The sequence below is a fragment of the Ictidomys tridecemlineatus genome, chromosome 10 (assembly GCF_052094955.1).
Source record: "Ictidomys tridecemlineatus isolate mIctTri1 chromosome 10, mIctTri1.hap1, whole genome shotgun sequence".
Taxonomy (NCBI): domain Eukaryota; kingdom Metazoa; phylum Chordata; class Mammalia; order Rodentia; family Sciuridae; genus Ictidomys; species Ictidomys tridecemlineatus.
In genome coordinates this window covers 63,299,080-63,443,258 of record NC_135486.1, presented here as the reverse complement: position 1 = coordinate 63,443,258, position 144,179 = coordinate 63,299,080, and the positions used below count along the sequence as shown (strand labels likewise).

The following is a 144,179-nucleotide window of genomic DNA, read 5'->3' as shown; positions in this document are numbered from 1 at the left end:
AAGTAGTACTCAGAAGTAGAAGGAAATTAACTCTTGATTAAATGTTGCAGTGTTTTCCTGAAAAAAAAAAAACCCAAAAGCAAGACCTAAAAGGATCAAACCAAGAACCATGTAACCATGTCCCCGAACACTCAACAGTATCTGTAGTAATATAAAAATACTCAACATTCAACAAGGTAAAATCTTCAAGTTCTGCCAAAATATTTTGCAGAATTTCTGCAAAAATATTTCATCCATGATATATTATGAAGGTGTGTGAAGGAGCAAGAAAGTATGATTCAAGATGAGGAAAATAATTGATTAATCAAAACAATCAAACTTGAATTAGTAGGAAGGAACAGTAATCGGTAAATTATTACTGTAATCCACATATTTCAGAAGCTGGAGGAGAGAAAGCATGCAAAGTAGAGACATGGAAGATATTTTTTTTAATCGTAAATCAAATTATCTAGCGATGAAAACTATAGAATCTGAGATTAAAAATATCTTAAATATGTTTAGCTACTAGTTAAACATTGTATAAGAAAAAATAAGTGAACTTGAAGACATAGCAACAGAAAATTTAGGAAAAAAGAGACTTGAAAAATGAGTAGAGGAGGAGCTGGGGTTGTGGCTCAGTGGTAGAGTGCTTGCCTGGCATGTGTAAGGCACTAGGTTCAATTCTCAGTACCACATATAAATAAATGAACAAAATAAAGGCCCATTTCGAAAAAATAAAGGAATGTATTTTTTTTAATGAGTAGAGGATCAGTGAGACTTGAGAAAACGTCAAGCAATTTAATATCTTTCAGGAGTCCCTGAACTGGGAGAACAAAGAAGAAAAAGAAGTATGTGAGAAATTAAGAGGCAAAGTCAGGAAATTAGAAAGGGGACTTCCACCTCTGGGCAAAGTGGAAAAAGTGGAAATGGGGATCATCCTTCTTTCTGAAACTATAACAAATGACAAAGTATATGAAATTGATGTTTCAAAACGCTGGGCATCAGGCAATGAAGAGCAAGCAGTAATGCTGAGTGATACAGATGAATCAGGCAAGCCCTGTCGGCGGTTGCCTCAGTTTACAGCCTTGAGTGTGCTACCAGACCACAGCATTGAGGTAGAATCTGGACTCTGAAAATTCAAGAGCTGAAGCTGAAAACATGGAGGAATAAGGACAGGGTATCAGAGTGGATAGGGCCAGAGACAGATCGCTGGAGATCTTTTACTGTCCCACCTGTGGATTTAGCAGGATACTGATCATAACATGCTTGTAAGGAGAGCACCCAAGGCCAAGGAAAGATCCATCTGAAAGGGTTAGAGGGCCACATGGGTGCCTGCTCCCAAGAGTTAGGCTGGAAAAACTCAATAGTTCACAGAATATTTGGTAGGATATTTGGAAGATCTTGCCTCATTAGTGCAGAATAATTAGCCCTAGTGCTTCAAAACTGGCTTAACACATCATAAAAGCAATACACAAAGAGATAAACTTGTTTCCAAGTGACTAAATCATAAAACAAAACTCAGGATGATCAGCATTGCAAAATCACCCAGCATTTGACAAGTTGAAAATCGTGGTATCCAGCATCCATTCGCAGATCACCAAGCATACAAAGCGGCCTGAAAACACACCCGTGATAAAAAGAACAGCAATCTATAGAAACTGACCTAGGGCTGACACAGATGTCAAAGTTAGCAGACAAGGACATTGAAACAGGTAATACAACTATATACCTTGTGTTCAAAGACTTAATAAAGGCATGAAAAATATTCTTAGAAAGATAAAATGTAAATATGAAAACTGAGATAAAGAGTACACTGAATACATCAAGGGAAGATTAGATACCACAGAAAGAAAGATAAATGAACTGGAAAGCATAGCCATAGAGGCCATCTAAAAGGAAATAGAAAAAAAAATATCCAAAAGAATGAAAAGAGCTTTAGAAAATTTGCTAGAGGGGAAACCACCACAGATCCTGAGTGTCCCTGCAGAGTCTTGCTGATACACCAAAACTGCTAGGACCCCATCAGTGTTTTACTCAGGCCATTTGTCAGGGTGTGTTTGCCATAAGCAACCTTGGTAGGTAATCATATCTACTACCAAAGAACAGCTCTGCTTTTGTTTGCTACATCATAAAGCCTCAAACTTAGCATTCCTCTTCTGCAGTTAAGGCCACCATGTGTTCAGGTTTTTACTATGGGCCCTTCATATAACTCCTAAAGCGGGTTATGGAGAACCAACATTGGCATTAAAATAGATCATACTCAGCCTATAAAATAATTCTCAATAAATTTTAAAGAATTCAAATTATACAAAAAGTACTTTGAGACCACACAAATGAGTTAAGTTAGAAAGAAGTAACAGACAGATATCTGGAAAATCCTTGGATATTTGAAAATTTAATAACACATTTCTAGGGAACCCATGGATCAAAGGAAAAAAATCCAAAGAAATATTAGTAAGCAATTTTTGTCTAAATGTAAATTAAAATAATCTAACAGAACCTGTGAGAAGCAATAGGGCAACACTTTGTAGCACTAAACTCTATTACAAGAAAGGATCTTGTGTCCATGAACTCAGGTTCCACCTAAAGAAACTGAAAAAAAGATCAAATAAACCTGAAGTAAGCAAAAGAAAATAAAAAATAAAAATCCAAGTGAAAATCTGTGAAACCTATAAAATAGAAATCCAGTAGAGCAAATTGATAAACCCAAAGTTGATTCTTACAGAAAATTGATAAAATTGGTAGCCTCAAGCCATACTGAGGAAAGAAGAAAAAAAAAAAAAAGAAACAATGTGTATACACCCGGAATGAAAGAAGGGACATCACTACAGATTGTACAGCTATTAAAAGAATATCATGAATCTTATCAACTACTGTATGGTGATAGATTCAACAATTTAGCTATAATGGACAACTTCCTTTAATGATACAAACTTCCAAAGCTCATGAGGAAAAAAAAAGTCTGAATAGCCTGATATTAAATAGATATTAATAAATTCAATTTGTAATTTAAAACTTTCCCTAAAACAAAATGTAACCACAAAGCCCAGATGGCTTTAGTGTGAGTTCTACCAAACATTTAAGAAAGAAATATAGAAAGTCTCTAGCTTAGAATGGTCCTATCTGTGATTTTTCGACTTTATAAATGTGTGAGAGCAAGATGCATTCAGTAGAAATCGCACTTCAAGTTTTGAATTTTGGTCTTTTTCTGGGCTGGCAATATGCAATTCGACGCTCCTTCATGAGGCTAAGCAGCACCAGCTGCCAATCAGCCACATGATCACAAGGGGAAGCAATAAGTGTGCTATGATTCTGTGTCACTAAGCTAAGATGGACAGACAGGCTGTATTAAGTGCATTTAACTTGTGATGCTTTCAACTTATGATGAGCTTATTGGGATGTAACCCAATGTAAGTCAAGATGCATCTATAATACCAATTATATACAACCAGGAAACTGAAGAGAGAACACTTCCCAAGCTGTTCTATAAGGCCATCATTAGTCTGACATGAAAAGCAGATGAAGACATCAACAAGAAAAGAAACTACAGGTAAATATCCTACATGAAAATAGTTACAAAAATTCTCAACAAGGTTTAACAAATTGGATACAGCAGCCAAGGATAAGAACAGTCATTCATTGGAAGACTGAGGGGCTGAGGCAGGATGATTGTGAATTCAGAGCCAGCCTCAGCAACTCAGCAAGGCCCTAAGTAACTCGGTGAGAACCTGTCTCCAAATAAAATATTAAAAAGGGCTGGAGATGTGGTTCAGTTATTAAGTGTCCCTGGGTTCAATCCCTGGTACCCGGGGGGGGGGGGGGGGATCATTCACACTGGGAAGGAAGGGGTAAAACTGTGTTCACTCACAGACATTATCATCAATATAGAAGATCTGATGGAATCTTCAAAAAAGCTATTAGAACTAATTAACAAACATGTTTATTAAAGTTGTAGGATACAGAGTTGATATATAAAAGTCAAGGCTCAAATGGCTTCACCAGCAAAGTCTACCAAATATTTAAAGAAATAACTCACTTACACTGCAGTACACTATACCTACACAATTACTTCCAGAAAATGGAAGGAACACTTTCCAACACATCTTGTGAGGCTGGTATTACTTTGAAACCCAAAGCCAGGGACAGTATACAACTAGAAAACTACAGACCAACTTCCCTGGTTAACAGAGATACAAAAACCCACAACAAAATATTAGCAAATTGAACCCAGGAAGGTTTAAAAAGAATAAAAATATTTGCTACTCATCCAACAAAGAACATATTCAAAATACATAAACAACTCTCTCAATGCAACAGTAGTCAACTCAATAAAGAGATGGAAAAGGGCTGGGGTTGTAGTTTGGTGGTAGAGTGTTTGCCTGACACACATGAGGCTCTGGATTCAATCCTAAGCACCACATTTTAAAAAATGAATATATAGATAAAAATAAAGATATATATATATATATATATATATATATATATATATATATAGTCATGTTCTTTTTAAAAAAAGAGATGGGAAAAAGAACTGAACAGAGAGAATACACAATAGCAAACAAGCATATGAAAGATACTCCACATAATTAGTCACTGGGAAAACACAAACAAAAACCACTGTGAGATACCACCACCTACCTATAAATATTTTTTAAATCTATGGCTCAGTGGGGTTGTGGCTCAGTGGTATAGATCTTGCCTAGCATTCTTAGCATCATAAACAAATAAAATAAAGGTCTGTCAACAACTTATAATAAATATATATATTTTTTAAATCTAGAAATATGAACATATCCAGTGTTGGCAAAGGTTTGGAGCAACTGGAATATCCATGCATTGTTGGTGGGAATATAAAAATGATATGATCATTTTGAAAATCAGTTTGGCTCTTTCTTTATAAGTTGGACACATGCTTGCATATGATTCATTCATTTCATTTAAGTTGCTTATCTGAGAGAAAAAAAATAGCGTATGTCTGTATCAACACTTGTACATCAATGCTCACACCAGCTGTTTTTGCAATAACCAAAAGTTAGTAACAGTCCAAATATCTATCAGTAAGAGAATAGATAAAAAATTGTGGATTCATTAATAGAATACTATTCAGCAATAAAAAGAATGAACTATCTGAAAATAATTATGCTGAGTATACTAAAGCAGATATTTTAAAAATTCATACCTTAAGTTTCCATGTACATAAAATTATACCTGACAGAGTGCAGACTTGGGGTTTCCTGGGAACTGGAAGAGTTTGGACTCAGGCAGGAAGTATAACTGTGTGGCATAAGAAAATGTTTGCAGTGATAAATTTATTATTTTGATTGTGGTGATGATTTCACAGATTAATACATATCAAAACAACAAATCATACCTTTTAAATATGTACAGTTCATTTTATGCAATTATATCTCAGTGAAGTTGTTTAAAATTAACTGTGTATTTCTGTTAGCCTAACAATTTGGACTAGGTCAATACCCGTAGATGGTGATTCTGAAAGTTTTTATTTTGCAAGTTTTGATTTTTAACATTCTACCCATATTTGGAGCCCTAGAAGGCCTTGTCCCCTAACACAGGTTTTGATAATTTCAGCCAGAAGTGACTCATCACCATATTCCAAAAATCTTTACTAACTGTATGCAAATAACAAATACTGAATTATAAACATTTGTTTATCATTTTACTTAGTAAATTATACAATCCTGAAAGGAAGGACCTTATCCTGTACTGTTTGGAATCTCTACAACATTTGGTACAAAAAATTGCATAATAAATGTTCATAACTGTTTTAAAAACTAATCAATGTAGTAACATACTATATTACTTACTTTGTACCAGGCGCTATGGAAAATGCCTTGAACGCTAACTAATTCAATCTCACAGCAATTTTATGTTTGAACTAAGTAAAATCATCCCGATTTACACACAGGAAATTGTGAAGCTTGTGATTTAGATTAATTAATTTGCCCAAATCATACAACTAATAGTTGATATGATGGCACTTTTGACTGGCCTGAGGGGTACCTAGAAAATCAGTGAAGCAAACTTCTTGGTGTCCCTGTGAGAGCACTTCAGAGAAAATTGGCAGGTAGGTCAGCAAACCAAACTAAGAGAATCCCACACTGAATGGGGGCCCCCGATGGGGTGAAATCAGAAGACGGGGGAAACTCACAGGTGTGCATATTGATCCTTCTCAGCAGGTACTTATTTTTGCTGTGACTATTACCTGTGGACATCAGACTCCAGATTCTTCAACCTTTGAACAAAGAACAGCTCTTTAGGATGCTTCCAGGCCTTCAGCCTCAGACTGGGGCTGCAACATTGGTCTCTCCTGTTCTAACATTTCCAGCTTCTTGGACAAAGAAGCTCTCACTTTCCCTGGCTTCCCAGACTACAGACTGTCATTATAAGGCTACTCAGTCTCTGATCATGAAAACCAATCCAACGCATTCCATCTTGTAGTTACATACAGTCTGTTGGTTCTGTTTCCTTGGAGACCCCTGACCAACACAAATGGTAAAACCCAAATTGAACCCAACCTGTTGTTAACTGCTACTAAGAAATTAGGGGCCTAGCTGAGGTCAATACTGAGTAGCAGAGACATAGTAAGAAGTCACACCTCTCCTGCCACAGGAATCTATGCAGGCCTTTCTTCAGGTCAACCCGTTAAACTCACACCCAGACATTTTTTCACTTCAAGTAAAGAAAACTCACTTGGCTCCAGAATCAGAATCTCCCCACATCTCTGAAATCTCCTTGGCATGCATTACTGGGTCCCTGCAGGCCTCCTCTTCCACTGTGTGTGTGCAAGCCCTCCTCGCAGCTTCCCGGGTCCAAGCAGCCCACTCTGTCCCACTCCCGAACCACAGTGCTGCATAGGTCAATCTTGTCCTCAAGAGAAAATTTAATTTTAAGAACTATTGATTATTTAAGGAATAAAAATTTATGCTGTAAATCACTTCTTCTTTCTTCTCCCCTGAGATACACATATTTAGGGTGTTTCAGTATATATTAACAACTTTCAGATTTGGGAAAACTGAGGAGTTTAAGAGCTATCAAATATTACCGAGTCCCAGTTCCCATCCAGTGTACCGGCATAAGAATCAACTGAAGAATACTATTTTAAAAACTTGCTTTCCTACATTATTTCTAGGCCTCTGACATGGCTGCCATGGCCATGATCATCATTTTTTAGTCCCAGAATGCTGGCTGACTCACAAAGGGACTCATTGGAAGGTGGATTTACTGCAGCATAAATTTCAGACACCTGCACAGACCTTTCTAGGACTTTTTTCAAATTTGGAATGTATAATTTTGTATTCTTTATTCTTAAATAAAGTCCACCAGATTGAATAATCAGAAGGTCCCTCAGCTCATCCTAGGATTGGAAGAAACTATGTGCTTGTGAGTAGCCTCAGGAGCCTTCAGCTCAGAGATGTGCAATCATATTCAAACATTTTAAGAGAATCAACAGTACAGTCTTTCTTTTCCATCATATTGTGATACTGTTTTCCACAGTCTCCCCCTAACAGCATTTTTCAAGAGTCCTCTACTTGGTAGACACCATGGTAATCAGGTTACTCAAATCATCTCCTTCAATCCAGGCAGCCATGTAGGAGGGAAGAGCTGTGATTCCCATTTTAAAAGTGAAGGACACTGAGACAGAAGAAATTATTCATATGTCCAAGGTCACACAACTGAAATATGAAGTGGATAACTGCAAAACCCTCAAGGGCTACATCATATTGCCTTCTCAATTTCTTCACTGGACATGTTTATGTATGTAGATAATGCTTCTAAAAGGTGAGTCCTAGGCAACCTGTTGGACAGCATTTGTCACTATCAACATTTTAATTGTCTCCTTTGACCCGGAAACTCTGCTTTATGAATATACCCAACAAACATGGGAAATGTCCACATGTGATGGGATGAGGAGGAGGCTATGGAGCACCTCTCAATTTAGATGTCCACAACTTAGAAGTGAAAAGCAAATTTCAAAAGTGATTTATTTGTGTAATAAAATTATACCTGTCTATAACATGTTTGTATTTGGAAGAAAACATTCCAAACAGTTCTGTAAGCCTTGAGGAATAGGTAGGTGGTAGAAAGATGGGGCCACTTCCTCTATTTATTTTATACAATTTTGTACTATTTGGTATTTTTTCAGTGAGTACATGTTACTTTTATAATAAATGGTAACATTTATTACTCCAGCTGTGTTCCCTCCTGCTCAGTGAACAGCACATCCCCAACAAGGGAACATCACATCCAATGATGAAGCCGAAGAAGTTTGCATTTCACTTTTCATCCACCCACAGTAGCTTCTGTTGAACTCACTGCCAGCTAAGACATCTAGGTGTTTCACTCGGCACCAGAAAGCAGTGTGGGTAAAGGAACAAAAGATTAAATTCTATCCAATTATTGTTCCTTTTCATTAGGAACAGACTTAAAACAGGAAATTCTTGGCATTTTCAACACTCCCTCCTGCACCAATCCACCTTCTCTTTTCTATTGATGATGTTTACAGTTTTCTCAAGTTGCCACTCTGTTCAGAGCCTCTTTTAAAAATGAAAGTACAGGTGGGTGGTGTGCAGATGCAGCTATTCACTGTTCTCGGAGGTATTTCAGTTAGTTTTGCCTATTAAACAAATGTACATTTAAAGCATAATACTGCTTCCTAACCCTACAAATAACCAATGGTAACACTGTGAATCCTTTCAGAACTTTCCTATGCATATTCACAAGACCATATTTTAAACTTAAATGTGACCAAACAGCATGAACTACTGTGCAACTTCCTTTTTTAATGGAACATGGTAGCTGGGATATCTCTCTACATTGCTCCAGGCAGTTCATTCTTGAAAAGCCAGCATTGTATCAATAATATTGATTGAGCTTTTTAACCATTGGCCTTTGTGAGTATGTAGGAGAGGCAGGGAACACACAATGACAGACAAGGGAAAGTGGGGAAGGATATGGGTCACCCTGAAATTTCTGAATGCAAAGAGTATCAGAAGTTACCTGCTCAAAACTTATGCTCTGAACTCTCCATTAACTAGAAAGTCATTTAGACTGCTGAGTCTCCACTGGGGATACAGATGTGGTTTCTGAAGGTGACCTTCACAACACAACCCAGCCAGCCTCTGGACTGCAGCCCTCTCGCAGCTATCGCATCTCCTCCAACTGAGATGGTTCCTCCATTCCTGGTTTTTCACTCAGTTAGCATCTACCCTGTGGAGCAATCCTTTCATGTTTCCTCTCCTACCTGACTGTTTTCCAGGCTGTACAGTTTGGTAAACTTGAATCTTCAGGCAAGTCCTTGCTGGACTTGCCCTTTAGTGTCTGCCTGCTCCAGTCCTCTAGGATTGTCCCAGGAGAGCACTCCAGCACTCCTGTGAGGCTTGGGAAGCTGGGTGGCATGCAGGGTTAACTTGCCCCCATATAAATATCCAGTTGTACGATGTTTTTTAGGTGATGTCTGAGATGAGATTAGTGAATTTAAGTTGAGTTTCTAGGTAGAGATTTAGTTTGGACCTTGGAAATTGAAAAATATTGGTGGGTGGAAAGGAGGAAGTTAGAAGATAAGGGATAGAACACCATGCTAGCAGAGAGGCTAGGGGGGTGGGCAGAGACTTTACACTCTGTGACATGTCACTCAAGAAGAGGACACATCCTGAGAATCGTGTCTGTAGGCAGTCTCACTGTGTGCATGGAGCGCACTTACACAAAACGGATGGTCTAGGGCAATCTCTTAACATGGTCTCCATGTGTGACCGAGAGACACAGTAAGCATAAATGTATGAGTCTGCTGTTGGCAAAACATGGTGTATGCCTTTATGGTAAGATTATAGGTAGAGGGAGCATACTGCAGAAGAATGAGAGCAAGTGTGGAGTAGGAAATATTTAACCAGTAACTTAGTCAGATGTTGTTCTCAGGTATTACGATGAGCAGCTAATTGTATGAGCTATGCTTTTACACAACTTGAAGCACAGTTGGTTTGTTAGTACCAGTGTCTCCACTTATAAGTAATGTGTCTAGCTAAGATGTTACAATGGTTACAACATCCAAGGCAATAGGAAATTTTCAGCTCTGTTCTAATCTTATGGGACCACTGTCATATATGTGGTCTGTCATTGACAAGAATGTCATGCAATGCAAACTCTGTAATTTTGACTAGAACATAGGTAGTGGCTGGAAAAGTTCCTTAAAACATCTTTAATACCATTAATATGCTTGTGATTCCTCAGAGTATCAGTGCCTGAATTGCAGATGACAGAACTAGTATGGAATTGCTAATAATAGTATCTACCACATTTTGAGGGCATGATATTAGCCAGGCATGCAGTAAGTGCCCACTAATGCTAGATCACATTATCCCCAGAATCTAGAGCAGTACCTGGCACATAGTGGACCATTAAAAGATAATTATCAAGTCTATGAGTAAATCAGTCCATAATTAGTAAATGTCACAATCAATCAGAATTCAAACATAGATCTATCTGATTTCAAACTTCTTGGCCACTGTGTTAATCTGCTTCTCTCAAAGGCAGAAATCAGAGCCTGTCCCTTTTTAGCTGATTGATTCTGATCCAAGTTAATCACATATCCTCTAGTGCAATTCTTGAATTTAAACTAATGATTCTCTCCAAGAGAACCTAAAGCAAAATAATGTGCCAGACCCATGCTTGCAGGAAAGTAAGTTATTCTTGAAGAATGGACCTCACTCAACTGCTCCAATTTAGGTTTGTTCCTATATAACGAAAGAGAAATTTCTAGAATTTTTTTCTGCATCAGTTCTATTTCAGCATAGCAGTATAGACAAGGCAAGTCACAGAGGAGTGCTAGAATGACACATACCAACATCATTCATTCCTTCTTTTATTTTTTAGTTTTTAGGTATCGGGGATTGAACTCAGGAGCACTCGACCACCGAGCCACATCTACATCCTTATTGTTTTGTATTTTTATAGACAGGGTCTCACTGAGTTGCTTAGCTTCTTGCTTTTGCTAAGGCTGTTTTGAACTCATAATCCTCCTGCTTCATCCTCCTGAGCTGCTGGCATTACAGGTGTGTGCCACTTCTTTATTAAGCAAATATTTTTGAGCATATTCTAACTGCCAAGCACTATGATCAGCACTGGGGATGCTGAACAGAAAGTAAACTGATTCCATCTTCGAGGAGCTCAGAGGCTCTTGCAGAATCACACAAACAAAGAGCTCTAGTAGCATACCTTAACAGGTGTCATGGAGGTAGGTACAAATGGGAAGGGCAGAGCAAGCCAGGAGGGGTTTGAACTGAGTTGTGAAAAGTGAAGATCCTGTTTCCCAGGTTAGTAAGTTGGCAACAGTGTTTGTTTAAAAAGAAGGAACAATATGTGCACAGGCATGGAGGCCAGATAGCGCCTTGAGCATGAAAATCTAATGTGAGGTGGTCAGATGGGCTAGGCAGTAAATCAGACTGCACAGGGAACACGGGGGCTGGTGCAGACCCTGAGGGGGGCCCTGCACAGCACGCTGGACAATGAGGATTTACTCCATAGGTTGGGAGGGACTCCTGAGGGATTTTCTTAGGCAAGTATTATTGAAGCACTTTAGAAGTGCCTTCTAGCAGCAAAGGATAAGGAAGGAGCTGGGACAGTCATCAAGGAGATGTGGACGTAAGGGGCATTTGGAAGGTGGAAGAGAATGCTTTTTGTTTTTATTTATTTTAGTTAGGTATATATAACAGCAAAATGCATTTTTATTTATTGTATACAATTGCAGCCCAACTTTTCATTTCTCTGTACACGATGTAGCGTCGCACCATATATGCATCATACATGTTCCTAGGTAATGATGTCCATCCTATTCCACATCTTTCCTGCCCCATGCCTGCTCCTCTCCTCTACCTCCCCTTTGCTCAATGTTCTTGCATTTTTCCCATGCCCCCTACCTCCCATTATGGATCAGCATCCACTTATCAGAGCAACATTTGGCCTTTGTTTTTTGGGGATTGGCTTATTTCTCTTAGCATGATATTCTCCAACTCCATCCATTTACCTGAAAATGCCATAATTTTATTTTCTTTTAATGCTAAGTAATATTCAATTGTGTATATACCACAGTTTCTTTATCCATTCATCTATTGAAGGACATCTAGGTTGCTTCCACAGTTCAGCTATTGTGAATTGAGCTGCTATAAACATTGATGTGGCTGCATTACTGTAGTATGCTAATTTTAAGTCCTTTGGGTATAGTCTGAGAAGTGGGATAGCTAGGTCAAATGTGGTTCCATTCCAAGTTTTCTTAGGAATCTCCATAGTGCTTTCCAGAGTGGTTGCACCAATTTGCAGTCCCACCAGCAATGTATGAGTGCACCTTTTTCCCCACATCCTCTCCAATACTTAGGAAGAGGATGTTTTAATTGATTAGATGCAGGCAGAGAGAGGAACTGTGGCTTCCTGATGGGTTCTTGATGGGCCAGCAGTGGATGCAGAGTCTCTGAGACCACAGAGGAAAGGAAATGCAGAGAGGGTCAGAGAGATGGTGAGTACAGGCGGAAGACATCTGCAGAGCTGGTTCTGGAGCTAGGGAGGCATCTGGCTGGAAGGAGAGGGTGGGGCACATCAGCCCTTGTGAAGCTGAGCCTGATCGTTGCTAGTTGCTAGTGGGCTGCCCAGGTACATTCAGACAGGTGAGGCCATACCTGGAGAGCACACTGTCACTGGGAGAGACTGAAGATGGCTATTGTCTGCTCAAATTGTCACCAGCATACTCTGAGCCCAGTAGCTTGCCTTTGCCCAAAAGCCTACAATCTTGCTATTCTGGTTTAGTCTTCTTTTTCTTTATTTTGTATGTGGCATTGAGTAATATGCTTTCATGTCCTTCTTTTTGAATGGTCATATGTATATGCCTGCTTCCTGGAAAGTTATAAAATTATTAGGAAAGTTTAGTTCCTTTGTCCAAGAAAAATCTCCAAACGCATCTTTCAAAGATCAGATACACTATGAGGGTCTCTTTTCCAATCCCTTATAATGAATCCAGAGAGTCTCTAGGGAAAAGCTGGGCAGTAGTGGAAGCATAGGAACAGACTGAAGGGCTATCAAAGTTCCCTCCTGGGAGATCCAGGACAAGATGATGAGGTTTGTGGTTGTCCACTGGTCACAGAAAATAAGACAAGCTCCAAATCCTGCCTTTAATTTAGTCCCTAAGGCACCTAGATTTAAACTAAGACAAGAGTTATATGGCAAAAGGCTGCAGAATTTTCTCACTTGATAGAATCCAAGAGCTAGAGGACTCTCTTAAGAGTGTACAGGGTACATTCCTACTTGAATATCTATTTTACACACCACTTTGTGCTCAGGTTAATTTCCTTAGGTCTGAAGTTCCATAGCAGCACAGGGACTTCTTTCATCCTCTTCTCTTCTCCAGTGTCAGAAGCAAAGGGGAAAGAACTTACAGAGAGTATTAGAGGAACTTAGTGGTGATGTCCAGCTCTCTCATGTGAAAGATAAGGACACTGAGGCCGAGAAGAAGAGCCTGCCCCAGCTCTAATCACCACTGTGTCCACAGAGGCAGGTGCTGTGGCAGAAAAGAATGGGCATTAGGGGCAGGTTGACCCAGGTTCTGGTTCACTTAGTTATGAGTCCTCAGGCAGCTTTTGGTCCATCTCTGAGCTAGATTTCCATACACATAGAAAATAAAAGGCTTGGACTAGAAAATCTCTAATGCCACTTCAAGTTCTAGCATCCTGCAAGTGTTTTTTTTTTAAGGATCAAAGTCAATATTACCTGTTCCTTAATCCAGGGTGTTTTAAACTACTCTTTACTCCCCCAACACTAAAAAACTTTGGTAACAATCTGAGAAACCCTTCCTACTTCAACAGCTGCTGCTTGATGACACACAGCTTCATCTGGGAATGTGGACACAGCAGAGCCTCAGGAACTCACACATCTGAATCTGCATTTTCAGAAGATCACATTAAAACTTGAGAAGTGTTTAAAAGGTTTGTGTTTATAGCATTGATCATAAAAACTTTTAGATTAAACAGTTAATTTGCTTAAACTTTAAAAAAAATAAATTAGGGGTTGGGGTTGTGGCTCAGTGGTAGAGCACATGCCTTGCATGCATGAGGCACTGGGTTCGATCCTTAGCACCACATAAAAATAAATAAATAAAGATATTGTGCCCATTTAACTAAAGAAATATTATATAAAAGTTAGATGCATATAAATGCAAATTACTTGTTGTAAGCATCACATTTGAATCTCACTTCAAAGGACTTGAGAATTTGGAGTCAAGGCCTAGAACACTCACTTATTACCTGTGTGACGCTGTACAGATTATTCTCCAAACTTCTTTTTCCCCAGTGGTAAAGTATGAATAACTTCTGCCTTGCACTCTTTTATCAGGGATATTATGAAATAAATTATGAAATTAAATAATCTATCCAGAGTATCTTTGTGTTTGGTTCCATAGAAAAGCAACTTTTAAAAAGCAAGATAGTACTGACTCCACAGTTAATAGAACAGAGTACCTTTGGGAAGTTGATAGCACGGTTTTTGTTTGAATGCAGAGGCAACTGCCTACATAATGAGGTTTGTGAGATAATGAGAGGGCTTCTTCTATCTCCTTCACCATCCAGCACCTCAGGAGGCTGAGGAAGAAGGATCTCAAGTTCAAAGCCAGCCTTAGCAACTTAGCAAGTCCCTAAGCAATTCAGCAAGACCCTGTCTCTAAATAAAATATTTTTTTAAAAGGGCTGGGGATGTGGGCCCATGGTTAAGCTCCCCCTGGTTCAATCCCCAGTACAAAAAAAAAAAAAGATTAGATGAAATATTTAAAAACATCTTCATAAAGGTATTGACCCAAATATATGCTAATTTTACTAATGATAAAGTTTAAAATGCCCAGAAGGCAAAAACTATGAAAGAAAAAGCTGAGAGAAATGAAAGAAGGAGCTAGGAGAAGTAATACAAACATTAAAAGCCAAACTTCAACTTTAGAGTGTGAATAACAGTAAACAGACTTAATAGAGAAATTCTAATATAACTCATTCCCTCAAAAAGCCAAACCCCAAAGGATCAAGCAAGAAGGGAATGGTGAACTTGAATGACTGGTGGAAGGCCAAAAAAAGTTCTGTCTTAAATCTTGTTGAATGAAAAGAAAAAAATTCTTCCCTAAGAAATTCTAAGTATAAAACTGACCCTCATGTTAGTTGGACTTGCAGTCCAAAAATTATACTTTCAAACATCTCAAACGAAATATTTAGTTTAAAATAGTCATCAGAAAAAACAGTGAACTTGAAGGCTTAACAAGAGAGATTATAAATATAAGATAATAATATAAAAAATAAAAAAGGAGAGAAAAAATTAAAAAGTAAAAAGAACATGAGTAAGTGGTATAATATCAAACAGCTTAATGTATAAGTAACCAGAATCTCTGAAGAAGAGGAGTTAGGAAAAAAAGCACAGAAAAAATACTTGAAAAAAATAGTGACTGAAAATTTCCCCAATTTGATGATGATCCATAGAGCCAGGATACTCTGTGAGCCCAAAGCACAAGAAATATGAAGAAAACTACACCAAAATGCTCAAAAGCAGTGAGAAAGAGAAAATCTTAAAAGTAACCGGGGTTGGGGGTGGGTAGAGATGTGCTATAGACAGAGAAAGAAAAGGTTATCAACAGATAAGGATCACAGCAGATTTTTTCCCTAGGAACAATACAAGCCCAAAGGTAGTGGAGTGATATCTTAAAGTAGTGAAAGAACATTGTAAACCTAGACTTCTATACCCAGTGAAAATATCTTTTACATTAAAGTTATTCACCTTTTCAGACATATAAAAGCTGAAAGAATTCATCACTAGCAAGAAACATTAAAGATAGTCCTTTAATCAGAAAGGAAATACCAGATAGATATGTGAATCTACACAAAGGAATAAAAGACACAAGAAACAACAAAGGCAAATGGGATTTTTTTCTTATTATTGAATCCGTTTTGTTTGTTTATTTTCAGTGATGAGTGACCTGCCATTGAACTCATTCTCCAACCCCTAAAATCTATTTTTAAAAGAATTAACAGTTTAGGGGCTGGGGTTGTGGCTCAGTGGTAGAACACTTGCCTAGTACATGCAAGGCCCTAGGTTTGATCTTTAGCACCATGTGGTAAATTAATTAATTAATTAATTAATTAAAGGTATTAAAAAAAGAACTAACAGTTTAGAAAAATAATCATAATGTAATATGGGGTTTATAGCATGTCATAAAAATATGACAGTAATAGTACCAAGTTCAGAAAGGGAGAAATGGAAGTATATGTTGTAAAGTTTGTATACTCTATGTGAAGTGATAATATCTGACCCAAAGATAGACTAGGGTGAGTTAAAGATACATACTAATTGTCCCAAATCAACATTTAAGATAACAAATCAAGAAGTTACAACTAAGACACCAATAATGGAGATAAATTGGAACTGTTTTTTAAAACTCCATCAAAAAGAAGGTAGAAAAAGTAGAAAAGTGAACAAAGAATGAGTGGAACAAAAAATAAATAAGGGGATGACAGATTTCAACCTAATCACATTAGGAATCATGGATGTAAATGGTCTGAAGTCTCCACTTACAAGGCAGAGATTATCAGACCAAGTTAAGAAGCAAGCCCCGAATACATGTTATTCACAAGAAACACACTTTATATATAAAGTCACAAAAAGGTGAAAAGTAAAGGTGATATCAAGAACTGAAGAACCTAAGATTTTTACTCCATCTGCAAGTTAGTAATGGAGACGGCTGCAGCCTCATGGTGCCAGTAGAAGACAGGAGGCCCCTGGTCTGAGACAAAGGACTTTTCTTACCCACATCAATAGCAGAAGCCAGAAAATCAGCATTTTCACAATGGTTTCCTGAGTCTCAAATGTCAGATTCTATGAAAAATAGGAGGATAATCAAGGAATATTATGAAAAACTGATGTCAGAAAATGTGACAGCTTAGATAAAATGGACAAATTCCTCAAAAATATTACTAAATTTCACTATAGATAGATGCATATAAATTCAAATTACTTCAAGAAGAACTATATGTCCTGAATAGTCTTATTGAAGAAGGAATTATTTATGATTTTCCCACAAAGTAATTCCTTTACTCAGATGGCTCAGCTGATGGATTCTACCAACAGACAGACTCTTCTACAAATTCTTCCAGAAAATTGTCGTGGAAGGGGATACTTCCCAGCACTTCTGTAAGAACAACATTAATCTGATACCAAATCAGACACAGTCATTACCAAAAAGAAAATAAAACTGCAAAAACAAACAAACAAACAAACAAAAACACTCTCATGGACTTAGATACAGAAATTCTAAAGTAAATGTTAGCATATCAAATAAAAAAGATAATGAATCATGACCAGATAGGGTTTATCCCAAGAATACAAAGCTGCTTTGATATTCAAGAACAATCGTGTAATATGCCATATTGAAAAACTAACAAAGAACAACTATATATTTATTTTGATAGTTGTAGAAAAAGAATCTGTCAAAATAAAAAATCCATTCCTGACCCAAAAAATTAGTAAATTAGGAAGTGTTTGGCTTGTGGCTTTGGTCTCATCTGGAGGTCTTGGGAGCCACCAAGTAAGGAAAGGACATCCGCTGAGGTAAGAGGAAGAGGACTGGAGGCATGAGGAAGAGGACTGGAGGCATGGGGAGACGGGGACAAGTTCCACCAGGGAAGGCAGTAAGTGCCACAAATGGAAGGAGGAGCCAAGCTGGCCCTCAAGTGTGCGCAGTTTCCTGGAAGCCTGCTTCTGGGTGGTAGAGACATCAGAACCGCAGCTCAGCCTTTGAAATGATGGGATGGAAACTGAAACCTCCCACTTCAACTTTGCTTCACAAGCCATCCAACCTCCCTATTTTGCAAATATTCTTGTCAAATTAAATCATAGAATTCTAGTCGCTTGGTATCTGAGAGCTCAGAGGCAATTGGAGATCATTTTTACAGATGGAAAAAAACCCCAGAAATATTCTTCCCCAGACCTCTGTTTTATCACTTTTATTTGAAGACTGCAGTAACACTGGATGATTAGCAATTAACATTTCTGCAGGATTTCATTCCTTTTAAAAAAATATTTTATTGTGATAAAATATATGATATATAAATGTACTATTTTTAACTATTTTAAGCGTACAGTGCAGTGACATTGAATAGCTTCACATTGCTGCATAAGCATTGTGCCATCCTCTGGAACTTTCTCATCTCCCCAGATGAAACTCCGTCCCTATTAAACAGGATTCATTCTTAACCCAACCCCTCAGCAGCTCTCATACACTTAATGAAGGGTCTTGGGACCCCTCAAAGTACCCCCCACAGTTATTTTTGGAGACTCTAAAGAGGAGATTCTTATGTGCACACATAAATATGTTATATACATAAAAATTATACAAGCATAATTTGATACATTTTTAATTTAGTATTTATTTTTTAAAGCAATTTTAGATTCACAGAAGAAAATCTAATCGAAAGTACAGAGAATTCCTATATCCCCCCACCTACATCCCTCCCAACTGTTCCTGCTCTGTTACCATCTTGCATGTATTTGTTACCAGTGATGAACTAATATTTATATTAAGGTGCACACTTTATATTGTATAGCTCTATGGGTTTTGAACACTGTGTAATGATGTGGATCCATCACTGTAGTCTTGAACTAAATAGTTTCAATGTCCTAAAATTCCCTAGTGTTCGTATCATTCTCCCCTGCCTCCTCCAAACCTAGAGAAACCACCAATCTTTCTACTTGGTCCATAGTTTTGACTTTCTGGAATATCATGTAATCAAAATCATTCAACATGTAGCCTTTTAAAATTGGCTTCTTCTGGTTTAGTGATATACATTTAAGCTTTCTCTATGTCTTTTCTTGGCTTGTTAGCTCTTTTTTTTTTTTTTTTTTTTTTTAGCACTACACATAATACTTCATTGTCTGGCTGGAGCACAGTTTATTTATCCATTCACCTACTGAAGGACATCTTGGTTGCTTCCAAGTTTGGCAACTATAAATAAAGTTGCTGTAAACATTTATGTGCAGGTTTTTGTGTAAACATATTTTCAATTCATTTGGATAAAATACCAAGGAGCGCTACTGCTGAATCATATGGTGAGAATATGTGTAGTTCCATAGAAAGATGGTACAGAATAGAAGACACAAGAGACAACCCACACAGTACAGTCATCCAATCCTTGACAAAGGTGCCAAAAACACATTGGAGAAAAGAGAGCCTCTTAAACAAATGGTGCTGGGACAACTGGTTATCCATGTGCACAAAATAAAACTAGACCCTTATCTCTCACCCAGCATAAAATCAACTCAAATGGATTAAAGACCTTGAAATTAGACCAGAAACTGTGCAACTTCCAGAAGAAAATGTAGGGTCAACACTCCAGCTGTTAGGCCCAGGCAATGACTTTCTCAATAGACTCCCTAAAGCTCTGGAAATAATGTCAAGAGTTAATAAATGATGGCATCGCATTAAAAAGCTTCTGCACAACAGGGAAACAATTAGGAATGTGAAGAAAGAACTCACAGAATAGTAGAAAATCTTTGCTAGCTATTTTTCTGACAGAGGATTAATATCTAGAAAAAATAAAGAGCTCCAAAACTGTACACTAAAAAAATCAAATAACCCTAGGGCTGGGGTTGTGGCTCAGTGGTAGAGCACTTGCCTAGCGAGTGTAAGGCACTGGGTTGGATTCTCAGCACCATAAAAAATAAAAATATATGTCCATCAACAAATCAAAAATATTTTTTTAAAAAAATCAAATAAACCAGTTAATAAATGGGCAAACAAACAAATACTTTTCAAAAAAAGAAATATAAATGGCCAACAAATAAATGAAAAAATATTTAACATTATTAGCAATTAAGGAAATGCAAATCAAAATTGCATTGAGATGTTTTCTCATACCAGTCAGAATGGCAGTCATCAAGGATACAAATAATAATAAATGCTGGGGAGGATGTAAAGAAAAGAAAATACTTTTACACAGTTGGTGGGACTGTAAATCACTATAGAGTCTCCTCAAAAGACTAGGCATGGAACCACCATATGACTCAGCTATTCTACTTGGCATCTCCCCTGAAGAATTATAAAGTCATCTTACTACAGTGATGCATGCATGATTTTAGCAGCACAATTTACAATAACTAAACTATGGAGCCAGCCCAGGTGTCCATCATTGGATGAGTGGATTTTTTAAAAAGTGGTATATATACACAATGGAATTTTATTCGGCCATAAAGAAAAATGAAATTATGGCAGTTGCAGGAAAATGGATGGAACTAGAGACCATCATGTTAAGCAAAGTTAGTCAAAATCGGAAGGTTAAGGGTCAGATGTTTTCTCTCATAGGCAGAAGCTAGAGAGAAAAAAGGGAAAGAAAGGTGGGGGCGGATTTCCTAAAAATCATAGGAAAATCAGTAGAGGAAAGGGACCAAGAGATGGGAAGAGGGGAGGAAGGGGGGAAATGCCAGGAAAGGGACCACGAGATGGGAAGAGGGGAGGAAGGGGGGAAATGCCAGGGAGTGATATTGGCCAAATTATGGAATTATATTGTGTGCACATATGAATATGTAACAAATCTCCACAATATGTACAACTATAATTCACCAGTAAAATGTATGGAAAAAAAAAAGAATATGCGTAGTTCGTAAGAAACCAAACAACCTTTCCAACGGGGTGAGCCATCTTGCACTCCCACGAGCAGTGATGGAGAGCTGCTGCTGCTCCATACCCTCAGCAGCATTTGGTGGACTTTGGACTTAGTTACTGTTCAGAGGTGTGCAGTGGCCTCTTGTTGCTTTAATTTTAAATCTCAAAGACACATGATGAGGGACATCTTTCCCTATGCTTCTTGGGTTATCTGTTCAGAACTTTAGCTCACTTTTTAAAATTGAGTTATTTTTCCATTGTTGAATTCTAAGAAATTTTCACTTATTTGGGTTCCAGTTCTTATGAGATGAACATTTTACAAATATTTTCTCCTAGTTTGTGACTCATACTTTCATTTCTTAACAGTGTGTCCCTTCAGAGAACAAAGAGTGTTTACATTTTATGAAATCAAACATAATTTTTTTCTTGCATGGATTATATTTTTGGTATTGTTTCTAAAAACTAATAACCAAACCCAAGGTCACCTAGATTTTCTCCTATTTTATATTCTAGGAGTTTTACAGTTCTATTGTATACTTATGTGTATGATACATTCTATTTTCTTTTTTGACTAATATTCTCCACAATATTCTACTTTAGGTAGAATACAAGGTAGCAGAATACAACAATTACTAATTGGGCATTATGTAAAATTGTGGATGTATAACCCACGTGATTCTGCAATCTGCATTTGGGGTAAAATTGGGAGTTCATAACCCACTGCAATCTAATGTATGAAATATGATATGTCAAGAGCTTTGTAATGTTGTGAACAACCAATAAAAAAAAAATAAAAAATTTAAAAAAAAAAGAAAAAAAAGTAATACTTGATTGTCTCTACTAGAGAAAGAAACAAAGCTATCCTAAAATAACCCAATTTCCTAAAATTATATTTAGTCCTTTTGATTTTCTTATTTATATTAAATGAACTTAATGATCACCTTTCAGATTATATTTGTCAGAAATTTTCCTCAGTTGACTACAAATGAAAAATATAATTTAAATGTATTTTTTTACATTGATATAATTTAAAGTACTTGTACTTCTTTTCATATGCAAGTAATTGGTTATACATGTCATCTTGTTCTTAGTCTGAAGTAATTTATACATTATTTTGAAATATAATTTAGTAATATCACAATTATGTTTACATGATTCTGTTCATATAAAAGTAACAATGTATTAATTTTTACAAAAAAAAATATTCTACTTTAAGGGTCACATTCATGATATTTTCCTAAGTTGTGCTCTGGAAATTGGGGTTTCTTTTTACTTTTCTGTCCACTTTTACATTTATGTTTTCCTGTTTCTTTCCCATTGTTATCTCTTATATGACAACCTTTTATAACCTCTGTATTACTTGCATACATGCAGTAACTTCTTTAATCATGAGCATATTATGCTATTAGTAAGTTACTACAGATTTCTCATTTACAGACGAGAATAACTCAGGCCCTAAGAGAAACTCAATATGTATCACTCAACCCCACTGAACCAGCACAGCTGAAAAGCTGTGAAGACTCATAAAAGGTCCTAAAATGGAGCATTCAAAGAAAGCACAGTGTTCTAAGTGAGTTTGCGCTGGTATTATGCTATTAGGGAGGCTGCGCTTGGCCTTTGCAGCCTAACACATATGGTGACAGGTGGAGAAACTACAAATAGCCCTGGCCTAAGAATGGAAAAAATGATAAGCTGGGCCAAGGCCTTCCAAGTGACTTAATGACAAGAATGCAAGGGGCAGACCTGAGGAGACAGAGCAGCGGGTCCCAGGCCTCCTGAAGGACCTGCAGAGGGCTCTGGGCAGTGCACCACCTCATGCTGGCCCCACTGAGACTAGATAGTAAACCCTGAGGGATCCATATTTCCACCCAGTGTGTCTCTTAAATACCAATTTCCTACCATAGTCCCCACTGTTTTATGAACAGAATCTCTGTGTATCTTGTGTTTTTTGTTTTGTTTTGGGAGGTACTAGGTATTGAACCCAGGGGCTCACAGGTACTAGGTAGGTGTTCACCACCGCTCTACACCCCTTGCCATATGAGCCTTTGGAAGGGCTCATTTCCTGGGACTATCAAACCCTGCTGCTTAGCCTGGGGGTTGGTGCAGTTGTGACAGCCTGGCCCACCTGTCAGAGATCTCATGTTACCTGAAGGCAAAAGAGGGCCCTGCAGGGGGATTTAGGAGCTCTGGGTTTTAATCCCACTCCACTTGTGGACTCACTGAACACTTCTGGCATTTCAATTTCCTCATCTTTAAAATTGGGACATGAGCTGGCTTTACCAGGAAGATGACTGAATAACTGACAAAAGACAGACCATGTGCTGCTTGCTGTCTGCTCAGTAGAAGAGGAGGGCTGACCAGAATTCCAGGCCTCTCTCGGCCTTGCCCAGCCCTATTTCCTCGTGATAAGGACATCCTCATCAGCATAGGCCACAAGAGTCCTAAAACTGCTTCTAAGCTGAAATCCAGCCTACTAGTCTACTAGTCCTTGCCGGAGGCAGCATTCCCAAAACAGGACTGAGACAGACTCAGAGGAGGTGGGAAGCTGGGCATTTCTATCAAGTTCCCAGATGTGGTTGATGTTCCTTTCCAGGAGACCACGCCCAGAGAACCTGCAGCAGCTTATGGAGGAGAAAACTGGCTGAGGGAGATGGCCAGGCCCAGGCTGTCTCCTGGGGTCCAGCCTTAGCAGGTCCACAACTCCTCCAAGTTTCCAGGCTTGGTTTAATGCCTTGCTGTCACCAACAACTTGTGATTCTCAAGTTTTGAAGAGGACTCTCTGCAGCTTCATTTTGCTCTGGGCCCTGTCGATGATGTAGCTGTCCAATTTGTAGTGTGGTTTCTCTTTTTCTTACCTTCTTTCTTTCTTTTTTTTTTTTTCAATTTATTTTTTTTAGTACTGGGATTTAACCAGGGGCATTTGGCCACTGAGCCACATCCCCAGATCTTTTTTGTTTTTATTTTGAGAAAGGGCCTCACTAAGTTGCTTAGGGCCTTGCTCAGTTGCTGAGACTGCCTGTGAACTTTTGATCCTCCTGCCTCAGCCTACCAAATCAGGAGGATTACAGGCATGTGCCACCACGCTTGCTTGTTTGGGTTTTTCAAATAAACTTTGGGTAAATGAGCAAATGTCATTTCCAAAAGGAACGTTAAAACTACGGAGAACTTCCAAGCTACTTCTACACACACACACACACACAAAAAAAAAACAGGCTCCTTGGGAATTTGTTCTTCAGGCTCCTAATGTCTTGCCTGTCTGCTGATCCCCTGGGGAAAAGGCTGATGTGTGTAAGTAGCCAGGCCAAGTTAGGCAGTGAGGCCCAGCCTCCTCCTCTTCCAGCACCTCTCTTTCTACTTTTGCCCTCTGTGCTCTGCCCCCTCTTTTGTAGTCTTCTGCACTCCTATTGAGCCTAATTTACCGCACCACCCTTGGCAAAAATGCTGGAGCAGGCTCTCCCAGGATTTCTGGATGGAATGTCTGCATGTTAAAGGATGCCTCAGGGAGAAAGCAATGTTATTATGTATCCACACACCATTTTTGAGGATGGAGAACTTCACCATTTTTTAAGACTTTTGTTTGTTTGTTTTTAGTTGTAGATGGGCTCAACACCTTTATTTTATTTATTTTTATGGTGCTGAGGATGGAACCCAGTGCCTCATGCATGGGAGACAAGCATTTCAACACTAAGCCGCAAGCCCAGCCTAGAACTTTCACCTTTTGAATCACAGACGCAGCTTCTCTCTGTTGCCCCACAATTCTGCCCCCAAGAGGGACCCTTAGGTGCTTCACCTGAAATCATATCAAGGACTCCAGGGCACACTAGCTGCTGCAAGCAGGGTCAAGGCAAGGGACTCTGACCAGCCAAAGTGAGACATCCACGTCTTTTTTTAGGCTGGGATTTCCTACCCTGGCACACCTCTTGGGCTCATTTTCCTTTCTCTCAGAGCTGATAATAGCACGAGGGTTTAATATAGCCCAGTGGTAGTGAGTGCGACAGTGCAGGGAAATATAGAACCAAAATCCATTTATATTGCTTCCCTGAGGTAACAGGCATTTAGCTTTTATAGAAACAGATGATTCAGGCAAGTTTTTCCAAGAGGGACTAAAGAACAGGAGATAGAGAGAGACACTGCTTTCATTAACATTTTATCAGACACACCAAAAAAGACTCTGGGTCTCAGAGTGGTTCTAAGGGTCACAAGGACATGCTCACGGCCTGGGAAACTCCCATTTTAGTAAAGATTGCCTGGAATGATGAGAGGCTAGCAGACTAGAGGTGACAGGTACTAACTAGCTCTATCTCCCATGAAGAAGCCATTCTAAAAACAAGCAGTTTAGCCCTCTTCCCCCACAATCCCACTGTTTGTATCCAGGGGAGACTGCAAAATCAGAAAAGGGACCCCCTTTCTTGGGATGCTTGGCAGCCATTAGCCAGAGCACTGACATCGTCACCAAAGTCCTGATGCCCCCTAAGTGAGTGGTGTTCCTTGGCTTGTGCTGACTTGACCAGCTGGTCTCTAAAGAACTCAAGGGATGGGGACAGATGTGTCTTTTTCCTACTGTTCTCCTTGGAGGGAGCAGCTGCAGATCACTATCAAGAAAAAAGAGGTATTGCTTGTTGACCTTGGTGTGGCTGGAGAATAAGAACTCAAATGGTAAAGAATAGGGGATATGATGTAAGGTTGAAAAAATCATATCCACTAAATTATCATTTTCTGGATGTTAAGAAACACTGTTCTTTAAATTTGGTAGCAGAATACTGACATTTACCTGGTGAGGCAATAGGGTTTGTGCAGAAGCATAGTTTGAGATTCACTTCAGCAAGTGGATTCTACATTATATCTGAGGGGGATATGAGGGACTTTCCAGAAGAAGGTAATAAAAAATAAAAACCATAATCACAATTCAGTTCAACAAAATCATGAGACAATTAAATGTATTTCTGTGTACCTGTATCTGGGGTAAACATTACCCTAGCCAATAATGTATCACTTAGGTTTTTCCTTGGAGTTTCCTAGGTGATAGGAGCATTCTTTGTCTTAGTGATATGACACTTGGTGGGTTCCTGGGTGGGGGATGTTCACCAGAAAACTAAAACTTGAATGAAGCTTGAAATTTTCACCCCCTACCCACCCCTACCATACTCAGGACAGGGACTGATGCTGCAGATAGAGGGAATAATTGATTGTGCCTGTGAGATGAAGTCTCCATATAAATCCCTGTGCTGTTGGGTTTGGAGAGCTTTGGTGTCGGTGCACACATGAAGGTGCTGGGGGTGTCGTGTCTTGAGAGGGTGTGAAGGACCTCCAAACCTCACTCTTGGCATCCATGTGGCTGCCTCTGAGTTGGATCATTCATAATAAACTAGTAATCTAGTAAGTAAACCCTTTTCTTGAGTCTGTGAGCCACTCTACCAAATGATAAAACCTAGGAGTGCATCATGGGAACCCTTAATTTATAGCCAGCAGGTCAGAAGTAAATGGCACAACCTGAGACTTACAACCAGCATCTGAAGTGGGGGACAGTCTTGTGGGACAGAGCCCTTAACTCCAGCTAGTGTCAGAACAGAGTGAAATTGCAGGGCACCCACCTGGTACCCATGGAAAACTGGATGAATGCTTGTAGGGGACAAAACCCTGGGCATTTGGTCTCAGAAGTGTTCTGTGGAAGAGTGTGGAGAAGTGCGGTTTCCCAGGAGCTCAAGCTGAAACAAGTGTCAAAGCCAAAATCAGGCTTCATCACAGCCAAAGTGAGAGTTCTGCAAACTGTGCTTGTTACCAAAACATCCATGCTCAGTTTGGGTCAAGGCAACGTCTGCTATTTTCAGAAGAACAGAGACAAGACTCTCAATCCTAAAATCACATTGCTTTGGTTGGTCACATCTGCATTGGCTGTTTGGGGAACAAATAAAAGATTAATTTCTGAGTCCTGATGGCAATTGATAACTGAAAACATGTTTTCTCCAACAACTTCCTATAGTGATGTTTTGTAATGTCAGGGAATCGTTGTCTTCCCGTGTCTCCTGCTGGTTTTACACTGCTCTTATATTCAGACTGGAGGCTTAGCTCGGACCTCTGGAAGGATGTCATCCCCATTCTGGGTCCCATCTATGCCAGGCAGTTCTGTCCTTGTCTCTGTCAGCTAAGCCAAAAGGAGAAGAGAAATATTTTTCGTTTAGCTTTTCAGGACATGATTACTCATCCTAACACATTGCTGGATTTGCAATGAAAATTACAATTCTATGTTTCCATGTGAAAGAACCACTAGTGACTATTCAGCTGGGTTTTCAGAACCAACTTCAAATATCTGGCTATAAAACTGAGAAAGGAAAGGAGAGAGAATAATGAAGCCAAAGAAAATGTAGCATGAAGGATGCCTTTTTACTATATCCTAATCCCATTTATCAATAGGGTGACCACCAGAAAAATGCATCGTCCAATCAGGAACATGTCATCTGAAAGTGAAAAGAGAGGCCTTTAATTGATTTGTTGGGGACAACCTCCCTACAGGTTGGAGAGACAAAGAGCCCCAAATGTCTTATCTTCCATGCATGCTAAAAGCTGGTTAGGGAGAGAAGACATTTAGAAAAAGGAAACTGTGAATTGGCAAAGTGAAGGCCATCCCACCGGTGAAGCAGCAAAATCCAGGGAGGTGGATTGGCCAGCAGCCCAGTGCTGGGGAAAGGTGCATGGAGGACAGAGCCAAGTGCTGGGCATCTGGTCTCGTCCACTGCAACACTACACCTGGGAGAGGGCAACAGGGTCACGGAATCCAGGAAGGAGATGGAGTATTGGAACAAGCCCACAGCGTGGCTAGAACACAACTGAGTGGAAGATGGGAAATGATAGAAAGCGCAGATTAGGTGAAATGATGAAAACACTGAACCGGTGAAGCTAAATCTCTGAATGCAGGCTTCAGGATAATGTGAGCCAAAGGCGTGTTGTATACAAAGTCAGGTCTCAGGAGGACTTACCGTGGGGCACTGGAGCAGAAGGAGAGGAGCACAGACAGGCTGCAGGACTTCGACATCAAGTGCTCCAGGAGTGGGAGTGAGATGGCAGATTTTGTAGTGCAAAGAACTTCATAAGAGTCATGGCGGGTGAGAAGACACAGGTGTGAGCCTTTTTTTAACAGAAGTGAAATACTATTAACAAAAATAGGGAAGCTAGCAGCTTGGGAGGCTGAGACAGGAGGATCACAATTTCAAAGCCAGCCTCAGCAAAAGTGAAGCACTAAGCAACTCAGTGAGACTCTGTCTCTAAATAATAAAGTACAGAATAGGGCTGGGGATGTGGCTCAGTGGTCAAGAGCCCCTGAGTTCAACTCCTGGTACACACACACACACACACACACACACACACACACACACATACACACACACACACCCTGCCAAATAGAGAGGCTCAGAGGAGAGCCCCTTAACATTACATTTGAGAGGTCTGTCTATACTGGGACACAGAGATACACAGCATTCTTTTAAATTGCTACATAGCATTCCATAGCATAGTGTACCAAACTTATTTTTATTTAACTTAATTTGATCTTTACCCTTTCATCAACCATTATGTTTACAACTATAAATGAAAATCCTGTGCTTATGCATCATCACCTGCTAAATGTCAGAGAAATACACATAATTCCATAACTAGGATGCTGTATATTTGGTGTGGAAATAGAAAATCAGGAGGCATCTACACAGTCTGACTCGGTAAATTGACATTTCCCATTCCAAGAACATTTATTGAATAATTTATATGTGCAAATCACAGGTAATGGTGCTGTGGGCTTAACCTCAAGGAATTTAGAGTTAAATAGAGGAGATACACATGTTGCAAAATAGCATTAAAAAAAAAGAAGGAAAAAAAGAAAAAAAGAAAAACTATACCAGAGGCATGAGCAAAATGCTAGATTGTGCCAAAGGTGGAGGGACCAATTCTGGCACAGAGATAGATTGTAAATAGGCTTGCAGGTTACAAATCGGCTTTTCATCCTCTAAGCTCAAGTGCACATAGTAGTTGAGCCATTCAGGAAATGCATATTGACTGTGGGTTTTTCCACAAATAGCAGCTGATGTTTGAGGCATGTGCTGTGCACTAGCATGGTGGAAAGTGCTCTGCTTACATTACCTCATTTAATCAGGTAATGGAAAGCAGGTTGAGAAGGAAAATATTCAGTGAGCTCACTCACTCATTCTTGTACATTCTAGTCCCACTAACAGGTACTTCTGTATCACTGCATTTTTACTGATTCCATGAACACAGGAGAACTACTACTAATTTAATACATGTAGTTATACACATATGGTAATTGCAGTATATTTTCTAATTAGACAGATACCAAATAACTTAGCAAATCGCTTTTGTGATCACTAATTGTGAGTGCATTCCTATCACACTGCCATGTACTGCTGATGATATTTAAGACAGGATTGGGCTGCACATCCGGCACTCCCTGCTGCTGCAGTCTCTTTCTCTTGCCCTCTTCTTGTTCTTATCCTCTTCACCCACCCCGCGCGCCCCCCCCCCCCGTCTGCTCCTCCTCCCTTCTCTTCTCCTTTCCTTCTTCCTCTTCTGCATGTTCTTAAAAAAAAGTAAGTGTTCAATTCTCATGATTCCCATTATGTATGGTAATCTTTGTAGAGAAAAGAGTATTCCCTTAGGTTTGGGGTTTAGTTTTTAGTCTGTCTCTTTTATTTGAGCTTGAAAGAAACCCTTTTATCTTTTTCCTTTGTCCAGTGATGTTTTCTTTCTGTAATAGTCCTGTTCACAACATCAACTCACATGTAAAAGACAGCTTTACCTAGAGTCCAGATGAACTCAGTTTAGGATTGAGGAGATCCCTGAGAGCCCTAAAGCTGTGGTGGCCCGTAGCTCAGTGGGTCCCGCCCTCCATGAGGCATCACCATGTGCTTCATGTGCTGGCCATGGAGGTGGTCCGGCCAGATCCTCAGTTAGACCCCATGGAAGCCAGCCAGCTTCATGAGCTCCCTTGCCCTGACCCTGACCCACCTGCTCTGTGCATGCTGGGAAGGGAGAGTGAGCCCAAGTGCAGAGCAGGTCGGGCCTGGTGAGGGCAGATTCCTCACAGCGGGTGGCAAGGTTGAGGTCTGCTCCAGGCTGTGTGTGCCCTCTGCCCCTCAGGCTATGCTCTTGCCATAGAGATTCATTTGCCTTTTTCCCGTAGAAGCAATGAGACAGAGAGACTGAGAGAGAGCATGTGTGCAGGCAATGGGGCGGGTACTTCTGCTTCCCATTGTGTGTATGACTTCCTGCCTCAATTCCCCAGCTCAGGAAAGGGAGTCTTGTGGGCATGAGGTGTGCCTACCCAGCCTGGCTGCTAACATGCAGCTATGTCTGGGAACCAAAGCCAGTAATAAGTTTTTCAGAAAATAAAACAATGGGGCTGGGGATGTGGCTCAAGTGGTAACGCGCTCACCTGACATGTGTGGCCTGGGTTGGATCCTCAGCACCACATACAAAGATGCTGTGCCCGCCGAAAATTTTTAAAAAATAAATATTAAAAAAATTCTCTCCTCTCTCTCTCTCTCTCTCTCTCTTAAAAAAAGAAAAGAAAACAATGAGTACATAATAAATAAATTTTATCTGAAAGAAAGAACAGTAATTAGAAATTGGAGGTTGGGGCCATAGTTCAGTAGTAGAGCACTTAGAAACTCTAGGTTCAATCCCCAGCATAAAAGAAAGAAAGAAAGAATTGTTTGAAAGAGGAAACAAAAGTGGGTGAGTGAGCCGGGTGAGGTGGCGCACAACTGCAATCCCAGAGTCTCTGGAGGCTGAGGCAGGAGGATCGCAAGTTCGAAGCCAGCTTCAGCAAATAGGCAAGGCCCTAAACAACTCAGTGAGATCCTGTCTGAAAATAAAACACAAAATAGGGCTGGGGATCTGGCTTAGTGTTTGCGTACCCCTGAGTTCAATCTCTTGTAACCCCCTCCCCACAAAAAAGTGGATGAGTGTAATTGTACTCCCCATGCTGTGCTTCTGACCTGGGTCACAGAGGTGGTCTCTGGAGAGAGTCCTCACCCCTGAGAAGCAGGGTCTGGAGAAAATCATGCTGAGGTCTCCAGCTTCATGCCCCATCCCCAGTACACACCCACCTTCTCCAAACCCCTCCCTGCTTATGTCATCCTGGGGAAGCAAAGTGAAAGCAGACACCAAGGCAGTCACCAGGGAAAATAAAGCTCAGAGGAAGTGCTCACCTGAAGAATGTGCTGGACTGTGTAGGGGCGGGGCATCCTGCTCCACCCCAGGAGCCCAGAGAAGGCTGGAGGTGATAGCTTGGAGGTAATAGCTGGTGGCTGGATGCCTATGATTTTAGAGATGAGTCTAACACATATCTTTTCTTTAGAATGATCCTTTCAGAAGTGGCCATCTCTTCCCTCCTTCTCCTCTTTATAGATGGGCCAGGGCTGGTTGGCCAGATGGAGATGGAAGGACCCTGGGGAGTTGTAAGGCTCCCAGGACAAGACCGAGGCCAGGAGTTTCCATCTGAGTTGACAGGAGATGCAGCAGAAGGAGCAGGTGAAGCCCAATTCAGACCCATGGAGCTGAGTCTGAATCAGAACCACAGGTCCAGGAAAGCAGCTATGGCCCTGCTGGGACCAGAAAACCTCTGGTCATCTGGGCAGCATCGTATGGGGATGTCGCGTGCCCAGGACACTGCAGTGTGGCTACTGGGGGAAGGATGGGGCCCACTAGGCTGGATCTGAATGTTCCTCAAAGGTCCACATGTTAAAGCTTGGTCCCCAGCTGGGCTACTGGGAGGTGGTGGGACCTTTAAGAGGTGGAGCCTAAAGGGAGGTCTTTAGGTCACTGGGGTGTGCCCTCAAGGGAGACAGTGGGACCCAGTTCCTTTCTGCTTGGCCCTGCTCCCTATCGAGATGTGAACACTCTGCTCCAGCATGAACTCCTCACTCTTGCCATCTGGACCCTGCCAGACACCTAAAGCCATGGATGCACCCGATCATGGGCTGGACTCTTTAGAACCACAGACAAGATAAACTTTTTCTCTCTGAAAGCTGATTATCTCCAGTATTTGTAGCAGTAACAAGCTGATCATCACAGGTCCTTTCTTTTCTTGGGTCCATTAGTCTGTATCTGATGCCCAAATACTGCTGCTCTTGCCAGAGCCAGGGACAGCCCCCTCAGCCTCTAGCTATCACCTGTCACCAATTCTCAAACAAAGCTCATGCTCACATTCCATAAGTACAGGTTTTTGGTGGGTGTGCTGTCTTTTGTCCTTGTTTATTTTCAGCACAGAGCAGTTTCTCTAAGTTAGGAGAACCTGTAGCCAGGTGCAGAGGCACACACCTGTAATCCCAGCTCCTCAGGAGGCCAAGGCAGGAGGATTGCAAATTTGAGACCCTGTCTCAAGATAAAATGAAAAGGCCTGGAAATGTGGCTCAGAGGTGGAGCACCTACCTGGCATGCAAAGCCCTGGTTCCATCCCAGTGCCACAGTGAATGGAAGGGAGGAAAAACTGCATAATAAAACACCTTTCTCCAACTGTCTGCCCAACAGTCCTCCAGCCACAGAGACGGCTCTTCACTGCACACACTACTTGAAGCAAGCAATTCCCATCTTGGCACCAGAGCTTCTCAGTAACTGTATCCATTAGCAATGTTTCTTTGGATGCTGACAAAAGAAAGCTGAACTAACAGTAACTCAAACTAGGTTTATTTTTTTATTTTTTTGATATAACAAAAAGAATTCAGAGGCTCTACAATAAAGGCCTGTTTCCCCACTCCATCATCCTAAAGGCCATATGCTTCGTCCCTCACGGTCCCAATGTCATTGCTGCAGCTTCAGGCATTTAGAGATGAGAGAAGAGGAAGTGATGATGGCAGCATGTTCTTTCTTTCCCTTAGCTTTTGTAAAGAAGTGAAAACGTTCTCACCAATAACCCCATCCACATCTTTTTTATGTCTCAGTAGAACTGAGAAACATGGCCACTGCTGGCTGCAAGGGAGGCCAGGAAAGCAATGTGTACAGTTTGTTTTCCTCAGCTTCTGTGGTGGGAGGAAGATGAAGAAAAAGGGGATTGAGAGAGGCTACTGAATTCCACTGTTCCCTGTAAGGACACCAGGGCATCAGAAATGGTGACCCCTCTGGGTCATGGACAGAGCCTCTGACTGGTTGCTCTGACCTCCAGCTCATCCTCAGTCTTCCTCAGACATGTACTACATTAGCTGTTCTCAACATTTTTGGTTTTAAGATACTCCCCACTTTTTTTTATACTGGGGATTGAACCCAGAAGCACTTAACCACTGATCCACATCCCTCACTCTTTTTTATATTTTATTTGGAGACAGAATCTTACTGAGTTGCTTCAGGGCTGGGCCAAGATGCTGAGGCTGGCTTTAAACGTGTGATCCTTCTGTCTCAGCCTCCTGAGCCACTGGGATTACAGGTGTGCCTTACTGCACCTGGTTTAAGACCCCTTTTTGTAGAACTATAAAGAGCACTCATCTCTGTGAGTTATATCTATCCACATTTACCATATTAGAAACTAAAACTGAGAGATTTTTGAGATGTTATAGTAATTCATTTAAAAATAGAAAACAACAAATCCATTGCATGTTTCCATAAATTTAACATACTTTTTTATTAAATATAACTCTATTAAAAAAAAAGATTAGTGATTCCCCTGACATTGCTCGGCAGTTTTATACGTCCCTTTATTCCCCACCTCAATGGAAGACAGCTGGATTCTGCTGTCGTCTCCTATAGTTGGTTTCATTTTCACATAACAAATAGGCTCGGAAAACTTGCAGTAGACTGGTGAAGAATGAAACTGGCAAAGACAAACAATGGCTCAGTGCTGTCATAAAGATGGTCCTGGCCTGCAGAAGGCCTGCATAGTGTCAGGAGCACTTGGAGAACAATAAGGCCCATTTTTGGGAAGTCCCGAACTAGGCATCCTGGAGTGTCTGCCAGCCATGGTCCCCATTTCCAATTGAGTGTCACTTCGTAGTTGCATAACTAAATGGCCAATTCAAGTATCAGTCTCAGAGCTAAGAAATACCTCCCCCACGGTCATGTGTCATTCTCCATAGCTAACTGCACAGAAAGCTACCAGGAATTTTAAAAGTAAAGGCTTGCTTGGGGGTTCCCTTATAAGGTCATGGCTCAAACAAACAATTCCTGTGTTTCATCTCTTCTGCAAGAAAGGACCTCCATCTGGGGCTCACAGGTGGGGGTATGCATGGAGGGACCATCTGAGTGGTGGGCAGGCCCCGGCTCCAGATCCCACTGTCTTTGTGCTGTCATTCTGCACCATTAAGGACATCAAAATTCACACACTAAGTTGTCAGCAATGCCTTGGGTCAGAGCTAAGGCTTGCTGTCACCCACTGTCAGCATTTAATTATGCCACCTCCTTCCCAGATGCATCCAGTCTCTCTATCAGCTCCCTGATAAAAGTGAGAAAGTTCACGGGGCAGCATCGGGATGGTGGCCAAGGCTTTGTGACAATTTCCTGTCTGATCTTCCCTGGGTGCTTTGTAGGTCCCCTTGGAAATATCAGGAGCTCTCTGAGCAAGCGGCAGAAGCCAGTGAGGCCTTCCTGTGGGATTCTGGGGTGGGATATAGAACCACAGGGACCCTCTTCAAGCTGTACCTGCTGGTTCCTTCCTCACCCCCCTGGAGGCAGCCCTCCCCCACCCCCAGCCTGGTTGAAAATCAGATCTCAGTTGTTAGGAAAGAGCTTTATTCAGTTTAAATTTAGCATGTGAGGTTGTGGATAACCCTATCTCTGTTCCTGAGAAACAACTGTTTACTATTCCAACACTCCAGAGCCTGGCAACCGGCTCACAGAGGGCTGGCAACTGGGAGCTCTCAGGCTCCTCTGCAGCTGCTCCTGAGTCCCCTGCCCTCAGCCCCCTCCTCACCAGCCTGGTGTTGAAGTTCCAAAGGCTGCAGGACCTGGTACTTCACAAGACCAAAAAAGGCAGCCAGGACCTATTTTTGATGACCCTGAGGATTATTAAGAAGGGAAATTCCATGAAGTCCACAGAGCTCTTAAAAAGTATTCTGTTCCACTTCTTTCTTTCCTCGTCCCTCAGGTTCTATTTCTGTATTTTCCCCTTGATGTTTATGGGATTGTAACTGAATAGCCACACGATGATAAGGATAGTCCCAAAGAGGTGTTCCTGGGTAGAAAACGGGTACTACACTTCCCACCTCCACCAATCAGAGAGCAATCTGAATGGAATCATGGGGGTTCAGGAGAGTTGGAGCTCTTGATATTCAGAAGAGAGAAGTTTTATTCTATTACCACTCACTCTTGGGAAAATGTGATGTGGGTCAAAGTTACACGAGTCTTATGGCCAAATTTGTCACTGAACACTGAGAGATTGCCTTGCTCATATTTTCTGTTGGATCCTTTTGCCACAAGCAAAGCTCTCTGTTTAGATGCTCTTCTAAGTCACACACTCAGCACGTGATGCCTGGTGCTGGAGGGCGGGGGGGGGGCGGTCACTGGACAGTAGGGACCAACAGTAACGTTATCTCCACAAGTGACATTACGGACATGCCATGCCGCATGATCCCCACAGCTAAAATGAGACTCCAGAGCTGGAGGGAACGGAAAGTGATGACGTGGGCCATCCCCAGGGTGTTGTGACCTCAGAGGACGGGGCAGCTGGATTGCAGAAGCTGAGTGGACCAGATCTGAGTACCTATGATGACATCGTGGCTCAGAGTGTCACGAAGTCACATGGGGCTTGCTGCCTGAAGTGCTCCATGCAGCGAGCCTTCTCGTCATGGAGAAAATGACATGAAGCTTGTAGACTTCATCAGTACTGGATGTTGGAAGTGTGCTCTGTGAGAGGAAAAGTGTATTTAAAGGATGATGTGTTTTAGCAAGACCTGTGCAATCCCACTGCCTCTGTGTTAACACGCTCATAGGAGAGGGCAAATACAGGGTCCTTCCACAGGCACACACATCATTATATATTGACACACCTGAAGACTCAGAGTGGAAGGACAATAGGTGACTGGAACGTATGCATATGCCCTGGTCTATATTTTTTCTTTCGTTAGTTGTTGATAGACCTTTATTTATTTATATGTGGTGCTGAAAATCGAACCCAGTGCTTCACACATGCCAGGCAAGGGCTCTACCACTGAGTCATAACTCCAGTCCCTGCCCTGGCTTATTTTAATGGAAGATACACATATTATTTTCCCCCCATAGTTCAGGAAGCTAGGGCAGGATTCTGGAATATTGTTTTTAATAGACATTAATTGTCTGTCTACCAAAACTCACAGTGAAACATTATGTTCAAAAATGAAAAAGCTCAGGGCTGGGGCTGGGGCTCAGTGGCAGAGCACTTGCCTAGCAGGTGTGAGGCACTGGGTTTGATCCTCAGCACCAGGCCTCTGTGAGTTAGCACCTGCTGTGTGAGTTCACTGGCTGCCATTGGCCCCTGACACAGTGTGATTCCCTAGGCCAGCCACTTATACTGCCCCCTGCTGTTGATTCCAGGGAGTAATTTCCCTTGCTCCTTTCATACACATGCACACACACGCATGTGCTTTCCTCTTCTCTCCCTCCCATCATACTCCTTGGCCGTCTCCAAGCCAGTGCTACATAATAATTTGTCACCAGTGTTGCCTCCATGGGACCTTGCCCTCTCCAGATCCAGTATCAGCCTCTCCTGGTGGGAAGAGGAGCTTCTCCCTTCATCCCAACTAGTCCACGATGTTGAGTGTGCAAGGGAGACGGGGAGTCTGAGAAGCCCCATCCTATCACCTAATTTCTGCCACTGCTGCTCCCTGCCCTCCCCACCACCTCACTCCCTGCAGCAAGTGTCTGGTAAGAAGAGTAGGAGGCAGCCAGGAAAGGGTTGATCCAGGAGAATCAGGCCCAGAGCCTCTGGGGCCAGCCAGAGGGGCCTTCACGCACTTCTCACTCCAACCTCTGCCCCATTGGCCTGTCCCCTTTAGCATCCCACGTCATTCCCCACCTCTTTCTAGTCTGCAAGGCTTCATACCTTCCCCCTGCCACCGACCCCTCTGCTGGCACAGACCTGGGCAGGTCATCATCCTGGTTGTAGAACCACAGGGCCAGTTCTTGACATCCAGAGTTTGGACTGTCTAAGAGGACTTGCCCATGGCCACCATGCCCAATTCATGGTGAAACATAGGCCTTTCACAGCTTGGTCCCACTTTGCCCTCCAGCTGTAGCTCTTCCTCCTTCCTATACACCCCTGCATTAGTTACTGACCACTCTGTGCTGTTATTTTTCAGTTTTTAACATTTGGGTAACATTTAACATTGTGGTAAAATATACACAACATAAAATTTGCCATCTTCAGTGTTGTTAGTGTGCAGCTTACTGCTGGTCAGTACGTTCATGCTGTGTGACCACTGCCCACCCAGCTGCAGAACAGTTTGCCTTGTAAAACTCAAGCCTGGTACCTGTTAACAATAACTCCCCACTTTACCTTCTTTCCAAGCCCCTGGCAGCCACCATTCTCCTCCTAATGATTGGGTTTGACCCCTGATGATTGGGTTAGATACCTCCCGGAAGTGGAGTCACACGGTAGGTGACCTTTTGTGATTGGCTTATTTCACTTGATAGAACCTGAGGTTCAGGGTGCCGTACGTGTCAGAATCTTCTTCTTCTTTGAGAATGAATGGCATCCCTCCTATGGAGGGATGGCGCCTTGCTTACCGATGGTCTATGGCTGGACATCCCGCCATGCTACTTCCTTGGGATGGATGCCTGACCTTCACCTCCTTACCCCCCTTGCCACTCATCCTTGGAGAGCAGGTGGCGTGTCCTCTCTGAAGCTTTCCATGAGTTGCTTCCTCTCCTGTCAGGCAGGATTGTCTGCTGCTAACCCCAATCTCCACACTGCTCGAGCTGGCCTCCGTAAGCATGTTGCCACACAGCGTGACAGCTGCTTGTTTTCCGCCCTCTGCAATGCAAACGTTCAAACTGGGGGAGTGGGGAAGGTCAAGGGACATGTCCAATTCACCCTTTTTTTAAAAAATTTTATTTGTTTGGTTTTTTTATGTGGACCACACTCAGGATCTAACCCAGTGCCTCACATGAGCTGGCCAAGCACTCTGCCATTGAGCCACAACACTAGCCCTGTCGGGTCCATCTTTAACTCCTAATGAACCAGCACGTGATGAAATAAGCATGTGACAGATGGAGTCAAGTATGTGATTAGTTCTGGATAGATGTATTCTAGATTAAATTTTTAAAAATGCACACCTATGGCTTGTTGGAACTGTTCCAAACCCTGGCGATACCTTCATACCAGTGACAGATAAAGCACTTACAGTCATGAACATTTCATAGAAGGAGGCTGGGGACAAGCAGGCAAATAAATGAGAGCCACCTTAGTCTGAAATCCCGTGAGTGAAGTACTACAGCAGATGGGATAGTGTCTAGGTAGCACACGTCACAGTGAGTGGCCTTGGAAGGCTGTTCTCAGGAAGTCTGGGTGGTGTTCTCTCTGAGACTGAATGGTGGAAATGAGACTCTGAAGGCTCAGGAGGCACAGCATTCTAACAAGTCGTAGCAGCTACACAGCCCAAGGTGTGAATGAGATTGTCATGCCTGAGAGACATCAGGGTCAGTGTTGGGAGGACAATGAGTGAGAGAAGCTTTGGACTGAACCGTGGCATCCAAATTCGTGTGTTGAAGGGCTAACTGTTGATGGTATTCACAGAGGGTCTTTGGAGGTCTTTAGGTACAGATGAGGTCAGAGAGGTAGCCTGAGAATGAGATTAGTGTCCTCCTAAGACGAGATGTGAAGGTCCTGTCGGAAGAGAGCCCTCGCCAGAAACTAGGCGCTACTGGAAACCTGATCTGATCTTGAGACTCTGGACTCCAGGATTGTATTAATTCTGTGTTAATTACTGTGTTCATCATTACACCTCCTGTAGGATGGAGCTGCAAGGTATCAGGAGGGGGAGAGGAGGGACTCGGGTGAGCTGGACCTAGCAGAGTAGTTTGTGACTGCTGACAATTTCTCCTTCAGAACTTTGAACAGTGCTAGCCCAGGATATGGGAACGCATTTGAGTCCTTCCACCGTGTGTCCATCTAGACTTTGTCCCTGGACTGCATCAGTGGGTTTCCATATTGCCCTTGGGACTCAGACTTGACCTCTACTGCAGGTGTGGTAGGCAAGTCTCCTTTCTGCCCCTGCAGAGGCAAAGTGACTATTATTAATAGCTCATGCTCATCGAGCTCATGCACTGTGCTCAGAAACCTTGAAATCTCTACATCACAACTGAGGAAGCCGAGATGCTGAGAGGCCAGTCAGGTAGCCCAAGGCAGGAAATGGGAGAGCAGGAGCCTGGCTCAGGTGTCTGTGGGAGTCCCAGCCTCTCCCCAGATGTGGTCCCTCTCTCCCTGGGCTGTGATGGCCTGTCATTCTGGCTTTCTGCCTGGCATTTGGGTCCTACCACATACCAAGATGCTGCCTAATGCTGGCCGTGAACCTTCTTTCTCTTTAACAAAAATTGTTTAAATGTGTATAATATTGTGTGTAGACAAGTTTACTTGAGGGATCCTTCACAAAATGAATGCACCTGGGTCCTTACCATCCAAATCAAGAAACAGAACATCACTAGGATCCCAGATATCCCCCACCCCCCTTCTGATATCTGCCTACCCTTCCTTGCTGCCCAAATTAGTGCCTTTATGGTAGATTAATCTCAATTGTTTTTGAATGTCATATGGATAGACTCCTGTTGGATGTGTGCTTTTGTATCTGGTACCTGCTGCTTACCATTATGCTTATAAGAGCCAGTCCTCTTATAAGCATAATGGTAACTATCGTGTTCATTCTATTTGCTGAGTGGTGTTCCATGGCATGGCACTTCCCAACAATTGCATCCATTCTTCTGCTGATAAACATCTGGATGGTTCTAGGTCAAGTTGTTACAAATAATGCTGCCATGGACATTGTTGGACACGCTTTTTGGTGCACAGGCATTTCTGTTAAGTGTGTTATGTGAAATGACAATTTTACATAGTCTTCATATCAATCTGCATTTCTACCAGCAGTAGGGAGAATTTCAGTGGCTCCGCATTCTTTCCAGCTCTGGTTTTGCCAGTCTTCTTGGTATCAGCCACTCTGTTGGTGTGTAGTGAAATTTCACTGTGGTGTTGGTTTGATGGACTACAAATGATGTGTAGAACATTCTTAGCTGTTTATTATAAATTTGGATATTGCATTTTTTAAAGTGACTAAGTCTTTTGCCCATCTTTCTATTGGGTCGTCATCCTTATTTAAAAATTTGAAGCAGTTCCTCAAATATTCTGGATGCAAGTCACTTATCAAATATATAAACAGTAAATATCTTTTCTATTCTGTGGCTTACCTTTTGTTGTTGTTGTTGTTAGCAGAGATTGAACCCAGGGGTGCTTAATCACCAAGCCACATTGCCAGGCCCCCCGCTTTTTTTAGAGAGAGAGACAGAGTCACTGAGTTGCTTAGGGCCTCGCTAAGTTGCTGAGGCTGGCTTTGAACTCAAAATCCTCCTGCCTCAGCCTCCCAAGCCACTGGGATTATAAGTGTGCACAACTGGGCCCAGTTTATATCTTTTTTATTGGTTCTTTTTAGTTACACATGATAGTAGAATCCATTTATATATAAGCATGGAATATATATTATTCTAAGTAACACCCCATTCTTGGGCCAGGTATGGTGGCAGACGCTTGTAATCCCAGCATTTTAGGAGGCTGAGACAGGGGGGTCTCTAGTTCAAAGCCAGCCTCAGCAACTTAGTGAGGCCCTAAGTAACTTAGCGAGACCCTATCCCTAATAAATTATTTTAAAAAGGGCTGGGAATATGGCTCAGTGGTTAAACACCCCTAGGTTTAATCCCTGGTACAAAAAAAAGACCCCGTTCTTGTAGATGTATATGATGGTGGGATTCACTGTGGTGCACTTATACATGCACATAGGAAAATTATCAGACTCATTCTACTGCCTTTCCTTTTCCTATCCTCCCTCCCTTCCCTTCATTCCCCTTTGTCTAGTCTCCTGAATTTCTATTCTTCTCCCTTACTGTCTGTGGGTTATCGTCCACATATCAGTGAAAACATTCAACCCTTGGCTTTGGGGACTGGCTTACTTCACTTAGCATGATAGTCTACAGATCCATCCATTTACTGGCAAATGACCTCTGTATATCTTCATAGTGTTTTGGTAAGCTTTTCTCTGAAGTATCACTGCTCTGATTGTCAGTTACTAAACTCATTTCCCAATGGAGGGTCACCTTGCTATCTCTGGGCCTTCTCTAATGCCAACCACTGCTGTACCCTGCCTTCAGGATAATGTCCCCAGCCGATTGCACTGGATGCCTCAGGGTTCAGTGCACCTGTTCCTGTCCTTCAAGGACCAGCCCTTTCCCAAAGGGCAGATCTGATTCCATGTTCTGGCACCTTCGAGTCTTCAAAGACATACTGATCGTTCACTAACTGTGCCTAATCATGGTCTGAAAATAAGTTCAGGATGTTCAAACAATTAACTTATAAGTGAACTTTTGAAATCCATGACTTTGTACATTGCGGGAGTCCTAGACGTTCTATTTCTTTCTATCTTAGTCACCTAGGATCAAGTATTTCTAGCCAGAGAGAACTGAAACATTCAAACCATGATCGTGAGTCACCTAAACACCTCTGCAATTTAGGGCCCGCCTGCCAATCCATGGGAGAAATTTTACAATGGAAAAAACACTTTTTTTGCCAAATTGAGAAATTCAAGATGTAGTTATTGAGTGCCTAATATGTCATCCACTGTCCAAAATACTGTAGAAGTAATAAAAGAAAAAACCCAACACCAATCTATGCACATATGGCACTTAACCATTTAGATGGAGAGACAGACAGTAAAGAAGCTAAATAAATAAGACATTTGGTATGGTAGACAGTAAGTGTTAAGGAAGGGAAGTGGGAGTGTCTCTAAGTGGTAGTAACTTGTTAGTTTTAGATGGAATTTCTAGATCGGGGCTTACAATAAAGGTGAAATTTGAGTAAATACCTGAAAAAAAGGAGATGGTTATGAAGGTAACTGGGAAAGAGTATCTAAGGCTGAGGGAAGAGCAAGTACAAAGGTCCTGAGGTAGAAGTGTGTCTCATGTGCTAGAAAAGCAGTGAGCAGCCAGATGCAAGTATGGTTAGAGCTGAGGGAGAAACAGGAGAAGAGGTCAAAAAGATGTAAGGAGGGCAGGGCCTTCTAGGTTACTGACCTACAGTGTGATGTAGGACTATGCTAATTTGGGATAGTGCTGCTCAGAAGCCAAGTTTGCCTTATGTGTACGTAAGTATGATGGTTGTATGGGCTGGGGTTGTGGCTCAGTGGTAGAGAGCTTGTCTTTCATGTGCAAGGCCCTGGGTTCGATTCTTAGCACCAGATTAAAAATAAATAAAGTATCGTGTCCAATTACAACTAAAAAATAAATATTAAAAAAAGAATGATGGCTGTAACTTGAGGATTGTTAACCACATACTGTAGTATTTAAATATCAAGTTCTGTACCATAATGTATGTGCAATTTATATGTAAATGATATCTTAATAAAGCTGCTTAAAAATAACACTACTAGGGGAGATATGGGGGAATGATATTGGCTAAAATAAATTGTTCTATTGTGTGAATATATGAATATGTAACCAAGAATTCCACCATTAGTACAATTATAACACACCAATACAAAATAGAAAAAAATAAATTATTATTTAAAAAAACAGCATATTTCACCCTGAGAAGAAAGAAAATCAGCCATGGGCGGACAGAGCTGGGCCGGGGGGACATCTTAGGAATGTGGCTGGCTGGCAGGTGCACTGAGATCCTGGGTCCCCAGCAAGAACAATCCGAGCAAAGCCAGGACACAGGACGGACTAACAAAGCCCAGCCTCGAGGTCCAGCAGAGGCCAGATGGCTTCCTGTAGAGAACTAGTGGATGAGGAAGGGCTGAGGTCACAGGAAGAGCCTCTTGAGCCTCAGCTCTTATCAAGGGTCAGCTTCTCCCCAGTGGCTGCCCACTCAGGTCATTCCTTCTACCCTTGCTAGAAATGGGTATTTTTTATTATTATTATTTTTTTTAATTTAACATGTCTGTCTTCTTCAGTAACTTTATCGTGCTAGATACGTGTTCTGCTTGCTCTGATGTATATTGCTCTTTTTGGTTAGGAGTTCTTAAATAAGCTACATTTTTCTTTGTTGCCTCCTGGGGCTCTGGCTTGCCACGGGATTCTCCAAGTTGGGAGCCCCCCTCTCTCTGGTCTTCTGAGCTGGTGATGTGGAAGAAGGCACGCTCCAAGTCCCCTGGGGATTATGGACAAAGTCTTTCTGTCCCAGTCCTTCTTACTTACCTTGTCATAGAATCAGCATAGTCTTGAGGCCTTGTTAAGCTTTGTATTAGTTATTTTTTAAAAATATTTGTTTATTTTTATGTGGTGCTGAGGATGGAATCCAGTGCCTCACACATGCTAGGCAAGTGCTGTACCATGGAGACACAACCCCAGCCCCTGTATTAGTCATCTTTTGCTGAGCAACAATATCATCACAAACTCAGTGTCTTAAACAATACTTTTATTAACTTGCCATTCCGTGAATCAGGACTGCAGACACAAGTAGGCTGGGTCCCCTGCTTTAGGATCCCACAGAACTTCAGTTGGGGGCCAGCTGGGCTGCAGGCTCATTGGAGGATCCACAGGGCAGGATCTGCTTCCAAGCTCAGGCACATGATGGCAGAATGCAATTCTTGTGGACCACAGAACCCAGGGTCTCAGTTTCTTGCTGGCCGTTGGCTGGAGACTCTCCCTAGTTCCTCGCCCTCTGAGTTTTTCCCAGCAAAACACATTTCCTCAATGCCAGCACATTAGAATCTCCAAGACCAATGTTCAATCTTACATAATGCAATCAAGGTCATGTGCTCAGACGTATCCTCTCACTGTGTGCTGTGCAACTAGTATCAGGTCACAGGTCCCACCTACACTCAAATAAGGGAGTTACAGAAAGACCCAAATACCAAATACCAGAAGTAAGGATTATGGGGCCATCCTTGAGGTCAGTCAGCCACAGTCTGCCCTCCAGCCTCCAGGCAGTTGTGTCTCTCATCCAGGAAAAGACATTTCACCCCTTCCGAGGTTCCCAAGAGTGTCTCATCTCATTACAGACTTTGCTCATTGCAGAATCTCATCATCTACATGATGATGAGACCCGTATGTAGATGACACTCATCAAGTGACATTCCTCTCAATCTGTCAATACATAAAACCAAAGAAGTAGGGGCCAGGGTGGGATTGAGACCCAAGGAATCTATTGCTTCATAAACATAGAATTCACTTGATTTATTATCAAGCAAAGGAAAAAGAAAAGACATCAGGATGTATGCACGCAAGTAGCCCACAAGTTGGCTACGAAGCCACAGTGAAGGTTTAGCTCTTATAGAATTAAAGCCACAGTAGACAGAGCTTACTAGCTTTTGTGAACAGAAGTCAGGATAACCGGGTTATCCTAGGCACCGAGTGTACTTGACAGTACAAAGTGTTTACCACATTTTTCAATGTCCCTCAAAATTTGAGATTAAGCCCAGTTTCCCTCAAGAGGCAACTTCTCTGTTCTCCCCTCCCCCTAGCCAATATAAAATGGTGGCACAGGCTTATAACAACAGCTACGCACATGCCCATTCAAAAGGGGTGAAAACAAGGTATGAAGAAACCTTTTATCTATAGAAATTCTGAAATCCAGCCAGACAAACCATCAAAGTTCCTTGATTAGGTTTCAAGGCCTGAGAGTAGTCTTTGCAGCTCTGGTGCTGCCTTCAAAGTTGCTCTTTTCTCCTCAAGGGTGATGTGTTTGCACTGAGTGGTCCCACTGGTCTGCCTCCTGCCAGTCGCATCCGGGGGGCCTGACACTCTTGCTCTGCGCCTTGTCCCTTCTGGTGTGTTTTGCTTAAATAACATTCTCGAGCACTTTGTGGGTTTTCCAGTGAAATTTTCTGGCTTAAGTTCTATCAAAACCCATAACCACAGAACTAGTTGAGATCCCTACCTTAGGCCTTGCTGAGCTGGCCAAAGGAGACTGTGCTCGAGCCTCCAAGAGGCTGTGTTTTGCTCAGGAGGGCCCACAGGCACACCCACGCTCTCTGGAAAGTCTCTTGTGTGACAGAAGCTGCTCTGGCCCTCTGATCTGGCTGAGGTCTGAACAGAAGGTTGTCTGTACCACCCTCAGCTTTTCTTTAGACAGCATATCCCCGAGTGTGATCAGAAACCATTTCTTCATTTTAACATCTTTGCCATCTGGAGTGGCTGAGGATTTTCAAAATCATAAATTCCTATTTCCATTAGGTTTGATCATTTCTCTTCTTGGTCTGTCTCCTCCTCTCATGTTCTACTACACACAGTCAGAAGAAGCAGGTGGCACCTGCGACACTTTGCTTGTGGTGGCACCTGCGACACTTTGCTTGGGAATCTCTTCAGCTACATAACCAAGTTCACCCCTCCTGTTCTGTTTTCCACAACTACTGGCAACCAATTTTCTTTGTAGCAAAGGTCCTCCTTACTACTGTTCCTGATAATATACTCCTTACTTCCTTCTGAGCATGCACAGGCAGAATCCTCCAAGTCCAGATTTCTACTTAGAGTCTGATCAAGATAATGTAGGCTTTCCTTAGCGTCTGCTTGGGAGGATTACCAGCCTCCACCTACCGCCTGTTACAGAGCCATGCCCTCCCCATTTTTGGTGATGCCACAGAAGCATCCTACGCTGGTACTGAAATCTCTTCTGGTTATTTCTTTCTGTAGAATAGCACCATAAAGTTGGTGGCGTAAACAACACACATAATTTGTGTTCTCACATTTTTGTAGATCAGGAGACCAGGTACAGCTTAGGTGGTTCCTTTGCTCCTAGATCACTGTGTCAGCTGGAGCTGAGCCTCATCTGAAGCTCCACAGCGGCAGGATCTACTTGCCCGCTCACGTGGCAGCATTCCTTGTGGGCTTTGGGGATAAGGGTCTCATTATCTTGCTAACTGGAGGCCAGAAGCTGCTGGAGGCTTTCCTTGGTTCCTTGTCATGGGGATATTGCCAACAGTACCTTGTTTTCTTGATGTCCTCAAACCTAGCAAGGTAAAGACACTCCTTGTAAGACGAATATTACATGCTTAATATAAGCTTATACAACAAAATCACATACCCATACTCCTGCCCCTTTGACCCCTCACCCCCCCGATACACACACACACATTTGGTACTGGGGACTGAACCCAGGGGTGCTCTACCACTGAGCTACATCCACAGCTCTTTTAACTTTTTATTTTGAGACAAGGTCTTGCTGGGTTGCTGAGGCTGGCCTTCAACTTACCTTCCCTGCCTCAGTCTCCCAAATTGCTGGGATTACAAGTGTGTACCACTGTGCCCAGCTCCCCTTTGCCATAGTCTGTTGGTTAGGAGCAAGTGACAGGCCTCACACTCAAGAGGAAAGGTTCAGACAAAGGCATGAGAACTAGCTATGGATGGGGACCATCTTAGAGTCCATCTGTCATGATTTCTTCTTAGGATCTCAGGACCAGGGAGACTGGGCACACTCATTCATTCAAGTCAGCTTACCATAGGGAGGTAGATGGATTTCAGCAGCACATGATCTACCCAAGATCCTCAGCCCGATGGTCCTCAAGCAACAGTTCCCTGATGTCTTGGCCACCGCGGTCTCCCTTAGCTACAGCTCTCTGGCTTTGTGAGATGTAAAAAGTGAAGTTAGACGTGCGTCTCATCTGGATGCCACAATCTCAGAATCCCTGTATACATACATGTACATACAAACATACATGTGTATGTGTATACGAAATGTTGAACATTTCCCACAGCCTAAACATTTAGAAAGTATTTAAATAAGTTATAATACTCATAAATTAAAGTACCCTCTAATTATGCAAATATTCAAAGATTTTAGCATAGAAAAACATTCCTGGAGGGGAGGCAGTTTACAAAAACAAGTAGTTTCAAATGTGATTCCTCCTAAATATATATATGGGTATGTGTATAAAATGGTTAAAAGTGGTTATCTGTAGGTGGGTAGCATGAAGAGTGCTTTTATATGCCTTCCTTTAACCAGTATTATAAAAAATATAATGAAATATATCACTTTTTATGTTATAGAGTCAAGATTTAAAATGTTTGCTTATTTTAACTTTAGAATGTGAGCTCTTTGTGGTTGGACACGTGTTGTTTATTTCTGTATTTCTAGCCCCTAGCATAATCCCTTGGGCATATTAAACTCTTAATAAATGTTTTTGAATAAACACATGAATTTCAGAATGCTTAAAATCTAAAATCAAGATATTCTGTGAATATAAAAATAGTAGTTTACATGTACTTTTGTAAGTAAAACAAAAAAAAGTACCTGAAACCTGGATTCTATTTCTTCAAAGAAACTAACTCTACTCCAACCCCAAGTAAAGTCAAATATTATACAAATCAGTGTCCAGGGGAAGGGTGGTAGATGGTATGGCTGTTAATGAAGGCTGGTTTGAACAAGTGAGCTTTGCAGATAATCTAATGTTTCCTGTCTTAGTCTACAATTTTAACCATCTTCCCCTATATGACTTCAAAAAAATTTTTTTAGTTATACATGAATACAATATTTTATTTTGTTTATTGATTTTTTTTTTGTGGTGCTGAGGATCAAACCCAGTGCCTCATCTATATGAGGCAAGCCCTCTGCCACTGAGCCACAACCCCAGCCACTCCCCCACCCAGCATATGACTTTTGAAACAGAGACTAATGAAAACTGATGAAGTTATTGTTAATGATTCCTTTTCTGTTTCATCACTATAGAAATTGGTAATAAACTTTTTACCGATTTTTAGCTTTAAAACGGATGAGGAAGAAAAATAAGGGGCCAAATAAGTGGTCCTTGTAATATTGAGACTTTACTATAAAGTACTTGCTTTTTTTTTTTTTCTTCACTCAAAATAAACTGTTACTTACCAAGATGAGTGGGTAAGAGATCTTTCCCCCAAGAATACTGAACAGTGACATGGCATGGTATGTTTATAAGTTATAATTTCATCATTGAGCTGTAATGCTCACATGATTTTTAAAGATAATGGGGCAAGAATACTTTAATCCTCTTTTATACACAGAGATATCGAAGTGCAGAAAGAGTCTAAGGAAGGGTTACAGATGATTTGGAAAGTTACCAGCCATCAAATAATAGTGATGTTTCTGGCCAATCTTTCTGTGTAAGTTTAGCCAAGACCCTTTTACCTCCTCCTACTCAGTAGGTTCTTGATTCTGAAGAAAATAAAAGAGGAAATCCTTTATAAATTACAAAATCTTCTGTGACTCTAATGTTTGTGATGAGTAGCTCAGAGTCCCCTTTTTAGTCTCCTCTTTGCCCAAAAAATGAGCCCTGTGAGCGCTCCTGACTGCAAACCCTCTGGTCACAGCCGAGTAACCAAGCTGTCCACTGCCAGCCCAAGGCCAGCAAGATTTTCCCGGTGTATTTCAGCTGGTTGGGTTTCCTGGGTGTCTATGTCTTGGGCCTTGGTTTCTTCCAGGTTCATTCAGCTGCCAATCATCCTGCATTTATCCCCACCCCCCCAAAAAATGCAGAGGCTGCTGCAAGATGGAAATGAGCCAAGTTCTGGCTGATGGCTAGGGCACATAGAGATGGCCAGTGTTGCCGTTGCTCTGCCCCACCTGAAAAAGGCACCCACTCCACCCCCCTACACACAAACATCCCCTGGCTACCTCCTACCAAGTCCCTATGTGGAAGTTCCCGGCTGTGCACCTTCTAGGTCTCCAATCTGAGCCTCCCAGCTCATCTGTCCGCTCCCCATCCCTTCCTCTCTTTGCCTCTCTTTGGCTTCTTTTCTCTCTTTATCCTCAAAGTCAAGCTTTTCTTTCAAATCTTCAGCTCCCTTCTCTACCAGCAAGCCTACACACAACTAATGTGAGGTGGCCCTTCTCCTCCAGGAGTACCTAAAAAGGACTGTTAGTCCCTAAAGAAGACATTCAGAAAGTATTGTTTTAGATTATATTGGCATCCAGACCATATCTTTTTTATTAAACAACTTTTTCCTTATGTTAAAGTAAACAATCTTCTATAAAAATGAGAAAGTAGAGGCAGGTAGAAATAAGAAAACAGAAATCAGAGTCTCACCATCCACAGTTCTTGCTAAGATTCACAAGCATTTCTTCTGAGACCAAGTTCTATTCATACAAGTACATGTGCTTACCCAGGAGAGCTGAGATGCACAATTTGGTATCTCCTTTTATCTAGCATGGTGTTGGGACATTTTCCAACATAATGAATTATTCATTTAAATACATTATGCTTTAAAGTCAGCCTGTCTAGACATTTCTCCTTGTATGTTAACATTGGGTGGGGGAAACATCCCCATCTTTGGGGCCATTCCTAAGTTTGAAGATTCTATTTAAAAAATATGGAAAAAGCTACTTATTATAGATCTTATAGTGGACCAAAAATCTCTGTATGTAATTACTTAATTTAACAGAGAACAGTGGTGTTATCCATCAGGAATACCAAAAGGAAGCTAAAAATAGTGATCGTTGAGTAAGACTGCAGGAGATATTCTAAGAACAGATGAGGAAACATGATAGCAAATTCCTCTGTGGTTTGTAAATAGACTTGTGCTCTGTTGGAAGAGGTCGAGTCTTCTGTTCAGCTGGGGAATAGGACCCAAGGTCTAACTTCCGTCCTATATTTATGGTGTAGGGGATAGGGAAGTGGCCATCCTTGACCTTATAAGTCTAATGATTATAAAGGCGTATTTTTCTGATGCTTACAATAGTACATAGGAGAAAGACTTTCGGATGGATACATTGTTGATCAAGAGGCTCAGAAATTTATTTGTTTCTATAAAAGCAGTGAATCTTCCATTTTATTTGCTTTATGAAGAAATAGGAACTAGAAATCTGATTAAATTCTCAGGAAGCCAGAGGTTTGGGTAAAGGCCTCTCAAGTCCTTGGTTGTGTGGCAAAGGCATCTGGATGCCATAAACTGCATTCTGATGCTGTCTGGGGGATTTGATCAAATTATTTTACTTTTCTGAGGTCCCAATTTTTCTTCTGGGGAAAAAAAATGCAAAAGAAATACACACTCATTATAAAGATGTTAAGCAATATTTCAGTACATAAAATAAAAATGTATTTTACGTCACTCTGCGTCTAACCCATGATTGTGAACTTTGTTAAAATTTGATATCATTGCTTTATGTATTTCTCTACAATTATTTAAATATTTCCTTATAAATTGATCAAACTTTATATATTGTTCTATAATTTGCTTTTTGCACTTAACAGTAAGTATAGGCATTAATTATCTCCTGTAGTAGACTTCTATTTCATGACACAGAGATACCTTAATTTATTTAACAATTTCCAGAACTGATGGATGTTTGGATTGACCTTGATCTTTTAGCATGTTCACCAAAAATGTGCCACTTGATATTTTCCCAAAAATGCTCCCCTGGCTGGGCACAATGGCACACACCTATAATCCTAGCTACTTGGGAGGCCCAGGTAGGATTATCACAAGTTTGAGTCCAGCCTAGACAACTTAGTAAGGCTGTCTCAAAATAAAATCAGAAAGGACTGGGGGTGTATCTCAGTGGTAGAGCATTTGCCCAGCATGTGCAAGCCCCTGGTTCAACACCCAGCATTGCAAAAAAAATATTTTAAATGCTCCCCTTCTATACCTTCTCTACCATTGAATATTATAAATAATTTTTTATATTTATGCAATTTAGTCAGTGAAAATGGATTTATTTTTACTTTTTATTATTAGTTGTTCAAAACATGACAAAGCTCTTGACATATCATATTTCATACATTTGATTCAAGCGGATTATGAACGAAAATGGAATTTTTTTTTAAAGTTTTTTTTAGTTGTAGATAAACACAATATCTTTAATTATTTATTTATATGTGGTGCTGAGGATCAAACCCAGTGCCTCACACATGTAAGGCAGGTACTCTACCACTGAGTTACACCCCCCAGCCTGAAAATGGAATTATATTGAACATTTCTCGGTGTATAAAATGAAGAGTTGGACTGCATGATCTCCAGGGACTTTTTGGAATCCCTGGAGATTGCTACAACTCTGAGGAACTGTGGAAAACAAATTGCTGTACCTAAAGACAGAAATGACTGGTGCCATAGTGGACCTTTCTGACCACCCCTTGACTGACTCATCTGCAAGCTACAATTGGAAGGTCCGAGAGTTTCCACGGAAAGTTCCAGAGGAGGCGGAACATCCAAGTAGACAATAAGTAGACAATGGGACCTAACAATCTCATCTGAAGGGAAGGAAGACTTTTGCTATTTTCAGCATTTTTTTTTAATGTTTATTTTTTGGTTTTAACTAGACACAATATCTTTATTTTATTTATTTATTTTTATGTGGTGCTGAGGATCCATCCCCTGCTGATCTCCATCCCCTGCTCCAGCTGCTTCCCCAGGGCCTCCCCCGTGCCAGGCGAGCACTCTACCGCTGAGCCACAATCCCAGCCCCGATTTTCAGCAATTTTAAAGAAATAAAACTTAAGATACGCGCGCGCACGCGCGCACACACACAAATCAAGAGTAAAACTGAGGGCTGGGGATGTGGCTCAAGCGGTAGCGCGCTCGCCTGGCATGCGTGCGGCCCGGGGTTCGATCCTCAGCACCACATACAAACATGTATCTGCCGATAACTAAAAAATAAGTATTAAAAAAAAATTCTCTCTATCTCTCTCTCTCTCAAAGAAAAAAAAAAGAGTAAAGGTGATAATAATCAACCTTTCAATACTGCATATCATAAAGGAAAGACAAAAGCTCAGTGTTTTATCCCCAAAGCTCTGGCTTTGCAAAATTAAGCATTTGGCAGGGACTATCACCAATTATAGTAAATGTCTTGGCGAAGCCATCTCAGTTAACGGCCTTCTTTCCAGCTAGACTGGAGGGTCTGTGGAGCGGGGGTGGGGGGTATCGCTGTGTCTGATGGGCCTTTCTGGCTCCTTCAATCTTTTGCTCACACAGATTTCTGGTCTGTGTGGCAGTTTGGAAGCTGTCCCCTAGACCCAGGCATTGGTGAGCCTCCTCCGAGTCCCATAGAGGTTAACTTCCTAGTTACCATCAGTTTTCCTTTCACATCTTCTTTTCCAGTAACTCTTTATAGTTCACAAAATCCTTTCACAGTTTTAAAACCTTTAACTTTCAAAAAAGTCAAGGGTACTGTAAGAATGCAAGAAACCAGGTCCACATGGCACCAGTGGGGAAATACTGAAATGTTGTCAAAACCCCACACTAAATATCTACAGTCACCACCTACTGCTTCTCTACCCATGGCCTTTGCCCTCTGCCCTGATCTCTACTCCTCTGATCTGACCTCTATTCCTTGGCCAGAAGAAAAGCACCCACAACAAGGAATGTCTTCCATATCTGACCTCCATCCCCTGCTCCAGCTGCTTCCCCCGTGTTTCCTTGGGGTATACCCATTGTCCAGCCTAGTCAGACTCCGCAAACACTGCTTCCTCTCTCCATGTCTATCTACCTGCTGATCCAGTGGTGGGCTGAATTGTCACCCAGCACTTCAGCCTTTTGTTTGTTTCTAGTTGATCTTTGAAGATGCAGCTCAATGTCACATTCTAGGGGAAGGTGAACTGTCTGGGAAGGTTAACCCCATCACAGCCTCAATATCTGTCTTGGAGATGGTTGAACAGATTGGCATGGGTTATTTTACACCACCAACTTTTGCATTAGATTCTGCTAAGGCTGATTTCTAGGTAACTACAGGTCCTATGTGTAGGTCATCTTGCTTTCACATATCAAAGTTCCAGGCATCTTGGAGAGGCACAGTTACTGTAAATTGAGTTGACGTGAATTCAATTAGCACAACACAGTGGTGAATCTGAAGTATTTGAAGACTGATTTGGTTAGTGATGTTGACATAAGTTCCTACAAAGTATTGTTTTGTCAAATCAGCTACACTTCACAAGTTATGAAAACTACTAACACATCATGTATCTGGGAAAATGTCAATTGGCAGAATGATCTCAAACTCCATAGTATAGGAAGAATGAAATATGAGAAATTCTATTGTTATTTTGTTGGTTCTCCTTGGTAGGATTTTTGTACAATAGCTACAATTCTCCAAGGATTCTGCGACTGTTTGCAACATTTGAAAGCATATTTAATGAGAATACAAAACTAATAATGTGTAAAATATAACAGGACACACTTTGCTTGTGCTAGTTCAATTAATTTCTTAAAGGCATACTACCATCCTTCCAACCTTCAAAATGCTCAAATGATTTTGACCTTTCTCATTTTGATGTGTTAAATGGGATAACAACCACTACCACCACCACCACCACCACCACCACCACCATTCTGACAGTATAAGACAATAATTGCCTTATATCTAAATAAGTTACCCTTTAATCTAAGTTCTCAGATTCTTTTTTTAAAAAAATATTTATTTCTTTTTAGTTATTGGCGGACACAACATCTTTGTTTGTACGTGGTGCTGAGGATCGAACCTGGGCCGCACGCATGCCAGGCAAGCGCGCTACCACTTGAGCCACATCCCCAGCCCTTCTCAGATTTTTTAATGTCTAAAATTATACTTGTAGCTTACACATGCAAATGTCCTCTGAAATATACAATGAGACATTTCCCAACATCCTTATATGTGTTAAAGGAGGAAGTTCATTCTATTTCTCCTTTGTTATGGAAAACTGACTCCCAGGACTAAGTGTCTTCAAAGGATGCTCTCTTTGTTCCCAGACTGAAGAAATGTCTTGAGGATAACATAACCCAAAATGGGCATTACTATTTAAATAATTTTTGCTATATTGTCTTTAGAAGTTATTTACATGGAGTTATTTATGGGAAAAATGTTAACTATGTTTATTAAATCTGAGAGGTTGATTTAAGATGAAAAATGACATGATAAAATAATTGTTGTATTTATGAACACTACTTAAGGTAACATTATTTATCCCTGCCAGAGACATATTTTAATTCATATTTTCATGTATTACCAGTGATACTATAAAGTGGCATCATCCTTTCAGAAGCTATTTGGAAATATGCATCAGGAACTCAAAATATGCTCATACCCATTAACTTCCTAATCCTACTTCTGGAAGCCTAACCATCCAGCATTCCAAAGCCATGAATGGACCATTATCACTTTATTGTGTGGGATGGTGGACTTAAAAATATATAGTTATATAAAGTATAAATACAGTCAATGTAAGTACACATCTCTAAATATAAACTTAAACTATAGTTCGATAGTTTTAAACAAAAGTAATCAGGGGTTTTTTTTCTAATTTATCTGTGCATACCAACAATTCCATTTCTAGTTGCTCCGGTGGAGAGCACAAATTCAGATGCTGTTACTCCATCCTGTTCAAAACCCTCATTTCCTTGGGTTCTCTAGAATTCACTCTTGTGGATGAACAGAAATGAACATCTATTTTTAAATTTCCTTATTCCACCCAAATTACATAACCCAATATTAACTGGTGGATATTTTCTTCCTTGATTGCATTTGAAACTTCCCTGGTACACTATTAAATGCTAACCCATATTCTCTCTGGATTAGCTGCTTGGTACTGGGGATCTACTTGTCTGGTTTTAGCCCAGAGCTATAAACTTACAACTGCTTTGTCCTATATTCATAATACCTGATAATAATCTCCTATCATATCATCTTTTGCCATTAAGTGTCCCTTTGAGAATTTTTTAAAAATGTACATTCTAGAGTATATACTTTGGAATGATTTGGTCAAATTATGAAAATTATTGCATATTTCTCAAGACTGAATTAAATATGTAAAATTTAATAACTTGCAATGGCAAACAGATTTTTACACATTTGCCAATATATCCAGGAACATAATTTTTCTCTCTATTCATTCAAATCTTTGTTTTAGGATTAGGGATATGGCTCAGTCGTTAAGTGTTCTGGATTCAATACCTTGTACCAAAAAAAGTCCTCAAATATTTGTTGTAGTTTTCCCTAAAATTCTACAGTTTTATTCACCACTACCCTATCACTAAACAAATCACTATTTCCCCAGTGGCAAATATTTAATAGAAACTAGCATAGAATGAGCAAGGGATGAGAGAAGAAAGGGATTCAGGCTACCCACATCTATAATTTAGTGTGTATATTAAGCAGATGACTGTGAATAAATATTGTTTGAATGCATAGATAAATTAGAATAATTTGATTTTGAGTCCTAAATTTATTACTTTTGTTTAAAACTATCAAACTATAGTTTTTTTTAAAAAAAAAGTTTATATTCAGGATATATACTTACATTGACTGTATTCATACTTTATATAGAGATATTTTTTTAAAATTCACCATCCCACACAATACAGTGAGAGTAGTCCATTCATGGCTGTGGAATGTCAAATTGTTAAACTTCCAGAAATGGAATTAGAAAGTTAGTGGGTATGAACATATTTTGAGTTCCTGATGCATATTTCCAAATAGCTTCTGAAATTATCTACTGTAGTATCACTAGTAACACATGAAAATGTCCTTTCCAGGGATAAATAATATTACCTTAAGTAATATTAGTAAATATAACACTATGGTTTCTAAATAAAAATAAATATTATCTTATAAAATTTTGTTCTCATTGGTTAAGTGTCTAAACATTTTTAAAGTAGCTCTCTCCGTGACATTTGGAAGCATTGTTTTTGTTGCATTTTACAACACATGGAGGGTTAATGAGTCAATTTTTAGATAATTGTACATACTTTTCAAATTTAAAAAATTTGATAATTGTTGCTTCCCACAGGCACTAGGATACCACCTACCGTCCTTTGGGTCGGGAGACACTTTGGTGCCACCTGCTGCTTGCTAATGATATGCCGGGTACTTGCTCCTGTCCCAAATCATTTCAACTCCTAGCTCCACCAGCATATTAAAAAAAAAAAAAAAAAAAAAGCACTCAGATTCATAATAATTCAAATAACTTCGTTTGGGACCCAATATGAACAAAGACTTCTCAATCATTTAACTAATCACATAGTTGTTGACTCTTGACCAAATTACAGATTTCACATGTTGAGTTTACTTTGTTAATGATATGCATCTTATTTCTTTTCTTATGAACTTATACAAGTTAATTGCATCCTGTCAATTGTAATATGTGATGTAAATAATCCAATGATAAAATTTCTGAATAAGTTATTTTTATTATAATTAGAATAATTCTAACTATAGAGTTACTACTTTAATAATGTTACTCTCATTCACTTGCAATTTGACACATCTATCTTCCTTCCTTCCTTCCTTCCCTCTCTCTATTTCAGTACTGGTGATTGAAACCAGAGGTGCTTCGCCACTGAGCTACACCCCAACCCTTTTAGCTTTTATTTTGGGATAGGGTGTCACTAAATTGCTGAGGCTGGACTTGAGCTTGTTGTCCTCCTACCTCAGCCTCTTGAGTCATTGGGATCACTGGTGTGCACCCCCTCCCCTGACTCTGACACACATTTCTTAAACAGGAAGGAGATACAGATGTGGCTTAAGCCCATTTTCATTCATTCAGTTAGTAAACTAACATGTTAGCCATGTCCTAGTACTTGAGTTGGTAGTAGAGAACAATAAAATGCCCGTCTTCAATAGCATCGCAGACCAGGTGATGACTAGATTTCTGCAGATACACAAAAATTTATTTGTTTAAAAATGGAGGAGCCTGTCCCTAACAACCTGCCAGCCGGCACTGATGGAGCACAGCCCACAGACCAAGTCCCTGGCCCTTGCCCTGTGCACTTGGGCTTCAGGGAAGCGGGTTTTTTTCTCCCAAAATAAGACCCTGAGTGCTCTGCGGGGAGGCTCTGTGGCTCCTGGTCACTGCTTCAGAGCCCAGGGAGGGTCTGACTGAAGTACTTAGGTGAGAGAAGAGACAAACTGACTTGTTCCTGCTCCTTTCAAACTGCAGCAACATAATAGATTTTGACATATGGAGTATTATTTCTAAGTGGTTCCAAACATGTAATTTTTTATTTCCTTTTGTTTTCTGATTTATGGTTCTGGATGTGCTTAGAAATTTGTGTAGCATTCCCAATGATTAAATACAACAGCTGAGAAATATTTAACAATATCAAACAACTCATAGGACTCAAATTTGAAAAGAGATGACTACAGCTGAACCATGAATGAAAGTGACACCTATTGTTTAAAATGGCAACTAGATGGACATTGAATAATCAACTTGTCATTTAATTTTGAGAAAATATCACATAAGGTAATATTTAGAGACAGGGTCTCACTAAGTTGCTTAAGGCCTCTTTAAATTGCTGAGGGTAGCTTTGAACGGGACATCCTCCTGCCTCATCCTCCTGTCTCAGCTGGGATTATAGGCATGTACCACTGAGCCTGGCTCAGAGTTTAGACTGATTTAAATAGTTTTATTTAAATTTTTGTCATTGATTACAAACTATATTTGGCTTGTTAGAATGAAAATAAGTCATGAAAAATACACTTAATGTATTGATTTTTATTTAATTTACATTTTAATAAAATCATCTAAATTTTACACACCTTGAATATAATTAAATTTATTTTAATCTCAATCATCATTGTTGATAGAACATAATTACATTGAGATTTTTCTTCTTCTAGGAGGGCTGCTGGGGATCAAACCCAGGGCCTCACATATGAGGGGAAATAGAAGCAGGTTAACAAATCAGATCATTTCAAGTGTGTTAAATGCTGATAACAGGATTTTCATGTAAAGGGGGTCCACTTCCTGCTTTAGATATAAACTTCGCTGCTCAACCCTGGGGCTTATTTTAAAACCAACTTATGCTTTTCCTTCCTCTTCTCCCGTTTTCCCTCCCTAACCTCAAGAAAAACATTAACATTCTTCCTGACCTAAAGTGAGTCTTCTGTACTTCTGCTCACTGTTTACAAGAATAAAAACTCTGAACCAGGTGCAGTGGCGCATGCCTGTAATCCCATCGGCTCAGGAGGCTGAGACAGGAGGATCTCGAGTTCAAAGCCATCCTCTGCAATTTAGCGAGGTACTAAGCAACTTAGTGACACCCTGTCTCTAAATAAAATACAAAATTGGGCTGGGGATGTGGCTCAGTGGTGGAGTCAAAAGAAAGAAAGAAAAGAAGGAAGGAAGGAAAGAAAGAAAGAAAGAAACAAACAAACAAACTCTGGACTGGGAAACAGGAACAACAGTTCTTTCAAGGGTATAAGTTGAACATTCATTAGATTTACTGATAATGTTACTTGGAAAACACCCTTTGTATCCCCCTTTTTAAAGCTCTTTGCTCCTCCTGGCCATTAGAATGTAAAAATCTCTGTGACATGAATCTTCTGTGACTGAGTCCACTGCCTACTCATTTGCTAGTAAATCAATAAAACTTCTTTTTCCTTTTTCTCAAACCCTTGTCCTCATTATTGAATCTTAAAAGACATTTGCAGGGTCCACACGAAGTCCAAGGACCACGGGAACGTCACAAGAGATTTATTGTCAGTAACAGAAGGCATACCAATAAGGCTGTCCCTCTGAGGAGAGCAGCAACCTGTAGGCACTCACAGAGCAACTTTGTAACCCACAGGAGGAATCAATCTCATAAACTGCTTAGGAGTCTAAGCTGCGGTGGGGTTGATGGTTTTTTAGCAGGCACATGTTTTTACGAGAAGTTAAGCAGGATTGCCTCAGAATCAAAACTTTGGAACCTCTAGATAAAATGGCTTCTAACCTAAAATGGAGAATCTGATGCCAATATTGATCTGATGCCAATAGAATCAACACTGGAGACAAGGATTGAGCTGTTTGTTGTGTCATGCTCTGGAGAAAACACTAGCTCAGTATATTTGATGGACAGAAGGAGCCCTGTTGTGGTTGAAGTAGAGCCAAGGTCAAGAACAATCCTATCTGGGATCATCATTTTCCCAAAACTTCTCATTCTGGTCCTAGCATAACTGCCACCATCCATAGACCCTCTGATAATCCCATTAGGAGATCATCGGAGGCTCATCACATTACCTGACGGTTTGGGGATTTACCCATTTGTGTTCTTGTCTCTTCCTGCTGGAATGAAACTTCTATAGGAACAAGCACCTCAGCCTCTCCTTCACAGGCACAGCTACATCTCCAGCCTGGCATAGGGCACACCTGGGATGAATTAAGGAAGCTGTACTGTGGGTTAAACGGAGTGGGATGGGAGGGGGAGAACAGCCTTAAAACTGCTCTTACAAATTTTCTTTTTTGGAGCAGAGTCCTTTTCATGAACAGTGATTGAAACAAGGAGTAGAGTTCATTCCTCTTCCTCCCCAGACCAGAATGAAACAATGTATGATTAAAATACTATCTCTGTACTGGGGATAAATCTCAGTTGGTAGAGTGCTTGCCTCACATGCACAAGGCCCTGAGTTCAATCCCCTAGCACCACCAAACAAAACAAAACAAACAAACAAACAAAAAAACTCTCCATCTCTATCTTTGCATTTAGGAATATTCATTAATTGTAACTGAAACTATGGTCTTAATGAATGTAAAATAGTAAAAAAATAGTAATAGTCATAAAAAGAATTATTAGGAGACTTAGAGAGCTATGTATGATCTATAACTGGTATTTTAAATTCAATAACTGAGAAAATAAGTTTGCTCAGATAGTCATTGAGATAGGTATATAACCACAAAATCAAAATCAAAAAACAATTAGGAACAAATTCAAAGAATTTTTTTAAAATGGAGAAAACACAAATCATGATCACCATGTATTTTCCAAACCAAAGCTTTTTATTAAAAAAAAATCATTTATGAACTTTTTATTTATTTCCCTTTTTAATTTCCTAGCCTACTTCCAAAGTAAAATTTAGCATGGCACTCTGTACCATTGTAAGAGTAAAAGAAATTGAAGTTAAAGTGTAAAAGACTGGGCATTATAAAGTTTCTAAGCTGCAAGGCCTGAGTTAAAAAGTGAAGGACCAGGTATTGTTAAATTCCTCAGCTACACCCAAAACCTGAAATTCCTGTAGCTGTAAGGGCAATGCCCGGAACTGCCCAGTAAATATTCCCCCTAACCCTCTGGTTGTTTAATAACCTAGGACCCTGTGTAGCCTGGCACGTAGGCATTCAAGGCCCAAACCAATCAGTTTGAATGTGTACCCCACTTAGGAGTGACCAATCACCGAGCCAGCCCTGTTCCCGCCAATGAATGTACTAATCAAGTCTAAGAATTGTTGTTTGATTTTCCACGGTGTAAGGTGATTTGTTAAAGGAGACTGTGATGTGTGTAAAGTCCCCGCCCTCCCCAAAAAGTGTACTTAAGCACTGCTCAACCCCTGCCCTGGGCTCTGGGCTGCTCTCCTTTCTTGAGTGGGCACGGAGCCCCAGCATGATGGAATCTTAATAAATCCCCTTCTGCCAATTGCATGAGTGGTCTCTTGGTGGTCTCTTCCTCCGACGTTTCGCCGGTCTCTTACACCATTAGAGCCGACAGAGAAGACTGAGCCAAATATCTGTAGTACATTTTTCAAATTCACTTTGATAAAGCCTTTAAAAATGTATAAAGGATTTTTTTTCAGATAAAATAAAGAAGAAAATAGGCCTGATTTTCATTTTTTACTTACTACTCAAAACTAATTGCATTTATAAAGGTAAAATTCCTGAGAAAGAAGAACAAATTCCTACGAGAGAGATGTGGGTCAGGATGAAATAGCCTCCTGTACTTTCCTGTCATCTTTACAAGGCTATCAACACCCGGGAAAAGGTAGATTAATAACTACCTGCAGAAATAACCGAAGACAACCTGTGGCTGTCATGAGTGCCCTTAAAACAATCCAACAACAAAAGATAACAAATGGGACAAAATCTGCAGAAAGCACAGGAAAGGGGAGCCTCTGTATTTGTTCGTGTCTCCGACATTCTCTTGGGAAGAGGGGTGCGCAAAGACTGGCGCGCTCCGCGACTGAAATGGATGCTACCACCGACTGGCAGGCACCGGAGGCACCCAGCGCCCTCAGTCCGCGCAGGCTGCGAGAGGCCACCCTGCCTGGCATTACCACGCCGCCCTGAAAGCAAGCTTAGTAGGTCGGGGCGTGGGACCTTTCGGCCAGGCAAGCGCGGGACGCCCGCACCGTGCACGCCGGGGCCGGGCTGCGGGGGCGCGCTCGCCGAGAGGGAGCCAACCGCGGGCGCTGGACATTGTGTGTGGACTGGAGGGAGAGTTGCTCCTACAGTCACCAGGCGTTCAAATGATCAGGTGCGTTCACAGTTTGTAAATGACCCCTCCCCGCGCGCCCTCCGGGAAGGCGCACCAAACAGCCGCAGCCGGGGCCCGGGGCTTGGAGCGGCTCGTCTCTCGGGTCGTCTCGGCCCGACCCCACTTCACAGAGAAAGTAACAAACTCAGAGACGACAAGCTGAGGTGGAGAGGCACAAACGGAAGGCGCGGCGCTGAGATCTGAACCCGCGATGCCACATTACGCTACACTGCGCGCGGCTGCTGGATAGGCGCGTACTGAGTGAATTCGGCTACAGATCCTTAGAGTTTGCAAAAAGCCTCGCCGGAGGTTGACACCCTGACGCTAGCCGTTGAGTACAAGGCCGCCGCTCCAGAGCGAGGGAGCAGAAAGCCACAGCAGGAGGCCCGCAGCAGCTGGGAAGCGGGGTGCGTCGACCGAGCTTCGCGGCGGGGAGGCGGGGCTGGCTCCTCTGTGTCTAATAATATTGTACCTTTTCTCTTGCCGTAGATCCCCGAACCGGAAGCTCCTCTGAAATTTGGGGCAGATTTCCGGTCGAGGGCTAGGCTCGCTGATGCCATGTGGTAGCCTCTGTAAGGTGTTTTTGGCTTCCAAGTCCTGTTGAAATTCAGCGCTTCAGGTGAAGAGCTGCTTGGTGTGGCTGCGGGCCGGGGCGCTGTGTCGCGGGAAGGTAAGGCGTCCCTGGGGTTGGGGTGTCCGCGGGGTTCGGGGTCGAGGAAAGCCTTGGCGCGGTCGGCACTGGTGCCCGCGGTTGACGCTCTTGTCGGGGTGTTTGCAAGTCGGGGTTCGGCGACTGCGGGTCAGCCGATTCATGCGTGCTGCAGGGCGCTGCGTGCCGAGGAATGCTGCGTGCACCGGCGGCATTGGCAGCTTTCAGAGGAGCCTCCTGTAGTTTTGCACACACTTCTCCCAGCGGTTGTGTTTCTTAGTGTTTTTAGAAGTCGCTGGCGTGAAAAATGACGTCCTTAGCCCAGCAGCTGCAACGACTCGCCCTCCCTCAGAGTGATCCCAGTCTCTTATCTAGAGATGAAGTTGCCTCTTTGTTGTTTGACCCCAAGGAAGCGGCCACCATCGACAGGGACACCGCCTTTGCCATCGGTGAGCCACCCTTAACTTTGGAAAGGGCTCTGAAGCGTTTGTTTTCGGAGTGTTGCTGTATTTTCTTGTTTTCTCTTTTGCCCTGCTTTCTTCCCTAGCATTTGTAATGTGATAACTTTACCTTGTGCTAGGTACTTGAAACATATTTAGGTAGTGGTATCTGAGTCTCAGGAACAAGAAACAAGATTAGGAAGGTAAACTTAAACATAAAAAGGAAGAATAGTTAAAAAGGGACTGGGGTTGTGCTGGTGGGATGGAGAAGTCTTCCAGGAGGAGTGGTCTAGTTTTTGTAGAGGATATTTAAACAGAATTTAAGAAAGCAAGAAGAAAAGTTGCTTCTGCCCTGAAGTACTTTCTTTTCTCCTGCTTAATGACATAGGATTAAGTCTATGTGTTGGAAACTAGAAATCTGTTTGGAACTACATTGTGTTACACATGCTAAAAGAATTCATAGACTTTCAGACTAAGTAAAACTGTAAAAAGGATGGGATGAGTTTACTCGAAGAGACTTGTTAAGTAAATCTACCTTTTCCTAGGATGCACTGGCCTGGAAGAGCTGCTTGGAATTGATCCTGCCTTTGAGCAGTTTGAAGCACCATTGTTCAGCCAGCTAGCAAAGACCTTGGAACGAAGTGTTCAGACCAAAGCCGTGAACAAACAGCTGGATGAAAATATTTCATTATTTCTTATTCATTTGTCCCCTTACTTCCTGCTTAAGCCAGCGCATAAGTGTCTGGAGTGGTTGATTCACAGGTAGCTGAATTACAGAAATAACTGTGGGCTGGCCTCTTTTAAAAAATTAAGTAGTTGAAGATCCCTTACTATTTATAGCTGAAAGATTAGATATGTTGAGAGCTTAATATGTCTAGAACTTGAAATAAGCATGTTCTTCTGATAAAACACTCTGCTGTAAGATCCATTTGTTTTAAACTCATTAAGTAGTCTAAGGAGCTCTAACAACAGAACTGGAGTATACATGAAGTTTGTTTCTAAGATCTGATCTTTCATCTGCTTTGGAAATTGTTAGTAAGTTTTCTGTTCATTTCCTCATTGATTGGCATCATATTAGAGCTTACATATTTTTGTTTTTGTTCTTGTGTATGTATTTTAGAAATAGAAAAATTTTCATTTCACTAATGGAGATGAGCAAGTATAGTAGTTTTCTTTATAAAGAAAACCTAATTTTAACTTGGAGCTTCTGATTACTAGAACATTAGAGGTAAAAGGGAGTTCAGAAGTGAATAAAATTTCTCTTTGTTGTCTAGGACTTAGTTTCTCCTAAATACATCCTTAATATAAGAACTTTTGCGTTTGATTTTTTTATTTATTTCTTTATGGAACTAATTTATTCAATAAATACTTTGATACACAGATAAGTAGCTTACTCTTGGATACTATTTTGAAATAAATGTCTTAGTAAAGATTTATGTAAAATTTGGGGCAGGGTAGCTTGGAGTCATTGAGGAAAGAAACTATGGAAAAAATAACATTTTGGCTAATTCTAAAGTATATGTAAAACTAATAAAAGGCAAAGCAGTGTGGTAATGTAAGAAAAAGTACATATAAAGGCGTAGGACAGTTAGATGTAAGAGGGAACACTTGCCTGGAGACTTAGGAAAAGCACCTTGAGAAAGAAGCAAGGTGTGAGCTAGGTTCTGAAGACTGAGAAGAATTTAATGTATCTTACAGAATTATCTCCTACATTCTACGTATTTTTAGCTCATTGGTATGTAATTTGGACATGTCGAGAAATGTAAATTTTGTGTCAGTTTGAATTGTTTGCTTTTTCCTCAGATTTCACATCCATCTTTATAATCAAGATAGCCTTATTGGTTGTGTTCTGCCATACCATGAGACAAGAATATTTGTGCGGGTTATACAACTTCTAAAAATTCATAATCCAAAGCACAAGTGGTTCTGGTTGTTCCCAGTTAAGGTATGATTATTAAATGATGTATGTCTTTATGTAATCATTACAAACCTTGATTAAGGAGTGTAATTTGGAAAAAAGTAAGTTCTTTATGCTCCTGGAGATAGTTCAGATATTATCTATATTTTATTTTCTGACTTCCAGTTAAAATTAACTAATGGCATCTGGCATTTATTTAGGACCTGGACATCAGTCTAGGCATTTTATGTTATATTTTCTTAAATTCTTATAGAACTGTTTTTTTACTGATGAAGACAGGCTCAGAAAATTAAGTTACTTGCTAGAGTTCATATGACTATAAAGTTCAGAGTTGGGATTTGAATCCCAATCTGATGTTAACAGCCTGTGTCTTTTTCCACTGCTCTATGATGTTTGACATTTTATGTTTTGGAACTGAAGAAGTTGGAGATGATGAAAGACCAAAATTAAAAGGATAAGGATAAGTTGAAAAGCTCCCAGAAATTACAAAAATTATGAATAAGGTGTTAGAAGTTGATTTACAAATGAATAAAGGATAGTTGCCTAGCAGAAAGGGTCTGTGTAAGATCAGAAACACAGAATTAAAGTAAAACCACTGACTTGCCATTAGCACTTTGCAACTCGTAAGTATATGTTGTTAGCAGGTAATTATATACGCTATATTGAGTCTGGTAATCCTGCTGAGAAGAGGGCACATGAGCATAAAAGTAGCCATGAAACTGAAACTGCAGAAAATTCGACAGATGATCATGGTGAGGTCACCAATCAGAATGAGTTAAAGGAAAGGAATGAGGAATTTTGAATTCAAAGGAGAATTTAAGAATCTGGCTATAAAGCACTTGAACTACAATGTCAAAAAGACCAACCTAGGATGGGGTTGTGGCTCAGTGGTAGAGTACTTGCCTAGAGTGTATGAGGCACTGATCTGCACACACAAACTCTACTGCTTCCTAGAAACTTGTATTTGAGGTATCCAAACCTCATTCTTCATAAAGGTTACTCCAGATTCTCCTTTCATTGATTTATTCAGTGTTTGAGCACTCCATACAGACTGTGTACAATGCTGGGTGGTATGAGTAATGATGTAATCTGGGCAGGTTCCTGGTCTATTTTCTTTACTAGCATTTTTTGCAAAGCAGTGGTAAACCATATCACATTAACTCAGAAATCAAATACAACCAGTAGAATTACTAAGAAGCTAGAGAATACAGCTTTATATAAATACATACCAAAATGGGACATATGCTAAGTATTTTCCACTGAGTTCTTTGCCTTCGTTGTTGGCCTGCTTTTTTGGATTTCTGGAGTCTGCATAGTTTTATTTATTTATTTATTTATTTATTTGTTATGGTATGAGATTAAATTTTGTACTCATGAACTTCAGCAGTATAAAGACATAATTAGGGTAGTTACTTGAAAATAATCAATTGATGAATATCCTTAATATCTTGTTTTTTTTTTTGTCAATAACAGCAATCAGGAGTGCCCTTAGCTAAAGGCACCTTGATTACCCATTGCTACAAAGATCTGGGATTCATGGATTTCATTTGTAGCCTGGTGACCAAGTCTGCGAAGGTGAGTAGTGTATTGTTTCGTGCATGTTTGAGTCCATATTTGGTTGCCTGCTCTGAAAGAAGAAGACATACTAAATAAAGCCTTACCTAAGAATAATGGAATTTGAAGAAATTCCTTTTGTTAAATGTTATGCTGTGTTGGAGCATGAACAGTTTAAGTCTTTTCTCACCAAATGGTGTTTTTCTACAAAGATAAATAAGTCTGTTCCTTGTCATATTCTAGGTAATGGTGATCATTTAAACAAAGAAACATCTAAAAATATTAGGAAGATTGTTAGGCATTTCATTCTTGTCCTATTGTGTACTTGTTGTTACAAATGTAAAAATTAAAATGTCAGAGTAGGTCAGGAGAGCTATTAAATATTTTTGTGTCTTCATCTACACCCCTGCATTTTTGGTTTGTGTTCCTTGTTTCAGGTATTTGCTGAGTGTCCAGGAAGCTCTGCTCAGTTGCGTGTGCTCTTGGCTTTTTATGCTTCTACCATCGTGTCTGCTCTAGTGGCTGCTGAGGATGTATCAGACAGTGTTGTTGCCAAACTATTTCCATATATCCAAAAGGTTGGTCCTGTCAATATGTCAAATATTTTGTATTTAATGGAATTTAACGGAATTTTCTTGATTTTGAAAATTTAAGTAAAAATGTTTTTAAGTGTACATTTTATTTTAGATGATTGTTAAAATTTAATCTTTATATAAAAATATATGATTTTTTTTCAGACCTTAATTAGGTTTTTAAGAATAACTATTGGGCTGAGCACATTCCTATAATCCCAGTAACTTAGGAGGCTGAGGCAGGAGGATTGCAAGTTGAAAGCAAACCGTAGCAACTTAGCAAGACCCTATCTCAAAATAAAAAGTTTTTAAAAGGGACTGGGTATGTGGCTCAGTGGTAAAGTGCCCGTGGTTTAATCTCTGATAACCAAAAAAGAGAGAGAGAGAATAATTGTTGGCTCTGTAGCCCAGCTGCAGTCTTACAGATCTATAACTTTAGCAGTCTCTTTACTGGAAAGAGAAGAGCAGACAGTCTTCAGGGTGCAGACATGCATCTGTTCTCTTTGCACTGGCTTCTGCTTCTGGGGCTTTCTTTCTCTCAGGTGGCCTTTTTGCCGGCTGACTTCATAGAATCCTGTGAGGCTCACTTCCCACAATTGTCCCAATGTTCTTCATCAGGTGTTTTTTTAACTTCTGTTGAAGTCTCCCTTCCACAGATAGGGGTTTCCAGATAAAAGCAGAGCATGTTGGTTCCTGTCAGGATCCATAGTGTATGTATGAGTTAGAAGATTTCAGAGATCTCTTCTCTCATCTAAGAGATGCATTTCATCCCTGGGTCCACTCAGGAATGGGCTCAATTAGTGGATTTTCTACTTCTAAGAATGATTAGTTAATTGTCCTTGTGCGTAGGTAGGTGTTATTAATATCTACTTTGATATATTTTTAAAATTTTATTTTTAAGGGGCACATTAAACATAAAAATTGTAATTTATGGGGTATCATGTGATGTTTTGATACACATATATGTAATGTAATAATTTGTTATGGTAAAAGTAACATTTTAAGTGGAGGAAAATAACCCTTATGCTTGGTCATTTTCCTTATATTTCAAAAATATATAGGGATTAAAATCATCTTTACCAGATTACAGAGCTGCAACATACATGATAATATGTCAGATCTCTGTAAAAGTGACAATGGAAGATACAGTCATTAATTCACTGGCATCACAGATCATCAGAACATTGACTAAGGTACCCTCCTTGGTCAAGGATGGATTAGGTTGCTTGATTGTTCTTCTGCAGAGACAGAAGCCAGAGAGCCTTGGGAAAAAGTAAGTCATTGAACTGAGAAATGATGCTAGTTGAGTGAACTTAGTTATTTTGCATAATTTTTGTGAGATGACTTTTTATATTGCTGCTTGTCTCACTTGTCAACCTCATATGTACTTGCTTCTTCAAAGGCCTTTTCCTCATTTGTGTAATGTTCCCGATCTTACTACAATACTTTACGGTATTTCTGAAACACATGATGTCAGTCCTCTTCTACGTTATATGCTTCCTCATCTGGTGGTCGCCCTCACTCATCACATTGCAGGTACATAGTTGTACATCTATGTTCAGAGCTTACTTTCTAAAATGTGACTCTTGATAGGGACTACACTCTGGTTAATACCTTCAGATCATTTAAAATTCCCACTGTCTAATTGTTTCCATGCAACTTACCTGTTGTTCTTATGTGAGAAATATTTGGGATGGGAGAGATCCTGGAATTACTAAGTGATTTCTGAGAATTCTATCAAATAGTCTCTACACGAAAAAAGACCATGGGATTATGTTAAAGTATATTACTCAGTAGAATTTTTCCTTCTCCTTTAGGTACTTAATGATCTTTAGTGGTTAATTTACACTAAATATCCAGCTGCCAAAAAATTTTTTTCTTCTGAGAGTCATTAAAATATAAGTCCAGCTAGGCATGGAGGCACTTGCTTGTTAATCCCAGTGGCTCAGGAGACTGAGGCAGGAGGATTATAAGTTCAAAGCCAGCCTCAGCAACGTAGGGAGCCCCTGAGCAACTTAGTAAGACCCTGACTCTAGAAAAAAATATAAAAACAGACTGGGGATGTGGCTTCATGGTTAAGTGTTCCTGGGTTAAATCCTTGGTACCAAAAAGAAAAAAAAAGTTCAAGAAAATCTCATGCATAAAAAATACTAATTATTAAAAAAAAAGATTAATTAGAAAGTAGTTAAGTAGTTATTTGCATATTTGTTTTTATCCTTTAATAAACACAGAAAGAACGAGGAAATACATGGTCCTCTTGCTACTTGGAGAATACTAAGAAAGACTTCTTTAAAATTATGTCAGTCTGTTGGACAATAAGATCTGCACAACTGAATCTTGGTGTAAATCTTGCATTTCAGAGAAATGGCTAGCATAAATGAAAATGTGTTCTTTGTCTCTAATGATGATGAGTAATGTAATCCCAGGCTTTGAAACAGCACCTAATATTAGATCCACGTTTATAGTAAATCTAAACTAGAAAATGATAACCTTGGCTCGTAAGGAGCTATCACAGTGGAAGTATAGCCTGTTTTCAGATACAGTTTATAAGAGCTGGGCTCATGCCCCAGCTTCACCACTAACTTCTAATGGGACCTGGTAGTATTTGTTGTCAATAAGTATTCTTATACTATGTTCATAATAAAACAGAAGTGCAAAAATTTTAGTCTTTGTATCCTCCTGTTCCCAATATAGAGAGTTTCAGATAAAGAGAAAATGGTTTGAGAAATATAAATAGATCATACATCTTTAAAAATAGGTAGAAGGCTAAATGTCAATTTATATCTTTAAAAATTACTTTTAGAAAAATTTTCTGCTATAAGTAAATTTTATCATGTGAGCATGCAAAAGAATTTCTCCTGACTCAATTTGATTTGTTACATATTAAGGAGAAAAAACTGAAGAAGGAGATGGTCAAATCTATAAGACACTTTTGGAATCTATACTTACAAAAATATCACTGAAGAACAATGTAGACCACTTGTTAGCCAGGTAAGCTATTGTTTTTAACATGCTTCTGATTTTCATGCCTGTATCTCAATCAGTATTTGTTTCAGCATTAGTTAGCAACAGCAAAAACAGCAAAAGTAAGTTTTCTATTTGCCTTTATAGCTTATAGAAAGAAAAGGTAATGGGTAAGCTAAATTGAATGCAATTTGTTAGTGTTTAAAATTACTACTAAATTGGGTGCAGTGGCACACACCTGTAATCCCAGCAGCTTGATCTCAAGTTCAAAGCCAGCCTCAGCAAAAGTGAGACACTAAGCAACTCAGTGAGACCCTGTCCCTAAATAAAATACAAAATGGGGCTGGGGATGTGGCTTAGTGGTTTAGTACCCTTAAGTTCAATCTCCAGTATTCCCCCCCAAAAAGTTTCAACACTATTGGAACTCATTTGGAAACTTAATATGGGGATAAGCATGCAGTAAAGATTATTTCTAGCTAGGCATGGTGGTACATACCTGAAATTCCAGCTGTTTGTGAAGCTGAGTTGGAGGATCACTTTGAGTTCATGAGTTAAGGCCAACCTGGGCAACACTGTAAAGACCTATCTCAAAAAAACAACAAAATTGTATGTTCCTTTTTTTCTTTTCCTAATTAAAGAGCAACTTGGTAACAGTTGCAGTAGATTAGAATCCTGCGTCCACCCTTCCACTAGAGCAGTAAGTTCTGGAGGTCAGACCTTGGATCTATTTTTGCCTTTGTGTGAGGCTGACAGGGACCTGTCTGCTGATGTGCATCATTTGTCCCCTTGCTCAGTGGTTGGGCTGAGAGTTAAATGACAGTGTACATGTGAAGGCTTAGATAGACTTGAGAATGAGAATGGGATTTAAAATTAAAAATCCAAATCTTCCTTTTCTGGTGTATAAGGGCTGAGGGTTGGCTTTTTTGCTATTTATTTGGACCTCAGACAAATTGGAAGATGTCTTATGCTTTAGTTTTTGTTTTGTTTTTGTTTTTTTTAATCAGTAAAAGAGGTTTTATAATTTCTAACTCATACAAGTATGACAGAGATGATATTTGTAAAGTACCTAGGTCATAGGAAGGACTGAATGAATAATAATTCTCCTATCTGTTGATATTTCTACTTCCTTTTTCAGCCTTCTTTTTGAAGAGTATATTTCATATTGTTCACAGGAAGAAATTGATCCTCATAAAGTGTCTTTGCTTAATGAACAATTTCTTCCACTCATCAGACTGTTGGAAAGCAAGTAAGTTCTCTTGTGTTTGCGCTCTTTGTTCATGTATACTTCCTCCTATTCTGTGAAGATAAAAGTTCACAGATCATATCTTAATATATTTTAAGTTGTAAAGAGACTTCATATTTTTTTCTTTCCATGAATATACAAGAATAGGAATTAAATATATTTGAAATACAAAAGGAAATAGGGCATGTACAACCAGAAAAATGAGAAGTTATACTTCATTTATGTATGGTTTGTTAAAATGCATTCTACTGTCAAATATAACTAGTTACAGAAAAAAATGCAAGAAAAAAAAGAAATAGGTGTTGAATGGGGACTGTGGAGAGTGTAACTTTTTTTTTAGAGAGAGACTTTTTCATTCTTGAAGCTATAAGGGTACCAGACTTGATCATTTGATTTTATATATACCATTTGTTAAATTAATTTTTTAAAAGTTTTTTTTTTAGTTGTTGATGGACCTTTATTTCTATTTATTTTTTTTGTGATGCTGAGTGCCTCACACATGCTGGGCAAGCACTCTATCAGTGTGCTACAACCCCAGCCTTCATTTGTTAAATTCAAAGTTTCACTTTCAGTTATTTTTAAAATTTCATTTTATTTCTTTTTTTTATACGTGTATGGTGTATGAGGTTAGTAACTTTCTTAAGAAGTGAATGAACTCTTCAATCTCTTCGTAGGTACCCCAGCACATTAGATGTTGTGTTAGAGGATCACCTAAAAGAAATTACAGCTCTTAAAAAACAGGAACTTTTTCACCAATTTATTTCTCTTTCCACAAGTGGAGGAAAGTATCAGGTATGTTGTTCTTCTATAGAGGAATTGTGATTTTTAGTAAATAGACATTATGTGGTTGCTTGAAGAGCTGCAGATGGAAATGTCCTATTCTTCCTTCTGGAAAAAAAATCAGAAACGAGACTGAACAGTTTGCCTGCTTGTTTGATGTAAGGCTCAGAAGCAAGTATTTTAAATAACTGAACGTGATGCGTTATTTCATGAAAACAGTTGTTGGGGAATTTCACATATGGCGTTCATTAACAGTCACCAGAAGATGATGCTTCTTGTCTTTCTCTGGGTCTGTGCTTTAATTGTAGTATTCACTGTCCCCATGTGGCCGTTTTCAGTTATGATTAGGATAGATGATGATCATGGTAGGACTTCCAAAATCTGGTGCTTCCGTCCTAAGTTTTTATGCTAGAAGTTAGACATGTAAGCAGAAGTTCTTACAGTTAGCCTTGAAAATGGGTATTATGAAGGGAATATGATAGGTTTAGTTTTTCTCTTACATAATTAGACTTTTATCTTTAACAGTATTGCATTTCCAAATCTTGGGTTGATAGGTAAGATTTCCTTTAGTCTGATTACATTTATTAATTAAATTGTCATTAATTTGATCCTCAGATTTATGTTCCACTAATTTTAAGACTTTGTTTTGGGGTTCTGTTCACTCTGAAATAGGTATCTGTAAAAAGAGTAGAGTTACTTCATAGAATTTCTTCACTAAATTGAACCTACTCATACACACAAGTACACACAAAATACAATCGTTAACCATACAAATGTTTTCATCTGTTGTGATTCACGATGTTCTGGAGACAATTTTGCTTTACTTTTTGTTATTGTAGTTTTAGATGGGTGTAATTGAATATGTTGTGCAGTTTGGGGTATTTTTATTACGGTTTGTATGCTGCTCAGATTAGATGAAATTATTGGATATTTTTGTTACCTACAGATTTTAGCAGATTCTGATACTTCCTTGATGCTTAGTCTGAATCATCCACTTGCTCCTGTGCGACTTCTGGCTGTTAATCATCTGAAAAATGTCATGAGAACATCAAAGGTTTGTGTCAGATAATTTTCAGTTGTGATTTCTTTGACATTCTGATGAGCAGAATAATTTTAGAATAAAGAAATTGAAGTTATCAAGAATTGATATTGTATAATTGTAGAAATTAATTTTATAGTTTTTCCATATTTGCAATGTTGGGTTTTAAAAAATGTTTTGTATTTTTGTTTTGTATCTTGTGTGTTTTAAAAAGTTAACTCTTAATTTTAAAGTTATAAGTAACAATTTAAAGCAACTTTAGGATCTGTGAAAATGTTCTTCAAAGGTGGTTGATTTAATACTGAAGTTCTGAGAAATGCTTTATCTTGATGCATTTTAAAAAATATATATTTATTTTTTATTTGTAGTTGGACACAGTGTTTTTTATTTATTTATTTACTTATTTTTATGTGGTGCTGAGGATCAAACCCAGGGCCTCGCACATGCTAGGCAAGCACTCTACTGATGAGCCATAACCCCAGCCCTAGTGTGTGTTTTTAAGCCTCTAGCAACCTTTTGAATTAGATGTTCTTATGAGCAGTCCTATTTCACAGGCAACAGTGCAGCCCAGAATTATGAGACCTTCGGCAAGTTCCCTACCTACTGGACAGTAGAGTTTGGATTTAAACCTGGACATTCTTGCTCTTTAGTCTGTATATTTCAATATCTGGGCTCTTGTTTTAACAAGATCAGCTCCTTACTTTAAAAATGGATTATAAATATAATCCAGTTCCTTCAGTGGAAACTGGAAGAAGTTTTTTTTTTTACTAAACTAACCTTATAAGGCCCATGATAGATTGCCCCATTCCTGTGTTTTTGACTTTTTTCCTCCAGTACTTGGGCCTGTGATTGGGATTCTGGAGTGCTTTTCATAAAACCGCTCTTCCTTTCTGGCTAGTCTTGTGAGGTTTATAGCAGCAACTGGATTAATTTGTTTTTCTCTTGCTCAGGAAGGCATTGATGAGTCTTTCATAAAAGAAGCTATTTTAACCCGATTAGGTGATGATAACATAGATGTTGTTTTGTCGGCTCTGGGTGCTTTTGAGGTGAGTAAATTTGTTGTTTGTGGGTGTATACATTTTGTAAATATTTTACTGCTCTTCTGACATTATTCTCTGCTGTAGACTGGAATATATTTGGAAATTATTACTCCATTGGAAATTTCTTCACTTGAGAGCACAGACTTAAATCTGCTTTAGAGGAAGCTCAGAGAAGTAATTAGACTTTACAGTTATCAATTGCAATACCTTGGGACCATAGAAAATTGGGTAATGAGTGCCACTTTTGAGAAATTGCTCTCATAAACTTTATACTGGGATTGTTAGAAAAAATTCACCATAAATCATTATTTTTTAAAGTTCATTTTAGAAACACCATATATGTTTGAGGCAAGTAAATATTTGCTCTTGGGTTTTTTTTCCCCCTCTAGATTTTCCAGCAACACTTTAATGCAGAAGTGACTGTTTCAAATCTTCTGAATCTCTTTCAAAGAGCAGAACTTTCAAAGAATAGGAAGTGGTATGTGTTCATTTCTCTTCATGCTCTTTTGAATGGAGTTCTTGTACCAAGTACAAATTGATTTTCTTTCTTTTTTTTTTTTTAATTTTTAACTAATAATTTAGGTATGTGGCCTTTTGGTTGTGGTAGTAGGAAAGATCCTAATGTAATGTCTTCTTGCATTTTATACCTAATTTAGGTTTATGTGTATTCTTCATAATTTCTGTGTATGAAATTTTTAAATAAAATACAGAAGTATGTCATATACTAATAATATATATTAATATGTGGTGTGTTAAGATATAATAAATTTTGTAGGATGAAGAGTTTTCTGATTTTTTTTTTTTTTACTCTATACTACTTTTACATAATTATTACTTTGAATACAGATATAAATAAGTTCAGAGGCATGTGATATCTTCTGGTAGTATTTGATGAGCTCTGGTTATTTCATTTTGGGCACATAAGCATTTTCCATTTCCTTAGAGCATGAGACCATGTCTTATGTGGTTTTGTGTCTGTCATATAGATATTTCTCACATTAATATGTATATATGATGATATAGGATGTGCTTAGTTAATTTTTTGAATGTATGAGTGAATCTTTGGTAAGTAGAGAAGTTGAGATATGCAATTTGATATGTATTATAGTTGATGTTGATTTTTAATTTTTTTAATTGACAAGATAACATAAGGTGATTTATAAAAATGTTTACATATATAAAAAGGTAACTCCTTTATTAGCATGGATTTTAAGAGATGTTTCTGAATAATACTTTTTTGGTAAGGAGATATTGTCAGTTGAACTATAAACAACATGATGATTAATTTTTACTGAAGTCTCAAACATGTCTCAACAAAACATGCTCATGTATCTCTTAGGTACAGGGCCCTTGAGATAGCAGCAGATGTACTAATTAGAGAAGAGATACTAAGTGGAAATGATCAATTGTCAAATCAGGTGGTTGTGCATTTGCTGCCTTTCATGGTCATCACTGATGATGATGTAGGATCTGCTGAAGTGAAAATCGCTTCGTATTTATCAAAATCAGGAATTTGCTCTCTGCATCCTCTGTTAAAAGGCTGGAAAGAAGGTAAGAAATTTAGGTGGGTTTTAGAAAAAGCAAACAGGTAACACTTTAAAGATATTTAAATTTAAAACTGTATTCACTATTTGAATAAATTGTGTTTATTTTACCTCAGCACGATTTTTTAAAAAATATTGCCAAGATGAAAAATATATAACAAAAAGGAAATTGGGCTGGGCACAGTGGTGCACCCCTGTAATTGTAGCAGCTAGGGAAGCTGAGGAGGAGGATAGTGAGTTCAAAGCCAGCTTCAGCAACTTAGTGAGGCCCTGTCTCTAAATAAAATATAAAAAAGGGCTGGAGATGTGGCTTAATCCTTCATACCACAAAAAAAAAAAAGAAGAAAAGGAAGTTGACTCAGAAATTCAGAACTGGATAAGAAAGAAAAAGCAAACCTTTGAAGAGCAATACTAGAATTTTTACACAAATTCCTTATTTTACACAGTTCTATATATGAGTGTTGGTGACATGAGGACACTATTTATAATTTTTTATAGCTCTTGAAAGTGTGATTAAAAGCACAAAATCAGGAAAACTGAGTGGTGTAGCAAATCAGAAGATGATTCAAGTGTTGGCTGGCAATATAAATTCAGGAGACCCTTCTTCAATGTTGGTAATGGTAGGTGTCTATTGACGTCCACCCCAGCTTTCCTTCTCATGCACTTGTTAAACTCTCTGCTTCTGTTTTTTTAGATTTTTCTTATTTCCATTCTTGAATATACTGATTATCTTACTTAAAACAAGTAAAATGTTGTTCAGATATTTTCCAGAATGTTTGAGAGCCTTGGTATATCATTCTTTTCAATGTGGTTCTGAATTGGACTAAAGTAGCAAAGTAGAAAAATATTTGCCTTAATTAGTAAAGCTTTGTAAAGTTCATAACTGTGTGATTTGAACACATTAACTAGTTTGCAAGTATGATTATGTTCATCGTAGTTCCTGAGAATATTTATTTTTTTAAGTACTTAGAAATCAGTGCTTATTACATTTTTAAAAGCTTTATATTTGTCCTCTCACTTTGTATGTAAAACATACAGTACCTCAATAGGCCTGAGATAGAAAAAGCTGTTTTACGAAAATTAAGAGTTACAAGTAATAGAATGTGTTTATTTTTCAAGGTGGAAGATTTAATAAACGCTAGTGAAAAGGAGACCTTTAGCCTGAAGCAGAAAGTGACATTTCACGTGATTGTGTCTATACTTGTCTCCTGTTGTTCATCTTTAAAAGAAACTCGCTTTCCATTTGCAATGAGAGTCTTCGGTTTGTTGCAGAAAAAAATAAAGAAGCTGGAAAGTGTCATTACTGCGATGGTAAGGAGTGCAGTCTACAGAAAGCTGAATATTGACATCAGTCAGTCGAAAATCTGGCTTGTGACAGCAAAACCAAAACTTAGGAGGCAGAGATGTGGTGTCTGGTTGCTAGGTGGGAGAAATGTGAAGCAGCCTTGGGTTGCAGTGGGGTCCTGAATTAGGTGCTCCCGTGCTTTTGCAGAAAATTTAATTGAATCGTAGAGTTTCGAGGTTGCAAGTTTTTATGTCTAATGTTTGACTCTTCCCTTTATTATCTTTATTGGGTAGTTTTCCAAGTTACATTTAACTACCTTGAGTGATGAAGAATTTGCTTAGTGTATTAGTACTTGAACAAAACATTATTTAATTCTATTATTTACTAAAACAAGATCTTGTTTATATTTAAAAAAATTTTTTTTAGATGTTGGTGGACCTTTATTTTATTCATTTATTTATATTCAGTGTTGAGAATCGAACCCAGTGCCTCACACATGTTAGGCAAGTATACTACCACTGAGTCACAACTCCAACCCCGAGATCTTGTATATTTTAAAAATCGAATATTTTGTTAGATATGGATCTTTCCAGCCTTCTATTGTCTTTGACAGTATTACAAGGGACATGTTTCAACTATTTTATTTCTACCTAGTACTACATCTTGAGGTAATGAGATTATTTCTTTTCATATCTGCCCTACATAATTGTATTTTGTTTTTATTTTTCCTCCAAATTTCAAAGGAATACATATTATAAGATTTGCTAAATGAATTACATTTTATCACATTTATTTACACTTTCAGGATTTATGAATTCTGATCATAGCCATTGTTAGCTAAAGTTACGTAAACTTTAAGAATGGATCTTTATATTTTTAAAAGTGTTTCATGTGAGCTCTTAATGTCTAGCTTCTTTTCCTTTTGTGAAGTGTGGTAACTGGAATTATACTTCTTAGTGTTAAAAGTGTGTACCTTTATATAAAAGTAGGACCATATTGCTTTATATTTAAATACCCTTTCTGAGCATGTTGCAGTTGCAACAGCACATTGAGCCAATCAGAGCCCTCAAAAAAGACATTGTCTGATAAAATTGAACTTAGATTCTTTTTCTTTGGTGATTTTGTTGTGTATCCTCTTTAGATTAGCAGGAAATGTGCAATTAGAGAAGTTCCTTTGAAGAGTTCTTGGAAATGCGATTCTTAGACTGGGGTTGTGGCTCATTGTTAGAGCTTTTGCCGAGCACATGCACCATATAAAAATAATTCAATAAAAATAAAGATACCATGTTCATCTACAACTACCAAAACTTTTAAACAATAATAATAATGAATAAATATAGTGTCTATCCCCAACTAAAAAAAAAAAATTAAAAAAGATACAATTCCTTATCTTTCTGTTTGGAAATATGCCTGTTTATTCCTACCATTTATTTGATAGGATTAATATGAGTAGAATTTGTTTTTAGAGAGTTTTTTAAGGTAAAACAGATAAAATGAAGCCATGTTTAACCTGTATTTTTTTCTTGTGAATAGTAATGGCTAGACCTCTCAAAATCTGTGTGAAAGTTATCCATCCTCTCCCCACCAGTACATGTTACTGTCCACCCACATAGTCCATGCTCAGAACCTCTTCAAGTGTGTGCTTGCTTTGTTTCCTTTCACATTTCAGGAAATTCCTTCAGAATGGCATCCAGAACTGATGTTAGACAGAGATTTACCAGGGGAGCTGTGGGCACATTACATAGAACAGCTCCACAGTGCCCAGAGGGTTGCAGTGGAAGACTCAGTTTTACTTATATTTTCCCTGAAGAATTTTATTTATGCACTGAAGGCTCCAAAGTCTTTTCCTAAAGGTAAAACGCAAGTTGCAAATCTTATAAAACTGGATTCTTGACTCTGTGATTCTCTGTCTTGAATGAAAAGTTCCCCATAGCATGTTCAAGTAGGTTATGCATTGCTCCTCTTTTTCCACATTCCGTAGATGATACGTGGTGGAATCCTGAACGCCTGGACGAGGACGGTAGACAATACCTGCACTTGCTCACCGGGCTCTTTGAGGTGGTCCTCTGGGGTGCTGATGCCGTTCACTTCAGGGTTCTGATGAAACTTCTCATGAAGGTACATGGTGTGCTGCTTTCAGACATTCTTCCCTTTAAGATAATATTATAGATTGTTTTAGTTATGACAGATTATAACAAAAATGAAAGTTCTCTTCAGCTAGTGAAGCATATGTGATAATAAACATGGGCCTTGTAAAGCATTATAATCCTGACACCAAGCGGTAGGTTGAGCAGAGACTAACGTGCTGCACCTCTACTAATGTGCTAATCCCATAATCATGTTTAAGAATCACAGCAACCCAGTTGGTTTGATTTTTAAATGCTGTTTGCAAATGAGAAAACTTAAGTTGAGAGAGGTTATTTAGTGTCCCCAAAGTCACGCAGGAAATTCATGGTGGGTACCACTTACCTCCATGTTCCCAGCAAGTGATTCTTTTTCTTCTCCACAGCATTTGACATATTTAGCATTTTTTAACTTCATCTTTGAAGTCTCTTGATGAAGCTTCCCAGATATTACTCTTACTTGGTTTCTATTTAGTGCTGTCTTTTTTGTTAAGTATTCAAGTGCAAGGTTAGAATGAGTCCGAGTATCACTCTTTATTGACATCTTTTCCAATTAGTTAAAATACCAAGAGTAGAATAAGTGATTAGACAAGGCACAACTTTAAATTATTTGTGTTTTATAATTGTACGTGAGTGATAACAGGATTTGGAACCAACTTGTTTGAGCAAGGATTAAACCTCACTTTTTTTCTTTAAATTAGGTACATTTAGAAGATGTTTTTCAGTTATTCAAGTTCCTTTCTGTTTTGTGGACTTATGGTTCTAGCCTTTCAAATCCACTTAACTACAGTGTGAAGTCAGTGCTGCAGATTCAGGCTCTTTATGTAGGCTGTGCACTGCTCTCCTCTCAGAAGATCCAGTGTAAACAGCAGCTGGCGTCCATGTCATCCCCAGGTATTAAAAGTAGCGTTGATGTGTTCTGTAATGTCTGACTGTTAATGCTTTCTTTGAATGTCGTTTATGTAGTGTGGAAAATTATAACTTATTAAAAAAAACTGTATAATTTTTCTAATTCTAAATATTGTAGTTAATGTATGAATGACATTTACAGAATCTCACTTAACACAAAAAGTTGCATAATAGAAATGGTGGCAGAAATATATGTGAATTCTTAATATATAACTATTAATTTCTTGAGCTGCAGCAGCTTTAGTTACAAATGAAAGCCAAATCATCATATTTGGTTCAGTAATCAACTGACTGTTTATTCAAAAGTCCTTCCTGGATTTATCTCTCTTTCCTAGGTGTAAGTCATTTTCAGATTCATTGCTCTCTAATGAAACATCTGAAAATAGAATTTATATGTAATTTTGTGTAAAGTAGAATTGCAAGTCCAGGGTTGGGGATGTGGCTCAAGCGGTAGCGTGCTCGCCTGGCATGTGTGCGGCCCGGGTTCAAACCTCAGCACCACATAAAAACAAAGATGTTGTGTCCGCTGAAAACTAAAAAATAAATATTAAAAATTTATAAAAAAAAAAAAAAAAAAGAATTGCAAGTCCAGCATGGTTGTGTACACCTGTAATCCCAGTAAGGTAGGAGGATTGCAATTTCAAAGCCAGCCTGCCTGAGCAACTTAGTAAGACACTGTCTCAAAAAAGTAAAAGAGCTAGGTATAGGCTCAGTGGTCAAGCATCCCTAGGTTCAATCCTCAGTACCAAAAAAGAAAAAATAGAGATTCACATTTAACAAAGGTGGAGAATTTTACGAAGTTGATGAATGTGATACTGAAAAGTAGATTGATTTAACAGAGCTATTGTCAAATAAGTGTATCTGGCAGAATTAAACCATAAAAATATGGTTGAAGATGAACAAAATTATTTGGATAATGGATTCGGTTACAAATGTTGTATATTTCATTTTTAAAATTTGGTATCAACATGTTTTCTTTTGTTAGTGGTGACATCTCTACTCATTAATTTGGGAAGCCCTGTTAAAGAAGTCCGTAGGGCTGCCATTCATTGTCTCCAAACTCTCAGTGGAGTGGCGTCACAGTTTCATTTGGTGATAGATCATTTGGTTCCTAAAGCAGAGGAGATCACCTCAGATGCCACCTATGTTATTCAGGTAAACTCCTTGGCAAATGAATTGTGCATGCCTATGTGTTTTGCAAGTTCTCCAATCTTGACATTTTTCTTGGAGGGATTTTGATGAACTGAGTCACTGAATTTATAAACTGATAGGGCAGTAACTACATATCTTTCCACCATTTCTAAAAGATTATAGTTTTATGTATCAATTCTGCTATTCTTTCCTTTGGCTAAAAGACCAATGTTTAGCTTTTCATAGTAAACTAGCTTTGGGGTATTGATACTCTTTCCAGTTAGTGCTTTAAAGGGAAATAAAGTATAAGCAGTGTCACATTTGGGAAAGATTTTTCATATTTAGTACCTTTAGCCTTTGTAGTTCCTGAACATTTTTTAATCAAATTTTCCTTCTGTAATACTAGGATTTGGCTACTCTATTTGAGGAACTTCAGAGAGAGAAGAAACAAAAATCTCATCAAAAGTTGTCTGAAACTCTGAAAAACCTACTTTATTGTGTGTATGGTTGCCCATCTTATGTTGCAAAAGATTTGATGAGAGTATTTCAGAAAGTCAACAGTGAGGTATGTGTGATTTAAGTTAATTGTACACCTATGATCATATATGAGGAAGCCATTTGCAAGACACATGCACTTTCAGAAATGATAATTATTTGGGATGAAGAGTTGAGGTGGGTGGAGTAAAGGATGCAGGATACAAGAAGCATATTTTGGTGTTTCTTTGTGTTTTAGAATTAAGTGCATCATCCTTATCTAATCATTCATTTGGTTTTTAAGTAGACTTAAAATGCACATGGGAGTGCACTACTGGAAGAACTGTTGGTGTGTGTCTATTTTGCAAGTGAAAATTCTCCATAAGGGGATATGTTTGGACATGAGTCAATGGAAATTCCTAACTTGTTTTCCTTATTTATTAAATATTATGTGTTTATACATTTTGGGGGGAGGGAGGGGAGTCCATAGCTTTTGTTATGTTCTCAAGGAAGCTTGTGATACAAAGAAAGAGGTAATGAAACACTTGTGTATATGGTGGTGTGTGTTATGGTCAGCAGAGGAAAAGACCTTCATTCTGATTCCAAAACTGCCTGACGGATTGTAGACTTTGAGAATTAAAATGGGTTAAATGGAGTGAAGACCATTTGATTATATTTTCTACACATATCAGCTCTGAGTTATCCCTGGTATAGCTTAGGAGTGGGCAGATATCTTGGCTGAGGACCAGGTAGTAAATACAGTTGGCTGTCTTCATCTGTGGGTTTTGCCAACCTCAAATTGAAAATATTTGGGGAAAAAAATTGTGTCTGTTGAACATGTACAAACTTTTTTCTTGTTATTTCCTAACCAGAGTATAATAGCTATTTATTTAGCACTTATGTTGTATTAAATATTATGAGTAACTAGAGGTGATTTAAAATAAATAGGAGGCTGTGCATTGGTTATATGGAAACACTAGACTATTTTATATGAAGGGTATCCTGGGTTTTGGTTTCTGGGGAGGATGTGGAACCCATCCCCCGTGGATACTGAGGAACAACTCTGTTTTGGGCTTCATAGACCATAAGCTCTGGTGCAGCTACTCATTTTTGCCACTGTGTCAGCAAAGTAGCTATAGTGGGTATGTAAGTAGATGAGTATGGCTGTCAGTAAACAAAATTTATAAAGGGCATCTGTTGAGTTTGCCATGGTTTGCCGACCTAGTTATTAAAGCCTTCACATTCATAATTTGAATAAACATTTATACCAAATTCAGTGTTTGAGGGAAGTGCACAATGTTTTAGCAAATCATAAAATATTGTTTTAGTCAGATTTTAGGAATATACATATTTGTTCTCAGATCCTCTCTGAAGAATGAAGGACTTCGAACGTTATAGGTGGACTACCAGAGAAGACCTGATCTTAATTCGGATTAATAGTCTCCTCTGAGAATTATGATTGTTTTTTTTTGTGGGGGTGGGGGTGGGGGACGGGGAGTACCAGGGATTGAACTCAGCCACTCAACCACTGAGCCACGTCCCCAGCCCTATTTTGTATTTTATTTAGAGACAGGGTCTCACTAAATTGCTTAGTGCCTCACTGTTTTGCTAAGGTTGTCTTTGAACTCTGTGATACTCCTGTTTCAGCCTCCTGAGCTGGTGTAATTTCAAGCAAGTGCCACTGTGCCTGGCTATGATTGGGTTTTTATCCTAAGCTCCTAGCCTTCCTACAGGGTGTCTTTGGACATCTTTGTAGTGTGAGGGAAACATCAGAACATCACTGTTTACTAATACGTTTTCCAAACTTTAGATGGTGCTTTCTCAGCTCTTGCCAATGATAGAACAGCTACTGGAAAAGATTGAGAAGGAGCCCACCGCTATCCTGAAAGACGAGGCTGTTGTTTTGCATCTCGCTCTGGGAAAGTACAATGAATACTCAGCTTCCCTTTTACATAAAGACCCAAAGAGTCTAGATATGTTTTTAAAGGCTGTGCACACAACAAAGGAACTTGACCCAGGAATGCCAACCATTCAAATCACTGCCCTTGAAAAGGTCAGTGACTTTTTTTGAAATCTAAAGCTTGTTGTGTAATGTAAGTGATTAATAGACTAGATGCATTTTAAAGGCTCCTCATATAGTTTAACTACTCTACAAAACTGAATGTTGCACATGTGTTGTTAAAAAAGAATTGCATTATACACGAGAAAATAAAATGTGAAACAGTTTATATTCTGAGAGAATAAAGATGCAGATGCCATCTTTGGAGTTTAAGCTTGTTCACTGAACTCAATTTTAGTGTTTGTGTTTGTTTTTTTTTTTCCTATCCCTGCTAGATCACAAAGCCGTTTTTTGCAGCCATTTCAGATGAAAAAGTTCAGCAGAAGCTTCTGTGCATGCTGTTTGATCTGTTGGTGAACTGTAAGAACTCACATTGTGCTCAGACTGTTGGCAGTGTTTTTAAAGGGGTAAGTTGTAAACTTTTCTATAATTTGTCTGTTGTTTAGTCTTTTACACGTGACCTCATTTTTAACTGTCCTGAATTTTACAGTATTCCTGAGAGGTCAGATGTCAGTCACCATTAGCAAGAATGATGAAAAAGTAGGTCATAGGGAGGTACAAAATCAGAATTATAAGTCCTTGCTATTATTTTTATTATTGACATACTTAATAGTTTTAACAAGGTGAGATGTGTCCATGTGTTGGTTGGATCTTAGTTGCATTAACAGGTGTTTTGTTTTATTCAAGAAATGAGAAAGAGTAGCTGGGTGGTGTTATTCCATTTAAATAGTTTTATGCCATGTATGATGGAATTGAAAATTTACTTATTGGTTTCATATGTATACGGAAGCCTAGCTAACAGCAGAATACTACCTGGTTGATTCTGTTTCGAATGCATGGAACTAGATAATTAGTATGGTGAAGCCCTAGTATCCAGATTTAGCAGTTCTCAAAATTTTAACATATTCACTTAATTTTTTCTTTTTCTTTGCTGAAGCATTTCACAGTGGACCTTAGACAACATTTACTATTCATTTTTTTAAAAATGAATAATTTTTTATGACTGTAATGCCGTTGACACCTGGAAAAATTAATATTAGTTCTTTAATGTCATCTTAATACTCAGTTTATAATCATATTTTTATGGTAGTAACAAAAATACTTTTTGTCACTTGTCTTCTTTTTAATCCAGATCCAAACATGATGTCATTTAGATATCACAACAATGTTTTCTAAAGAGAGAGATTTCTGGATCTCTCCCATATCTGCAAAATCTTGGGGTATGAGTGTGTGTGTCTTAGTTATTCCTTTCCAGTTGATTAGGATATATCAGGCTTTGTACATGGAAACAGTGGGTATGGATGATTCTCTATCTGGTGGCTAGCTTTTCGTTCTAAGGGTTGAATATGGAATTGAGTGACACTGGACTAGAGAAGTGGTACCATGTTATAATCAGAGCAAGTGCAGGACTGTAACTTGAGACCCAGAATAAACCCTACAGAAGCAAGTGCCCTGTAGCAAGAGAACTCAGGTAAAATGAGCATCAAACTGGAACTCATGTTGACTAGTGCTGGATTGGTTGCTTTGAATTTATACCTGCTCCCTCCTTTGCTTTTAATTTTCCTTTGGGTATACAACACAAGAGCATCAGATGGCAGAAGAGTGCGGCAGACACAGATCGAGAAAGTCATCCTTCCTCATCAGTAGATGAAACTGTTCTCATGGAAGAATGTCTGATTTTAGTCTTAATGTAAACAAATGTGAAGAGAAATTAGAATCACAAATAACATGTGTTCAACAGGCTTTGAATACGCTATAGTGCTAATTCATTATAGTGCTGGTTGAATTAAGATTTATTGCAAAAAAGGAGACTCTTACAACATTTTGAAGGATTATTGAAAGGAAAATGTTAACCCAAATCCCTCTAGCTTTCATTTCAATAGACTGTGGACTAGAGGATAGATGAAATATTGGAAACATGCCATGTCAACCAAAGATAAGCTTGGCCTGAAGCATAAGACAGCTGTACTTCTCATTATAAACATTGTTTTGATTACAAGGTACACTAGATGAAACACTTCTTTACATTTGTGACAATAAACATGCCATATAGTGAAATAAGTATATACTGATAGGAGTAGATTTTTTTTTTTTAAAGAGAGAGAATTTTTTAATATTTATTTTCCATTTCTCGGTGGACACAACATCGTTGTTTGTATGTGGTCCTGAGGATCGAACCCGGGCCGCAAGCATGCCAGGCGAGCCCGTTACCGCTTGAGCCACATCCCCAGCCCACGAGTAGATTTTTAAGATACCAGAACAGTGTATTCCTTTAAACAACTACTGGTATGTGGAAAATTTTCAAAAGAAATTGTTAATGGTGTTTGCATTTGGGGTTTGAGCTGTGCAGTAGACTGATATAAAGACATAAAAGTGGACATAAATACTTTGACCATATCTCTTTTAGTCATTGCTTATTCCTCTGATTTCATCATGGTGAATTAATGTTATCAACCATTCTTCCTTCAATATTTCAGATTTCCATTAATGCTGAACAAGTCAGAATAGAACTGGAACCACCAGATAAAGCTAAATCCTTGGGCACAATTCAGCAAACAAGAAGGCAAAAAATGCAGCAGAAGTAAGAGCTATGAGTGTATTAAGTACATACTCTTGTTCCTAGGCTTTGCATGTTGACACCATTATGATACTCATCAGTTTGCCATAACTGGGTACAGTAGTTTTTGTTTAACAGTGATGGTATTTGTATTTCCATCTTTTTGTCTTCTATGTTTCCCAGAAAATCACAAGATACAGAATCCATTCAGGAAGTTGGAGGTTCTTACTGGCAAAGAGTAACCCTCATCCTAGAATTATTGCAGCACAAAAAGAAGCTGAAAAACCCTCAGATATTGATACCAACTCTTTTTAACTTGTTGTCTAGGTAATGACATTTAACTTTGATCCGTGAGCAATTAATTCTTAGTTGTCTGCTCATCCCATTTTACTTAACATTCTCTTTTCAACACATTGTTTTCTTTAGATAGTCTGTCCAGTAAAGTAGGTTCAGATTCATAGTTGGAGGATTGTAGGAATGGTTTAAGTACTCGTCGCCAGCCCCTAAATGGACTTCATCCTGTGTCAAGTTAAGAAAAAAGCAACATTACTGCTGCTTTTTTCTTTCAGTACTGTACTCAAGCTATTGTGACTTGTATTTAAAGATACAGTGAGACACTGCTTAATTTTTTAAGTGTAGGTAGGTGTAGAGTTATGTCACTGAACTGTAGAATGTACTGTTAGGTGAAGAGTAAAGTAATTCTTGCCTCTAAGATTCCAAATAGGATAGTGGGAAGTACAATGGAGGAAAGAGAATTAGACATAAGTACCTGTTTATTTAAAAAAAAAAAAATAGGGGCTGGGGTTGTGGCTCAGCAGTAGGACGCTCGCCTAGCATGTGAGGTCCTGGGTTGATCCTTAGCACCACATAAAAATAAATAAATAAAATAAAGGTATTAAATTAAAGTTACAAATTTACATCCTATTTATAGACTTTAATATAGTATTTTAGCTATTATTTTCTAAACATGAGTTCTGGACAGTAGTCATTAATGTGGAAATGAATTAAGCAACTTCTACATTTCCTGTTATTTTTCTTGTGGGTGTCCTAAAGGTGTTTAGAGGCTTTGCCACCAGAGCAGGGGAACATGGAATACACCAAGCAATTAATTCTTAGTTGTCTGCTCAACATCTGCCAGAAACTCTCCCCAGATGATGGAAGGATACCTAAAGGTATGTGCTGGTTGGGTAGAAAGTTCACCTACTTTGAGTGCAGATGTATCTGCCACTTATATTTTTTAAATTTCTCACCACTATAGATGTTGTAGATGAGGAGAAGTTCAATGTGGAATTGATAGTTCAGTGTATCCGCCTTTCAGAGATGCCTCAAACTCATCACCAGGCCCTTTTACTTTTGGGTACCGTTGCTGGAATATTTCCGGTGAGTGTTGATGACTTCAGACTTTAGCTACTTCACATATTTTTCTTCCATGGAAATGTGTTGACACTTATTGATTTAAATTCATTGGGCTGAAGCTGGGGTTATAAATCAATAGTAAAGTACTTGCTAAGCATGCTTGAGGTCCTGGATTTGATCCCTAGTACTGTAACAAACAAACAAAAACAAAAAATAGTTGGGTGTGGTGGTACTTGCCTATAGTCTCAGGAACTCAGGAGGCTTAGGCAGGAAAATCACAAGTTGGAGGCCAGCCTGGGCAACTTAGCCAGATCCTGTCTCAAAATAAAAAATTAAAAAAGGGCTGGGGATGTGGCTCAGTGGTAGAGCACTAGCTTAGCATGTGTGAGTCCCTGGGTTTAATCCCTAGAACTGCAAAATAAGTAAATAAAGCCATTAGACTTTGGGGTCCTCCAGCACTACTGGGACTCCTACCCTGTCTCTTTAAGGATGGGACATGTGAACTAATTGATCTTGCTAACTAATCTTTGGTTCTCTTCTTTGGAAAATGAAATTGGAATAGTAACCTCTTTCCTAGCATTGCTGTGAGGACCTTGGTATGTAACTTGGGGTTAGCTCTCAGCCAGTGCCTGTACAAGTGTTGTTTGAAAACTACTAGCCCATTAACCATTAATTTTCTAAGCAGGCTTCACCCAGCAACAATAAAGTTAATTTGATTATAACTTACCTCATTTGAAGAAATCACATCCCTTTATAAAGCAAATCATTTAAAGAGTTTGACACTCTTTTCATATAGAACTTTATTCAGAGGGTCTTAATTGGAGGTTCTCCATGAGCTTTAATCTGTTGACGTCATGTGAAGATCTGTTATGTGGGACTTTTTAATTCTTTGGACAAAAGTCTTTAGCTCTCAGAGGGGTTGCTATGAATGTTTGTATATAAGATTTTGTGTGGACATGTTTTCGTATCTATTGGGCACACACCTAGAAGTAGAATTTCTGGGTCATATGGTAAGTTAACTTTTCAAGGAACTACTGGGCTGTTTTCCAAAGTGGCTGCACCATTTTACCCACCAGTAGTATATGAGAATTCCAGTTTTTCCACATCCTTGCCAGAATTTGTTATTGTCTTTTTTTTTTTTATCATAGCCATCCTAATAGATGTGGAAGCGTATCTTGGATTTTGATTTTGTAATTACCTAGTGACTAATATTGAACATCTTTTCATAAGCAAATATGCTTTGCCAATTTGCATATTTTGAAGAAATGTGTTTCATATATTTTGCCTATTTATTTACTTATTTATTTTATTTTTGGTGGTGCAAGGAATTAAACCTAGGTCCTAAGCATATTCTCTGAGTTACGGCCCCAACCCCTTGCCCATTTTTAAACCAGATTATTTCTACTTTTATTGGTGAGTTGTAATGAATTATTGGCCTTTGATATGCTTGAAATATAAAATGTTGATAGTTGTGTTTTCTTTCAGGATAAAGTTCTACACAATATCATGTCTATTTTTACATTTATGGGCGCCAATGTCATGCGCCTAGATGACACATACAGTTTTCAAGTTATTAGCAAGACAGTAAAGATGGTTATTCCAGCACTGATTCAGGTAAGCTGTCTGAACACCACCATCATCATTGTTGCTTCTAGTTTTTTGAATGTTGTATGATGTGTATTAAAAACCTTTCTGAAGTGCTCAAGTAATTGTTGCTCATAAGCTATAGAATGGCAGTGCTCAAAATCAGTCTTGGAAATAATTTCCATTCCAAGATGTGATCAGACAAGCTGCAGCTGGTGCTGCTATGCTGCATGGGCATTTTAGGGTTGTACTAGTAGAGTTTGGTTCAGAAGATCATGTCAGTTTAACAACTCTCTAGTGTAGATCAGCAGAGATGTGTGGGAAAAAAGAAAAGGAGCTGTTAGACCTATGGTGGCGATTTGTTAACATACAATCCAGCCTTTGCTGAACAAACTCTGTGAGCCAGGTCCTCAGGAAGAGGCGCATAGCGTCTGCTGGGGAGAATGAATTGCAAAGTAGCCTCTGAGGTGAGAGGGTGTGGTTGCATGCTGGAGTTTTCTGCTTCCCCACTTGTAACTATCTTTTCTCATGCTCTTTACCATCTCAGGGATGAACAGTCATACCATCTTCTTTTAGTTTTGGCATTAGATTGGTGTTTTCTGTGTCTAATAATTTATCAAATGTAGAACATATGCCTAAAAAGAAAAATATGTGCATTAATACATGTGCCAAAGAAGTAATCATAAAGAGTTCAGAATAGGTGAAAATCAAGGTGGGCCAGGATGAACAGAAAATTTCATAAAACATAGAATTCAAATGGGTAGAAACGCATAGGATTTGCATAGCGAAATGGCAGAGCTGTCGGAAGCAAAGAAAAGGCTTTGTATGGACATGTGCCCAGGATGTTTAAAGATTGTGATGTAGATTAATTTGATGGAGAAGAGAAATTGAAGACAGAAGTAGAGGGCTTTGGGCTGTTCATTTCAAGTGTTTCTTATTATTATTATTATTATTATTTATTTATTTTTAGTTTTCGGCAGACACAACATCTTTGTTTGTATGTGGTGCTGAGGATCAAACCCGGGCTGCACGCATGCCAGGCGAGTGTGCTACCGCTTGAGCCACATCCCCAGCCCCATGTTTCTTTATTCTTCATTCTCTCATTCAGCAACTCTATTATAGTAAAATGGTTTGAACTTTATTCTGAAAGCAACAGAGGGCTTTGGGCCCTTTCTTCTCGGCACCACATAAGTGCGTTGTGTTTGCAGTTTTCGCAGGTGACCCACACAGACTGGCTGGCTGTGCCACACATTTGGCACTTGTCATTTGCTGCCTCCTGCTCTCTTTCACATGTGCATTTTGTTTCATACAAATTACATATCTCCCTTGGGGTAGAGGTCACATCCTAAACTCTGTATCCCTCTCAGGGCCAAATAGTATCTGAGATATGACTGGTACTCATTGACTATTTATTGATAAATCTTTGATTATTAAAATTCTTTTGATAGCTTTTCCAGGGCACATCCAAAGGTCTGGTCTTCTGTATTACAAGTTTGTTTTGAGGAGGATTATTTGCACCTACTCATGTTCCTGCTTTCTGTTTTGCAGTCTGATAGTGGAGACTCCACAGAAGTCACAAGAAACGTAGAAGAAATTGTGGTAAAAATCATCAGTGTGTTTGTGGATGCACTGCCGCATGTACCAGAGCACAGGCGCCTGCCCATTCTTGTTCAGCTTGTTGATACTCTTGGTGCACAGAAGTTCCTCTGGGTTCTCCTCATCTTGCTCTTTGAACAGTATGTCACTAAAACAGTTCTGGTGGCTGCCTGTGGAGAAAAGGTCAGAATGTCGGTGGTGTGGTAAGAAGGAAAATGGTGATGTTTCTTGCAGATTTTGTTTAAACTTGGGGCTGGCAATGCTTAATGTGCATTGCCCAGAACCTTTTCTTCTTTCCTCCCTCCCTTGCTCTCCCAGGGGTACCCTACCACTGAAGTATATCCTCGGCCCTTTTATTCTTTATTTTTGAGAAAGGGTTTTGCTAAATTGCTGAGCCTGTGATCTTCTTGCCTCAGCCTCTCGAGTAGCTGGGATTATAGACATACATCACAATACCCAACACCTTTTTTAAAAATGTTTTTGGCATTCTTTAAAGTTGCTTTCAGATCTGTGGGCACCTGTAACGTTTCAGTAGCAGCAAGGCATCTTCTGAGGGCAGTTTCCTTTATCTGACAAACAGGTTTAGCGCCATGCTGGGTGGTTCCGTTTTAAGCCCAGCAGAGTGAGGCTGTGGAGTGGTGAGACTCCTCTGGAACGTGACTTTGAAGGCATTTTATCAGGAAGGGGAAGAGCATCCATAACTAAAGACACAGGCCTTGGTGATGGTTTAGATGAACAGAGTCAGAACTCAGAGATCCAGGGCTATTTGTAAATGGCATCTCAGACATGGATCTGGGAGTAGAATTAGACCTTATGGAAATAATGTGGGAAGTTCCTCTGGAAATCAGAGTGCAGACTATTCTGGGACCCTGCCCTCTTCAGTTCTCATGAATGGCATTTTACAGAAGGAGCTCGCCAGTTTAACTCATCTAGTGATGACCATCAGGAAAGATAGGATGACTTTGCATGCTAAGGGATGTTTTTTGAGCATGTTCCCTTATTTATAGTTATTAATACTCATTTGTTAGTTACGATTCTGTTGCTTCTGTCCTTTCTTTCCATACAGGATGCTATTTTAGAGGCAGATACTGAATTTTGGATCTCAGTCTGCTGTGAGTTTAGTGTCCAGCATCAGGTACAAAGCTTGATGAGCATCCTCCAGTACTTGGTGAAGCTGCCAGAGGAAAAGGAGGGTAAGTGCAAGTCCAGTATCGCTCCCATCTGGGAGTAGCAGAGTAGCAGAACACGTCAGCCTTACAACCGCAGCATGTCCTTAGCAGGCCTATGATTTTTTTTTATTGATTGATTGATTGATTGGTTGATTGATTATCTTTAATTTTAGTATGTAATCATGTACTTTCCTGAATCCTGTGTGAAAAGGTTAGCAGTTCTGCTTGCCTCACATGTTGTTTTTGTTCTCTGTGCCTTGCCATGCATGTGTTGCCTATGGAATGTCCCCTGTGTCCCGAATGAATTATGTTCAAATGACAGTAAGTTAGCTGGACCTAACTAGATTCCCATTAAATTTGCAAGAAAATAATAAAAATAGGTACCACAGCAGTGGTACCTGAGCAGTTTTGAGGATGGGGCACATGGTCACAGTACCAGTAAGGCTGGCTGATGTGGTGATGTGCTCAGTCCTCTGCCTGTGCAGCAGAACAGCAGGGTGGACTAGAAGGCAGGAGTGAGGAACTCCCAGGACTGCTCTCTGTGTGGCCAATGTGGACCTTGTCACCAGAGAGGTTGGCTCAGGTTTGTCAGGAGCAGACCAGGAAACAGCCTGGAGAGCTGCGCTTGGTGGCAAGGCTGGGGAGGAGTCTTCACTGTGAACCATTCTCTAGCACAGTGGGTGATTTGGTTTGGTTTGGTTTTTTAAGTGCTGGACATTGAACTCAGAGCCTTGCATATGCCAGGCAAGTGCTCTTCGCTGAACTTTATCCCTTGACCACTGTACTGTCAGCGTGGTACAGTGGTCAAGAAAATAGAACAAACATTTTCAGGCTTAAAACTGAGCCTTAAGGTTAGTTCATAGGCTCCTTCAGCCTGTGTGGACTGCCATGAAAGAGCTCCTGAAATCTCAGGAGCTCTGTCCAGAGCCAGCATCTGAAGGGTTCTTCTGGAGTGTCTGTGCCTTCTATTTGATTGTCTCAGTTATCCTGTTGTTTTGGTTTTTGCCTTACACATCTCTTTGTATTAAGAACCTTTGGGGTACTTTCTTGGAAGGCATACTCCCACTTCTCACTGACAAGAGCTATGTGTCGTAACTCTAGTTTTTCCTTTCTGAAATTGCATCCTATTCGCCCTGCTGTACTTGAGTTCAGTATGCCAAGCAGTCAGATTGAAGAAGAATGAGGTCACTTGTTTTGTTGTTGTTTTTCAGAAACCATCCCCAAGGCAGTATCTAACAAAGCCCAAGAAGAAATGCTCCAGATTTTTAATGTCGACACCCATACTAGCAAGCAGTTGCGGCATTTTAAATTTCTGTCAGTGTCCTTCATGGCCCAGCTCCTGGCTTCCAATAGTTTTCTCAAAAAGGTAATGTGTTTGAATGGGTTTATGATAAAATGCTCCTGCTCTTTCTAAGGAAGCGAGTTTTTTAAATTAAGATTTATTTTTTTAGTTGTAGTTGGACACAATACCTTTATTTATTTATTTATTTATTTATTTTTATATGGTGATGGGGATCGAACCCAGGGGTATGCCTTCGAAGATAATAGAAAATATTATCTTTATATTATACTTCACCATGAAAAACTATTATACTACTCTACTAAGGGTGAGTGTATAAGCCCTGTGAACATGTGATTTCATTCTCAAAAGCTGTATTCCCAGCATAGGGTATGAACATGTGGACCAGCAGCCGTTTGCAAGAATGTTTGCAATAGGGCTGGGGCTGGGATTCAGTGGTGGAGCACTTGCCTAGCATGTATGAGGCACTGGGTTCAATTTTCAGCACCACATATAAATAAATACAAATAATAAAGGTATATTGACAACTAAAAAATTTTTTTTAAAAAAAGAATGTTTACGGTAGCTTTGTTCTCAGCAGCTGAACTGGTAGCAACGTAGGTGTCTGCCTGTGGAGTGGGTAAATGGCTGTGGTCACACGAGAATCTGAAGCATTATGACTAGAAAGAGGACAGCACAAAAGAATGTGTACTCTGGTTTCATTATATAAAATTATAAACAGACAAAATAAGTTTGTGGTTTTAGAAGATAAGACAGTGGCATCTTGGGGAGGAGGATGGGGCACATGGGAGGTGAGTGTGCAGCGGGACTCTGGGCTGCCAGCAGTGAGCTGGAGCTCTGCGGGGCATGGTGAGCTCTGCATGGATGATTGGTGCACTCTGCTGCCCCTGTGTTAAACCTCAGTGTGGGCAATGAGAGGAAAAGGGAAAGAAAGAAATACAACCTGAGATAGAAAATGGTTGAACATTGGAACATTTATTAAAGTACTATGACACTTTAAGAGATAAAATCAGAATTCTTGATCTACTGGATTTTTTTTCTATGTAAAAATTCATTCATTCATGATTTAAGAAAAAAAAAAAAACCCTCTTACATGGAAATACTTTGGCCTGATAAAGGTATTTATTAGAAGCCTATGGGTTGTATCATAATTAATAATGAAACATTAATAGCGTCATTGCTAAAGTCAGGAACAAAGGTGCCTTTTGTTATCCCTTTTACTCAGAAAAAGAAATGACATGTAAGGATCAGGAAAAAAAGAATCAACAAACTTTAATTAGTCTTGTATATCATATAATCCTATGGTTTACCTTATGTTAAAACAGAATAAAATATTTCATATACAATAAAAATAAACTTGTAAGTAACCAAATGTATGCAAGAATATTAAAGGACACAAAAGAAGACTCAAAGAAATGAAAAGAGACAGTATTCATGTGCAGAAGACTCGCTATTTAAAGATTTCAGTTCTTCACAGATTAATCTAGAAATTCAGTGCACTTCCTCAATCACATGTGTTAAATGACCTTGACAAACAAAGTACATTACAAAATACACAGGATTAAGGACAGTGGAGCAAGAGGAAAAAGATGGATCGGTGTGAACCAACAGTAAGCTCAGAAACACTTTGAGATAGGTAGAAAAGGTGTCATGTGGGGAATAAGTACTAGCACTAGTGCAGCTTGTTTCTGTTTGTGATGGGAAAAGTCTCTGATCTCACACCATATACAACCAAAAATTTTAGGCAGAGTAAAAATTTGAGTGAAAAGCAATACTTAGAATTTGTAGAAGAAAACTGAGAACAATATTGTGGCCTGAGGTTAAAGAAAATTTTTTCTTTAAATATTTGGGGCTGGGGCTGTAGCTCAGTGGTAAAGCGCTTGCCTCACATGTGTGAGTCACTGGGTTGTATCCACAGCACCACATAAAAATAAATAAAGATACTGTGTGTTCATCTACAACGAAATAAATATTTTTTTAAAAAAATGGTTCAACAAAAAACTACCATAAATTGAAAAGAAAGCCACAGACCAAGAGAAAATTGTTGCTCTGCATAAATAAAGAAGCATCTGTTTCCATTAGAACAACTCGCAAAAAATGTGAACTCAGTGAAGAGAAATCACAAATGGCCACTTGCTATACAACACATCTCACCCTTTTTAGTGAATGGAAAGTACAGATTAAATAAGATGTCACTGTGGTGCCCATCAAATTGGTAAAATTGTCAAAGCTGTTAATACAAAGGAGTGGCAAGGACATGAGATACACAGAGTTGGGTAGAGTGCTCCAAACTGTAGAAAGACTTTGGCAGGATCCTGTGGAGCCGGGGGTTTATTATTTATATCCGTAGATATTTACTATACAAAAACTGGTGGCGATGCTCAAGAGATTTATAAAAATGTTTTTCTTTAGAATTTTTTATAGGTTAGGCATTCTATATCTAAAATGCTCCAAAACCCAAAACTTTCCGAGCACTGATATGACAACCACAAGTAGAAAATTCTACATCTGACCCATACTGTGATTATGACTTGTCATAAATCACAGTACAAATACATTAAAAATGTTGTTCAGAATTACCTTTAGGCTATGTGTATAAAGTGAACATAAATGAGTTTTGTGTTTAGACTTGGGTCCCATCCTCATAATATCTCATTATGTCTATGCAAATCTTTTTTATCCTTCCCCACAACAATCTGAAACATTTCTGGTCTTGAGCATTTCAGATAAGGGATATTCAGTCTGTAAAAGGAAAAAAAAAATAGACTTAAACTAAATGTCAAGCAACAGAGGCAAATGGATAAGTAATTTATGGTTTCCATAGAGGAGCGCTGTGTGCAGTTGAATGTACCAGAGCAATGTTGAGTCCCCACACACAATTCTAAAAAAATCCAGTGTTACCAGAAAGTCATGTTGTTGAATATGTACTGTTTGGAAATACTTGATAGCAGGGTGTTTTTTTCCTCTGGAGGCGTGGGGTAGGGGAGGGTGGATCAGGGAGCAGTAGGTAGGGGACCACAGCTGTCCATATGTTTAACTTCTCCACTGATTCCATATGAATTAGCCAGGTTGGCATTTCATTCCATGGACAAGTGAGTATTGCTCATCTACTGTATTTTCCTGATTCTTTTTTTCAAATTTTCCAGATACAACAGAATATAAGAGAATCAGAGTTAAATACAGTCTACGGTGAGGGTGCTCTGAACCTGATTAAATTGTAATATCAGAAAATTTAAGCGTGGTGTCTGTGTGTGTACTCCTGAGTTTTATTGAACCTAATTCAAATGACATTATTGTTATCCATGCTGTTTTCTAATGGAGCTTTCTTTAAAATGTAGGTGGTTGAAGGTGGTGGTCCTCAAATTTTAAAAGGACTTGAACAGAGGTATGTTTGTCTTTTTTCACTTTTTATATGAAAATAATTTCAAACTTACAGAAAAACTGGAAGACTAGAACAGGAACTCATGCACTCTTTATAGCAGGTTGACCACATTTAATTTATGCCACATTTAATTTATCATTCTCTCTGCATACATTTTGTTCTTTGAACTCTTTGAAACTAAGTCCTATATATTATGCTTCTTTCCCTTAGTATGTATTTCCTAAGAATCTGAGATATTGTTATAAAACCATGACACAGTTACCAAGGCTCAGAGCCAAAGTTAAGAGTGTCCTTCTAGATAGAGGCCTCTATTTATTTCTTAGTGGGATTTCTCTATGACAGTAATCCCTACTTTCTTTTTCTTCCACATCATTTTTAAAATAATTCAGTACAAAATTATTAATTGTCTTTTTTCATTGAATCATCTGCATGGGATAGAGACATGTGAGTTCTGTAAATGCCTTCAGCTGCTGTTTGTTGGTTGTGTTTCCTGTGCCTTATAGGTTGCTAGAAACTATTCTTGGCTATATCAACGCTGTAGCACAGTCCATGGAAAAAAACGCAGATAAACTAACTGTGAAGTTTTGGCGAGCACTCCTTAGCAAAGCTTATGACATGTTAGATAAGGTAGGTTATCATTTTTCCCCGTAAGTACTGAATTTTGTCACTGGTTTTTAAGTCATTGTAAAATTATTTGACTTGAAGTTTTACTTTAAGAATAAATTTAGCAATACCTTTTATTAATATAGTGAATCTCAGATTGTTCCTGAAAAGACTCTTGATGATTAGAAATAAACTCTTCTGGGAAAAAATGCCACCTTACCCAATTATATGAACGTGTGCCTCCATAGAATATTTTAAATAGTCGCGTGACAAATAATGTCCCACCTTATTCAGGTAGAAAAAAATTAAAATATGTCATATATATTAGGTAAAGCATTGGTTTTTGAAATTAGGGTCATTGTTCAAATTTAGCTAAATTATTTGGCTACATGGCCTAGAGCAGTTCACTTGTTCTTAGCATTAGGATTTTTGTTTTGTTTTAGTTAATGAATTGAGTAATACTAGTCCTAGTAGAAAGGTTAGTGTAAGAAATACACAAGTGTGTGTGAAAATTGCTTCATGCCCAGAGATATGCAGTAAATAGAAGTTTCATTTGGTTGATCATTATCAGGTTTTTTGATTGTTAAATGTAATCTTCCCTATAGGTTAATGCCTTACTGTCCACAGAAACCTTCATTACTGTGATTAGGGGGCTGGTGAGCAATCCACTGCCATCTGTTCGCCGCAAGGCATTGGATCTTTTGAACAACAAGCTACAGCAGAATATATCCTGGAAGAGGAAAACGGTGAGTGAAGCCATATTGCAGACACACATAGCTTTCCTTGCTTTATTAAAGAGCAGCATTTAACTCCCTGAAGTTTCCCCAGGGTGCTATTTAACATTGTATTGTATATGTATTTAAAAATGTGACGGTCTAGTAGTGACACAGGTATGTTGCAGAGCTCTTAGAATGGAATTCGGCCTAATGGAATTATTGTTTGATAGGGACCACACACTGCCTTAGCTTTAGCATAATTTTAATCCTTTCCCTCTGGGGTGTTTTATATGAATCAGGTTGGTGAGAGCACATGTATTTACTTAGCAGTAAAGAAAGCAGATGGGGAAACCATTGCTTTGAGTATAGTCAAGAGGTGGGGCCCTCAGTCAGATTTTCATTGAGAGAGTCTCAGGCTGTGAAGATGGAAAATGAACTAGAAAATTTTAAGCTTTAACTATTTGAGAACTGTGACTTTTTCTTCAGGTTTACCGCTTTCTAAAACTGGTTCCAGTCCTTTTGGCCATTGTGCAGCGTAAGAAAAAGGAAGGGGAAGAACAATCCATAAACAGACAAACGGCTCTGTATACCCTGAAGCTTTTATGCAAGAATTTTGGTGCAGAAAATCCAGAATATTTTGTGCCAGTGTTGAACACTGCAGTAAAACTGATTGCTCCAGAAAGAAAGGAAGACAAGAATGTCGTGGGAAGTTCCCTTCTGTGCATAGCAGAAGTGGCCTCCACTCTAGAAGCACTGGCCATTCCTCAGCTTCCGAGGTATGGTATGCCACTGGAGACTTGGCACAGGAACCAGTACAGTGCTGCACAGACTATAAAAGAATGCCTTGGTGGCCTTTTTTTTTTTTTTTTTTTTTTTGGCTTGAGTAGAAATTACATAAAGTAGATTTGTTAAAGAATTGATCTTTTCTTCAAACTGAAAAATACAACATTGCTATTTAGCTTCAGATGCTTTGTGCTGTTACTTGTCCCCCCATTCTTCCTTCCTTTGAGCAACTGTGGCTAGAAAGCAGGGTGAAACTCATAGAAAAGCGAGTCAGATCACCCTGCATGGGGTTGGACATGCCTGACTGTGGCTCTGACTGGAACTGGCTGCTACAACTCTGGTGTCTGTAAAACAGAGGCATGCCTACCCACCCAATAGAGCCTCCACAGGACAGGGCTTGCCAGAGTTTTTGTACAGTCCTGACACAGTAATGGAAAGATAGTACGGTGTTAACAGTTACTCTTGGACTGTTGGCAATAGATTTCTTGTACATCAGTCACATAAAGTATGTAGACACTATTTTGTGATCTGTGGGATTTGTGGTGACATAATGGGTACAGTTTTGGTTTTTCCTTATTGTCCCCTACTTCATCTTCCAGTCTGTTTTCTGTTTGGAATTCTCTAAGGAACTTGCTCTCTCCTTTTAGCCTGATGCCATCATTGCTAGCAGCAATGCAGAGCACCAGCGAGCTGGTCTGCAGCGAGGTCTGCCTGCTCAGTGCCCTGGCTGCCCTGCACAAGGTTGTCGAGACTCTGCCACACTTCATCAGCCCCTACCTGAAAGGCATTCTGTCTCAGGTGAGCTGTAGTGACTGAAATGTTCTGTAGGGTGGTAGGAGAGCAGAAGATTGCCACTTAAATCATTGTTATTGGTTCCTTTTCAGTGTCACCTCTGTTTCTCTTCCATCATCCTTTCTGCTTCATAATGAAGCTGACCAGAATCACTATTTAGTAGGGGCTCCTCTTCTTTTTTTGACTGTGCACGATGTATTTTATTGATCTTTTTCACTCTGTGAGGCCTTGGGAGTTGGGAGATAGAGCTGCCTATTGTACTTCTTGTGGAAACTGGTGTGTCCTGTTTGTTTTTGCTGTGAAGCTTTCTTAATCCTAAGTCATTTTGCATAGTGGCATTCCTATAGCAACCTTACAGGTTGTTAGGTACCTGTGAACATATTGGGCAAATGGCTTTTCTAATCAAAAGTGCCCAAGAATATTGACCTCTTTTTTGTTCCTCCGATTATTGATGTTTTATCATGTTGGTCATTTGCCATGATTTATGAGGTTAGGAACCTTAATGACCATGGTGTACATGAGTTAACCAATTCACATATTGTGCTGTCAGGGCTTGAAAGTAGCTTTCAGGAGCTGCAGGTGTAGCTCAGTGGTAGAGCACTTATCTAAAATGTGTGAGTCCCTGGGTTTCCTCCAGCATTTCATCAAATGAATAAACAAAAAACATAGCTGCAGTGAAGAAGGGGCCTAGGTTGTGAGGAGTATCTAGATTTTTTTTAGCAAGAAAGAACCTGGCTCTTCCCAAGGCCCCAGATTTCTGTCTAAGAAGATTATCAGTCTGGGTTCTCAGAGTTTTGCGTTTGCCATTTACCTTCATCCCTGGCCCCCGCTAGGCACAAGGCATCTGCCCAGTATTACTTACAGATGCTCAGAGTTGGCATTAAAGGAATTCTGTGCATGGTTGAAGTAACAGTATTTCCCAAACCCTAGCATTAGAATTTACCTGGTGTCATTATTGAACCTTCTGCATGAGTGTGGTTGTCAACACAGAGCCATCATGGCCTCAGTTGCTATTTTTTATATTCCCATAGGTGATTCATTTGGAGAAAATCACTAGTGAAATGGGGTCTGCCTCACAGGCTAATGTCCGTCTCACATCTCTTAAAAAGACACTGGCCACCAGGCTGTCACCTCGAGTCTTATTGCCCGCCATCAGCAAAACCTACAAGCAGATTGCAAGGAACTGGGAGGTAAGATCATTTGGGTACTGGATTCTGGAGAAGGAAGAGGTGGTACTGAAATGTCTTAAGTTTTCACTTGAGGAATTCCTGAGTTCTAGGAATAAAAGTGTTACCTCTCTTTGCTGTTTGTGGTAGAATAACATGGGCCCATTTATGAGCATCTTGCAAGAGCACATTGGGGTGATGAAGAAGGAAGAGCTCACCTCCTATCAGTCTCAGCTGACTGCCTTCTTCTTAGAGGCCCTGGACTTCCGGGCACAACACTCAGAGGTGAGCTGGTCTCTGCTCTCTCACAGTCCTAGGGTTGTCATCTCTCTGTTGCAAGGAAAATCTCACTATGCAAATAGTCATACTTGCCAAATAATTTGAAAGTCAGTACCCTGGCTAATCATCAGCTCTTCCATTTTCAGGATGATCTAGAGGAAATTGGGAAAACAGAAAGTTGCATCATTGACTGTCTGGTGGCCATGATTGTGAAACTCTCCGAGGTTACATTCAGACCCCTGTTTTTCAAGGTGAGGCTTCCTTCCTCTGTTTCCCTTTCCTGCTCAGATACATGTGAAGGCATGAGTAGAAGCAGCTAATCTTCTGTTGTGGTTTTAGCTGTTTGATTGGGCCAAAACAGAAGACGCCCCAAAGGACAGGCTGTTGACATTTTACAACCTGGCAGACTGCATTGCTGGGAAGCTGAAGGGGCTTTTTACTCTGTTTGCCGGCCACTTGGTAAAACCTTTTGCTGACACCTTGAACCAGGTGAACATCTCTAAAACAGGTTGGTGGCTCCTTCACTTCAGTCCACATCCTTGTTCTGCATACCATACACTGGCACAGTTAGTGTAAGACACGACTTTGAAGGTTCTAGAGTTCTTGGCTAAGGAAGATGAGTTTTTACTTCATTGTTGTGAACCATTGAAGTGATTGTTTTACCATTATGGAATAGTGTTATTTGGCCCAGAAAAAAGAATAAAATAAAGGCATTATTACAAGTCATTGGAAGTAACTGTAAATATCATTAAAATTGGGAAGAGTTTAAAAGTAGAGCACTTGCCTAGCATGCATCAGGCCCTATGTTAAACTCCCAACAACTCCTTCCAAAAAAAGAGGGAGAAAATTAAAATTAAGATTGTTCTATTCTTTGATGCCAATAAGCGATCAAAGGTGACAGTTGAGGTAATTTAACTTGTCAAACTAAGCAAGAGTCAGTCTTCACTCCAAGATGGTTTCTCTACTTCTGAAAAAACATCCATTTGATCTAATCCACATTCATGCTAATTATAATTCTAGATGGTTTTTTAAATACTCTCCTGATTGTAATTATGTTGATGGTGATTCACATTTAAACCTGGGGGATTAAACTGTGAAATTCTCTTGGTTTTCATTTGTCTTTTTCATTTTTATTCTTTCCTTGTCTACAGATGAAGCATTTTTTGACTCGGAACACGACCCTGAGAAGTGCTGCTTGCTGTTGCAGTTTATCCTGAGTTGTCTGTATAAAATCTTCCTTTTCGACACCCAGCATTTCATTAGTAAAGAGAGAGCAGAAGCCCTGATGATGCCTCTGGTGGATCAGGTAACTGCAGAACTGGCCTGTTAGCTGAGGAGGCTGCCACTTGTCAGGTTTCTGCAGGTTTATATTCACCAAATAGATGCTTGTAAGGCTTTTTTTAAAAGGTTGGGGTTTTTTTTTTGTTTTGTTTTTTTGGTAGGGGAGTCTTTTTTATGACATTTCAAAGTCTTCATTGTGCAGTGTTTCTTTTGAATTGTTCAGAAAAAACACCTTCCCATGGTTACTTAACGTTAAAAATTGTGTTGACAGGCATGATGGTGCGTACCTGTAATCCCCAGTGACTTCGGAGACTGAGGCAGGAGGATTAAATGTTTGAGGCCAACCTGGGCAACTTACTGACATCCTGTCTCAAAATAAGTTCAGAAGGCTGTGGGGAATGTAGCTCAGTGGTAGAATACCCCTAGGTTCAATCTCCAGTACCCCCCCCCCCCAAAAAAAGTGTTAGCCATTTAAGAAGTGTGAGCGTGTGGCTACCCCTGGAGGAAAGCTATCCAAGGTTTTCTTGGGGGAGAAGGCTGGTGCTGAGGGTTGTGAGACTGAGTTCCAGAAGATAGGTTACTTGTTGTAGAAAGTTAGATTATAAGATACCAGATATCATTCTACAGCAGGCATTTTCCAGTAGAAGGAAAATGAGATGTGTTGCTCACAGTCCTTGCCCCACTCTTCACAGCTGGAAAACAGGCTTGGAGGAGAGGAGAGGTTCCAGGAGCGAGTGACGAAGCACCTGATTCCCTGCATTGCACAGTTCTCAGTGGCCATGGCAGATGACTCTCTATGGAAACCCCTGAACTACCAGATTCTGCTGAAGACAAGAGACTCCTCACCCAAGGTTAGGGGCTGTGGGCAACAAGCTCTGCAGCTGCATACTCCCATGATTCCAGCAGCACTGATGTAGGGTCATGGCCGTAGGACTTGGGCCTGGAGTGGGGGGACAGTGCAGTTTGTCTTCAGGTACTCAGGGTCTGGTGTGCTGTGCTGGGCAGAAATTGAAGCCTAGAAACTTTAATTTACTGACAGGCGTCCTCCCCAGGTGTGGTAGGCATGAGCACCAAAATATCTTTTAGATATTTTTAATTCTTGAACAGCAAGACTTAAAAATCAGTATTTTTAAAATATCATTGTACTCCTGAGATAAATGCTTTCAGTTTGTCCATAGAATACTCCTTTGAGTTAAAGCAGTAGATGTATTATATAGTATCTCTTCTGTGTAGATTAGGCTTACAATTCTCTTGGGCAAGTTTTGGCAACAGATACAGGATGACATGGACAGATGGGGTGGCGTTAAAATGCCCTATGGAAACTTTCAGTCATTTTAGAAATGAATAGCCATTTCTCAAATTGATTACCATACAGACCTTCACTGGATAAATCAGACTGAAGCAGACTTCTATTAATAGGATTTGTTCAGATTTTTAACATTTGTTTATTAGAAAGTAACATAAGGAACTTGTTGTGATGGACCCTTAAATCTTAAGTCACAGATTACATACATTGCAGCATTAGGTTTACTTTTTTAAAGTTTGATTGCACAAAACAAAAAATGCTGACTGAATATAATTAGAGTTATTTCAAACTGGAACGGTATTATAGTAGTAACTGGTGACTGCGTCCATTCCTTTTCATAGATAAGGTGTATGAGAAGCACCCAAACTATTTCTTTTCCTTTTTTTAAATTTCAGAAGTAGGACATTGTGACACTGTGTTTTATTAATAGATGAGAGTGTAATCCATGTGGGTGCTCTGGCCCTTCTCACAATGCAGTGGTGATTGTAGCTAGTAATTGTGGGTGAGTTCAACTGCCAGAGAAGGCAAGACTCTTCATTGCCAGGTTGGCATCATCTCAGGCAGTCCAGCAAGCCGGAGAACTCCAAAGCAATTAAATTTGGTGACATGCTGGGTATGATGGTGCATGCTTGTAATCCCAGCGACTTGGGAGGCTGAGGCAGGAGGATCATGAATTCAAAGCCAGCCTTAGCAACTGCAAGGCACTAACCAACTCAGCAGATCCTGTCTCTAAATAAAATACAAAATAGGTCTGGGGATGTGGTGCAATGGTTTAGTGCCCGGTACCCCTGCCCTGCAGATGGTGACACACTTGAGCCTACAAGTAGCATTTTATTATTTCTTATAGAAAAATGTCATAAAAAGACAGTTACAATAGTGTTAAAATGATAGTGTTAAAACAGTTCTAAAAACTGATTTGTACAATTACCCATATTTCAAACAGACCCCAAGTATTAAACTGGTAATCTTAAGATGAAAGTTGAATAATATATTAATATATATTATATATACATAATAATGAAGTAAAATAAATGCAAGTAAAATAAGATTTAGTTTGAAAAGAGCTTGTCTCAAGTCAGAACATATCTTAATGTGGTAAAATAGTAGTGAACAATAAAACAAACCACTTTTTCTTTTTTTATTCCTGTCAGGTCCGGTTTGCTGCCTTGATTACTGTGGTAGCCCTGGCTGAAAAGCTGAAGGAAAATTATATCATTTTGCTACCAGAATCCATTCCTTTCTTAGCAGAATTGATGGAAGGTAGGTCTCAAACTGTTATTAAATATTACAGTAAGTTTCTGTGGAAATGTGCCCAATGCTGATAGAGATTTGGATATATGGTTAGCAGGGGTCCAGTCCTCTGCCTGGCTCCCAGGTGGGAGTATGGGCTAGTGGAAGCCACCACCTCTCACTCACGCTGTTTATAGAACTTATCACTGTCTTTACCCTTCTTTGTATTCAGACAGACTACAGTTTTGTTTTTCATTAATCTCATACATTTATATGACTGAATATTTGGTCTCAAGATGTGGAGTTAATGTATCAAAACCTCTAGTGCCATTAGGATGTGTTGGAGGGACTGGGGTTATGGCTCATGGTACAGCACTTGCCTCGCACATGAGAGACCCTGGGCTTGATCCTCAGCACCACATATAAATATATAACTAATAAAATAAAGATATTGTGTCCACCTACAACTAAAAGAATGTTTTTTTAAAAAAGGATGTATTGGAATGTCCATTTGAGTGGTGAATGGCACTTGGTGCTCAGTGTTAAGATGCTCTACACAGATGATCTTCAGTTCTCATGTAGGGTAAAGAACATTGTTCCTAGTTTACAAAGGAAGAAACTAGAGGCTTTAAGACCCAAATAGTTTGATGTAGGAAACAAAGCCAGTGTGACAGGTGATTTATGCAGCCAGGTTTGTCCCAGCTGGAGTTCATACCCTTGTGTGTCGTACCCCTCCCTCAACAGCCCTTCTGTTAAGCAGGAATGCTGGGCAAGGGGACCACTACTTGCACACCGATTTGCTGCTTCTCATAAGCAGAAGAGCATCTTGCTTTGTGACTTGCCCCTGGAGAGGGGCTGTGTGAGCTTCTAAGAACAGCATTTCCTTGAGTTTTGGTTCTGGATGTGCCTGCTCTACTCCCGGCTCTGTTCTATTGAGCAGCCAGGCACTCTCATTTAGGAGGGAGGGAAGGCAGAGGGGAGTGCACCATGTGCCCTGGGCCACCCATGCACTTCTTCCACTCTGAGGGAACAAATGCTAGATAACACAGGACGTTGAAAATTAGGCTGATAACTGAGGTGGGATGACAAATAGACCCAGATTTTAATTTTGATATTTCATTTTTTTAGATGAATGTGAGGAAGTAGAACACCAGTGCCAAAAGACCATTCAGCAACTGGAAGTCATGTTGGGGGAGCCGCTCCAGAGCTACTTCTGAAACTTTCCTTGGTGTTTAAAACTGTGTTCAGAGTTCATATTTTTATTTGGGGTGTTTGGTGCCATGTTACTTTTGGTGCTTTCACACCTACTGGGACTACTTAAAGACCTTACTGACTGCTTTGCCAAGTCCATGCCTGGCCTGTGCTGCCAAACGAGCTCCCGTCCCCAACCCACACCCCCCTCCAACCCCGCTGTATAGTTATTAAGAGTAAATGATTCATATGTAAGCACTTATAGTCTTTGAATGGAGTTACTATGACTCATGTGTTTAACTTCAGCACCCAAAGCTGACAGCTCCCTTAGACCTGGAGATTCACTCATACCATTCTGTGTTCAACAGGAATATTTGGATGAAAGCCAGTTTGGGGAGACTGATAATGCAGCCTCCATTTCTGTATGTGTACAGAAATGGAGCACTTCTAAATGCATTTTACACTCAATGACTATGATTGCCTCCTATATCCTTTAACCCTTTTGGGGTAGGGGTGGGGAGGCAGCAACACCATGTTTATAAAATACCTCACATCTGGCCAGTCACACAGGAAGGACCCGGACATACTAGATGGCATGAGGGAGGGAGCCCTTTCCACAATTAAAACACACCAGCTTTCCCTTGGTGATTAACTCAGAGAACAGCAGCACATTTTTTCCAGGCTTTGAAGTTTGCTGTCTCTAGTGCTGTGTCATGGTGAAGCTGGAAGGTAAGCCCTGAGCTAAAATCAAACAAATCTGCCTTCTGTTTGTAAAGCATTGAGTTCCATAGAATATTCACATTGAGTGAAAGTCTTTGATTTAAATTTCTTTTTTTTTTTTAATTTGGTACCAGGGATTGAACCCAGAGGAACTTAACCACTGGACCACACCCCCCAACCCATTTGTTTTTGTTTTAGATTTTGAGACAGTCTTGCAAAGCTCTCTGAACTTGTGATCCCCCTGCCTCAGCCTCTTGAGTGGCTGGGTTACAGTTTGTGCCACCGTGCCCAGCTCGATCTAATCAAGAAATTTCAGTGCAGAGCTGACAAGCACAAGGCTGACTTTGAGCTCGGTGAGAGCTTGCTAGAAATGCAGATTCCCCTAAGCAATGTCCTGGTGTCTTGATAAAGTTCATTAGTAAACACCAATGCTTTTTTTAAAAAGAATCTGAAGGTTTTGGATTTCTTCTATCAAAAAAGTCATTCTTTCTAGTTCCATGTAAAACGAAATGAACTTTTTAAGACTCACTAGGGACAATAGGAGTGGGCTTTTTTTTCCTCCTAAGTGCCTTTCAGTCTAACATCTCTGTCACATACACTCTGATGTCTTCATGGAAAGAAAGAACCCTGTAACTCTGGGGGATTCTAGAGCCTTCTAGCCTCCTGCAACTTTTCCTGCCACCACACCCCCCAAGTCTTGAGTTTGGCAAGACTCAGCACTACTTTTGTTTGAAAAAAAAATTGATGATATTCTTTTAAAATATGTGGCTATAAATGATATCTAACCAAGTATGTTATGAAAATATTTCTGAACCCTGGCAGAATTCTGCCTAGCAGTTTAACATGATAAAATGATGACTGATTTTAGCTTTTTTCTTCTCTACACCCAAAACTTTGATATCTCCTCTAACAAGATCTGACCTGTAAAGATTCTACATAGAAGTTATGCCAATTCCCTTCAAATGATGGAAAAACTACAGAAAGGCAACAGTTGAACTTGCTGACACAGGTTTGATTTTAATCACTGAAGCAGAACAAGGTTTTGATCTTAGTTGCTAATGATGAACTAATCTTTAGAAGAGCAAAGGTGAGTGCTGGTTTGCAAGCCAACACAACATTTTTATGTTCCCTTTACCTAATTCATTGGTCTCTCACAGGTAGAATCTGCCTTCTGGGAGTGCCTGTTTTATATGCACTGGGTCTCATCTCTACTTCACTGCCACCCACAGGTACTTTACAGACCTCACATACCTGACTTGCCACAGGCACACTCTGGCTCTTGATGAGAGACAGGTGGACTACCTGAAGTCTGGTGTCAAGCTAAAGTCGGCATCATTTGTTTTTTGTTTGGCTTTTTTTTTTTTTTTTTTTTTTTTTTTTGCATTCAGATGTCATAATGTTAATTATTTGGAAAAGCTTTTCTTTAGCAAGGACAGCTAGGTGTTCATTAAGCTCAAAATCAGTTGCCAGATGAAAACATCTGTCCACAATCATGGACTAAGATAGGACTGACTGGAAGCCACTGCTGGGGACGGGTAGTGGCTTCTGTAAACTAGTGTTTTACAGGAGCATAGCCCTTAGCCCTGAAGGACCTCTGATTAGTGTACATAGTGTCCTCAGAAGACTGCACCTGGCGGAAGGTAGGTCCTGCGCCCACCATGCACATGTCCCAGCTCCTAATACACTGATGACAGAAAAGATATGCTCAGTACCTATCAGCAGATGTAGTATAGTAGGCACTTAATAAATACTTGAGTGTGGTTTTAAGAGGAGTCCAGGGGCAGAGAACAGAACCACCTTACTGTTACAAGTTGCTGTTGCCCCAGTTTCCTCCTCTGGTGCTAGGGAGGCATGATGCATGGCAAAGACTGAGAACATCCAGGAGGACTTAATGCTGTGCAAGCTCAACTTAACAGAAACTGCAGGGACAGCCAGATGTGTTTGACATGGCCAGAATCACATAAGCCATTTGTATTTTGGGTTTTGTAGCAGTGGCGGCAGCTACCAGCTCCTTACTTCCAGTAAGCGAATGTCACCATCAATGGCCAGCATGTCAATGCGGCCAAGCTCTTTAAATCTGTGCTTGTACTCCAGGCTGTGCACGCCATTTACTGCAACCTTGAATTCTCTAACATCACAATAAATTATCATCTGAAAGGAAAGGAAACACACCATTAGTGGCCTCCCTGAGTTTGTCTGTTACACACTAATAGAGGGTCAAAGGAAAACCATCTGGTTTGCTTTCCTTCTAGAGTGGTTCTCCCAGCCTGCTGCTACTCACTTCCCTGCTGTCATTTCTAACATCCAAATCAACCAGGGTATGGGAGTGGCACTTCCAGTCTCCTGCTCAGATTCTCCATGTGGATCCTCAGGCACAGAGTCCCCAGGGCCTACTGACCTTCCTTTGCTCTGCTCACTCCTCCTGAAGCTCCCATCCTGCCCCTTGCTCCCGCAAAAACAGAAAGCTGCCCCTCATCTCAGTGTTTAGGAACTGATGAAGGAGGGAGGCTGCTTGTATCTTTACCCTTACTCATTGAGAGGCTTTCCAATTTACAGGCTGGGGACTAAGAGCCTTGGGTTCTTTTCTGCCTCAAGCTATAGGGTCTTGGGCAAGTCAGACCTTTATAGGTGATTTTAGAAGCTTGAGACATTATTAACTCAGGACCTTGGTGGTCCTGAGGCCATTTCAGCTCTGCACAACTCGACTTCAATGTGTCTCCTCAAAGCTGAGTTATGGGATACTCTGGAGTAATAGCATTCTGGCAGTTTCATCACTAGGAGTAGCACTTTGGAGTGCTTTACTTAAACAATGAGATGCACACCCAAAAGCCCAGTGTCCTTTCACATCACCTGTATGCCTGATGCCAGTGTGGCCACTGATTCTACCCCACTGAAAAGGCTATTTTGGTGGCCTTGCACTGTGCTCCTTGCTATCCTGGAGACTTCAAAGAAAACAGAGCAGCACAGGATGTTGCTAATCCACCCATCCCTGGAGGCCAAAGATCTGCAGAGAAGCAAGTTAAGGGTCTTTATTCTTTTTTTGGTACTAGTGATTTAACCCAGGGCCAAGTCATATTCCCAGTCCTTTCTGAGACAGGGTCTCCTGAAGTTGCTTAAGGCCTTGCTAAATTGCTAAGGCTGGCCCTGAACTTGCAATCCTCCTGCCTTAGCCTCCCAAGCCACTGGGATTACACACAGGCACTATTGTGTCTGGTTAATGTCTGTTCTTTTGACAGTAGTATTACAAATGGCTGCCAAGGAAATTGGCAAGAACAAATGCCTGGGTAACAGCTGATCAAAATGAAAGTCCTAGGGCTATTTTTTTTTTTAATGGAGTTGGCTGGGAGTGTTGCTCAGTGGTACAGCACTTCCCCCCCACCATGCATGAGGCCCTGGGTTTCAACTTAGCACTGCAAAACTATAAATAAAAGAATAAGTGAATCTGAGAAAAGCCTATTTAAAATGAAAGTAATGACATAGTGGGCAAATCTGAGATAATCTCAGAAGCATAATAAAAATCAGACATTTCAGGCCACAGTCTGGCTGGGCACAAATCACGAGCCACTGAAGCAGGAACAAACTTTATTTCTGAACTCCACCAGCACACTCCACACTCAGCTCCTCCAGGAACCAGCAACAGGAAATATCCCTCCTCCGGAATTTCCCTCCTACCACACTTCCCCAACCAATGGGAACTCTCTGGGAGTCCCACACAGCTCCAAAGTAGAGGCAGACAGCAGGGGTCTAATCTCCAATTGAATGCACATCTTAACATAATTATCATCTCAATGGCTTGCTGGTGTCACACCCTTTCAACCAAAAATGCCATGCTTCATTCCTACTTGGCTATGGCTCTCAGCATCAATCAAAATTTGAGTCACTGTGGAAGAGTGCCAACAGTGGTCAAGAGATAATTAACAATCCCACAGCAGAAAACAAAAGAGGGAGACTGGCATGATTTGAGAATGGATATAAGACACAGCATTAGTCCATCTCCCCTTAGCCAAGCTTGATACCATAGAACCAAACTTGGGCCCTGATAGGTCTAATTGTATCACTGGTTTTCTGTCACAAGCCACAGGGACCAACTTCCTTCTAGGATCCTTCATCTCCCTCCCGTGAACCCCAAGTCACCCTCTGTGCGCTGATTTCACCCTCTGTGCCCTGATTCCTGCCAATTTAGCAAGCCTGGGCCATTCTTTCCACCTGGAGTGAGTTGTTCAAATCATGCCCTAAATCTGGCCTTCCACATTCTTCCTAGCCTTCTGACTTCAATAACCACAACTTCACAGAACCTTCTATATGCCCACATATCTCTCTGATCCATAAGGGCATTCATCACACTGGAACTAGGGAGTGAGCCTTCTGTGAAACTGTTCTCCCGTTTCTAGCCTTGATGTTCCTGCTTCCAAGAACTAGTTCTGATGAGTCCTTGAAAGCCCAGTGCTTCAGAGCATATGATTGTCTAAAATGTGGAAGTGGGACCCAAATCAATGGCCTAGATGTGATAGTGTGTAGCAGTGAGATCTATGCTAGTGAGCAAGCCCAAACAGCCACCCAGCAGCCACCATTCAAGGACTTCATTCTCTGCTCAGCATCTCAGGAACTTATTTTGGGAAAGCATGTGTTACCACAGTACTGAAATATTTGGGGACTCAGGACTACTTGCCTTTTAGCTGCAAGGGTCTGATGTATTTTTTTCTTACACACATAGAGAAAGGAAGAAAGGGCTGCCACGTGAAACTGTGCCAAAATGGCAGGTGACATATGTGCAAACCACCAATTTGGGGATTCCTACATTGTGTCCACCTTAGACTACACATATCACTCAAGTCCTGAGACAAGTTTGCAGGATTTGCTTTCCTGTCCCATTTTCAAAAAATATACTCTTACCTCAAAGTACATCCCAGGACTAAATGGGAAACAGGTAATATTTCTCTCTTCTTCTCCCCAGGCCTCCTGAAGGAAAGAATTTCTTACAAATGCTTTAATATTCAGGCGTGGGTTCAAGTGTAGAGCGATATCCTTTGATTTTCCTGATACTAGATCAACATTAAAGCTTTTGAGAGGAAAAAAACAAAAAAACACTTAGTTAACCAAGTAGGACAGAGTAGTGGCAGATTCTGCAATCTTAACATCAACTTAACTGTGACCATGACTGCATCCAACTGATATGCACAGGGACAGGGGACACAGGCAAAGGTAAATTTCCAATCTGAGGAGATAGCATTCCACTAGTATGTTGCTTGTAAAATGAAAATAACAAAAACTTTAACATCAGTGTTGAGGCTGAGATCCAGCTAGGCAGAAGCGCAAGGCTCAGTGCTGGAAAAGGAAATGACTGCTTCAGGCTGTAGAAGGCAGGCCTGGTCATGTGGGTGTTGTAGTCATCTGCATGAGCTCGTCTTGAATACATTCTACTGTCTAGGAAATAGTTCTATTTCAAGCTTTCAGAAATCTGGCCATCTCTGAAAAAGGTTCTTAAAGCAGAAATGTTCTAAGTCACAAGATAGGAGGGGCTCTAAAAAAGCTGCCCAGTATCCTGGGGCTGCTCTGGAGTTCTAGGAGGGCCTTGAAGACAGAAATGCTACCCTCTTGTCTGGCTAGAAAAGATTCTGGTCAGCACACTGGATTTCAGTCCTGGCTCAGTCTAATTTCCTCTTGCTTTAACGTTCTGTCTTTCAAATGCGGTCTGTCATTAGCCCCACTTATAGCCCCGAGGATCATCATGAGGAAAAGGAGGCCTTAGGCGCCTGGCAGGGACTCCAACTCACTGTAACAGCCATACTGACCCTTTGGCATCTGCATGCACTTCTCCTTTCACAACAACAGTTCGTCCAGGGCCCATGGGGGAGTTCAACCTCGCTTCAAATGGCAGAGTCTAAAAAGAAGCCACATTGAAAACCAGGAAGCGACTTCATGAGGAAACTGGCCACGTACCATGGGGGCATGGTTCAGAGAGCCTGGAAATCCCATGAGGGGACACACCAAGTCTGCTTTGGTCCCTAATGGGGACCTAACATGCCTAGCTCACAGCATGTAACCGATGACAACATTTACACCACCAAGTGAGGGGGCATGGGTGGCCCTGATGCCCTGCACACAGGGCATCACTCTGGCAAAGCCACCTGTGCATTCTGCCTGAAGGGGAGGCAGCCATGCTGGAAGGAGTTGAGGACAGAGGTGAAGGACTCAGAAACATGCCTGGGTGCCGCCTGTGTCTGTCCAGTGACAACACACAAGCGTGACTAGCTGCTCTGGGCTGCTACTGGGGGGCAGAAATGATGAACATAATTATAACTTAATCTTTATGTAAAGGTAAGAAAATTTTTGGCTCTTCAAACCTTTGACAAAGAGTTGGTAGGTAGTATTTTGGTGGAAGTCAAAGTGTGATTGGCAGTCGGATCTCTGCTCTTGGTGTAGACAGTTTTGGGTACGATTTTAGAAATGTCTCCTCTATTACTAGGCTGCAGGGAAACAGTTCTACAGTAAGGTATGGAAAGAAGGAAGCTGCCTTTCAAGGTTAAACTATTCATTTTTGAGGCAATTTTATAAAATGTTCTTCATTGAATGACCAGAAAAAAATACTTACAAGCTGTGAAATGCCAGACTTTTGTACCTATTGGAAGAGAAAGAAAAATAAGAATGTTTAAAGGAAAGACTGACATTCCATAATAGAAGCAGTCTGATGTGGTTAGTCAGCCTGAGCTCAGCTCTGGGCCACCAGTGCCCACTCTACTCTGGGTATGGCACCCAGGCGGGCAGCCAGTGCTTTATCCTGGGTGCCATGGCTGGAACACACCAACAGCTCTGTTCATCTGAACCTTCATCCTCCTCCATAAACTGGTAATATTTTATATAACTACATGTGAACTTCAAACACATCCTTTCCTAGTACCACCCAAATGCTGAAATTATGTGCTGTGAAATATGAATGTGTGAAAGGGGACAGACTGACTTTTATCCATTAAGACTAGAAAAGATGCAGGCTGGGGTTGTAGCTCAGCGGTAGAGTGCTCGCTCGCACCTGTGAGACCTAGGTTCAGTCCTCAGCACCACATAATAATATATGAATAAAATAAAGGTACTGTGTCCAACTACAACTAAAAAATAAATATTAGGGCTGGGGATGTGGCTCAAGCGGTAGCGCGCTCGCCTGGCATGCGTGCAGCTCGGGTTCGATCCTCAGCACCACATACAAACAAAGATGTTGTGTCCACCGATAACTGAAAAATAAATATTAAAAAAATTCTCTCTCTCTCTCTCTCTCTCTCTCTCTCTCCCCTTCTCCCTTTCTCACTCTCAAAAAATATTAAAAAAAAAAAAGACTAGCAAAGATGCAATTTTTAAATTGCACTTGTTCCCAAGAGGGAGGACATACACATGGATCTGTGCCACAGATTGATGTTCAATACTTTAAAATGCCTTGTGTCAAACTGAAACTATGGAGCTTTCATCTCACTCTAGTCAGAATGGCAATTATCAATAATACAAATAACAATAAATGTAGGATGTGGGGGAAAAGGTGCACTCATACATTGCTGGTGAGACTTGCAAATTGTTGCACCCACTATGGAAAGCAGTATGGAGATTCCTCAGAAAACTTGGAATGGAACCACTACTGGACCCAGTTATCCCACTCCTCAGTAAATATACCCAAAGGACTTAAAATCAGCATACTATAGTGATGTGGTCACATCAATGTTTACAGCAGCTCAATTCACAATAGCTAAACTATGGAACCAGCCTAGATGTCCTTCAACAGATGAATGGATAAAGAAAATGTGGTACATATATTACTCATCCATAAAGAGAAATGAAATTATGACATTTGCTGGTAAAAGGATAGAACTGGGGACTATCATGTTAAGTGAAATAAGCTAATCTCAAAAAACCAAAGGCCAAATATTCTCTCTGATACATGGATGCTAGCTCACAATAAGGGCAGTAGGGGCAGGTAGGGAAGAACAGAAGTACTTTGGATTAGACAAAGGAGAATGAAGGGAAGGGAGGTAGAATGGAAATAGGAAAGACAGTAGAATGAATGGGACATAAATTTCCTATGTTCATATATGAATACATGTACATCATGCACAACCAGAAGAATGGGAAGTTATACTCCATGTATGTATAATATTTGAAAATACACTATACTTTCATGTATAACTAAAAAGAACAAATAAAATAAAAAGTTGATGCTGCAGTCTTGCAAATTACAAATAAAGTGATAAAAATAAATCAGGAAAAAAATGCCTCATGCCAGGACCAGTCAAGAGCAAGAACAAGAGGTGTGTTTCACATGAGACACACATACACTAACAGGTTAAGCATCAGTTCCTGGTACTCTGAGAAATATGTGCCACTCTGTTTAAATGATTGCTTCCAGCCTGGCCTCATAGTAAAAGTGTATTTTTAAAAACCCAGTCTTCCTTCCATCTGATAGCAACTTAAAAAAAAACACATTTCATTAAAAGATTTCATGGGGCTGGGGTTGAAGCTCAGTGGTACAGTACTTGCCTAGCATGTGTAAGGCCCTGGGTTTGATCCTCAGCACCACATAAAAGTAAATAGATAAAATAAAGGTATGTGTCTAATTACAAAAAAAAAAAATTTTAAAAATATAAAAAAAGATTTCATACTTACATTTTCTCTACTTATCTGTGTCAGTCCCAGAGTGGATGCCTGAGTATTCTGTAAATCCTAAAGAAAAGATAGTAAAGGTTAATATCCATCAGAATGTAACCTATTCAACACAGCAAAAAATTAAATGGTACTAAATATGAAAGTATCCTTGAAAATTATGATCCCAAAACACCTGACACTGGGGCTTCCCACAGTGGCAAGCGTTAAAGAGAATCAGCTCAGATTTCAACAAGAATGTGAGCAGATGGTACTGCCGCTGAGAGTGCCAACTGTTTTCATCTTTCAGGGCAAGTTGGCAATATACAGCAAAACTTAAACTGCAAATACTCTGACTCAGATACTGCACTTCTAGGAAAGTGGAAAAACTCCACTGTGCTCCCATGAAAGGAAAATACATCTTCTCCAGCTAAAAAGGTTGGTTGCTTTGCTAGAATAAAGCCCTGGTCAAGAAATTGAGGAAGAGATTTATTTTATTTATTTTTATCTCATCATTTTATCTCATCATTTTATTTTTATCTCATCTGAAGATGTTAAAAGATATTTTCTGCCATTCCTTATGAAAACATCATCAAAAAAAGGCCCACACTATGCATGAAAGGTACTCACCAGGCTGAAGCTAAAGCCCACTGAGTGGACATTTACTTGGCCATAAATGCCCAGGGTGTCTATTTTCTCTGGGCTGATCCTGTGGGCATAGAGCAGAATGTGTTTTCCATTCACAGCCACCTGGAGGGACAGAGAAAACAGCACCCCCAAAACAGTTAATAAATTAACATTATCCAAATCCAAATGTTTCCTTGGCTTTCATTTTGTGCCTTTTCCCACAGGTCTCTACTTAGAGCTGACCAAATTACAGCAGAAAACAGCCTCTGCACAGCAGAGTTCCTGAAGGTTCTGGGTTCCTGATCTGATTAAGCGCCCTGAACCACCTCCCCAGACAGACATGCACAGTCAGGGACATATGCACAAGCACATGCACATCTGTGAACCTGGGCAGGTGCAGCAGAAATGCAGGGACTCAGGTCCTGGGGCCTGGGAACCGAGGTTAACGATTTGCCCCACATTTCTCCCTCACACAGTCTTTGGGGACCACTCTAACAAAGACCACCCATGTGTCAGAAGTTTCACAAAAATGTATTGAGTGTGTGAAGTGGATGAACACGGGCAAGTTCCCATCTCATCTGGGACTGCTTTCTACCCGTGAAGAGGAGCCAGCATGGCCTCAGCCTCAGTGGGCACAGATGTGAGTAGAGAGCAGCGCAGCTCCTGCAAGTCCTCAGCATAGTGCCAGTCACAAACAGGGCCAACCCCTAGCTCCTTCCCCTTGCCTTCCACCACATGCAGGGACCACATTAGAACACAAGCAGCACACAAGATGGTCTCTGACTCAAGGAGTGTAAAATCCCACCAGGGAGCAAAGTAAAAATGTTAAAGCAGGAACAATAGTACAGGGACTGCTGTCCTAACAGGAGGCTAGAAAGGGCGAAGAAGGGTGAGAAGAGGGAAGTCTAGGAGGTTAGAGGATTTTCCCCTGGGAGCAGTACCCATGGGCCAGGGTGTTGCACAGACCTGCACAGGGCCCTAGTGGAGTTGTGGGATCTCTAGTCTGCAAGAGCTCCGTGGGCCTGAGTGCCAGCAGGGGCTCCAGAAAGAAATTCCACCTCCCACCATACACTTAGGATATGAAAAAAAAAACAGAAAGCCAGGGAGAATTTACCAGGTCCTCATGATTCTACATAACTGTCCTATGGCAAGACCTCACACTCAGGATGCTGTCTATAATTTACTTTCTCACACTTAATGTGATGCTATGACAATTCAGAACTGAGCCCTGCTGGAGGAAATGTGACTGAGATGCAGCGACAGTGGGCCTGTGTCCTGAATGTTCACAACATGCTGGAGAGTAGCTGTGCCCCACTCACAGCTAGGTGCCTGCTGGTCCTACTTCGGAGGACAAGTACACAGCCTTGCACGTTCTCGGGTGAAAGATGCAGATGGCGAGTTTGAAAATGTTAAGTGCTCCCAGGACACTTGTCCCCACTAGTTAGGACTCTGCCTGTCCTTCTCCAGAGCCTACCTGGAATTTGTCCTTCAGTACCATAATCACAATTTCAAATGATTTTTCCTTTTTGAAGGGCATGTCATAGGTGATCTCTTCCCATCCCCATTTTTCACTTATCAGAGTGTTGCAAACAATGCAGTTGGTCCTTTTGAAACGAGGGTTGAAGTGAAAAGCTACGTCAGCTCGAGGTTTTATGCTGCTGCCACACTGTAAGTCCACCTGGAATCTGTGAGAAAGAACAGGTACCATATGAGGCCCAGAGGCCAGCAAAAGGGAAAATCCCAGAAAGCACCCAGGCCAAGTGATACATGACCGTTGTTCTTTACTTGCAGGGCCACAACAGCTAGATGCCTCACCTTCCTTTCCTTCCTCCTCAATAACAAGAGCCCTTCAGTCTGAGCTGAGTCTCCCTTGGCCTGCATGGTCAAAGCTCTGCCAATATTGGAAGCTGTCTTGAAGGCAAGCTGACATTTGCCCTTTGTCCTCCATGATCTGCCTATCCTCACACATGCCCAACTGCCCAAAACAATAATGGGGGCTAGAATTCCAGCTGAGGGAATCCAGACAGAGGACCTCCCCCTAGGGACAGCAGGGCACAGCCAGACCCTTCCTTCTCTTCCGACTTGAGGAGTTGACTGCCAACATCTGGGTGCCTGCATGAGATCTGACCTTATTAAACCATGTTTAGGTGTCAGCCACACAGCTGAGCCCAGCTCTGACACATCCCAGTCCAGGCTGTGCACCCAAAGCACTCAGTTTCCCCCATTTGAAGCTATCCCAAATGGTCTTAAGAGATGCTGTGGGAATGTTAGACTATGCCTGAACCACCTCTGAAGCATGAGAAAACTATTCCCTTTTTTGTTGATATATCTTATTCTCATATTAAAATCAAACTTTTAGGGCTGGGGTTGTGGTTCAATGGTAGAGCACTTGCTTCACATGTGTGGGCACTGGGTTTAATTCTCAGCACTGCATATAAATAAATTAATTAATTAAGGTCCATCAACAACTAAAAAACAAAAAATTTTTTAAATCAGACTTTTAGCAAGAAATAAAAAATTCCAATAATCTTTCCTCAATTATTCATTTCCATCTCCTCAGCACCTTGATGGAGCTGTTGATGAAACCAGATCAGGCCTCAGAGTATCCAAATGGTCTCTCCCACATTATTTTTTTGTTGTTACAATTACATACATACAGTTTATGGTTTTTTCCTTCTAACACAATGATCTTACCTGTCTGCATCACTAGGAACATGCCCACGGATTACAATCAATGATCCAGGATCCAGTTGCTCAGAAATGGTGCCCACATAGGGGATCATCTAAGGGAAAAAAATTGAACAAATATACATTTACATAAACAAAATTACTTACGAAGTAGTTATGACCAAACCCAGTGACTGACAAAATATACTACAGTTTTATTTTATTTTTTTATAGGATTTGCAATTTTATTTTCTTTTTCTCAGTTACTATTATTTCCAGATGTGTCTGGGAGCATCATTATACCCATTTTGCAGAACTGACACTTAACTAGATAAAGTTTGACTTTTGCTCAATGTCAAATATTGCAAAGTGCTTTGAGAATGACTACATTTTTTAAAGGCTGAATATAAATTGCTTGGAATCCAGCATCTTTCAAGCCATCTTCACTAATCAAACGTTTACAAGGGATCAACCAACAGAGCTAGGATCCCACAGTATCTGCAAATTACTCTTAGTTCCTTAGAACAAAGACATACTGCTTTTATTTTAGTTTTAGTTTTAGTTTTTTAGTTTTATTTTTTAGTTGTTGATAGACCTTTATTTTATTTATTTATGTGTGGTGCTGAGAATCAAATTCAGTGCCTCACACATGCCAGGCAAGTGCATTATCACTGAGCCCAGCCCTAGCCCCAACATACTGCTTTTAATTTGGGCAAGGGCTTTGTGAATTAAAATTTCTACTTAATATAGTAATCGTAAGAAGAAAAAGAATGACTTGGAACCTCAAACTTCCCACCCCTCTCCCCACTGCTTCATAGATGATTCCAGCAGAAGGCTTAAGACCACCCAAAGCCTGTGGCCCAGGCTGATGGAGACAGCAACAAGCCACTGCCTCTGGCAGGGTTCCAAAGTAAGCCACACCCTCGAGCCTGGGGTTCTAGGCCCTGACTTCCACTGAACTTTCACATCACAGCCCAGAGAACCAGAGAGCTGTGCATCTTAAGGATGAGCTCTTATTTTAATGTTTATATTTACTGATTTAATTGTTATCATGGTACAGTTCTGTAGCTCTGGGAGTCTAGGAGTCTCTCAAGACATGCACCTACCTATTTATTCTGGCCCAGGCCATATGTGGATCCCATGCTGTCCCCTCATTACCCAGATCCCAGCCTTTTTGTCTGGGACCTGTCAGATCTTCTTTCCCCTTTCCTAGACATGACTCCCTGTCCCTGAATGGGGACCTGCGTCACATGGCTACATCTTCTGCATCAACAACCATCTCCTTCCTCTCCTTTGGAGCCTCTGACAAGAATGTGCAGGCCAGATGTCAGCATGTTTTAGGCCACACTGGCCTGAGTGATGACATGCATGCCTAAGCCTACCCAAGGTGACTCTGATCAAATCAAGAGGAAGGACACAAAAGAAGAGAAGCTATAGTGCTGACTGGTAGCTCATATGTGGCAAGATCTTAGCTGGAGCATGGCCTTCCCGTGGAACCTTTCCCCAGTTCCCAGGCTGATGAGCTGCCCCTGTTCATCACAACACTTTAGAGTCTGTTTGTTGGCACACAGATCTGCCCTGATGCTGAGCCTTGTGGATAGGCCTGGGTCACCACCTTTCCCTCACCAGGACCAAGGTCAAGAGATGATCAATAACTCTCACAGCCTGGTCACTGGGTTCTGGCAGACTGCATGCAGAGAAGTGATCAAGCAGATGCTGAACTTTGAGCCAAGGCAGCGAGCTCCTACTGCTTTAGCAATAAGACAAAAAATGATGGAAGCCAGTCATTCCACTGGGGTCATGGCCAATCACTGCAGCAGGCAGGGTGAGGAGAGGACAGAGGTCCAGTAGATCAGAGGAAAAATCCATCAACCACACAGATGATGGCTGCAGCTGCATTACTGGGTAGGTGGCTGGTTTTGCATACAGGGAATATAAATGGAATTACACTTCCATCCTGTTCTGAGCCACAACTGACTCTGAATATACACAGTAGCATCTTCTATAATGGAAGTCTCTTAAGATGGGCAGATTTGTAATTTCATACTTTACAGATGTTAAGATTAATATCTGCAATTTGTTTTTTCCTTTTAAGATGGGTGGCTTACTATGTTTGTTGCCCAGGTGGCCTCACATGGGTGATCCTGCTGCCTCAATTCCCAAGCAGCTTGGACTATAGGCATGCATGAATGCAGCTGGCTAAGTGTGCTGAATAACAATCTGGGTTTGATTTTCATGAGAAAGTCACCTACAAGATTATATACCATGATCTCAACTAAACTAATAAGTATAAGCATTAAAATAAAAACACTAAAGAATAAGCCAAAAATGTTGTAAGAGTTTCTGTGGAGAATGGGATTTTAATTTTCTTTATATATTTGTATAGTTTCCAGATTTCTGTAATAAGCACTTATATTCTTATAACCACAAAAATATCTTTAATTATATACTTAATTTCACAGTTGGGAAGAGCTTTTTGAGACCAAACAATCTATTTCCATCATTGTTAATCCCTTGTTTGCAAATGTAAATAAGTTGTTCTAGTCTGATAAGTATAAATAATCATGTTGAGAATTTTGGCCATTTGCTGCTGTGGTTTTCTGTGTTAATGCTTCCCATTTTGGAAAAGACCACAAGATATTCCACTGTTTTGGACCAAGTTCATGAGACAAAATGCCCTGCAGCCTACTCATGAGCACCTGCTCTTGTGACAAGGGAGAAGGGCACTGTTTTCCAGGCAACTCCAGGCTAGATGCTTTGCTGCTTCACAGGTCATTATTAACTTCTACAAAAAATTAGAAATCAGATGTAATCACATCAAACATAATGCCACCAGTTAAGCAGTGGTTACATGTGGTATATTACTTGCCAAAACATCTAGGTGATTCATCTTGCTTTGCCTTTCTGATGACTACTTATTCAATGCCTACTGCATGCAATTATTAAGTAGACTACAGTTTGTAGTTTATAAACACATCCCTTTCTGTGTCTAGAAAGTGTCCTCTCTCATGAACTTGACCTCAGCATAACTTCTCTCTTATGAACTTGACGCCACTGTCTGGCAGAACTCCCAGCTCAGACATTAAGTCAGAAGTAGTGACAAGAAGTCATAGGGATGCAGATTGCACTTCAGCAAGGGGACAGCAGTCACATCCATAGTCAGAGGCAGTGCCAGTGCCATAGCACCACCTGTGTTCAGGGGTAACAAGACTCACTGACAGCATTTCTGATATAAAATGAAGATACTGTCTCCCACATTTTCACTCAATTTGAAAGGAAAGAAAATTTAGAATATCATCAATGGAATAAGTCAAAGAGAAATGCTAAGAAAACAATACACGGGCTAGTTACAATATTATCTTTTCCTTCCCAAGAAGAGTTATTATAGACAAAGTTTGTACCAAATGGACCAAAAATTTTAAAACAAATGAAATAAAAATTAAAAGATGCAGTTGTCTTCATAATGCCTAATAAAGAACTCAGAAGAGACTCTATAATAAATACTTCCTCATTGTATGAACTGATCACTAACAAAATTAAATAACCACCATGTGAAAAACAGATTTTTAAAGTCCAGCTTACAATATATCCTAACTAATTAATTTAAAATCTCTTTGGTAGTGCGCCACGTTTTTTGTCTTTTGACCACTGGTAGAGCAAAAACTGCAAATGGGAGAGTAACTTCAGTGCAAGGTGGCACTTCATGCTATGAATACTTAACAATGCGGAAATTTAAAGACAGAGCAGAGTGTTATTCTTGCCATTCAGCTCAGTTTTTCTACCTAACCTTTTGTACCACTTTGTGAGAACTGATTGTGAAACAGAAAAACAAAAACAAAGCTATCTGCCAGAACATTCTCCTTGGAATCAGGTCATGATGTGTGTCTCCAGGCCCAAAGGCATTTTCTGGTCTCAAGCAGCACTGTCCTGCTTTCCTCTTCCTCAAGTCAGAAGTTGACTTATTTTTGTTCCAACTCTACAAGGTACGGGGCTAACTCCAAAAATTACAAGAATCACTAGTGTGCCAGAATCAAGACATGCTGGGATTTTAACCTAAAATAGTTTGCTAACTAACATTTAAAATGTCTATGCATGAAGGATACAGGTGAGCAGAAGCCCTGGCCATCTACTCTGTTCTCCAGCTTGAGTTAAGGGGATGCCCTTCAGTCACCTTGGCAGGCAGCTGTTATTATAATTATTATTAGTCTTAATCTTTTGCAGAATGTCAGTCTACAACCTTGAGATGTTTTTAGCCCTAACGTGCACAAAATCATTTTAAATGTCTCATGGGTTCCAAATTCTTCAAGTTTTCCTTTTTAAACCCATTACTACCAAATGCTAATTCTTCTAAAACTGAGTTTGTTTAATATAGTGGTTCTACCTCACACTACTCAATGATATTGAAACTCGGGAAAAGAAGTACAGCAACAAAATAATTAACAAAATAATTAACAAAAACGTAAGCCTATGGAGCTGGGGTTGTGGCTCAGTGGTGAAGTGCTCACCTAGCATGTGTGAGGCACTGAGTTAGATCCTCAGCACCCATAAAAGTAAATAAAAACAAAAATAAAGGTCTACAACTACAACAAACAACAAAAAAAAGTGAGCCTAGGACCTTACTTCAAGGGCTCTCATCACCTTTGTTGCCCAACAGTCTCCAATGGATTTACCAAAAACAATCCTGCCCTATCTCAGATCTAAATACAACTTCAGAGAAGTGGAAACTAAAGAGTTCTAAAAACTGAAGTGAGTCCTTTACTGCCCAGAGTGATCACTGCTGTTTTTGACAATCATAGTCATTTGGGGGTTCTTGGACCAGGCTGGTCTGGACAAGCCCCTGGTAACCTTGCTCTGTCTCACCACTGTTTTTTGTTTGTTTGTTTGTTTGTTTGTTTGTTTTTTAAGAGAGAGAGAGAATTTTATTTTTTAGTTTTCGGTAGACACAACATGTTTATTTGTATGTGGTGCTGAGGATCAAACCCAGGCTGCACGCATGCCAGGCGAGGTGGATACCACTTGAGCCACATCCCCAGCCCCTTAACACTGGCTTTTGACATTCTCCCTTCTCAATTACCAAAATGTATTTGAAAAGTGGAGGGGAAAGCTGAGACATTAACTTCTTATAGATAGTTCTAACTAAAAAATAAATTGAAAAACTTGGAAAGAATCCATTTCCCTTTTAAAGTGAGGTTTTATGGCCTGAGCCTCCCCACCCACCACCACCTCAAGCTGACATTTCTCCATGTGCTCGCACACATTTTTTGTTTGACACTATTCTCATGACTTGTATTGTCACTATAACCTCTCTCTCTCCCTAGGGGACAGGAACACCCACCACACTCCTACCACACAGTAGGTACATATTTGCTGAATTTTATTCTGGTCTCATTCCAATGAGTAATTACTATTCAATTGCATCTGCTCTCATTCCCGCCATGGGAAAAATGACTTGACAGAAATCCGTTACCGGGTTATAGATGATGTTCTGCAGGTTGTTTAAGGACAACATCATTCTTCTCAAACTTATTGTTGATTAGTCTCTCCTGAGTGTAAGATTTTACCCACGTTTCACTTAAAGGTTCCCCAGAGTGAAATTGAGGTACTCGCCCTGTGTAAAATCAAAATAGAGGGGAAAACAAGAATACGTCACCTTTTCTCATAACTACTTTCATGTTTAAAATGTTATTTTAGTAATATTTACCAATAGGTCATCGTTAATAAGATGTAACCCCATTCTTAAAATCGTACCAACGAACATAATTTGGGATTCTGAGTACAGGAAATATCTCTAAAATATTTCGGTGCAAGTTTTCTAATGTGGAATTCATTATTAAAATAACTAAACTCGGGACTGGGATCGATCTTCGTGGAGCACCCTTAGCATGTGCAAGGCCGCGGTCGTGCCCGCACACGGCCAGAGGAGCTGACCACTGCGGCGCCGCTCTCACCCTCCGGTTGGCGACCGGGACCGGTGCTCCTCCCCAGGCGGAGAGCTCTGCACCGTTGGGGGGACGGCAGCGCAGCCCCGAGAACCTGCCAGCGGCGGGCAGAGCCCAGTTCCCCGGGGGCCAGTCACCAGCCCGGCCCACCGCTGCTCCCCGGAGCCGACAGGGGGGCACCGCGACCCCGACGACCCTCGGCCCCCCGCGGGCCTGCGGCGGGGTGCCGGACCCCAGCCCGCCCATGAAGCTGAGCGTGGGACGGCGACGCCCCAGGCCCACCTCGGCTGGCGCAACTTCCAGGCCAGCGGGATCCCGGCCGTTCCGCAGCCAAGGCGGGTGCAGCGACTCACCCCAGGGCTGCCGAAGCTGGCGCTCCACCCGGTGTTTGTCCGCCGCGGGTCGCCGTCTGGGCTTCCGAGCCGAGTCCGAGGTGACTACGGAAGCCGGGGGAGTCAGTCCGCGTCCATTTCCGGGCGCCGCCGGGGTCCAAATGCGGGCGTCCTCGCGGCTCTGGGGACTTCCGGCGGGCCCAGCTGCTGACCGCTGCCCGAGTAGGCTTCGTACACAGCCTCTGGGGTCTGGGACCGCGACCGGCTTGCTGTGGGACGAGCAAAGAGGGTCAGCACAAGGGCACGTTTGCGGAATTCCCGCGCGGATCCAGCTGCCAGGCGGACAGCGGTGGGTCACAGTATAGAGAGCGCCAGACGGGGCAGCTGGAAGTGGGTTGCAGCGCAGGGTACTGACCAAGAGCCACCCGGACCCGCGGGACCCTCTGCTTGCGGGTAGTCGTGCTTTGCTGTCTCAGCCTGGCTGTTCCCTAAGACACTGTTAAAACGGTATGGAGCGCCATTCTGAGCTTACTGGATGCGCTGTGAAGACCCGGCTTCTCAGTCAAGGGCCCACGGGGACTGACAGTTTGACATCAGAAATACAGTCGCACGCAGGCTATTTGAAGGGCTGGCTGGACCGCTTAAAGACCTCAAGGTTATTTTCTGATATTTTTATGCACATTTGTCTCACCACTGTGGGCTTTCTTCTCCCTGGTTTTTGCTATTATTATTTATTAATACCTTTATTTATTTATTTATTTTATGCGGTCCTGAGGATTGAACCCAGTGCCTCACACATGCTAGGTGAGCTTCAACTCCAGCCCGGCTTTTATTATTTTTAATTTAAGCTGAAGAATTCATTACTCATGGAAGAAAATTCACATGCTGATTCACTGTTACTTCCTTCTCCTCTTCCTTATCCATTGCCTAAGTTTGATTCACTCTTCAAGATCCAGTTGAAGAGCTGAATTTTACCCTTGACATGCACTACCTTGGATCTGCAGTGTCTTTCTGTGTATTGTGCGTGATGTCTGTCCAACTTGATTGTAAGTTGAGAAAAGAAACTTGTTTCACACATAGTGTAATGCATTGTATGAAATAGATACCTGAAAACTAGGTTGATATATTGAATGTCTTCACAGTTTTGCCTGGTTCTACTTGGTACTTCCTTTACAGAGTCAAAAACAATATAAATAAATATAGCTCAAGCATTTCACACTAAGGGGACAAGCTAATGCCAAGTTCATAAGGCTCTTGAGAATGACTGTTCAAGAGACAAGACCACCAGCATGGCCAAAGCATGGTAGATGAGGGAAATGATACAAAGTCATGGGAATGAATGAGGTCACCAGAGAAGATACATGGAGAAAATGATCTAGGTCAGAGCCCTGGGGAGTTAAAAGCCAATAAAAGAAAATGCCAGTAAGTAGCTAAGAGGGGCCAGTGGTGGAGCCTGGTGAGTGGCATCATAGAAGACAAAAAAGAGGAACAGCCAGTTATGCCAATGCCCTGAGGTCATGATAGATAAAGTGACCAGTGGGCTTAGCGACATGGAGGTCAGTCCCTGTGACTGAAGAAGATTAATGCAAGGCGGAGAAGTGGAAGAAAGGTTGAGCAAAAATATTTCAAGAAATTTTGCTATTTCGAGAACAAAGAAACAACATCACTGAGAAATCACTGAAATGGAAGATTTTACTTTTCTTGTGTTTAAAAAGAAAAGATACACAATGGTAGCTTTTTGACTTTGTTCATGAGCCACAGTAAGAACTACATAATAATTATATTTATAATTAAAATTATAGTCAAAAATTCCACAAAACAATGCTTTTGTTATGTGTGAAACAATCTTTTTCACTTAAGAAAAATACTATTCATAATCCACTAAGATATTTGCAAGACCTGCTAACTGGTGTGACCTGAAGTCTGAGGAATACTTTCATTGGTGCGTTGGACTCCATTCATTACTGGCTTGTGAGAGCCAATTTTGTACATCTTTTCCTTTTTGATACCTTGAAATTGGCCAGGATGGGAGTATTTACCATGGAAATAGGCAACTGCTACAAATTAGGATTTTCCCACCTTGAGGCCAGATGTTAAACATTTATCAGCACTCAATTGACTGTGCTCATGTGTTGATTGAGAAGCAAGGACACATTCATGCAAGAGAGAAGATGGGTACAAGAGTGATTCTTGAGATGATTTTGCCCCAAAAAACAGGCTTAAAAGTTGTACTCACAAAACAGTGTAGATGTTACAAATGATTTGCCACAATTACCTTGAGAGTTACAAAGATAAAAGGATCACTTCTGGTTGAATCAACTCATTTTTCTTTTTTTTTTATTTTTTAGTTGTTGAGGGATCTTTATTTGTACGCGGTTCTGAGAATCAAACCCAGTGCCTCACTCATGTTAGGCAAGTGCTTGCTCTTCTACTGAGTTACAACCCCAGCCCCCTCATTTTTTTTTCTTTCTTTTTTTCTTTTCTTGGTACTGGGGATTGAACAAGGGGTGCTTTATCACTGAGCCACCTATCTGGTTCTTTAAAGTTTATTTTGATACAAGGTCTCACTATGTTGCTGAGGCTGACCTGGAGCTTGGGATCTTCCTGCCTTATCCTCCCAAGTAGCTGGGATTACAGGCCTGCATCACTTAACACCTGGGTTTTCATCTCTCTTATCCTCATATCCTATGAGCCTTGGTTATATAGCTCAAAGTAAACTTTATATCACATATTTAGAATAATGTGATATATTTTCGTACAAGGAAATACAAAGTAATTATATATTGCCCACATTTTTCTAAAAACTTATAGAAATCACAATTTTAGACTTTTGAATTATAAACTCTATGCTCTTGCTACTTGGCAGCATTAAAACACCTGCCACATTTCATCAATGATGTCAGCCATAGTGTTTCAAGCTGAGAAACATCTGGAAGTGATTTTTGCTTATTATAGTGTTGCCATGATATTTTTGTTGTTCCTATAACTTAAAACCTTTTTTGACCTTTTATTAAATAGTGGTGCCAATGCTGGAAAAATATTCTCCAAATCAATAATTTTGAAATGCAAATTAGATACAATAAAACCTGAAGAACTTTAAACAACTGCCTTGATATATCCTGGCCTAAATGTAGAAGCCTAGAACCTGAGACAATTTTTTTTTTAAAGAAAGCAGTATTAAAGCAAAACTTTACCATGATAGCTATAGATTTCAGAGCACTAAGAACACATACCTACTTTCCAATTATTCCCATGAGAAAAATAGTCTTGAACTAAGTAGGTTTTAAATTATGCCAAGTCTTTGGAAATTCATTCTTTACTAAACCACAAGGCTCACATTCCTCATACTGATGGCTACTTCCCTGGGAAGTTTTATGGTTGATGCCATTTGCCTCATCTGATCATCCTCCCAGTCTCAGTGGACACTTGAACTCCTCTTGCTGGACCTAGTATCTCCCACACCCCAGGAACACTGAACTCCTTTCTCCCCTCCCAAACTCCCTGTGTTTGAATTCACCAAGCTTACCTCTTAAGTTCTATAGGATCATGTCCCAAATCTAATCTTCTCAGGTGCAAGAAACAACCTTCTAGAACTAATGGTTTTGTCATAAAATAAAAGAATCTTAGTGATGGGAGAAATCTTATGGGGAGTGTAAATTGACTTGTGTCAATGATTCAAGGTTGAGGTGCTCTCCTGTTTTTTCAGTACTCTTAAATGGCTTGTAGATTATTGAATGCTAATACTATCCCAGCTATTTAACAGGAGAAAGTGTATCTGAAATGACTTAAATTTAAAAGGCAAAACAATGCTAAATGTGCAGTATATGTGTTTATAGGTAGAATACAAAATATGTAAAATATATACAATAGTGTACATACATATATGTTCTATACAGATTCAATAAATGTAAGCCCTGGAGATACAGTACGTTAAAAACAATTAGATCCCCTGAAGCTTAAAATCTAGTTAGGGGCAGTACATTGGTTACACACAGGTGTATTTAATGAAGTGCAAAAGAAAGGTTGAGGACTGTGAGCACTCAATGTTATCTCTGTTCCCTTCCTGTGAAATTGCTGAGGTTCACTGCAAATGTTCCCTTGGCAGCCCAATCTCAGTTTTAACCAACCCTGCTTCACATAACTAGTCCACTTCTGGCTGTGTTTACACAGCTCTTTGTCAAAGTGATAACTGGAACCTTAATAGTAAGTTTTCTGTGAGAAGTTGAATCAAGGAAGAAATTGAGGTAGTTTTCAAATAGGAAAAAAAAAACTGTTATTGAGTCTGAGTACTTGTTTAGTCACTTTAAAGCCTACCTAGAAGTACGTATGTGTAGGTGATCCCCGTGCTCTCACTGTCCAGCTCCGGCAACTTTCAACATGGCCAGTCTTGTCTCACACATACCTCACCCACTTCCTGTCCACCACTGGTTCATTTTGAAGCACATCTCACGCTTCATTTTGTCCACAAAAACTTCAGTACCATTTGTTAAAACTTGAAGGCTTTCAAGATACCAGTTTCAGTGTTTGGGCCAGAAGACTGCTTGAGCAATTTATACTTCTTTGTAACTATTATAATGTTCCCATTGGTTTCTGCTCAGGTGTTTTTAGTACCTAGCTATTGATGGTCATTACCTAGATCCATTACTGAGAACTGAAAGATAATGGTATCTCAATTCTAGCATTCCTCCTAAACTCATTCTTCTGTAAGGAAATACTGCTACTTTCATCAACTCTTTGGTGACCCCAATATGAAGTTTATTCCAGAACAGCAGGGTAAGTGTTTGATTCTTTTCCTTTACTTGGGGGCTTTCAGAAGGATTTGGTTCTCCCAGCCTCCACCAAAGGAGTTAATTGTGTTAGTCAGCTTTCTGTTACTGAGATAGATCAACTTAAAGTTTATTTTAGCTCACAGTTTTGAAGGTTTCAGTCCTGGACTGGCCCTTTTGCTTTCAAGGCTGTGGCGAGGAACACGTTATAGCAGGAGCGCATAGTGGAGAAGAACTGCTCACCTCATGGCCCAGAATGGAAGAAGAGAGGGCAGGAGGACTGGGTATGAGTCCAAGCACTTTTTGAGAGTTCATTTAAATCCCCTTCTTGCTCTAGCTTAGGAGGAAGCCCAGGGTAAGGACGGCCTTAGGCCTTACCCTAAGCAACTCCAATTTAAAAAACCTGCAGTCTCCCCAGGCACAAGCCTACAGAGCCCTCCAATATGTCATCAGGCATAACCTTGTAAACAAGTCAGAAATAAGCCACTTGGTGAGAACAAGTCACTTTCCACAATGCTGACAAGAGTCAGAGTGAAGCCACTTAGTATAAACATGTCACTTGCCTTAACCCTGATAAGAGTCAAGAGTATAAAATCAGGACAGAAGCCACCAAACAATATGGCTCTAAAATGTAAAACGTCATTAAGAAACCTGGTAACAGCTGATAGGAATCCAAAGGGCAAGCAGAAGCTCCAAAAATTAGTATAAATAATAGAGCAAAAGGACAGACATTCAGCCAGCTGACACTGATGCACACTTTCTGGAGAGCCTGATGAGGACCTGGACTAACATCCCAACTCTTCTCATCATCTTCATGATCCTCTGCATCATCCTCACCACTCTCAAGCTCTACAGCAGCCTCTTGACCCTGTTGAGAACAGCAACCTCTCTTTATATCTCCTTGACAGCCGTCAACCCCAACCCAGAAGAAGCCTCCACCGGTTGCTGTGGTCTGAGTGAGTGTGCATCTGCTGGACTTAAGGCCTAAGGCTTAAGGCTTTAGATGTGGCACTTGAGCTTAGCACACAGAGGGAATGTCTGTCATGATTAAGTGTGTCTGCAGTGCCTGGAGTTAACTTAGAATTGTTTGCTTTGAATTGATTATGTCTTTTGCAGTGCTCAGCATTAAGGATTGTCACTTCTTGATTAAGAACTTATTGAGTGATTTGAGTGAATAAAGTATGTAGGACAGAAGCGTGTCTTTATTTCTCCCCTTGACTGCATTAGTCTCACCTTTGCCCATTTCGACCCCCAGGATACTATGGTGATGGTGAGGGCCAAGAGACTGGTGGGAAAACTCAGAGGAGATGACAGGGATTAGAATCAAAGGTATGCATGGGATCAGGAACCACCCAGAAAGCCAAAGGCAAGGAGGATCCAGGAAAGAAACCTGAGGAGATTTCAATAGGGGCCAGGAGAAGATATGGAAGCTTCCATCCAGGAGTGGAAATGGGATAGCTGGGCCCCACAGTGATCTGTCTGTAATTCTAGCTACTTGGGAGGCTGAGGCAGGAGGATCTCAAGTTTGAGGACAGCCTCAGCAACTTAGGCCCTAAGCAACTTAATGAGACTCTGTCTCAAAAACTAAGAAGGGCTGAGAATATAGGTCAGTGGCAAAATATCCCTGGGTTCAATCCCCAGTACCAAGAGAGAGAACAAGAGACAGGAATGAATGTGGCAATTATGCTAAGAGCAGGTTTAGGGTAGGTTGGGAAGGGTTTGAGGTAATTACCTAGATCAGCAGCTGCTCTTCCACATTTTTTCCTGGCTGGCTGGACCCTAGGGCAAAGCCCCAAGGTCGTTGCTTCTGTGTAATGCACCGGGGCAGCCAGCTAAAGGAGAGTTTGGGAGCTAACCCAAATCTGTGCTTTATGTGGCATTGGGGCTGGTACTACTTCCCTTCCAGACCAAAATCACATTTTTCTAATTTGCAGAAAAGTACATTTGGTCTGTGACTGCAGAATGGGCAAGAATTTCCCCAAACCTCCTCTCGTATTAGTGGTAATATCATTTTTCCTCTATAATTTGGCTATAATTTTAGCCATTGTCACTTGGTTGAAACATGTTTATTTCTCTTACACTCAACTATCTTTTTTTAGATGTTTTTCCCTGTGGGTGACTAACCTATTCCCCAGTGATATACAGTCTGTATAAGAGAAGAATTGGCACTTTGGTCCCCATTTCATGGTGCTTAGCTGACTGGACAGATCATGAGGAATGTGCATGTGATAGTCAAAGGGTGAAGAGACAGTTTTCAGGGTTGTGTAAGTGCTTCCTGGTATCAGAAATGAACTTCTGAGTCCTCATGACGAGGCAAGAACAACCATAAATACTCAGGAGCCCTGTATCTCACATGTGATCTGTATATCATCACCTTCTTCATCTATGGAACAAATTTATCAGAAAACCTTTAATATAGTGTGGAAAGCTGTCGGTGACCCAGGTCAGAGTATGATCCAGCTGTTGGAGGAGGCTCTGTGGGACCTTGGAGGATGGAGCTTTCAGGAGAATAGATTGTAGAAAACAAAAACAAAACCACCCAGATGATCTAGCACCAGGGCTTGGAATTTGAGACCAGCAGCCCTCTTCCTGTTCTTCTTATCTATCATTGAACACTTATTAGGCTCACATTTTGTGGGCATGCAGGACAGAGGTGTACTAAGATATCACATGTAGAACTGGACCATTCAACATGTCAGTATTGTCAAAACTCTGCCCGCTAAGGCTTCGTCTTGAGAGCTACCTTCCTGGTGGAGATTTCCAAGTAGATGCTAACACTGGACCTCCTAGGAGAAGAGGCCATGGCCAGGGTGATCAGGAAGCCAGGCAGTGTTTTGTGTAGGGTGGTTTATAAATCCAATTTGACTGTTGGTACTTGAGGCAGTTAGTGTATTGGTTTAGCTCCTCTTAATGGCCAGATAATTCAACCTTTGAGGGAGCCAGCCCCTTGAGGTTCTTCAAGGATGAACCCCAATGATTTGGGAAACAGAACTGTGCAAGGATGCAAGTTCAGGAATTTTGGGATTCATTTAGAAACAAATATTTTGAAGAAGTGAAGGCAATGAACCTTAAAACTCCAACAATTCCCAGTTCTCACTTGCTTTCTTCCTGTTTGTTTCTGCCAGTAAGTTACAGAGAGGAAAGACATAAAGGGTTTCCACATAGTCTCCAGCAGGAGAGAAAGGTGAAGCTGAGAGACTGGGCATGTCAAAGCACCCAGTTGCTGCATTCAAAGAGGGCACTTACCCCAGTGTTAGAGGCCTGGGCCAGGCAGTAGGGTTTTTCTGTTTTAGGGCAAGCGAGTGCTGAATTTTTTTTTCAAGTTGTAGATGGACATAATCTCTTTATTTTATTTATTTATTTCTATGTGGTGCTGAGGATCCAACCCAGAGCCTCACACATGGGGCAATCGCTCTGCCACTGAGGTATAGCCCCAACCCTGAGTGCTAGATTTAACTGGATATTTCCCTTGTATCACAGTGGGGGAGTGGAGGGAAGAATCCAAGCTCCCCCAACCACTCCATAGGCTCCATTCCATAAGCACATATTCATCTTGCTGGGATTACCTCACTCCACTGCCCAGTGGGGAAGAAATATGTTGCTTTAAAATATGGACTCATGGGGCTGGGGATGTGGCTCAAGTGGTAGCGTGCTCGCCTAGCATGCATGAGGCACTGGGTTCGATTCTCAACACCACATAAAAAATAAAGTGAAGATGTTGTGTCCACCTAGAATTAAAAAATAAATATTAAAAAAGTGATACTTAAAAAAATAATAAAATAAAAGATGGGCTCAGACGACAGTAATACTTCAAATACATGTGCTATCTCAATTCCACCTGGAAATATGAGCTATAAAGTTGAGACCAATGTGCTTAAGATCTTAGGCCTTTGGGGATAATTTGTATTTTGAAGTTTTTAGGTGAAAATTTTTAATTAGGGATTTTTTTATAAGTGCCGCAGTCGGGCTGCAGCAAAATAACTGGGGGTGGGGGGGTGATGAGCAACTTGTGTACATTGATAGAGCAGGAGTAGGAGCCGTTTATTGTAGGACAGGAGCGGTATTTATACATTCCACACAGCTTATCTTAATTAGCATAAACTAGATACAATAGTCAACCAATAAGAAATCTCCACACTTAATGGCTCGCTGGCATTACTTCACAAACCACTCTCTCTGGCAATATGCCAGGTGCCATCCAGACTTGTTTATAGACTCTAACAATAAGAATAATGTCCAGGGGCTGGGGCTGGGGCTCAGCAGTAGAGCACTCGTCTCACATGTTGAGGCCCTGGGTTTGATCCTCCGCACCACATAAATAAAAAAATAAAAAGGTATTGGTGTCCACCTACAACTAAAAAAATATTTAAAGAAAAAAATAATATCCATTTATGCTAGAACATTCTTAGAGTCTCAATTGACCCTGCCTAGTACGTGAAGGATCTGATTAACCATCTGATTAATCTTCATTGTGGATATGTGAAGGTGTAGCTTTGCCCATGCTGTACATGCTACCTGTCCGTTAGTCTCCTAGTAGCCCTCAACTCTAATGGTACTGCGGTGCTTGTGTTCACCTAGCAGTTACATGTTATGTCACAATGCCCTGTTTCATTTGCCTTGCTGTATATTGTCATAGGCATTTTATCATCTCATCACAGAAGAAGGGTGAGTGCAATACATGAAGATATTTTGAGAAACAACATTCACATAATATTTATTACTGCCTATTATTATACTTGTTCTCTTTTATTATTATTGTTAATCTCTTATTGTGCCTAATTTATTAATTAAACCTTGTCATAGGTACATATAGCAAAAAGCATACATAGGGTTTAGTACTTTCCATAGTTTCAGGTATCCCTGGGGATCTTGGAATGTGTCCCCTGGAGATAAGGGGGACTACCGTACTCTGTCACATAAGACTCATACTCTAGTCCATCTGTTCAGGAGGATGTCAAGTCCAATGTTTCAGGTCATTTCTGGCCACTTAGCTTAGAATTCCTGACTGGCCAGCTGAGCACTCTCCCAGGAACTCCTTCAAGACCATCAGAACAACTGGCTCTGCCCTACACACTCCTGCAGGCAGATAGCTCCATTGCTAAAGGACACTAGATTCCTCTTCCATCCCCATTCTTCACTGCCAACCTCATAATATAGCAATGTGTTTCATCAAAGGAAAATTCAGTTCCTGGCTTGAGCATCTGCTCAGCTTGCATCTTGATTCTTATCTGGCTCATGGCTGCCCTCCCTTAGCTGAGCAATGTGAGCCTGTGGCCTCTTTAATGCACCACTTGTTTAGAGAATTTGGTAGTATGACCCTGATGCAAAGATGCTTAATTGCAATTGCATATTTAATTGGCCTCTTGTTCTACCCATGAGGCCCAAGTGAGCTTTTAGACATTTCAAATCTTGAAAAAGTTTCCTATTTTATTTGAGTAGAAACAGTAGGCCTGTTTTTTTGTTGCAAAGGAAATTTTGTAGTTATTCCTTTGTTGTTTTTTTTTTTAAAAGAGGGAGAGAGAGAGAATTTTTAACATTAATTTTTTAAAAATTTTCTGCGGACACAACATCTTTGTTTGTATGTGGTGCTAAGGATTGAGCCCAGGCCGCATGCATGCCAGGCGAATGCACTACCGCTTGAGCCACATCCTTAGCCCTATTCCTTTGTTTTTAATGAAATCATTATCAGTATATATTTTTAGTGTATTGGTTCATCCTCATTATAGAAATAATGAATAAGCCAGAAGAGTGTCATCCCAGTTACATGGGATGGCCACAAAGAATAATCCTTCATACATCAAGAAAGACACTGTGCTTTTCCTCCAAAATCTTTTTGTTGTTGTTGTTGTTTAACTGAGGATTGGAACCAGTGCTCACACATGCTAGGCAATCACTTTACCATTGAGCTACATCCCCAGACCTTCTTATTTTTTGAGCCAGGGTCTTGCTAAGTTGCCCAGGTTGGCCTTGAACTTGTGATCCTTCTGCCTCAGGCCCTCCAAGTAGCTGGGTATATGTCATTGTTCCCAGCTTGCAACATCAGTTTTCATGGTAGAGTCCTATGAATAGGCAGAGTTTTTTTTTTAATTCTTCAATAACCTAGGTCTTATAAATATCTAATCTGAACTTTTTAATACATATAATATACAACTAAAAAAATCAAACAGTCATGACAAGATTTAAGGGTCCCTAAAAGTATTTCCAGATAATCGTCACAATATGTGTGTGTGTGTCTTTCTCAAAACCCAAAGACTCAGGCTCAGGTTGTGGCTCAGTAGTGAGGTGCTTCCCTAGCATGTGTTAGGCACTGGGTTCAATCCTCAGCACCACATAAAAATAAATAAGTAAAAATAAAAGTATTGTGTGTGTCCATCTGCAACTAAAAAAAATGTTTTTAAATAAAATTTTAAAAAATTCTAAAGACTGAACCTGTTCACATTTCTGACCTTAATCTGCTGCCACCTGTGTTGCTGCCTACAATTCTCAGCAGAACACACCCAGCTCATCCTTCCTGCCTACTCCACACTCCTACCCACCGCAAGGACACACACTCAAGTCCTAGTCTCTTCTCTCCCTTCCTCCTGCCCTTTCTTCTTCCTTCCTTCCTATGTAGGTTTTACTAATTCACTTGAGGAAACAGAGCTTTTGAAAAATGCTAAGCAGAAGTGAAATTATAGGCATCCCTGGAATCTCACCATGTCCTCCTGGTGTCATTTCTGGGCAAAGCACATACATTCACCAGACTGCTGGTTTGGAATCCCTGGGAGTCTTTCCCAGGGACACAATGCGTGTTTGTCCTGAAAAGCCATAGTGATGAGGTCTCACTGTCAGCGTAGTCTAACACCTACTAGAAATTTGACCTTAGGCAAGTGACTTAAACTTTCTGTGCCTCAATTGTCTCATCTGTGAAGTGGGGATAAGCAGAATGCTTGCCTTGTAGAGTGTGAGGACCAAGTGAGCTAATATACAGAATCTAGGTAAACATGGTAAACACCAGGGAAGAACATGAGCTATTATTACTTTTATAAATCCAGAAATGTTTTGAAGGAAATTCCTTTGATTTGCAGATACCTTTAACTCCTGGAGAATCAGGTGGAACAACAGGAATCATGTAAGGCCATAGTGCTTCCATCTTGAAGGTACTGCTGAATACCTCCCAAAAGCATAGAACATCAAATTAAATTTCACCCCTGGCTTGACATTTCTCATATTTTATGTAGGTGGTCTTTGCAAAATAAAATAACTTAAGAAAGCACTACAGTGGGGCTGTAAGCAGTGGAAACATGGCTTCTGATCCAAACCATAAAGCAGAGAAGGTTGCCTCCCAGCCAGAGAGGCCAGGGCAGTTCTAGGGATGGACACTGATTCTCCAAGTCAGAGGAGGTCTTGTGCTTCACTACTCTTGGCATTTCCCATTTCTAGAAGTTCTGTGGAAGTGTTTCTTCATCCTTGTGCCAGTTGCTCTCATTGTAATATGAAGAATGAAAAAATATAACTCTACCATGAGTCTCATTTTATTACCTAACAATATTATCAGCAGTATACTCTAAACAGCATAACCAACAGCTAGATAGAGCTACCATTTGGGTTTCCCAAATTGAGTGAAGCTAAGAATAGTATTCTTTCTTTTATTCAACCTAATGAAATCTTTTTTTATTAAAATATCTTGATTATAGATACCTGAAGTACATCTTTGAAGATTTCCTTTGAGGATTTTCTGACTGGAGGCCTTCATAACTTTAAAAATATATCACAAAGCTGGTACTTCCTCAAAGACTTCTGGGTGCAATCAAGCATGTTGACAGGCATTTTGAAGAGGCCCTCTTTGCTCACTGTGATGGGGAAGCCTGACCAAGTAGGTTGGAAGTTGCTTGGTATAACACTTATGGGGAGAGTCAGCTTTGAGGGCATGTGGCATGGACATGGGCCTCCCTACACTGGGTCCATGCTGTGCTCCAAAGTGGGCCCTGGGCAGAAGACAGGTCACTTGGGACTGGTTCCTTGGAGGCTGGCACACTGCTTGCTCTGCAGCCTCAACTGTTACATGAATTAACCTTTTGGAGACTTCCTGGTGAATCTGCCCCTCTTTTTTATTGTTTTTTTAGTTGTAAATGGATCTTTTATTTCATCTATCTATCTATCTATCTATTTATATGAATTATGAGGATTAAACCCAGTGCCTCACACATGCCAGGCAAGAGCTCTATACCACTGAGCCACAGCTCCAGTCCCTGAATCTGCCCCCTCTTATCTGAAATCTTTCTAATTAAGTATTCAAGTGTCATCTTGGAGCAAAACATCATCTCCATGAATACTCAATTTGTACCCAAATAAGTGGTCGCTGCCAAGAACAGGTAAAACAATGACCATTATGTATTTTCTGTTGAGTAGTGTGTAAAAGGACTTTTTGTTTTCATGAATGAAAGTAAAATAAATCTGTCAGGGCCCTGCACGGAATTTTACTGCTAGTTACCAAGAGTGTGTTTGACTTGGACCGGATTTTTAAACTGTTTTTATATAGAATTTTACTTGAGTTTTTAACTGTAGTTAGACTACACTGACAGTGAGACCTCATCATTATGGCTTGAGTAAAGCTGTGATATGTTTTCAGGACAAACACGCATCGTGTCCCTAGGAAAGACTCCCTCACCAACAAGGACAGTTATTTTATTTGGCTGTAGAGAATTAAACAGGTACGTTTGACTTGGTTTTGATTTCGGATCATTCTAGCATGTGCATGAAAGGTGCACTGTGGTGTAGGGAAAGGGAAGCTGGAGTAGGGACCAGTTTCCGCCATGGCAGTGGCCCAGGCAAGCAGAGATGGGGCTGTGGGCTGCTTGGGGTAGAGGGGGCTGAGGATAGGTTCACAAGATTGATCAACGGGGCGCGGTCCTGGAGAGGAGTGCAATGCCAAGCCAGTTTCTTACTGGCATGGACACTTCGCACAGAGGAAGGTAACCTAGGGTAAAAGCAGATGTTCAGAAGAAACAACGCCCATCATTTTAGACATTTGAAGCACCTGGGACTTCTATTTGATGGAGAGTCAGCATGTGGATGGAAATGGAGCTAGAGAGACCAGGTAGCAGTGGAAGGACAGGGAAGAAACAAGGCCTCATTGAAGGCCACCGTCACTTAGTGATACGGGTAAAGCACAGGGATGTAGGAAAGAAATGAGAAAGAAAAGAACCAGGAGATAATGGAGCCCCACAGGCCAGTGCAGGTGTGATTTAATGTTAAATCACTCCCACCTACAGACACAAGGCCCTAGTGCCTGCTCAGTCCCCTCCAAGAAGTGGTTTCCTGGGAGTCTTTGCAGCATTGCCCTGGCATCTCACCCACAGGATTCTCAGGCTTCTCTGGGTGAAGTACTTTCCGCTGGGCATGGTGGACCATTCTCCAGCCATGTGGCCATGGCTCCTCCCGACTCTGCCATTCCTAATCCTGCTTTGCTGGTGGCCACCTGAGCAATCAGTGCCCTAGAATTTCACAGTGGCCTGTGACAGTGAGGGTGTGGTTCCCTCCCTTTAAGTCACAGTGTCTGAGAGAGAGGTGTGTTATTTTTTGGAGGGATTCTCAAAGCTTGGGGTATTTATTGGGGGAAGATTCTAGAAGCATCCACGACACTATTTAAATCCTACTTCTTTCCAGTGAATCTGTCTTGCTCCCTGAATAGTTTGTCTTGGTTCCTTTTCTCAGAATATCCTCTTCTGCATGGTCTGTGTGAGTGACTTCTGGGGGAAGACACTCCCATTGCCTTGGTATGCGCAGACCAGTGGCCCGGGCTTGCATTCCATCTCCTTGGACCCATGCTGCCCTCTGTCATGCTGTTCTGTTACTCATGGACACTAGGGGCCACACGGAGCAAGCTGAGCTCTCCTCCACACAGGACAGGGGCTGGGGGTGGGAGAAGGGACTTGTCCTTCTCCGTCAGACACTACCCGAGTCATAGAACACCATGGGAAGGGAAGAGTTGGGGAAGGGAAGATTTGGAGAAAAGCAGACAGCTCTTCCCAGGGGCAAGGTCGTAAAGGAAAAGAAAAAAGAAAGTTGGTTGCTGTCGCATATCATGATATTTAGGAACTTTGGTTCCCATGTTTTAAAGATGGGAGAAATTTTAATCAAAGTCAACTTATAATTTAACTATGTCTTTGATTTACTCTCCCCTCTGTGTGGTCCAGTTGTTTTTCTTCTGTTGTTTGGTATGAGACCACATCAAATATATAGTGACATTCTATGATTTGCACAAGTCCAAGTGCTCCAGCCTCAGCCACTTGGAACTCTTCAGCCTGTTTTCCTGTCCTGGGAAGGAGGAGTTGTCAGCCACAGATGGAGGTGGTTGGATAGAGGGTGGGACCCTCTAGCAGGAACAGGGTCTTTAGTCCCATAAAAGCCAACATGAGAGCAGTTGCATTAGGGCCCCATGGGTCTTTGGTTTGTGTTATCTGACACTAGGAGTGGACCTGCCAGCTGCCCAGTGGGCTCACAGGAGAGAGCCTCTCTGGCTGACACCACCAGCCTCTTCTCCCCCCACCTTCCCTGCTCCTCTCCGCTGCCCACTCAGACCCCTGCAGTCTCTGCCTCACTTGCCACTTTGCAAACAGCTTCAATCTTGTTCAGTCCTGTTTTTTTCAATTGAGATATAATTCATGTAACATGAAATTCACCATTTTCACTATTTTAAGTTGATCCATTCAGTGGCTTTAATATTTTCTCAATGCTGTATCCCCACCATTACCTAATTCCAGTACACTTTAGCTTTAATCTCTTGAGCCCGGAGATAAATGAAAGGGGGTGGACCTCATCAAAAGAAATAAAAGTTCCCCACACAGAGGATCCACAGTTTGGTGAGTAAATCCCCTCATTTTTTTTTTTCTATTTGTAACATTTTTTCCCCTTCTCAGAGGCTATAAAATTGTAATGAACTGTTTTGCTTTGCTGGCATTATTTATTTATTTATTCCATTCATTCTGTGTATTTAGCATCTCTTCTAGGCCAGGTACTCAGTGCTGGCAAGAGGTAAGTAAGATGAGGTAAATAAGTGGACGAGGCCCCTGTGCTCTGGGGTTTGTAGTCTTAACAGGGACCACAGATAGTAATCAAGCAATGGTTATCACAGGGACAACAGAAAGACTCCCCAGTCTAGGGGTCAAGTGCAGTTTCCCTGAGAAAGCAGTATTGAGGTGAGAGCTAGGGGTGGAGCAGGCTTAGCCAGAGAAGGACAGTGTGAGTGTAGCTGGGGCAGGAGGAGGACACCTGAGTGAGGACTGGGCAAAAGAAGTAGCCTTTGGTGACGCCTTCAGCAGGAAAGAGAATGCTGGCCGTGGGGACCCAGAGGTATAGGGTGGCTGAAGCATTGAGAGCTGCAGGGGAGTGGAGCAAGATGGCACCAGGTGATAGAGGCAGGGGGTACCCTGAACCCATGTTGATGACTTAGGATCTTATCTTCAAAATGGGAATCTACTGGTTGGTTAGTGCTGAGGATGACAGGATCCACCAACTGTGTGGAGGCCAGCTAGGAGGTCACTATACGGTGGGAAACTATAGTTGCTTGGGTTATGATGACAGCCTTAAGGTTGGAAAAGAGGGGATGGATTAAAGAAGTGATTAGGAGATAAAATATATGGAAGAAGAGTGAAATCTTTATTTATTTACTTATTTTAGTTGTAGGTGAACACAATATCTTTGTCTATTTTTTTAAAGTAGTGCTGAGGATGAAACCCAGTTCCTCACATGTGCTAGGCAAGTGCTCTACCACTGAGCCACAACCCCAGCCCCAGAGAGGGAAGTTTTAAGGATGACTCGAGCAGGTAGGTGCAGAGAAGACAAGGAACTCTGGTGAGAAACAAGTTTAGAAGGAAGGATCTTGTGTTCAGCTTGGGAAAAAAGGAGACAGGAAATTGCTATTAGACAGGGATATCTGGCAGCTCGGAGGAGAGGCAGAGGGTAACTGAAATCACCCTTCATACCAGTGACAGTACCCGAGATATTTACTGGGTGGTCATTACCTGTCTCTCCTCCTGGCTCAGTACTTCTGGGCCTTGTTGTGCCCACTCCTAGACCATGTTTGCCCTGATCTTTCTAGTCCTGTCTCTCCGTGTCTACAGTGGCTCTCTTTAGTCTCTAGCTTCTTGAGAGTAGGCCTGTTTTGCTTATTTTTACATCCTTAGCACTCAGGAGCATTTTAGAAACCCCCCAGGTATTCAGATAATGAATGACTGACTAGCAGGACTCCCGAGTGAACGAGTGGGTTGGAATCTACATACAGCATGTGTTAGAAATAGTGGTGAACATCAGTCTTTAATTTTATAGCACCTACTATTTTAGTTAAAACAATCCTTATTTAGAAAAAAGACAAAGTCATACACGAGATCAGAATGTAGGCAGCTTTAGAAGTACAGCACAAAGGAATATATAAACAAAGCGCCCAGGACCCGGTAGTTCAGAAGCGCCACCTTCATTGTCACAAATGTCTTCCTTGAAGCTTTGGAGGACATGCTTCAGAGGACTGTAGTCATTGAGCACAGCTTAGCTCAGGAAGTATCTAAGAAGCCGTCCTCTTACATTTCCAAACAGGCTGATATTTCACATTGAATGGTTGATGGCTTAGATCTCTTCGGTTCAACTGTGGAGCTGGATTCTAGGAGGCACCCTGTCTAGACATGGCCCTAGATCCATGACCCTCCATGCCATGGGGAGGAGGAGAACAGATATGCTCTGCTTCACAATGGTCCTTCCTGACCAACCTTCCTGACCAGTAGTCCCAGCTCACAGCCCTGCATCTTGGCCACAATGTTCTCTAAACCCAGGGGAGACTAGACCCACCCCAGCCATGTGCAACCAAGGGCATGGGGTTCAGGAGAGTGCTGCTGAGTTCCCAAGGAGGAGATGGAAGAACAAATGGGGTGCTTCTCTGTCACTGCTTCCATCCCACCCATGTGGGTGTGTGCATTTCAGTTACAAGGGCCGAAAAGAGCTTCAACATGAGCAGGCCCAAAGCAGCATCTAAAAAGGAAAGGAAAAGGAGAGGAAATCTGTGCATGTTCTTGTTGAATGTGTCATGGAGGAAAGGTGTGATTCCTGCTCCAGAGAGGCAGACCCTTTGCCACTTGGCATCACAGCTTCCCCCGCCCAGGTGCTAACATGAAAGGGAGAGATACCCAACATCCACAAGCAACTGACCTTCTGTCTGCTCAGAGGGAAGGCCCATCTGAATGCCCACAGTCATTCCCAGGGCACAGGATCGCACTGAGCTGAATACAGCCCTGAATGGCAGGTCGTGCAGTGCTGGGAAAGTCCAGGGGACAGGAACCCATCTCAGTTATGCTGCCCTCATTCTGCCTGTCTGCCAAGCAGTAAAGTAACTGCAGTCTTCCTCTTCAGCAGGGCTGCCTGTAAGGTGCCGAACACGGCCCATACCCAAGCCCAAGGCTGGTGGGAGCTGGCATCTGGAAGAGTGGGTGTAGATTTTGTACTCCAGCAGAGGGCAGTGCCACATAGGTTTACTATGAAGGACCAGTGGGGGAGCAGCATCTTTTGTCTATTGTCACATGTTCTCTATATTATTGAATAATGATTATTTAGTGTCACAAAAATGGGTGACCCCTTCTTACATTTACCTTTTGGATATAGGTGGGAGGTCCTAGGGAAGATTAAACCCTAACAATTTAAAACTTTACTATTTTAAATACCATGTGCCTCATTTTGTCTTTTTCCTCCAATATAGGCCTCCCGGTGTAGATCTGTCCTGGCATGTGACATCCACTGTGACTTCCCCTTCTATTTTGTGTGGTACTTTGCTATTGCAACCAAACAAAACCCATATTTCCTAGAGCCTTGTCATGGAATATTACAGATGGGAGTTTTAAGATGAGCCTGTTACTCTAACAACAAAAGGACTTCATCCCAAGCAGCTTAATTTACAGTGTGGTCAATTTAACATGGATCCCTAGAACAGGATGAAGAGCAAAGCCATGACGTGTTAATGGACAGGCCTTTAATGACTGTTCTATTGGTCATAAAGCAATCTTCCCTTTCCACTCCCTGTGCAGTGTCAGGGCGTTATGCGATCACAGTATGTGCTTTCATAAACCAACTCTAAGTGTAGTTGTCTGGGATTCCTGCACGGTCAGCTTGTACCTGCACCTCAGTTAAGAATTCCTATCTGGCACTTCCCCACATGACACAGATCAGAGTCTGAAAGAACTTTAGAAAATCTTAGGTTATATTTTTCTCTGCTGACACCACGATGCTAATAATTAAAAATCCTCACAAAGTCAAGGTTAACAATTCAGATGTCCATATGTGTAAATAATGATATAGGTGAAGCAAATTTATATTAATTCCCCTATTTTAAAAATTCCTTCTATCTGGGCACTTCCTCATGGAATTATAATAGGAATTTTTAAAAAAGAAGATGGCATTAAAAGCTTTCTAGCTCCCTGGCAGTGAAGTGGTGATAGATCCAGGGGTGGAGGTTGTTAGCTACCAAGACTCTGTACATAATGGCGCCAGGTGGGGATGGGAGGCTGCTGTACTTCTGATATAGGAGGTTTTCTGCTCCGGAATTGAGCATCATCAAGTCTGGTTGGTCTGAGTGCTGTGTCTTGCTTGAACAAGAAGGGCAAGTTCAGCCACAGACAGTAGCTGTGTTTGAGATGTAAAATGGCAAATTCAGTTTAAGATCAGATTGGGAACTGGATTTAAGGCTGAATGTTGGAAATAAGTCCTGTAGAAGCAGTGGTCCTCAGGACCCGTTTCCCCCGGCCAGCCGTGGAGAACTTGCCCTTCAGGACTTTGTGACTAGAGAACTTGAGTTTGGTAGAACCTAATCACCATGCAGCACAGGGGTCTCTAAGGAAGCTTTCATCTAAATTTCTAGATTTTACATCTGAGATATTAGGAACACCTTGGTTTTTAACTATTTTTGTTGCCAAGGCCCTGTGGGAGGGGTGGGAAATCCACCTCTTTAGCTGCTGTCCCACACCATCACGTGTGGCCCTGTGGCTTTGAGTGGTTGGGGCCTCAGAGGAGCTAGGGACCAGGGTGAGGTCCAGGAAGGCCTGGAGCAGCAGGGAGGAGGCAGGGTGGATGGCACCGTGTCATCCCTCCCTCTGCGGCACTCTGCCCTCGTCCATCTCAGGTGGAAGGGTCTCTGAGTAAGGCCAACCTTCCTGGTCACCCTTCTACCCCTCTGCCCTGTGCACATTGTAGCTGGGTAGGGGCAGGTCTCATCTGCTCCTCCTGTTCTGTCTGCATGGGGGAGGCCCTGAAGTGAAGGAGAAAAGGGAACAGGGCAGGCTTCTCCCTCCGGCCTCCTCTCCCGCCCCTCACCACTGCCTCTGTGGTGGCCAGACTGTGTTGGCCGTGGTGGGACTGAGGGAACCAGTCAGCTGGGAGATGGAGTGAGGAAGAGCTTCCTGGAGGCATCATCAGGCAGTGCAGGCAGGGCATTTCCTGGTCTGGGAGCTACACCTTACATCTAATGTGACAGGACACAAGGAGAAATGACCGTCCACTGGAATGTGGGGAGTTGGTGCCTCACAATGCGAAATAATCCCAACCTCTTTAGTTCCATTTTT

At 40.6% G+C, this 144,179-nt stretch overlaps 2 protein-coding genes and 1 long non-coding RNA gene across 6 annotated transcripts; 2 read left to right on the top strand and 1 right to left on the bottom strand.

The window, feature by feature from the left end:
- Positions 1-60,857: 60,857 nt before the first annotated feature.
- Heatr1 (HEAT repeat containing 1) lies at positions 60,858-105,189 on the top strand. Its single transcript, XM_005320352.5, has 46 exons — positions 60,858-61,323; positions 61,406-61,586; positions 61,846-62,014; positions 62,551-62,767; positions 63,809-63,950; positions 65,397-65,498; positions 65,915-66,055; positions 67,111-67,322; positions 67,452-67,585; positions 68,938-69,040; positions 70,149-70,259; positions 70,931-71,048; positions 71,983-72,090; positions 73,026-73,121; positions 73,505-73,593; positions 74,455-74,666; positions 75,158-75,279; positions 75,779-75,970; positions 77,614-77,797; positions 77,926-78,062; positions 78,769-78,961; positions 79,962-80,131; positions 80,514-80,672; positions 82,392-82,634; positions 82,916-83,047; positions 85,118-85,221; positions 85,381-85,524; positions 86,251-86,369; positions 86,456-86,577; positions 88,039-88,167; positions 89,686-89,916; positions 90,800-90,926; positions 92,114-92,268; positions 95,541-95,587; positions 96,088-96,211; positions 96,793-96,933; positions 97,390-97,679; positions 98,334-98,484; positions 99,510-99,668; positions 99,795-99,929; positions 100,070-100,174; positions 100,263-100,431; positions 101,075-101,229; positions 101,897-102,055; positions 103,662-103,770; positions 104,869-105,189. The coding sequence occupies exons 3-46, from the start codon at positions 61,873-61,875 to the stop codon at positions 104,955-104,957; spliced, it is 6,423 nt and encodes a 2,140-aa protein (XP_005320409.2). The 5' UTR covers positions 60,858-61,323; positions 61,406-61,586; positions 61,846-61,872; the 3' UTR covers positions 104,958-105,189.
- Positions 105,190-106,642: 1,453 nt separating this feature from the next.
- On the bottom strand, positions 106,643-124,009 carry Lgals8 (galectin 8). Of its 4 annotated transcripts, none has more exons than XM_013356380.4 (11): positions 123,857-124,009; positions 123,032-123,172; positions 117,592-117,680; positions 116,372-116,582; positions 114,901-115,020; positions 114,295-114,351; positions 112,244-112,270; positions 111,996-112,118; positions 111,444-111,532; positions 110,545-110,710; positions 106,643-107,802 (listed from the first exon to the last, which is right to left on the bottom strand). In XM_013356380.4, exons 2-11 carry the CDS (start codon positions 123,074-123,076, stop codon positions 107,653-107,655), a joined length of 1,077 nt encoding a protein of 358 aa, XP_013211834.1. In that variant the 5' UTR covers positions 123,077-123,172; positions 123,857-124,009; the 3' UTR covers positions 106,643-107,652. The 4 variants fall into 4 exon arrangements, with proteins under 4 accessions (XP_013211834.1, XP_005320410.1, XP_013211835.1 ...); XM_005320353.5 differs by having other exon boundaries at positions 123,786-123,933; XM_013356381.4 differs by lacking the exon at positions 111,996-112,118 and having other exon boundaries at positions 123,857-124,007.
- A 93-nt stretch (positions 124,010-124,102) lies between these two features.
- On the top strand, positions 124,103-137,053 carry LOC144367308 (uncharacterized). Its single transcript, XR_013426637.1, has 2 exons — positions 124,103-124,490; positions 136,278-137,053. It is a non-coding gene; the product is annotated as an uncharacterized LOC144367308 (long non-coding RNA).
- Positions 137,054-144,179: the final 7,126 nt, after the last annotated feature.

Bases quoted from the DNA above. Each gene is read 5' to 3' on its own strand.
- Heatr1 (XM_005320352.5), top strand. From the start codon at position 61,873: ATGACGTCCTTAGCCCAGCAGCTGCAACGACTCGCCCTCCCTCAGAGT. The intron at 82,635-82,915 runs GTCAGTGACTTT...TATCCCTGCTAG, and splicing joins AAATCACTGCCCTTGAAAAG to ATCACAAAGCCGTTTTTTGC. The intron at 88,168-89,685 runs GTAAGCTGTCTG...TCTGTTTTGCAG, and splicing joins TTATTCCAGCACTGATTCAG to TCTGATAGTGGAGACTCCAC.
- Lgals8 (XM_013356380.4), bottom strand. From the start codon at position 123,076: ATGATGTTGTCCTTAAACAACCTGCAGAACATCATCTATAACCCG. The intron at 111,533-111,995 runs GTTTGAAGAGCC...GCTTCTTTTTAG, and splicing joins CTACCAACTCTTTGTCAAAG to ACTCTGCCATTTGAAGCGAG. The intron at 110,711-111,443 runs GTCAGTATGGCT...TCCTCTCAAAAG, and splicing joins GTGCATGCAGATGCCAAAGG to CTTTAATGTTGATCTAGTAT.